This window comes from Marmota monax, unplaced genomic scaffold (genome assembly GCF_021218885.2).
Source record: "Marmota monax isolate L192 unplaced genomic scaffold, Marmota_monax_Labrador192_F-V1.1 WCK01_AAM20220418_F8-fsc00209, whole genome shotgun sequence".
In the NCBI taxonomy this organism is placed as follows: Eukaryota; Metazoa; Chordata; class Mammalia; order Rodentia; family Sciuridae; genus Marmota; species Marmota monax.
Genome location: NW_026694493.1, coordinates 41,043 through 155,907, shown reverse-complemented (window position 1 = coordinate 155,907; position 114,865 = coordinate 41,043). Strand labels below are relative to the sequence as shown.

General features: G+C 35.2%; 1 protein-coding gene across 1 annotated transcript; it reads right to left on the bottom strand.

The window, feature by feature from the left end:
- Positions 1 to 10,580: 10,580 nt before the first annotated feature.
- On the bottom strand, positions 10,581 to 91,387 carry Xpr1 (xenotropic and polytropic retrovirus receptor 1; the record flags this gene model as incomplete). The annotated part of the gene is made up of 13 exons (XM_046419516.2): positions 10,581 to 16,510; positions 18,749 to 18,970; positions 23,639 to 23,778; positions 26,949 to 27,115; positions 53,735 to 53,929; positions 55,072 to 55,243; positions 61,557 to 61,736; positions 61,948 to 62,138; positions 71,033 to 71,114; positions 75,991 to 76,074; positions 76,344 to 76,493; positions 79,214 to 79,437; positions 91,210 to 91,387. Coding segments are annotated over 13 exons (2,046 nt in total), but the record flags the coding sequence as incomplete, so codon positions are not given.
- Between the last annotated feature and the right edge of the window lie 23,478 nt (positions 91,388 to 114,865).

Below are 114,865 nucleotides of genomic sequence, written 5' to 3'. Positions count from 1 at the left end.
CTGCTTGGTTCAGCAGACATTTGTTGAACTCCTCCTGTGTCGGGGACTGGGGAACAACATGTAGCACCACAGATCCTGCCCTGGAATTCTGGTCAAATTGAGCAAGGCAGGGCAGGGGCAGAGAGTTCTGTGTAAGTGCTCCCACTTGGGTTAGCAAAGGGTGGCGCAGGTAACTCTCAGGAACAGCTAGATTGAGGTGGGAAGGGTATGCTGGGTGGGATGGAGGTCAGGGAGAACTGGGTCTCAATGAGCAGATAGAGGGGAAGAGAGGGGTGGGAGAAGGCATTTCAAGCAGAAATTAGCATGTGTACTAACATGGAGGTATGCAGGCCTGATAAAAATGAAACCAAAAAATGCCCAGAAAGGACAGGATGAGACTGCGGAGGAGGGCTGGTGTGGGCCTGGTTGAGGCCTCAGGGACTCTTCAGGTTGAGAAGCTTGGTCTCCAGAGTCCTGTGAAGTGGGAGCCCTGGAGGGTGGTCTAGTCCACCCCCTCGCCTTAAGCTTGATGCACTCTGGGCTGGGGCTACTTATTTCCTTGTAGATCGGAAATGTTTTGTTACTATCTTTTGGAGAGAAATCTAGGAGAAAAAACATATGGCAAATAGTGACCCTGTAGCCCTCTTCCTTCATCTGAATGAACAGGGAAGGCCACCATATCCCGAGAAGCCTCAGATAAAGCACAGCCTCCCCTCCTCCCCACCTCTCCCAACATGCCCTGAACACTCAGCCTGAGCTAGGAGGAGCAGTGTGGCATGTGAATTCAGGCTCCACATAGGATGAAGGGAGAGATGAGAGAGATGGCCTTCGAGCTCATGCAGTAAGGGCCCAGATGGAGTAGGAATGGGGTGGCAGGGACATCTCTGCCATGCCTCTACTGTACAGCATAAAGGAGTTTGTCCAACGGAAAACCTGAGTTCCACCTGAGTTCCACCGTCACTTGCCTTAGCCATGGGCACGTGTTGCCATGAGAACAAGAAGGCTGGGCAGCCATTATTCATAGCCCCAGGGCCTTCAGCAGCCCCCAATTCTTTCAACAGAGGGACAAGAGAAGTCAGGGCGGGTCAACCATGCACCTGCTTTGTCCCTGCTTGAAACCCTCCCTGGGCTCCCTCAGAATTCTAGGCTGGAGATTGCCCAGTTCCTGTGTAAACTCTCTGGGGTGCTACTTAAGGCTGATTCCAAGGTCTCACTCATGGAGATTCCAGTTCCGTAGGGTGGAGGAAAGCCCAGGAATCTGTTTTCCAATAAGCGTGCCAGGTGATTTGGAGGCCGTTAGTTTGGGGAGGAATAGGTCCTTGGGTCCTCAGCCTCATCTCTCACTATCACCAACAGTGCTCTTGTATTCCCGCCATATTGAGTTGCCTCTGGATCCTGACAGGCTCTGGTGGTGCTTGTATCCTTTCCTTTGTCCAGGTTTTTCTTCAGCCTGAAAGACCCTGCTTCATTCCCCACAATACACATGCTGCTATGACTGAATTATGCTCCCCTAATTCATAGATTGAGATCTAAGCTCAATCTTGGGTTCTTGGGAGTAAAGTGCATCATGAGGATGGGGCCCCCATAATGGAATTAGTGGCTTTATTAAGAAGAGACACCAGGGAGCTTGCTCCCCACCTCCACCACTATGTGAGGGCACAGCAAAAAGGTGGCCACTTGCCAGCCAGGAAGTGAACCCTCCTTAGAACCTGAGCAGGCTGGCACTTGATTTCTGAATTCCCACCTCCTGAGCTGTGAGAAATACATTTCTGTTGTTCAAATCCCCAAGTCTGTGGTAATTTCTTATTGCAGCCCAAGCTGCCTAGCATACATCCCCATCCCAACTTGTCTATCTCCTGACCTTCCACACCCAAAGCTCCAATGTCCCCTCCTCAGGGAAGCCTACCCCCAACACACCCTTCAGTCTTAATACAGCACTCATTATATGGAGTTGTCCACACCTGGTGCTGTGTCCTCCATGATCCAGAGAGCTTCTTGGGTGAAGTATTGTGTTTAATCCTTATTGTGTCCCTGGTCCCTAAAGTGTACTCACCACACAAGTATTGAATAAAGGACAGATGGCTTAATGAAGGAAAAAAATTCCCACTGGGTAAGGATACCTAGCTAAGAGAATCGAGGCTACTTCCAATGGATTTGGTTTTTCCATTCAGTGTGGCCAGTCCTATCCCAGGCCCTGTGACAAAAGTGACCACAGGCAGAGCCAGGACCAACCAGTACCTGGGCTCCTGAACAACCCCCAGGTACACACTGATCACAGAGAGTGATGGGAGCTTTGCACTTTGATTCTGAGTGAGCCTGAAAATTTGGGGGTAAAAGAGCTCTCCAATGAGATGAGGGATGGGAGAGGAGATGACAAAGAGAGAGAGAAACACAAACAACAGGCTGGGAGAGAAGACCAAGATGAGTGCAGTCAGATGACATGACAACCGGACAGCCCCAGCCAGCAGCGCTATGTTTTCTTGCTGTGCCTCCCCACGCACTCCAACACTCACACACACACACACACACACACACACACACACACCCCTCACCCAAACCATACCAGCCTGGATCCTCAGACCTAGAAGTATGGTTCTTACCTGGTCAGGGTCAGCCTGCTCCACTTCTTCAGGCTGGCAGGAAGGAGCCCACTGTGAGGGGACAGGGACCTTCCCCAGGAACTTTGACTCCAGACCTTATTGCCTTTGACGCCTGCTCACCCTGTAGGAAGCTGACTCTGCCAGGCATTGTTCCCTGGCCAGAACCCAGGCTGCAGCTTTTCATTTAATATCCTCATCCCAGGCAAAGGCCAGGATTGGGAAAGTATTGTAACACTCTCCCTCCTAGTTCACCATGCCTGTTCAGTGAAAGGTCATCATCAATATGAAGAGAGGACGTCTGAGTTGGACCCGTCAGTCACTGTATCTTGCCAAGTCAGTTTTCTCATCCATGACAGGGAGGAAGATCTTGTGGGATCACTGAGGTCTGATGGCATTTTTGTGACACCTTTTGCTCTTGAGAAAAGACAGAAAATGATTAATACTGTACTAGTGATTGGCTTGATACCCATGAGAGACTATTAAAAACTATATTAGTCAGATACTCACACCTACAGTTAAGTGAAAACAACAAATACTTCAAGGGAAGCTGGAAGAGTATTTGGCAAAATTCAATACTTGTATGGAGAAGTGGAAGCCTTTCTTAACATGGTAAAAATGTCCTTCTCAAATCCAAAATGTAACAGCCAACATGTTACAAGATGATACAACTCCAGGATAGGCCCATATTAGTGAGAATGTTTCCCATCACCATATCCATCTATAGTGGTCTTTGAAATGTATCATTATTTAAAAGGAGTGATCAAATCATACACTGTGGTTGATCTGATTGTTTACATGGAAGACTGAAGCAAACTGGACACAAGAAAAATGTTAAAATCTAGTTTCCCTAATACCAGCACTGATAAAGTAGAAGACAGAATTGAAAGAAAAAATACTCAGAAATATAATCCCCTATTTAGAAATAACCTTTATGCTAAGACATTTACAAAAATGTTAACAGTGACATTGCTCATAACATGAAAACCCTGAAGACAACTCAAATGACCATCAATGGTAGAAAGGATAGTTTTAGCATAAATGAAAAATGAAATACAATGCATCCATGGAAATGAAGAAACAGTAGCTATGCTGAAAACATGACTGATTCTCACTAACATCTTGCTGAACAAACAAAGCAAGTCAAAAAAGAAATATAGAACTAAGTGATATATTTTTAGGGACATACACATATGAAGGAAAATTAACAAAAAGCAAAAGAATTATTAATATAGATTAATGGTAGTATCCTTAGTGTGGGATGAAAAAGCAGATGGCAACTGGGGAGAAGGACTCAGAGAGGTTTAAGTGCAGAGGTGAGGGCAAGGGACAGAGCTCAGTGGTAGAGCACCCTGGGTTCCATCCCCAGCACCACAATCAACAACAAATGCAAATGAATGCTTTATTAAGTGGGTGGGGATACATTTTCTTCTTCTCATTCACATTGTCATACATATATTTATTATATATAATATTTCATATGTATATAGAATACATTTCACAATTTAAAATATATGGAAGTCATATTTTGAAAAAACTTTACCATGGATATGACTAAAAAATCGACAAATGGAAAAATATTTACTCAGTGCTGCTGGACATTTACTAGATATGAAGAACATGGTGCTTTTTTTTTCAAGTTAATTAAACTATGTGATGTAACTTCAGTCAAAATTCCATATATCAGTAAGAATATTTGAGAAAAAAAAACTGTGAAAAAAGAAATACAGGAGGGGCTGGGGATATGGCTCAGTTGGTAGAGTGCTTGCCTTGCATGCACAAGGCCCTGGGTTCAATCGTCAGCACCACCAAAAAAAAAAAAAAAAAACCAAAACAACAACAACAAAAAACCAACAACAAAAAAAGAAATTGCATTATAAGATTACAATAACTAAAATAGGAAATGATGTAAAAATAACCAGGTTGATATAACGTAATGGATAGCATAAAAACAGACTCTAAACTTTGAGATACCTCTCTGATAAAAGGTATCTTTTAAAAAACATGAAGTTAATCTGATACTTTGGTGAGATTTTGAACATTTCCCTAGTTCAGGTACAAGGAAAAGATGTTCTATTTCTATTTAATATTGTAACAGAGGTCTTCACCAGCGTAATAAAGCTAGAAAGTATAAATGATGAAAGAAATAAAAGTGTGATTATTTGTAGATGACATGATTTTGTATGAAATCCAAAAGAATCTCCAAACTCTTAAAATTAAGAAGTAAACTATCAATTTTTCTGAATGCAAAGTCACAAAAAATCAATTATAATTCTATACACACTTGGCAACAAATAAATAGAAAATGAAATTTATAAAGCAATGCAATTGTCAGAAAACATCAAATACCTAGGAGTAACCTAACTAAAGGCTTTTAGCAAGACCTTTACAAAACTACATAACATTACTGAGAGAAATTAAAGGAGATAAATAAATGGAAGGATATCTCACTTTCATGGATTAAAAGTACCATAAACTGCACGATTTAAACAACAGAAATTTATTGCCTCACAGTTCTGAAGGCTTGAAATCCAAAATCAAGATGTCAGCAGGACCACGTTCCCTCTAAAGATGCTGGGGAGGGTTCATTCCAGGCCTTTCTCCTGGCTTCTGGTAGGTGGTTATGGCAGCGTAATTCCAATCTTCATGTGTCATTTTCATGGTGTGCTGCTTGCCTGTATCCGAATTTCCCCTTTAGATAAGGACACAGTCATGTTGCATTAGGGTCCCACCCTACTCCCTTTATCTTAACCCACTACATCTACACAGATCCTGTTTCTAAACATCATCACAGTCTAAGATACTGAGGGCTAGGTTTGTGACATATGAATTCTGGGAGGAAACAGTTCAATCCATAAGAGTGTTAAATGTATTCCTGTGTTAGTCAGTTTTTTGTTGTGGTGACAAAAATACTTGACACAAACAACTTGGAGGAGGAAATGTTTATTTTGGTTCACAGTTTCAGAGCCTGAGGCGAAGCAGAACATCATGGCAGAGGGCATGGTGGTGGACAGCTGCTCAACCAGGAAGGGTGGGGGAGACATAGTCCCCAAGGGTGTGTTCCCAGTCACCTGCTTCCTCCAGTCATGCCCCACCTGCTTATAGTTTCCACCACATTCCAGGAGTCCATTCAAAGTATTAATCCATCAAATAAATCGATCAACTGATAAGGTCCGAGAGCTCTCCTGTTCCAAGCATTTTCTGAAAGCCCACCTCTAGACATTGCTGCACTGGGGACCACGCCTTCAACACATGAAGTGGGGTGTGGGCAGAGGCACAAGTCTTCTTGAAGAAGTGAAGTAGTTTTTACAGGCAAAGGGCAGAAGGGAGAATTCTCTGGAGAAATCGGCCTCATGCATGGAGGCAGGGAGAGATCTCTTTTTTCTTTGGTACTGGGGATTGAATCCAGAGACACTTTACCACTGAGCTGTACATCCCCAGTCCTATTTATTTATTTATTTATATTTTGAGACAGGGTCTAAGTTGCTTAGGGCCTAAGTTGCTGAGGCTGAGTTTGTGATCCTCCTGCCTCACCCCCTGAGTGGCTGGGATTACAGGTGTGCACCACCGCACCAGGCTGGAGACATATCTTTCTGCAGGCTCATTTTGAGGACAGACAAAGATGAGGCTGGACTGCATAAGGGCCAGATCCCATCCTACACAATATAGGATTCATTGTAGCTAACATTTTAAATTACATAAAAGAGCAAAATTGAGCCTTTAGGTCAAAAGTATGTATTTTTGGCTTCTCACATCTCCTGGTACAACTATCAGTTGTGGCCCAGAAACTGCCCACAGCTGTAGAGTCTGGTTCATCTTGCTAACCTCCCCCTCCTAAGCTTCCCTCAGGAAGAGGAACCCCCAGAATCCTGGAGGAACTGCTGTTGAATACAGTGGACAAGGGAGCCATGTGGCACAGAGTGAACTGAGGTGGACACAGCAGTGCACGGCCAGGTCAGAGGTCTGTCTTCAAGGAGGGCCTTGCTGGGGGGAGAGGAGTGCCATGAGCACACGGGCTCCACTGGCCACAGCTGCAGGGGCTGTCTCAGCAGACAGCCACTATGCCCCACACCATGCTACTTCTGGTGGCTATGCCCAAAAGGCACAAAGCCCAGCCATCTTGTCCCAGCACTTGACCCTTCCAAGGGGCAACACTCGCTGGCGATTTCCGCACTGGGTTGGCTGAGGTTTTGTCTGATCTCAGTGCAGTTCAGTTTCTCCCTCTGCCCCACCCTGCTTCCTCCCCACCACTTCACAGGTGTTGTCCTCTAATAAACACTGCACACTGCACACCCCAAGCTCCTCTCAGTGCCTTCTGGGGAATCCAACCTGTGGGGCTAGGCCTCTTGCTTCTAATCCATCCTCCCACTACAATCCTGAGTTTGTTTTTGAAAACAAAACCATGTCATCTCCAGGCTCAACATGACATTTTTTTCTACATCTATGTACCAGATATATTCCTCCTTTTTCTCATTGTGTAATAGTAGACCCACAGGCAGAGAGTGACTTCATTTTGGTAGGGTAATTGGCCCTGATCACTAGAAGCCCTGGTCACGGGCAACCTAAAGATCCCTACCTCTCAATGCAAGAGGCCCAGGAATTCCCACTCTGCAGCTCAAAGATAAAGGGACAGAAAGAGAAAGTGAATTAGTGGCCATGACAGTGAGTTGGGCTACTTGGTCCACTTCATGCTACTTAGATCCAGGTGTCCATCCTTGGGGGTATAGTAATGGAGTCCTTAATTCAATGCATACACTGACTCTTGCAGAATGTCACTCATGCTCATGGAGTCTTGTTCATGTCATCAGTATACCATTCCGGTGCCTTTCAGGTGGTGCATTATGTGCAACCATCACTAAATCCCATTTTCATGGGCTCATTGTCACCCCACCTATGGCTGTCAAGTTGGATCTCTGGTCTGAGGTGGTGTTATATGGAACCCCACAACAGTGGATCCAACATTCTCTAAGGCTTTGGAAGGTCATTCAGGGTGAAGCTCTGATTAGGAAGAGCAAATGTTTGCCTGTTCTTGTGAGAATTAAGAATAAACTGCTGGGCCTTCCAGGAGGGCAAGGTCTCATTTTGCTGATGAGACTTGGCTGGTTGGTTTTCTTCAGAAATTGTGTCATGTTGAGGACTTTGGTAGCAGCAGTAGACAAATTAGTGTCTTACTAAATGACACTGTCTGCTGTTGCCTGTGAATAGTTACCATCTCTGCCACCACAGCCACTTTGTTCATCTAACCATTGTATCAACATTGGAGTGGCCAATGACAGAGGCTGGCTGAATCAGTGGGTTGAGGCCACCACTTGGCTATTCAGTTTTTAGTCAGTGATAGCTGCATGACTTTTGGTAGGATATGAATCTTCCTGCTTCTGTAAGTCTGTCCACATACCTCTACCCCAGACTCCCTTCCCTGATCTACTTTTTCTGACCAGGAAGATGGGCCATTTGCCACTAATATGCAGACTTTACATCACTCCTTTTTCCCTGAGTGGAGGGGAGGTGCTCTATTCAAAACTCTGACCACTGGGAGGATTTTTTTTTTTTTTTAACTACCATCTGATTTCATCTTGCAGCTTGCATCACTCCCGTGTGGAGCTGACCCACCCATAAAACAAACTAAGGATTTTTTCCTTTTCTTTCAGCAGGTCTTATAGGATAATGCCATCGGTGTGTCCTAAGGGAGGAGCTTTGGTGCAATAAATTGGCAGGTGACAGGGAGGTTTAGATATCTGCTTATGCCCTCTGATCCTGCTCGTGCTCAATCCTGGAGGTATCACTTCCATCTTATGGCGGATTGTGGCTGGATCTGCTGATGGGAAACAGCATTTGTTGGGAAGTTCTAGCCACTAGGTCCTTGGTGACCTATGATCAGACATTCTTTACCAGGTTAGGAGTTGTCTTTCAAAGGTATACCATTCTTCACTGCATGGCACAGTCTTGCTCTGAAGCCTGAGGGCCTTGCAGTATGGGAGGCTTTCACTACGGCTTGCCGCAGACTCCCTACTTTCCCACCGTTTGTACTTCCACAGGGCCTGTAGATCATAAGCTGCAGGATCGCTTGCATGAAGGCCTAGGCCAACTGCAGAGACCTTTCTTGTTCTGGATTCAAAGATGGGTCCCAGAACAAGAAAGAGCAAGGATGGAGTGGAATATGGTAAGAATTTGAGGCTTATCTATGCTGTGCCATCTTCTTCATAGCAGGAGGTACAATTTAATAATTTGCTTTGGGCATGATGTCTGATTACTAGACCCATGAAAACATTGACAGGTTCCTAATGTTTCCAGGTTTAATTTCCAACCCTCTGGCTCATGCATATCTTACTTGTCTCCAGCATGCTAGCCACCTCTTGCTCAACCCACCCAATTAACAGTGTCATTGATGTAATCAATGTGATATTCTGAGGATGTTCATCTGGTCCAGATCTCTTTGGACTTACCATGGCTCTTTGGAGCAAAACTATTAATGTATATTGTTATTTTCATGGAAATGTGAACCATTTCTGATTGTTTTGATTAGAAAAGAACACCACATCTGGTGCTGCATCTAATCACTCCCCCTAATTCATTTAGCTTCTTCAGGGACCAGATTTGTACAAGATGTGTGATCATTTCTATTCCTCTACCTCTTCCCGCACAATATGGCCCACCTCCCTTCCTGCACTGTTCCCACCTCCCTGACTGGAATTTCAACTTTGCTCAGCCCAGGCCATCACATTTTCCGTGCCTCCAGGGGCCATGTTAGTAGCAAGTTTGCACCAAATCCTGGATCCTAGCTAGGGAGTTAAATTCTATGTCTCGGGAACACTTCCACATAAAAAACTGTCCTCTATCAAACCTGCTCTGCTCTAGTATTTGTTTCTTCATAAAGAAACTCAATGGTTCATTAATCCCCATGAAACTTCAATGCTATCTATTTGGAAAATGTAAGACTACAGGCATTCAGCGTTGAGTATGTTATCAAACTGTAGAAAGAGTGTTCAGTATCAAGTGATTCATATTCATAGCCTATCTTGACTTTGGCTTGGAATCTCCATATTAATTACATTATTGTTCAGCCTACGTAGAACTATAGGAAAAACAGAGCTTCTGGTATTAAAATAAAATAAAAAGTACCCCCCGCCCCTGCACTGGGGACTGAAACCAGGTGTGTTTTTTCATGAGCTACATCCCCAGCCCTCTAATTCTTTTGAGACAGGGTCTTGCAAACTTGCCCAGGCTGGCCTTGAACTTGTGATCCTTCTGCTTTGTGTGCCACTGCACCAGGCTCCTGAAAAGGCTTTAATGCTTTACTTAATAAATTACTTTACTCTTTTCAATTTTTGGAATATTCATCTTATGGCCAGGTAATTTTATAATTTTTTTCTAGACAGATCTTGGAAGTACTAGTTGAGGAATTCAGCAGAAAATGCTATGCTCCCACATAGGGCACAGAAACGTTGTGACAAGTGTCCAGCTTTCCAAGATGTAATTAAACATATCATTTCACCTAATACTTGAGATCCTTTGTTTTGTGAGTTACTAAAAAAAAAAAAAAAAAACCCCACCAAATTTGTTGGATTAATCTCATTGCTTTAGAGTCATATCTCATGTAAAAGGCCCTTTAAAATTATTTTTTAATTTAGTAAAATAATTAAAAAAAAATTTCACCATGGTAGTCTGTTTTCCCTAAACTTATATGCTAGTAAGTCCCAAGGGGAACCAAGTTCAAGAATTTAAGACTCTCAGGCCAGGCATCATGGCACATGCCTGTAATCCCAAAGGTTTGGGAGGCTGAGGCAGGAGGATCGTGAGTTCAAAGCAGCCTCAGCAAAAGTGAGGCACTAAGCAACTCAGTGAGACCCTGTCTCTAATAAAATACAAAATGGGGCTGGGGATGTGGCTCGGTGGTCAAGTGCTCCTGAGTTCAATCCCTGGTACCAAAAAAAAAAAAAAAGAGACTCCCAGAGAGAAAACCACAGTAAGACAAACCATTCACTAGTGACAAAGGAGTCAGCAAACTATTGGAAAACAGAGAGCTTGTAATAATGAAAAAAGGACAAAGTTTTGTAACCAATCACTTATTTTCTTTTAAAAACACATAACCACATTAACTTTTGCTTTATACAACCATCTAGAAACTATAAAACAGTACCACATTGTGCATTTAACCTACTTATCAAGAAGGGAAATCCACGTCTTAAGAATTCTACCCATATAAGAAGGAAAAAGGAGACAGCTAAGAGCACAGTCACAGATACATCATGGTCCAAGCAAGCATCAGTTCTTTGACGTCACCTTTTCCATTTACTAGAGTGGAGAGTAAGAAAGAAAGCAAGGGAGAAAAAAGAGAGAAAGAAAGAAGCACCCACAGAGGACTAATCACAATCCATAGTTACTTTGACAAGGGTCGTTCAGGGTTTCATAGTATCATTTACCAACACAGCGTGGAGGAGGTTGGGTATGTGAAGGAAACAGAGGGAGAGGGTCTGAAAAGAAAAATACATTTTCCCACCCCGTTCCTCTCCTAAATACTCTTCATTGATACAAGCTTCTGTGCTAATGCAGAAAATGGCTAGAAATTAATCTTTACAATCTGATAAAGCTTAGTTTGTAGTAAATGAACTGAGTGGCTCACAATTTTACCGCACAGTTTGGAGCAATAAATGTCATGAATAATTACTCTTCAGTGATTTCCCACAATTTCTCCTTGTTCCCACCATGCTGGTGTTGCTACAGACAATCAGGGAAATGCAGGCAGGGACCTGAGGTAACAATCAAGGGACAGTGAGGTGGAATCCTTGCTCTCTCTTAGAAGTCCACATCTATCTAGTAGTGCTGCAGTCTGTCCTCTGATTTGCCATGTTACAGAGAAAAGGGAATAGAAGGCAAGTAACATAACTGTTTTGAAGGTACACAAGGTGAAACTGTGTAGCTAGCAGACATACTGAATCCAAGGCAGACAACAGGTTATTTGATTGTCCTTCAGTTGATGGCACCGTACAAAAAAACTGAAGGTAGCATTGATTTAATAATAAATAGGCCAAAGTTTTGCTACAAGGAAACACTTCAGAGGAAAATTAGCATAACGATTTCCCCCCCTTCAGGGAAAACTCTTGTCCCTCATGCTTCCTCTTCCACCCTAAGTAAGAAATATTGTTCTGAAAGATTGTTTCTGAGGGGCAACTCAGTGCCAGAGTTTTGACAGTCGGTAAAAGAAAGGTTTCAGGAGCCATACCAATCAGCAGGTTCTTTCCCATTCCCAGGCAAGATCCTATGTTGCTTAACTTAAGCTTTTCCAAACCTAATGAGATGCTTTTACTTTTTCATATTTGTTGACTGGTGTGTGGTTAATGCTGGTTAGAAATTGTTGATCCGTAACACTGAACAGCAGACAATTCTTATGCTATAATACAATTAACTCTAACCCATATCACCATTGCCCTAACAAAAAGACTTGAAATACAATACAGAAAGTCAGGAGCTTTTAAGATTTAGTATCAAGACTGACATTTGAAATGCAGAAGTGTATGTATAAGTAATTGAGAAAACTTTAAAATGACGAGCGAAAAAAAAATTTATATCAATGAGGAAAAAAAAACCTAAGCTGATATAATTTATTTTTCTTTACCTTTTTCAAAAGTCCTACCAAAACTTCTATTTCACCTGGTCACTTTAGATATTATCTGTAATGTACTGGTTTCTTATTAGATTTGAGAAAAGTATGGTGATTTTTGTAGTTGAGAGAGCCACGGATTCAACATGATTTTGCTTTAACCTAAGAAGCTATTTTAATTTAAAAAATTCAATATGTTGTTTATAGTAAGAAGTACTTATTTCTTGAAAATTAGGCACCTTTTATGCAAACTGTTAAAATAACAATAACCTGAAACCTGTTTATCAAATATAGTGGTAATCATTTCCAAGAATCCCAAGTTTCTGAATAAAATAACACTATGGATAGGGTTATTTTCTGAATTCTTTTCTTTAGAATAAGAAAATGTTCTAGTTACCTGCTTAGAAAATTTCACGTGGGGATATAGAACAATTTCGTGAATAATGCAAAGTAATGGAAAATAATGATAGGAGAGTAAAGGCAGCTCTTTCTGGGCAGCATAACAACTATTGGTGAGGGATGGAGATTAACACCTGCATACTAAGCTCACGTACCTCCTACGCCACCCTGCTTCTGCTGCCAAGGGCCAATATCCTCTTGTATTTTGCTATTTCCAAAATTAATTTAACAACAGACCTTTAGTTGAAGAGGAGTAATCTGCTGTTTGACTCAGTACCAGGTGACTTTATTCTATTCTTATCTTGCCTTAGTTTATCACTTCAGAAATGGATGAATTGTTTTCTCTAGTTGTGAATGTACTTCAGTCAAACCATGGTGCAAAGATACAATGTATCAACAAATTGCCATAGTAAGAGCTCAGTTAAATAGTAGAAATCTCATGTCTAGTATATTTAGGAATTGTGGATCCCCATTCTCCTTCCTTAAGGGTTTATACTGGTCTCTACTGGCATTCTCCTCCTACACCCTTGCTTCTGAATCTGAACTTACGCAGTTCACTTAAGGAGTCTAACAACAAAGTATTGGAAAAGAAGATTGCAGTAGGGTTTCAACTTCTTTCCAAATTAAAAATGACCATCATGATTAATGATGACTTCATCTTTGACCATTTTATTCTCTATATGATATGAAATTGCCAATTATTTGTTATAATGGTATGGGCAGTCTTAAATATAGGCACTCATTTGTGCATAACAAATAAACCACTTTTCTGTTTTTCCATTTCTCTATGTACATCAATGCTCTCCATATTATCATAAAATAAAAAATGAATTTTAATTTTTTATTAAACACCTTCCTTTTCATTCTTCTGGGGTAGGATTTTAACTGATATTAAAAATTGAGTGGCTCTTAAAAATAAAACTAGAATTTTAAACCTAAAATCAGATCGAGTTTCTTTCACCTTTGGTTAGACTGTAAAATGACTCTGTGACAGTTATTTTTAAGAAAGCCATTGAGAGTTTCAGTGTACAGGAGTCTCCAGTAAAATTTTAGGTAGGACAGAGCATTCACACTGCTTAGGCATATACAACTGAGGAGAGAAAAATGAATATAGACTTTTTTGAAGGAAAAAATTTAAATATATACTTTGTCTTCCAAAGTCTCTTGATGAGGAAAATTCCTTTTTTCTATTTACAGCTTTAAAAGGAATGTGGAGCTGTGTGTTTAAATACATATTTGAGCATCTGTCATGATAAGCTGAAAGTTACATACACCTATTTTTGAGTAGACTACGCCAGTAGGACAAATGTAGCAGAGAATACATTCTATTATTGTATTTTATATTAAGAAGTAATGTGGATGAGAGCCTAGAATCATAAGAGTTGGAGAAAGACAGAAACGGCCATAGGATACACTGAAGTAGAAACACTGGGGGGTTGAAATACCAGAAGCTAAGTGTAAGATTGTGTGTGTGACATCATCTAAATTTACTAATAGAGAATGAAGCTGACAATTCAAATGGCTCTGGATACACATTAATATCACCAATTTTATTTGTATAAGAGATGACTGGTCACTGGACTTTCTCTATATCCTCAGGATAATTACTGCTATTGCTTGACAGACCAGTGATATCTCCCTCATAGTTTTAAAGTACAAAACCCAGAATAATCAGGGGAAAAAATCTTAAATAGAAAAATGCAGTCTTTAATCCAACAAGGATCATTAAATTGGTACCACTGATTATTATCAAGGATTCAATTAATTTAATTTTTTTTTTTTTTAAATAAGCACTTTCTCTTCAGTTTTGGGACAAGGGGCATACTTGGCAAAACAAACAAAAAAAAAGCAATAGAGGCCACAAAATTGTATGATTTTTTTTTTCCAGAAAAAAAAATCTTGATTCAGAAAGGGAACAAAGGGAAATAATTTTGGAGAGTTGTCAGAATAAAGATGGAAGAAACTTCTTTTAAAAGAAACTGTCAGTTAATTAGAATAATTTTGGTAATAACAGTGACTTTAATGTAATCTACTGGAATTATGACAAGGGTTGAGTAAAGATTTATGATGCACACAAGAAGAGCTGGTGACAAAAGGGGTGAACTAAAGGGCAGTAGCCATTTGTTTTTAAGACAAAGCAAGTGACAACAGCTGCCTTCCTACTTATTTGTTCCTTTGACTTAAATGAAGCTGAAAATGACAGAAGTAAGTTCAAGTTAACGAGTCTACAGATGGTGACTCTGGAATCTTCACCTGCGTCTTGGAGGGGTAATTAAAACACACTTTACTTTTTCCTGGTATTTATGTTAATTTTGTTAGATAATGAAATGCTATTTTTAACTATTTTTGCCAGGCTGCAGACTGAGCCCCAGGGTCCTGTACATGCTAGGCAGACATTCTACCACTGAGCTACACTCCTCACCAGGCCTGAGATGATAGATTTAATGCTAATTATATTCAAGAAAGTAAAATGTCTTATAGTTTCAGGGCTTATTTGGGAAGAAAGGGAATAAATGGGACAAAAAAGTGAAAATGGGCACTGCATACAGACTATCATAGACTGAAATTTCTAAGAAATATATGTTTTATGTCTGACTAGTTTTAGGCCCTCAAAAATTTAAAAGCAGGTTTCTATCATGGGAGGGCATGAAATTCCTGCATTAACACTTCTGGGAGAAATGGCTGCCAAGATCTTCTGTATAAATGTAATATGAAGGAGGAAGGATAATTTGTTTCACATGCTCAAAAATATCCCATTATTGGACTTTTAATTTGATCAGACTCTGGCTTAAATGGGTGAGACCAGAGGAAAAACTGTCTAAAAAGGGAGTAAAATAGCCCTGCTTTCCAGAGTTAGTAAGGATTACACTACAATCACCCTACATGCTGAAGCATAATAAAGTGTAACTTCAGTTGTTATGGTTGGAATATGAGTAAATATTCCTAAACGAAAAAGTATCAGATTCTCTTATGTAATAAATTTCAATCAGTGGGGTAAAAGTGTGTGAAATACATGCCTTGTTATGAGAGATACTCTACAGCAGCAGCAACTTAAAAATTTAGTAATAAAACTTTGGCTTAAATTGAAAAGAAAAAAAAAAGTCAAACTGGTGCAAGTTGTCTCCCTAAAGAGGTATGTGGGACTGACCCTCATAAATGTCATCCACATTAGTTTCCCCCATCTTCTTTCACTGTTATCACTTTCATTGCACAGGAGTTATAGCATTCTTTTATGGTTAATTTCATAAATAATGAGAAAACTATATGTAACAAATACATCATATTTCCCACCCACCCAGCAACCCTTCCCAAATAAGAAAAGTTACATCAAATTAAAAAGTAGCTTCATGAATGAAGGTACTGCTCCAAGTTGCACTTTCCCTGCAAGTGCAGCCAGTGCCTTTGCGCTGGGTATGAAGGAAAGGAAAAAGATTCTCCACATAAACTGACAAAAAATTTAAAAACCAATGTCCGGTTTCAACCAGTCAAAACCGGGCCAAGCAGAAGCCAAGCTATCTCAGTACCATCCCATCAGAAGGTCCTTGCAGTGCCTGTTCTTCCTGATAGGTATCTGTGTCCTTGTGATTGTAAACAATCCATAAGGTACAATGTTTTTGTTCCTTAAAACGTCCTCTGATTGGCAAAATGAAGTAAATATTTGTTTTAAAAATAGAAAATTAAAATTAAACCAGAAGAAAAGAAAAGAAACACAGTGAGCTTGTTTGGAGTCCATAGGATCCGATCTGGAAGAGCTCGGAAAATGTGTTACGTGTTTTCTCCTGTTTTCAGCTGGAAAAAGGTACTAGAGGTTGCGTTGGTCGAGGAAAGAATTGTAGAGTAGGAAAACCAAGGATGTTAATCTAGACTTCAGAGAATTCAAGTGTTAGCTTCATCATCTGTGTCTTCTATCAATACCTTAGTGTCACGAGCCTTGGATCTGGTGGTAAGAAAGGGAAAGAAAAGCATTTAGTTCATTACTACATTATAAACACACACACTCACAATGTTAGGTACATTTCTAATCTCACCACCATTAATATATATAATAATATAATATAACAGGTACCATCTACTGCACAAGATGGTCTATTCCTGAAGTTATATGCTCAATTTCTGGCATTATTAGAAAAACACTAAGAGGAATGTAATAAGAACAATAGCAGGACATGTTTAACAGAGAAGAAATTTGAATAGGACCATCTGAGTTTGAGCACTGACTTTTGATTTATGACATTAAACTCTTTTGAGTGCCCCTTTCCATATCTCTAAAGAAGGAATAAAAATAACTATTTCACTTAATATCCCTTTTACCCTATGTTCAGTATGCATATCAGGTGAGAAAATAGATGTAAAAATCAATAAAGCATAAACAAATAAATCAGGATGAAAGAAAGAATACCATTTGAAGTATGCCTGAAAAATTAGGAGCTGGCTAGCAGAAGACAAGACCTAAGGAAAGGCATGATAGTTGTTTGTCTTCAAATAGTTGGCAAAGCCTGATGCAGAAGAGGGAGGAGACTCATGTGAGAGAGCCCAATGAGAATCAAACTGATGAAGTCATAGTTTAATCATAAGGACATACATTTCAACCCAATATAATCTATCCACTGCTATAATTATCCAACAATAAAACCAGGTCCCTCAGATTATTATACAGTTCATTAACACTATTGATTTTCAATCAGCATAAAATGATCATCTATTCATTTTATAGAGAAGGGATTCCTAAACTGGCTGAAAAATGGGATTAGGTAACATTAAAGTATTCTGGAACTTCTTAAGAGTCCATGAAGTCAAGTAGCAACTGGGGAAATAACAGTTAATATTCCTACTTGACAGAAGGGGAAATTTAATTCAAAAGGTTAAGGATGTGCTAAAGGTTGCATGAGTCATAAAGTCAGAACTAAGATCTTATTTTAGATTTCCTTCTCTCTCTCCATCACACAAAACCTATTCCAATCTAAATGTCTTTCCTTGGTTGCAACCTAAATTCTCAACGTTTTCCCACTAAACACCTGAAATTGAATATTATTTATTGCCAAAGGGTCTGTGTGTTTTTCAAACAGAAATAGTGTATGTTCAGATTGCCCTCTGCTGGTAACTAATAAGGATTAGACTTTCAAAATCAGGAGCTCAACAAGACTCTAGACTATATACAGCATTTTCTTCCAGCCTGCTGTGCTACTTACCTTTCTTCTATGAAAAAAATGTGATTTTCCCCCATGTACAAGATCAAGCTTTTACTTTTTGATCTTTGATGATATTTCATCTAGTCAACTAAAATTTTCTCATTATAGTTCTGTCACATGGTTTTCCTTTCTGCCCCTTGTTTCTACCTTGATAGTCTTCACGGAGTCTCTAGCCTATTCAAACACTCCTTATCCATCTCCAAACTGCTGCTCATTCTTAAATCTCCTCCTTCATTTCAGTCTACTGTGCTATCCACTATCTCTAAACTTCAAATGCAGTCACCATATATCCTACATTTATTATTTTGGGAACATACAAAGTAAATGACTGATAAAAATATTGTAGGTATTTAATAAGATAAAATAGTCATTGCTTATATTTATTGGGGACTTTCTGTGAAGGAACTGGAGTAAGTTCCATGTGATAATGAACTTAATCCTCTTAATCACTGTATGAGCACAGGCTGTATTAATCCCAATTTATAGAAGAGAGATAATATTAAGGAATTTAATCAAGGCTATAAAGATGACACGATTCCTACAGTTTATAACTGTATAAGTTTTATACAAAACTACTGAAGAGTCAAGTAAATCCTTCCCCAACAATTTTGTCCCCAGTGTACCTTGTAATGTCCATTAGTGCACTAATAACATTTACTCTTTTTTAAGAAATATTTTTTAATTGTAGATGGACACAACACCTTTATTTTGTTTATTGTTATGTGGTGCGGGATTGAATCCAGTGCCTCATGCATACTCAGTAAGTGCTCTACCCCTGAACCACAACCCGGCCCTATATGCGCTAAGACATTCTGTAAGTTGGATCATATGAAACTGCTATTACTTTTTTTGTAGGTGAACAATGGTTAAATGCCTGTAATTTCATTCAGGCATTTAACCATTGTTAATTTGATAGCTTCTTAGTCTAATGTTACTTAATGCTAAAAAACAGAGGAATGCCTTACACTAGTAGCAGCTATACATACTGAGAAGCGAGGCGAGGCCGGCGCAAGGAGATGCTCTGGTTGTACTTCCATGACCGATTCTTCTGGCGGTTTCGTACCCCATCATCCTGATCCATCATCTGTTCTAGGAGTGTCTGATCATCTGCGTTCAGGGGGGCCACAGAGATGTCTCGCACAGCACGAAATTCACCACAGTTATTTAGATGTTCATTTTCCAAGCGGAAAAAGTTCCACACAAACCGCCTTAGCAAAATGGGGTAGAGCAAACACACTAATTATAAAAGTTGAATATACTACTACTATCTGTAAAGCTCCCAGAATATCAAGTTTTTACTGATGAAAACAAAACAAGGAATTAAGAGCTAGAATATTTAAATGAAATGGAGAAAGACAGCATAGAGGTGGGAAAATAAGAGTGGACTATGCAAAAGGAAAGCAGTTTTAGACTACTCATTCTTTCACTTCATCCAACAAATATTTACTGAATGCCAACTGAAGGGAGGAAAAGGCATTGAATGAGATAGATAAAACCTTTGTTCTTATTTTATGGTGAAGACAGATATAAAAATCAACTGATGAAAAGCTGGGGAAAGTAAAGCAGGAAAAGGGCATAAAGTGTGACATATGGCTGGTGAAGGAGAGTTGTATGCATCTAGCAAAAAATCTGAATATAAGTAAGCAAGTCATGGAGAAAAATATCCTCATTGTGGGCCTGCTCTTAAGAGTATACTGGGATCCCTGCTGCTTTCCTTCCCTTTTTTTACTAGCTATAATGATCTTGGATGAGTTTCTTAGCCTATGTTTCAGGGTCATCGGTAAAATGGGATAATGGAAGCTACTTCATAAAACTGTTGTGAGGATTCAATAACTTATTAATTATAAAGAGCTTAGAACAGTGCCAGAGACATAACTGGTACTACATATAGCGTTTGCTCTATCATCATCATCATTAGTACAGTTATTAATAAAAATGGTATAGTTTGAATATTGGGAACAAATATTTGAATAGCAGATGATAAAAATGGAGAGAGAGGGAGTGGAGACAGGAAGTGTAGACATTTCTTGAAGAATTTTGTCATAAAGAAGAACAGATAGACGGGCAAAGTTGGAGGGGGTAAGAAGATTCTAAAGTGTTTTGTTTTTGTTTTAAATGGGTGACAGAAAATTAAGCAAATGAGTTCTTTACATTTTTTTTAATTTTCTTTTTTATTGTTGCATTTGAATTATACAAAATTATGGGTTTCACTGTGGATATTCATACATGCAAATAACATACTTTGAACATATCCACCAAGCAAATGATTTCTTAAAAAAGACTACCAAGAATTTAAAAAAAACTTTAAAAAAAATATATATATATTTAATTTACAAAGTAGCATATGAAAAAAAGAAGTGGGTGGAAGAGATGGTGGCATGATGTAGGATTCAGGCCCTAGACCTAGATATTTGGGAGAGTCAAGAAGGGAAGGAAGGGGAAAAATGGTCTGGAGAGAACACTGACAGCTACAAGAACACCGATTCCAGAGTTATTCTTTAACTTACAGGCTTTTAGTTTTATGTTTCCAGCTTTGATTACATTTTTATCAGGTAGTGTATGCCCACCCTGACTCAGAAATGTTATACACCTATCTGAGAATATCTTAGTATCATTTCATTTGTGAAAAATTCTCACTGGGTGAAGAGTTCTCATTTTCTTTTCTGCACACTGAAGATTTCATTTTAATGATTTCTGACTTTCATTGTTGCTGTTGAGAAGTCAGCTGTTAGTCTACTGCCACTGCTTTAAAGGTAATCTTTCTGGCTGCTTTTTTTAAAATAAGCATTTTTATTTTATATAATATACATATATAAAAGTTTGCAAATCAGAAGTATGCAAGCTTAATTATCATCAAATGAAAATCTTACGTAATTAATATCTAGAAATATGAAATTTATTAATTACCATATAACTCACTGAAAGCTACCTTTAGAGCACCCTACTATGCTAACTTGATTTTGTATACAGTATACAGTAGAATTCAATATTCATTTTTTTCCATATGGATATCCAGTTGACTCATTTTTTTGAGAGGGTGGACTGGGGTTTGAACTCAGGGTGCTTTACCACTGAGCTACATCTCCAAGCCCTTTTAAAACTTTTTATATTTTAAGACAGGGTCTTGTTATGTTGCTTAGGGCCTTACTAAGTTGCCAAGATTAGCCTTAAACTTGTGGTCCTCCTGCCTCAGCCTCCTGACTCCCTAGGATTACAGGTGTTAGTTGACTCATTTTTTAAAAAAGGTCTTTCTCCTATGTTATGTAGCTATCTTTGACATAAATCAGGCAGTGTCAATATATACATGGGTATGCGTCTAAATTCCCTGTTCTGTTTCAGTGGACTTTCCTTTCATCAACATAGTACACTATTTTATTCACTATAGTTACATGATCAGTTTGTATCTGAGAGTATAAATTTTTAATCTTGTTCTTTTCAGGATAGTTTTGACTATTCTTGATCCTTTATGATTCCATATAAATTATCAATTTTTACACACATAAATTTTTCATTAGATTTATGTCTAGGTAATTGATATATTCTAATGTTATTCAAATGTATTCCTTGTATTGAGGGGTAGGGAAAAATGTAATAATTTATTTGTAAACTCGTTTGAACTTTATGTATATGTAATCATGTCAGTGAGTAGTTTTATTTTTTTCTTTCTAATCCTTATTTTAAATTTTTTCCTCACTATACCAGTCATACTTAGAGCAAAATGTTAAATAGAAATGGTGATGGTAAATTCCTACCTCATTCCTAAGCTCAAGGGATATTTCATAGTGTTTTATGTGGAAAATATTTTTTTCATGAACAGGTGTTGAATATTGATTAAAATTTCTTTCTTTCTTTCTTTTTTCTTTTTTGAGACAGAGCCTTATTGTATTGCCCAGGCTCACCTTGAACTCCTAAGTGCAAGTCCTACCTCAGCCTCCCAAGTATCTGGGACGACAGTCGCACAGTCCCGGCCAGGTACTGATTTTTAACAGAGAGGTTCTCTGCACCCCCCACCACTTTATTCAGTTAAAGTAGTAAACTATATTAATTTTTGAATGTTAAGTATTATATTTCTAGATGAACCTAATATGCTGGATTCATTACCTAATATTTTATTAGAACTTTTGAGACTATATTGCAAAGACAATACAGTGGTTGAGACAGATTAGTATATTTTCTTAGAATATTTTTATAGGTTTAAGTAATAAAGTCATGCTTTTTCACAAAAACAAACTGAAAAGTGTTACCTTTTTTTTGTCCTTTTTCTCTGAAGCATCTTCTTAGTAAAGGGTAATATTTCACCTTCAAATATTTGGAAGAATTCCCTGAGCCTGGAGTTTTTATTGTGGGAGGTACTTTAGTAAGAATTTTATTTCTTTAATATATTCAAGTTTACCAGCTTCTCTGTTTCCTTCTTCATTGGTTTTGGTGAATTATGCTTTTTGAGGAATTTGGCCATTTTTGTCTAAATTTTTAAATTTAAGACATAAAGATGCTTCTAATATCATCTTACTCTTTAAAAAAAAGAAGTCTTTAGGATTTTTAAAATAATTTGTGCCTTTTTTTCTTTATTCCATCAATTTCTATTCTTCATATTTTCTTCTGGGTTTGACCTGCTGTTTTAGTATTTTTTTTTTTAATTTCTTACACTATATATTTTTCCAATATACACACCCTCTAAGCCTGGCTTTAACTTCAGTTGATATTTTCCTTTTGTTATATTTTTAATTTCATTCTATTCAAGATATTCTGACATTTGCATTACAATTTCAACTTTGATCCTCAGGTTATAAATTTCTAAACATTTGGGAATTTTATCTTTCTGTGATTTGAATCATCTGAAATCTGTTGTGACTTCTTTTATTGCACAATATGTGCTTAATTTTGGTAAGTGTCCTATATGCATTTAGAAAAATGTTTGTGTAGTAGTTTATGGATGCAATGTTCTATATATGTAAATCACGTTAAATCACTCTGAATCCCAAAGCCATCAGATCTAGTAAATTTTTAGAAGTGCAAAAGTAGCTTTAGTGTTCTGTTTATCTTGGGGTTCCTATTTTCACTTAGATTTTGTGCTATTTTGGCAGATCACTGATACTTTCGGAAGACTTATTAAACCTTTTTTTTTTTTTTTTTAATTTTTTTTGGTTGTAGATGGACACAATACCTTTATTTTATTTATTTATTTTATGTGATGCTGAGGATCAAACCTAGTGCCTTACACATGCTAGGCAAGCGCTCTACCACCAAACCACAACCACAGCCCCCATATTGAATCTTTTATCCAGCATTTTTGCTGCTTTCAAGTGAGAAAGTTTGTCTGAATAACTGAGGCTACCAAATTGCAAAATATAGTCCCAAAATATTTAAATTTCTTTTTAACACCCAATTTTAATTTATCACTCTCAAATGAATAAAAAAAAAAAACTTTAAATCATCATCAATAATTATTTTAACTATAAGAATTAACCTCTGCTAGGTGTGGTGGTGCATGCCTGTAATCCCAGAGGCTCAGGAGGCTGAGGCAGGAGGATCGCGAGTTCAAAGCCAGCCTCAGCAAAAAGTGAGGTCCTAAGCAACTCTGTGAGATCCTGTCTCTAAATAAAATACAAAACAAGGCTGGGGATGTGACTCAGTGGTCAAGTGCCTTGAGTTCTATCCCCAGTACCAAAAAAGAAAAAAAAAAAAAAAAAAAAAAGAAAGAATTAACCTCTAAGTCTTTTAGATAGGATTTTCCAACTCTGGGGCTGATGAGAAGTTTGAGAAAAGTTGGAAATTTAAACTTTTCAAAAATAAGTTATATTAAATTCTAATTTGTAAGTACTGGGCATCTTTTTGGTAGAAAGAATCTTTGATAAACTTTTCAATGGTTTGCTTACCGGAAAACCTCGAGAGGAGCAAAGACAGTAGCAATGATGTCCCCAGCATGAGGCAACAAAGTTGTAGAGGTAATTGAGATTTGGATAGTCCAAGCAAAGCGTAGTATCACATCCTCTATGATGGCACAGTAGTAGTAGGCCTAAGGAATAATAAGCAAATTGAGTATGTTTTCCATTATCTTTCTCACAAAGAAGCATACCTACCAAAAGACTCATGCATGTTCTACCAATAGGCATAGGTTCAAGAGGAAAAAGTTATATTCTATTTAATTTTGCATAAGTATATATTATATTTTAGGAAAAACTCATCAATTAGTTTTCTTCTTAAATGATGTGATATTCAAAACAAAATATTACTGAGTTTCAGTAATCATTTAACAAATATATTTCATTCCCATATTATACACCAACTCTCTTCTAGGCTCCAGAAAGACAAGATACATGAGAAATTTGATCTATTGAGGTTACATTCTAGCAGCTACATGATAATGTCTTAACAGATAATATTAAGGATCATTAGCAGATTTACTAACTGTGCTTTTTGCATTTGTGTTTTCAAATTGCCTTACCTTGTATCTGAAGAAAGTTTTGCCTTGTTTTTTGCTGTTAGTAAATGAAATTAAACTAGGATAAATTTTTTATTTGTTCTAATTAGTTTGGATGAGTTTTTAAAATGATCTATTTTTTTACATGGAGAACATAGTACTCTACTAATACTTCCAGGTACTCAGCATGATTTAGGATTCTAGTTCTAGCTATACAAATGTCTTAAATACACAAAATACCAACATATATTTCAGGGATTTGCTCATTATTAATAAAAATTACCTCTTTAATACATTTATTTAAAGGCTGTGATATTTTGGGAACTAGAATTGCTATTTATTAAGATATAATATTAATTTAATTTTAACAAAGTAATACTAGTCATTGTTAGGCTATTAACCAAAAATAAACAAAACAATTAACCTTGCTACCTTCTTTTTCCATTTCCTAGAGATGTTTTCAAAATTTGTAGTTACTCTACTAATTACCCTGTATATTTCTAAGTAATGTGTATATATGGTTTCATCTTGATTAATCAATTTTATACAATATCCATTTAAAGCTGGTTATTTAGATTTTATGAGGATTTTAACACATTCTCATATCTCTGTATCCTTCCCCATCTTCTCTCTATAGTAATAATGCAATTTTTGGACAAATCCACATTCACTACATTCCTTCTAGACTTAAGAAATAACTACAATTTCATGAACCTTTAAGAGTCAACTGATATGCTATCTATAGCTGAGTGGTGGCACTGTGAACTTATGTTATCAAAGATGTGAAAGAGTTTTGGGAGAAAACACAAAACTTGGGATAAAGAGACACAAAACTTAAGTTTGAATATGGAGATAACAAAAATGGTTCCTGGACCTGGGTGCTCAGTATGCATTGCTAATTTCTAGGAACTAATTAATTTTTAATGAAGGTTCATTGAACTTCACAAATAGTTTCTTCACTTTTCAAGCTGGATGGATTTTTACCTCAATATTTTCCTTTTTAAAACTGAGAGGGATATGGTGATTTAACAGAACATTTTTCTTATAAATTTACAAACTAAGATACAGGAAAACATATTCTTTTATTTCCTAGCACCATGAAAATATATAATAACAAAGAAACTAAAAAGATTCTATTCACTTTTTAAAAAAATATTTATTTTTTAGTTTTAGGTGAACACAAAATCTTTATTTTATTTTTATGTGGTGCTGAGGATTGAACCCAGTGCCTCATGCCTGCTAGGCGAGCACTCTACCACTGAGCAACAACGCCAGCCCTATTGATTAATTTTATTACATAGAAACCAATGTCATAATTATTTGAAAAAAATTAACATTTATTTAAAGATATAAATAGTTCATTTAAGCAATCATTATAGTGAAAAACAAATATAGCTCTAACGCATGAATAATATAAGCAGTAATAAAATACAACATTTTGTGAGCATAAAGGGCCAGTTTTATCTGAACTCATGACTATTCTCTGATTACTGATTTTTTTTCAAATGAGACTTATAAAAATACGTCTGAGGTCTTGAGCATATGTAAATTTTCACACTGGGATTATTGCTATAGTTTTAAGTTAAAAAAAAAAAAAAAGATCAACATCAATGAATGCCCACGCCCATCCCCTTCATTTGCTTATCTGAAGTTAACTTATATATACATCATTTATCTTTACTTTCCTATAATTTATCTTTTAATCTTCAGGCTTGAAACAGCCTTCCCTACTTATCAATTGACACATTCACATACTTTTAAAAATATAATTTTGAGTTATTGAAGACATTTTGGTATAGTATAAAATATTTGTGGCCCAATCTATACTTTCTTACCATAGAGGAATTTCAGAACTGGAAATACCTAAAGAAATAATTTAATCTAACACTCTTACCTTTTAGAATCTTTTGTAGTCTGTATGCCCAATGAGACACAATTGGTTAGTCAGAGAGCTGGGACCAGAATTCATGTGTCAGGATTCCCAATTCATTGTTTAATCTCTTTCAAGGTTACTAGAACATCTGAGTAAAGATACTTTTGGTCTTTTGACTTTTAAATTCAGCCTCTCTTGTCCTTATTTGTATGTAGGTTTAAATAAATGAAAGGAGAGTTAGGCCCTCCCTTTCCTTTGAGTGTCCATAACACTGCTCCTTCAGGGATGTAAACATTCATTCATTGCATAAACATTAAGTGTACCACAGACCAGGAACTATGCTTGGCAGTGAGAAATAGAGATACCTAAATAGATAATTATAATACAATGTGATAATTGCTATAATAGAAATTTATATAGGTCAAAAAGGACTAGTATAAATGGCTAAATATGCTAGGAAAAATAAAGGCTTTTAAGAGACAGTAACACTTAAACTGACTTAAAAAGGAGGAACAGGAATTTATAAAGCAAATAAAGAGGAGAAAGGGTACTTCAGACAGAGGGAATTCTATCTTCAAAAACAAACTGTAGTAAATTATTTATTCTTCTAGTCTTTATCATACTGTACTGCAATCTATTTATTTATCTGCTTAGATATAGCTTATGGCCTCCTGGAGAACCAAAATTTTATTTTATTTTTATTTCTTATAGTGCCTATCATATAGTAAGCATTTGATACAATTTTGCTGACTGAAAAATTTAGGTAATTATTCTTCTACTGTATTAGTTTAGTATAATTAGGGACTGGGTCTATAATTTTGATAGGACTTAACTAATGATTATTTATTTATTATTTTTATTTTTTAAATGAATACAAACACTTTGTACATACTTTTTGAGGGTATACAATCTCTTCTCGGAGGAAAGTGTTTTCTCCCGCATTCCTGTCAAAGAGACCCCAGTCCATCTTTAGATCCCAGATGAGGGTATAACAGGAACTAATGATATAAAAGACAATCCACAGGTAAAAGAATACCATGGTATCTGAGTGACCTCGTTCTGAAGAAGGAAAGGGGAAAAGGAGAAAAAGAGAATTACTAAAGTTAAACAAAATTCTTAACTAAATACAACTATAATTAAACAGCTGATAATTTTTATAGTGCCCCATAAAGTAAAACTTTAAATGAATCTCCTTAGTAGTATCACTGTTTAACAAAGGTTAAATAATACCATTTTTTCCCCCTGTGGTCCAAAGTAATCATAAAATAATCAATGGGGCTGGGGATGTGGCTCAAGCGGTAGCTCGCTCGCCTAGCATGCGCGGGGCGCTGGGTTCAATCCTCAGCACCACATAAAAATAAAATAAAAGATGTTGTGTCCACCGAAAACTAAAAAATAAATATTAAAAAATTCTCTCTCTCTCTCTAAAAAAATAATAATCAATGAACATACAGAATTTGTACAATGTGAATTTGGAGTTTAGGAGGCTCTATACTGAATACATAAAAATCCAAATAACTGCAAGAGGTTTTAAAAATGTCATTTTAATTTTTACCATCAGGTGGCAGCTTAGGGTAAAAGATGAAAAAAAAAAATTAGAAACAAAGAATGTGCTCCATTTGCTTTAAGCAAGTGTTGGGTTGTTTTTGCTTTAGAACATTTCCTTTGTACACTTACATCTTGTCAACACTTAATGTGGAAACAATCAAATAATCCTAGAATAAATGTCAGAAAGCAAAATTTAAGGACATATGAAAGTCAAATCACAAAGCAAAGCATGATATTTTTCTTTTATGGGTATTATTGATACAAAGGCCTAATTTGGCTTTATCCTGGAAACATGATAAAATAACTTTGGCTTTATGCTCAGAACACTATCAAACACACTAAATCAGAATAAAAATATTTTTCAAATGTAGTTATACAATTTAATTTTTTTTTGGCTTTAAGTGTTTCACATATTCTCTAAAACATTTCTTTGGTAAGTTCTGGAGTCATCATGATGCTCTAAGTGTTATTTAGATGCAGGATACAGGTATAAAAATACTAATTTGGTTCTGAATTACCAGAAAAAAAAAAGATGTAAAACATCTAAATTTTAAAAAAAGTTTCAATTTTGATCAGTTTCTCAAAGGTAGAGAAAACAAAATCTATATCATGCATTATCCATAATATTTCCTATTTATCTAGATAAGCATTTATTAATCATTTTAAGGCTATTAATATTATGTATAGTATGATTTCAAAGGTAATTATTGTAAATTTGTAATCTAGTATGTGAAATAGACATTTGTTATTGATGATAAATTTGAGCTCAAAATGAAGTACACACAAAGTTCTGTGAGAACATCAAGAAGAACAGGAATGTACAAGTGTACCCTTTTCCCCACATCCTCGCCAGCACTTGTTGTTGTTTGACTTCATAATGGCTGCCAATCTTACTGGAGTGAGATGGTATCTTAGGGTGGTTTTGATTTGCATTTCTCTGACTGCTAGAGATGGTGAGCATTTTTTCATGTACTTGTTGATTGATTGTATGTCCTCCTCTGAGAAGTGTCTGTTCAGGTCCTTGGCCCATTTGTTGATTGGGTTGTTTGTTCTCTTATTGTCTAATTTTTTGAGTTCTTTGTATACTCTGGATATTAGGGCTCTATCTGAAGTGTGAGGAGTAATTGGTGCAGCCAATTTGGAAAGCAGTATGGAGATTTCTTGGAAAGCTGGGAATGGAGCCACCATTTGACCCAGCTATTCCCCTTCTTGGTCTATTCCCTAAAGACCTAAAAAGAGCATGCTACAGGGACACTGCTACATCGATGTTCATAGCAGCTCAATTCACAATAGCAAGACTGTGGAACCAACCCAGATGCCCTTCAATAGACGAATGGATTAAAAAAATGTGGCATTTATACACAATGGAGTATTACTCTGCATTAAAAAATGACAAAATCATAGAATTTGCAGGGAAATGGATGGCACTAGAGCAGATTATGCTAAGTGAAGCTAGCCAATCCCTAAAAAACAAATGCCAAATGTCTTCTTTGATATAAGGAGAGTAACTAAGAACAGAGTAGGGACGAAGAGCGTGAGAAGAAGATTAACATTAAACAGAGATGAGAGGTGGGAGGGAAAGGGAGAGAAAAGGGAAATCGCATGGAAATGGAAGGAGACCTCAGGGTTATACAAAAGAACATACAAGAGGAAATGAGGGGAAAGGGAAAAATAATACAAGGGGGAGAAATGAAGGTCAGTAGAGGGGGTAGAGAGAGAAGAGGGGTGGGGAGGGGAGGGGAGGGGGGATAGTAGAGGATAGGAAAGGTAGCAGAACATGACAGTCACTAGTATGGAAATATGTAAATCAATGGATGTGTAATTGATGTGATTCTGCAATCTGTATATGGGCTAAAAATGGGAGTTTATAACCCACTTGAAGCAAAGTGTGAAAGATGATATATCAAGAAATTTGTAATGTTTTGAACAACCAACAATAAAAAAAAATTAATAAAAAAAAAAAAAAGAAGAACAGGAATATTTCCAACAGTAGGAAATGAGAGGAAGTAGCCTTTGAGCTATTTCTAGTAGAACAATAAACAATATCATAAAAGTCAGATGAGGTAAGATCATTCAAGAATGAAGGAAGATAAAGAGAAGGCATGGGGCAGGAAAGCACAAGGTGTGTTTAAAAAGCTACAAGTAATCAACATCAAGTGAAGGTGACACACCAAGGATGTGAGAGAACTGGTATGATTTGAAATGAAAAGGAATTTTGGGTCTGACTGTGGAAGGCCTTCTTGGGTCTTAGGAAAGGGGAAAAGATCTGTATTTTGTAAAAATAACTGGTTGGTAGGTTACTTACATCTGTATTACTTAGTTGTTTTTAAAAAATAGATACCTCAGAGCTCTAATGTTATGTCAAAGTCAGTTTGTATCAGCTCATAAGAATGGATTTGCTGAATTTTTAGAAATTTTGGATGCTGGTTGTTAAATACAAAATTAAAAATCAAGTCACAGTAATTTATTATTAGCTATATTAAAAATAAAAGTAATAAATATAGTTCATCACTTCCTAATAGTACTAAATTTCACTATTATCTATTTTTTGAGGTTATATATATTTATTCTATTTGTATGATGGAAATACAGTGCTGTGTTCCTGTATACCTTTTCCTAACTCTATATATTCAAGTTATTATTTTAGTAACCTAAAACTGGCTACAGTGGAAATATTTATACCATGGAAATCAACAAACACTACAAATCAGTGCTCCCTATCACCACTCCCAACTAAGAGCTGGTTTGTTAAAGATATACTAGTATACATCACTGTTGAGCTTCTTCTCTTAGAAAGTTAGTGGTAGGGAAAAGCATCTGCTATTCAAAAAGTGGTTCACAAGTGATTCTTATGAACACCCCAGCTTGGATAAACATATTTTCAGGTTTAATTATTTCCATAGAAACTTTTCTTTATCAAAAGCATACTGGGAGTCGGGTGCAGTGATGCATGGCTGTAATACTAGCAATTCAGCAGGGTGGCGCAAGAGGGTCACAGGTTCAAGGCCAGTCTCAATGAGATCCTGTCTCAAAAAACAAAACCAGCATGTTGCTGCACACATGTAATCCTTGTAGCTCTGGAGGATGAGGTAGGAGGATTCCAAATTCAAAGCCAGTCTCAGCAACTTAGTGAGGCCCTAAGCAACTTAGCCAGACCCTGTCTCAAAGTTCAAAAAAAAAAAAAAAAAAAAAGAGGGTGGGGGGTGGGGGCCGAGTTCAATCCCTGGAACCAAAAAATAAAATAAAAATAAAAACAACCAAGATATAGTTCAATGGTAGGGTGCCCCTGTGTTCGGTTCCTACTACCATATGCACGCGCACGCTCGCGCACACACACAAATGTTGAATTGAATATCTATACGACATTGTATATATGAATTATTAATTTAAAATGTCAAATTATTTATAACTAAATAGAGTTGGATGTATTCTGACACGTTTATTTCATTCTATACAGAAATACAGTCTTGCTGAGTAGAATCATTCAATCACTCCTATCATGGTTCTTTTAAAAAAGAATGCTATAATTCATATACAAAGGTTTGCAAAGAATAAAGTAAATTTAGCAACTTAATAAAATTCATTCTCATGTTTCCACAAAATGAACACAAAGAGATGAAGACAAGCACAACTTAACTATAAATTATACCAGCAACTTTTAAGTTGAATTCCTAGCATATGCCACTTACTCTACAAACATTACTTTACTAAATTTTCCAACACAATGATACCGTTTTGTTTGCTAGTACAAGTGAGGACATGAGAATAGAGTAATAGATACATTAGGTAGAAAATTACAAAATGACTATTTTCAAATGAGCATAGGTACTATCAAGTCCTACTAGTGAAAACTGATTCTTTCCTTCTTTACTAATTACTGAAGAAATAACTGAGTTTAATTTATCAAATGAGATTGTAGAAAAAGTGAAATAAAAACAATAGATAATGAAACTAAAAGCAATGTACTAATTTTTCAGTATTCCTAGATTTTTAATCCTATCCTTACAGTATAATTCTTAAAATGGCACAATGGGTCAGGTATTTCTCTTATTCAAGCCCATATTATTTCTGTGAAACTTTAATGAAACACACATGAGGAATGACTTTTAAATAAACATACATTCTTACAGAATATTTCACAGGAAGCAATATTTATCTTATGGACTTCCTCAACAATTAGCATATACTTGGTCTACATTTTAGTCTCATTTTAATTATTGCCCTCATTTGATCTTCCCCATTTCCCAAATGAAGACTGCCTCTCCCTGAAATCATCTGCCTTCATTGGTATTCAGAGGATATACTGAAAAGATATTATCACTTTAGGCAAGCAATTACATCTTATTCTCTCTTGGCTAACCCCAGTAGTCCATTTTAGTGATGTTCAGAATCACAGAAAATCAAGTCATTGCTATTCTACCCTAAGCTTATATCTATTACACACCAGCCACATTAGAAGCATAATTCATACTGAACATATTTATGGTAATAACATCTGCTGAATCAAAAACAAACAAAAATAAATTTCTTAGAGCTGTGTACCCACAGTCATTGCAGGAATGATAAAAGTGAAATAATGAGTCAGGAAAAGTGGTAATAGAGAAACCAGAATAATTACAGAAATCATTCTAAATCATGTTTCAGGAAAGAAATTTTGAAAAATGAAAAAAAGCAATACCATGTAAAGAGAGAAAGTAAATAGTTTTCTTTTCACCTTGTATCTTTCTGCTGTGGTAAGCTTATTAGTATTTAATCTGAAATTAAACACAAAAATGAAAGAGTAGACATAACTTTCAAAACCACAGCCTATGATTGAGCTTTAATATATGGAAAATCCTCAATCTATTCTTATAACCTAAACAAACAAAAAACTTGCTGAATTATAATTAGTGATGTTTTCTGAAAAATGAATTAATACACAATAGTTCCCAACTTATGATGGTTTGACTTCCAGTTTCTGACATTATAAGAGCGTGAAAGTCATATGCATTCAGAAGAAATCATTCTTTGGATTTTGATCTTTTCTTAGGCTACTGATGACAGGCAGCAGCAATGAACACAGATATGGTAAACCATGAGACTGTGATTGTAAACAATTAACACTATATTATATTGTGTTTCTAAGCAAAGATGTTTAGAAGATTAGGTGTATTAAATGCATTTTTCACTTTGCAATAGTTTCAGTCTACAATGCACTTATTGGGCTCCAAACATACAAAAAGTTGTAAGCTGAGAACTCAGTAAATATTCTCCTGATCTTTACTGTGTTTTATTTAAAAGGGGAGATCACATGTAATTACTCCCTTGGTGATTACCATTTTTAGCCTGAGGGCATTATTATTCCCATTTTACAGTTTAAGAGTGTCAGTAAGTGGGAAGATAACTGAATTTGAAATCAGAGAAGATCTGGGTTTGAATCCAGACCCCAACTTTGTGATTATAGAAAATTTATACTCTTAAAATGATTGACACAAAAATGGAACTGATTAGGACTAAGTATAAAAGGGAGAACCAGAAATAGGAATCCTCATGCAAGAAGTGTTTTGTACTAGACGGTGTTGTTTCTCCAAGTTCATCTTGACTTGAATATGAAAAAACAGTTTCACAAGACTATGAACATTAAAAACATTTCTAAGAGTACTGGGGGAATGGCTCAGAGGTCAAGTGCTTGTTTAGCATGCAAAAGGCTAGGTTTGATCTCTAGCATTGAAAAAAAATTTAAGATAGTGTAGAAAAATTGAATTTAAAAGCCAAGCACATGGGCTGAGGGTATATAATTCAATGATAGGGCACATACTTAGCATGAGTGAAGCCCTGAATTCCATCCTTAGCACCAACCCACTTCATCCTGCCCCCTCCAAGAAACCCGCAAAATCAAAACCCATACACAAACCCCCCAAACTATATACATATTATTATTTCACATTGTATGGAAAATTATGTCTATAGGAAAAGATAAAAGTGGTCATCCTAGATGAAGGATAAGATTAAAGGGTCTGTATTTCTAAATTATTTGAAGTTTATAGTCATATACGCCTATCCATGTTTTAATTATATAATTAAAACTAAAAGAAACAGCTAAAGTTCAAGAAATAAAACCAAGAATTAATAAGTAGGATAGCATAAAATTAAAGTTTCTTCACAGCAAAGGAAACAAGAGCATGAATAGAGAGCCTAGAGTGAGAGAAAACCTTTGCCAGTACTCTTCCAACAGGGATTAATATCCAGAATAAAGACTTCAAAAAACTTCACACACACACACACACACACACACACACACACACACTCCCCCAAATAACCCAATCAAAAGACCTGTTTAGATATTTCTCAAAAGAAGAAATACAGATCACCAAAAAAATATAAAAAAATGCTTGACATCCTTAGCAATCCATGAGATCCAAATCAAAACTACACTGAGATTTTATCTCACTCCAATCAGAATGGTAACCATCAAGAATTTAAATAATTACCATTTCTGATGAGGATGTGAAGGAAAAAGATAAACTTCTACACTGTTGGTGGGACTGCAAGTTGGTATAACCACTGTATTCCTGAAAACACTAGGAAATGGAACCACCATATGACCCAGCTATCCTACTCCTTGGTATTTATACTAAAGAACTAAAATCAGCATACCATAGTGATCAATGTTTATAGCAGTATAATTCACAATGGCCAAGATATGCCTAAACAGCTTTTTTCTTTTTCTTTCCCTCTCACTTCCTCACCCATTCCTCTTCCTTTCTTCCTTCATGCCAGGCAACTGTTCTAACACTGACCCTATAATAACTCCTATAATAGCCACATTATGGAAACAACCTCGGAGTCAATCAACAGATGAATGGATAAAGAAAATGTGGTATATATACATACAATGTACACAAGCTAGGCAAGTACTCTACTGCTGTGCCACAACCCCAGCCCTGATATATTGTTTTTTATAGTAAAAAATGGCATGTAGGTACTCCTTTATTAATCCAACAAAGGTTTACTGAGTGTCTACTATAAGCTGCTTTGTTTATCTATTTATTTTTGGTACTGGGGATTGAATCCAGGAGCTCTTTACCATTGAGCTATTATCACCAATTGTAAGGAAGAATTAAATTATGTCATTTGCTGGTAAATGGATGGAACTAGACAACAATCACTGTAAGTGAAATAAGCCAGACTCAGAAAGTTAAAGGTCAAGTCTAATGAACTTCTTCTATTTTCCCCTCCCCTCCCTTCCTTAATGGATGTTAGCATCCGCATATCAGAGAGAATATTCAGCCTTTGGATTTTTTGGGGATTGGCTTATTTCACTTAGCATGACAGTCTCTAGTTCCACCCATTTACCAGCAAATGCCATAATTTCATTCTTCTTTATGGCTGAGTAATATTTCATTGTGTACATATACCTCATTTTCTTTATTGACAAAGGGGAATGAAGGGAAGGGGGGAGGGAAGGGAATAGTAAAGACAGGAGAATGAATTGGACATAACTTTCCTATGTCCATAAATGAATACATGATCAGGTAACTCCACATCATGTTCAACCACAGGAATGGGATCCTAATTAGAATAAATTATACTCCATGTATGTACAATATGTCAAACACATTCTACTGTCATACAGAATGACAGTATATTTTAGATATACTGTCATGTATATCTAAAAAGAACAAATAAAAAATTTTAAAAAAAGAATTTTAAAGGTGGAATATTTTCTCTCATATGTAGAAGGGAGGGAGAGGAAGGAAGGAGGAGAAAGAGAGAGAGAGACAGAGAGAGGGAGGAAAGAAGGACACTGGGAACTACTGGGGTACAAAATCTACCAAATTATGCTATGTCTATGTATGAACATACTACAATGAGTCTTGCATACATATATGAACATACACATATTTATAATCCATTAATGAATATATAACATGTATAGTACACTAATTAAAATAATAATAATAAAAGGGAGATTAGTGGATGAGGGAGAGGGAGGAGGGGAGAGAAAGTGAAGGTACTGTGGAATAAGGCTGATCAAATTATGCTATATATATGAATATGGCATAATGAATCCCAGTACTATGTATAATTATAATACACCAATAAAAAGAAAAAAGAAAAAGGAAGACAGTGGACTAAAAGGAAACAGTTGTTATTAGGGTAGTTACATTAGTGATTTAAACAAGTCTTTAATATTGCTATATTGGTTTTTTCCCCTTCACCTTTACACCCATTGTATTATGACACTGTTAACAATAGCCAAAATGTGAAATCAGCCAAGGTGTTCAACCACATATGAACAGACTAAAGACTGTGTTATTGTGGTGAATAAATTGATATTACTTGTTGCTATACTGTTTTTTTTAAAAATATTTATTTTTTTAGTTGTAGCTGAACACAACACCTTTATTTATTTATTTTTATGTGGTGCTGAGGATCAAACCCAGGGCCTCACACGTGCTAGGCAAGTACTCTACTGCCGAGCCACAACCTCAGCCTTGATATATTGTTTTTTATGGTTAAAAAATGGCATGTAGGTACTCCTTTATTAATCCAACAAAGGTTTACTGAGTGTCTACTATAAGCTGCTTTGTTTATTTTTTTTTAAAGAGAGAGAGAGAGAATTTTTAATATTTATTTTTTAGTTTTCGGCGGACACAACATCTTTGTTTGTATGTGGTGCTGAGGATCGAACCTGGGCCACACGCATGCCAGGCGAGCACGCTACCACTTGAGCCACATCCCCAGCCCTTCTTTGTCTATTTATTTTTGGTACTGGGCATTGAATCCAGGACCCCTTTACCATTGAGCTATTATCCCCAATTGTTTTTTATTTTTTATTTTGAGACAGGGTCTTGCTTAATTGCTGAGACTGGCCTTAAATTTGTGATTCTCTTGCCTCAGCCTCTAGGTTGCTGGGATTACAGGTGGTGTATGACTCCTGTTTTGTGTGATTTATTACCTAGATATAACACTTAAGATTAAATTTAAAGGAAAAATCTGCAACCTGGTATGTTCTGCAATCATTGGCTGAATGTCTATGGGGAAAGCAAGTATATTCTGGTGAATTAGAATGTACAGAAGAACCATTAAAGGTTAAGCCTAAAAGAGGAAGAGACAAAAACACAATGTTTAAATACAATTTTAGAACTATGCTTAGAGGATTTAGTTAGCCAGGCTTTTAGGAGGGAATATAGCTAGGAAAGGCTTCCTAAAAGATTTGTTACTTGAGCTGACTTGAGTTAAACAGGTTTATGGAGCAGAGACCCATTTCCAGCAGAGTAGAAACCATTAATTCATTCAACAAATGGACACCTGCTATATGTCAGGCACACAGTAGTGAATATTTTTCACAAAAGGGCAGACATATTCCCTGACTCACTAAGGATCACTATTTATCATGGGTAGATAATCATCATATACACACACAAAAATCTAATACTTCAGAGAGCAGAAAGTACCATGATGAAAACAGAAGAAAGTGATATGATTGAGATGGGCAGAAGTGTTAAGGCACAGGCAGTGTTCAGGTAGAGAAGATCTTTTTTTTTTTTTTTGATACCAGGGATTAAACTCAAGGGTACTCAACCACTGAGCTACATTCCTAGCCCCATTTTGTATTTTATTTAGGGACAGTGTCTCACTGGTTTGCTTAGCACCTTGCTTACAGGAGTGCACCACCATGCCCAGCAGAGACGATTTTAAGTAGCGTCTTGAGGAAGAAAAAGGAGCCAGTTATATGAAAAACTGAAGCAAGAGTCATATATATAATAATATATTTTTTTAGTGGCCATATTTGAAAAGGTAAAAAGAAACAGGTAAACTTAATTTTAATAATATATTTTATTTAATTCAACATATTTAAAATGTTATCATTTTAGTAAACATTTGATATACATTCAATGCAAAATTATTGAGATCTTTTACATTATCTTTTTTATACTAAGCCCTTGAAGTTGAGTTTGTACTTTATACTTACAGCATGTTTCAATTTAGACCAGGTACATTTTAGGGTAGGGGAGCTAGAACTCAGTGGTAGAGCATTTGCCTAGCATATATGGGGTCCTGTGTTTGACCCCATGCACTAGAAAAAAAGAAAAGAAAACTGATAGACTAAGCACATTTCAAGTGTCAATAGTTGCATGTACTAGTAGTTATATCACCGAGCAGTACAGTTTAAGATATTGTAGGGGAGGGGCTGGGGTTGTGGCTTAGCAGTAGAGTGCTCGCCTTGCACACATGAAGCACTGGGTTCCATCCTCAACATCACATAAAACTAAATAAATAAAATAAAGGTATTGTGTCCATCTACAACTAAAAAATATTTAAAAAAAAGATATTGTAGGGGAGATGAATTGGGGGGTAAAGACTGAAAGGGCCCTGCTAGGCAAATGCTCTATCACTGAACTACATCCTAAGTACCCAAGTATGTTTTAATTATTATACTAATAAAGTTGTCAGTTCAGTGAGAGAAATGATGAGGACTAGAATTGAGCATGAGTATATGGCACAAATATGGAAGGCAAAATCTGAAAAACATTTAGGAACTAAAACTGGCAGGACTTGGTACATTTTGAAGGTGAGATAAAGGATGCTTCCTACTTTTTAACCTGGGTAACTGAGTGGGATGGTACCATGAACTGAGAGACAGAACATGTCACCTAAAGCAAGCTTAGGGGAAAAAAAATGAATTTTGTTATGAATATTTTGACTTTGAGGTATCTAAGGGACAACAAGGTGCAAGATGTCCAAAGATCAAAGAGAAATAAAAATAAGAAGCTTAAAATACAATTTTGGGAGTCATATAGACAGAGATTGTAACCATTTTGGAATCATCATAATAATTGATACTCCTTCAAGTTACCATTTCTGAGATAAATAAAAATTCAATAGTTAGCAAAGGACAAAATGTAAATTTAGAAAGAATCTCTTATTCCTATGATATTCATTTTTGCACAGTACCTTACATTTCAACAAATATTTGGAGAAGGCAACAAAGATACTGAGCAGTCTACACATAATGTGTTCCTGAAAACGTATATAAAATTAATGTGAAAAACACAATGAACAGACTTATATGTTACACAGAGATTGTTTCTCCAGAATTAAAAGGAAGTAACATAAGCTGAGCATGGTGGCACATGCCTGTAATTCTGGTGACTTGGGAGGCTAGCAATGTTGATGTTAAATTGTCAGTTTCAGAAATTTAACAAGACCCTGTCTCAAATTTTAAAAAAAGGAGAGGGTGCTGGGGATGTATCTCAGTGGTACAGTGCTTGCCTAGCATGAGCAAAATCCTGGGTTTAATCCCCAGTACTGTAAACCAACCGACAAACAAAAGTAACAACAAATTTTAATAATACTGGATAATACTAGGCTGGGGTTGTGGCTCAGGGGTAGAGCGCTTGCCTAGCACACATGAGGCACTGGGTTCAATTCTTAGTACAACATACAAATAAATAAAAAATAACAACTAAAAAAAATTAATACCACCATCCCTTGCCCTCTAGTACCATCTTTAATGAGATATTTCTAAAACTTTATATGCATTATTTGTTTTTCCCTTTACAACAAACTACTGTTGAACTTGAAATCCAATAAGTACCATACTGATAAAAAAAATTTCTGATTTTTTAAACATCTTATAATTTACATCTTTGTTTTACATAAATTCATTAGTATTTGTGAAGAAGTGATGTTGCCAAAACTCATTAGTTGGCAGTTAGTCCTATGAAGCAAAAAAAAAAAAAAAAGAAAAAAAATCTTAATCATAAGAGGTGTGTGTGTGTGTGTGTGTGTGTGTGTCTTTCTTTCACCCTCTCTTTCCAATCTCATAATACCCAAATGTCCAGGTTTCAACTGAAAATCATTAGTCACACCATTAACCAAGAAAGATCTCAAACTGGATGAAAAAAAAAAAATTAAAAGCTGTCAAAACTGAGATGCCAGTGATGTTGGGATTATTGGATAACGATTTTAAAGTAGTCATGATAAAGAAGAGCCAAATGGAAATACTAGAACTGAAAATGCAATAAACAATCAAATAAATAAAAAACCCAGAAGCTCAGCAAAACAGAGGGGCTTAAGGAATAAATCAGCAAGTGGAAAGACAGAACAACAGTAATTATATAACTTGAATAACAGAGAGAAAACAAACTCCAAAACAAACAATGTGCCCCTGCAACTTGGGGATCAGTGAGAGCATCAAAAATGATCTAACATTTGTTTTATTAAGATCCTAGAAAGAGAGGAAAGAAAGGATGTGAAAAAGTATTTGAAGAAATAGTGACTGTAAATTCCACAAAATTGGGAAGAGATATAAACCTATATTTCAAGATGAGCAAACCCCAAATAGAATAAATCCAAAAAAATCCATGCCCGAACACATAACTGAACAATTGAACTTCTGAAAAGTAAAGACAAAACAATAACAACAACAAACAAAAAAAAAACCTCAAAGTAGCTTAGCACCCCCACCCCCATTGAGGAATAACCATTTGAATTACAGAAACCTTCTAGAGGCCAGAAGGAGGCAGCACAATATTTATCAAGTACTCAAACAAAAGTCCTGTCAACCGAGAATTTTATACCCAGTAAAAATATCCTTTAAAAACGAAGGAAGCCAGGCGCGGTGGCGCACACCTATAATCCCCAAGTCTCAGGAGGCTGAGACAGGAGGATTGAGGGTTCAAAGCTAACCTCAGCAACAGTGAGGTGCTGAGCAACTCAGTGAGACCCTGTCTCTGAATAAATACAAAATAGGGCTGGGGATGTGGCTTAGTGGTGGAGTATACCTGAGTTCAATCCCCAGGACCAGCCCCCCACCCCCTGGCAAAAAGGAGAATTCCAGACATCTTCAAGATAAAGGAAAGCTAAGAGAATATCACAGCAGCAGACATACTTAAAAAACAAAACAAACAAACAAAAAAAAAAACGGTGGAAATTCTCCAAACAGAAAGGAAATACCAAGAGAAAGAACCTTAGGACATTAAGAAGGAAGAAGACATTAAGCAAAAATACGGATAAACACAATGGGCTTTTCTTCTCCTAAATTCTACATTACACTTAACCATTGCAGCAAAAAATATAAACACTGTTTGATAGGGTTTTAATATGTGTAGAGAAGGCATTTAAAACCATTATAAATGGGCAGGGCCAAAGAGATCAAAGGGAGGTAAGATTTCTACCACCATTCAAACTGGTAAAATGATGGTTAACAGAACATTCAGTCATGTATATTTAATGGAATACTTAGAACAACCTCTAGAAAAGCAACATGAAGAGGTATGCTAAAAAGTACTATACGTAAATCAAAATAGAATTATAAAACAGTATAAATAAAATCATAAATTAAAAATAAGAAAAAAAGAATATACTTCAACATCTAACATTCGATAATTACATTAAACGGCAATGATCTAAATACACCAATGTAAAGAGAGATAGGCTGAATGGATTAAAAAACATGATCCAACTATATTTTGTCTATAAAAGGTTGGATGTAAAAGAATGAAAAATACATATTATACAAACATTAATAAAAGGAAAGCAGAAATGGCTGAATATATAAAACTATCAGATAATATAGACTTCAGAGCAAAGAAAATTACTAGAGACAAAAAGGGACATTATGATACAAGAGTCAATCAACCAAGATGCAACAATCTCAGTTGTGTTTGTACCAAACAATAGAGCAACAAACTATATGAAGGAAAATCTGATAAAGAAAATTCAAAAAAGAAGCTGACAAATCCACAATTGTAAGTTTTGAAATTTCAACATTCCTCCTCAATAATCAATAGAACAAATATAGAAATAAACAAGGAAAACTCAACACCACCTACCAACAAGATCTAATCAATATTTGATAGTAACTCACCCAATAAACAGAACATATTTTTCAAGTGCCCACAAAATATATACCAACATAGACCAAATCCAAAGCCATAAAACAAACCTTGACAAATCAAAATAGTTCAAATCATACAGAGTCTCTTCTGTGATTATACAAGTTAATCTGAACTAGAAATCAATGAGAGAAAGAGAAGAGGATTTGAACCAGAAATTAGCAACACACAGATGGTAGGAAAATCTCCAAACAGTTGAAAAGTAATCAGTATACTTTGAATTAATTCACATGCCAAGGAGGAAGTCCTAAGGGATATTTTAAAAATAAAGAATTGAATAAAAAGGGAAGTATGTAATCAGAATTTGTGGGGAACAGCTATAGCAATGCTGAGAAGAATTATTGCATTAAATAGATATATTAGAAGAGAGGGAAGTCTCAAGTCAATAATCTAAGCTAAGCCCCTATCTGAAGAATCTAGGAGAATCTGCTTCCTCGTTGCCATGTCCTGAACTGCTTTCTTCCTCCATGTCCTTCTGCCATGATGCTCTGCCTCACTTTGGGCACAGAGCTACAGAGTTGCCCTATGGTCAGAGACTTCTGAAACCACCTGATTTCACCCAGTACAAAACAAAATAAAACATGAGAAGTCTGAAGAGTGGGATTTTTCCAGGAAGGCAAAACAGTATATGGATAAGAGTCCCATTTGCTCGCCCCCCAACTTACCTCTGGATCTTGTGCCCTATCCCGAAGCCAGGTCATCTCATAATTGTAAGACCATGGATTCCCATGGACCAAAATCACTGGGCAATGACGATAATCACTGTTGAAGATACACCCCAGAATAAGGAATGGAGTTCTGAACCATGCTGCCATGGATGAACCTCAGAGACACTTGGAACTGAAGCTTGTCACATATTGATTAATTCCATTTATAGAAGATATCCAAAATAGTTAAATTCATAGAGACAGAAAATGCATTGGTGGTTTTGAGGAGGGGGAAGGGGAAACAACTCCTTATTAATTATCCCCTCTGGGGATAATTAAAAATTTTGGACTAGATAGGTGGATGCACAACAGTATGAATATACTAAATGCCACTGAATTGTACTGACATTGCCTTTAAAAAAAGCAATTTACAGATTAACTTTGTATGTGACTTCAGGATGTGGTTTGCTCTATAAACCAGTTCCAATGCTTTTAAAGATGGAGAAGTGAAAAGAAAAATAATGGTGGTGCTTGAATTTCCCTCAATTGAAATGGTACTTGGTGCAGAACATTCCTGATGTGAAAGCCACCAAGGATTTCCTCTGTTTATTCAATGCCTATTACTTGGGTTTGGGGACTTCTTTTTTCCTTTGGTGCTACAATAAAGTTCCATTCCATTAAAAAAAAAGGAAAAAAAAAGGTATCTAGGAAAAAAGAACAAACAATCCAAAAATAAACAAACATCCTACAATAAGCAGAAGAAAGGAAACAATAAAGAGCATAAATTAGTAAAATTGAAAATAGAAAAACAATTGAGGGGACAAAATCAATGAAATAAAGATCTGGTTCCTTGGAATGATAAAAATGACAACTTCTAGCAAGTCTGACAAGGAAAAAAAAGACACAAATGATCAATATCATAAATGAAACTGGAAATATCATTAAAGTCTCTGCAGAAGTCAAAAGGATAGTAAGAAAATACTTAGAGCAACTCCATATGCATAAATTTGGTGACTCAGATGGAATGGGATAATTCTTCCAAAAAACACATATAACAAATTAACAAATACTAAGTAGATTACCTGAAATAGCCTATTAAGAAAATCAAATATGCAATTTAAAAGACTCCCAACAACCAGTCTCCAGGCATGGATGATTTACCTTGAGTTTAACACTGTATCACTGGGAAAGGATCAGAAAATTCTATAAACTTAGAAAGCAGTATTGGGAGAACAAAAATAATCACAAGGTCTAGGTGTAAATTCCAGCTTTGGCACCTACTTGCTATTTGATTTTGAAGCTATATTGTCTGCATCTAGATTGATATCCCAGGTTCTTCTACTTCTTAGCTGTATGAGTTAAGCAAATAACTTACCCACTCTGTTTTCAATTTCCTTGTCTGTAAAATGATAATCAAGTGCTGACCTATACTCTCTTTTACCTAAGTCTTACAAAGACTCTTTTTTACCTAACTCTAGTCAGACTTCTCTACCCTCTACATCTCTACTCTGGCATCTTAGTGTCTGCATCAGCCAGTTGCATAAGAATCTTGCTAAGCCAGTTGAGAATCCTACCACACTGTTTTTCCACCCTAGGTATCTGATCACCATATACTGCCATCAGCAAGAATCCTGTCAAGTCAGTTTAGCCAGAAATCCCCCCTAACCCTAATGTTTTCTTTTAGTGTTTCCCACCCAATGACCCTCACTCTGCTTCTTGGCTAGAAATCTCCACTTTTTAATGATACAGTTCTATGTGGAGACAATTTTTCTTCAAATGCAATAGTTCCTGAATAAAATGCTATTTTACAGTTCTGTCCAATTCTGGTTTTAAGACCTCAGCTTTCTGTGAGCATTAAATGAATTAATACATGTTAACTGCCTTAAAATAAAATATTCCATAAACATTAGATTTCAATAACATCACTATTCTTTATCTACCATTTGTACATGCTTTGCATTACTTTTTAACAGGCTACCAAATAATATTTCTGTTACTATAAATAAACTATTCTATTGCCGGACACCTATTAGATGATTTCAGTTTTTCACTATATAATGCCATAGAGATACACTCATTTTTGCCAACTTTTTTACTTGCTTCTGGAGAAGTTATGGAATGGGAGTTACTAGGTCAGAAGGAATGAATGATTTTAAGACTCTTACCAGAATCTCCAAATTGCTTACCACTTTTTACTCTATCAATAGATTAAGGGTTCATCTCTCCATACCCTTGTCAACAATGAGCATCATAACTTCTTTGATTCAGTATTATTTTAACTTTCATTTCTTTGACTATTAGTGAAGTTTAATATTTTTCATGTTTTAAAAAAATTTTTTAGTTATACATGGACACAAGATCTTTATTTTGTTTATTTATTTTTATGTGGTGATGAAGATCAAACCTGGTGCCTCACATGTGCAAGGCAAGCGCTCTGCCACTGAGCCACAACCCTAGCCCTATTTTTTATATTTATTAGATATATATATTCTGCAAAATGTTTATGTCCTTTGCCCACTGAAATCAGTTAAATTGTTTTCCATATAAAAGTGGATTAGATTATTGCTAAAAAATAGCATCTGGACCACAGAAATATTCCACAAATGGGGGAAGATAGCAGATATAAAGCAAGTACAGGTTTTAAATGTATTTGTGAAGTAGGACTTGTTTTTGTCAGTGACACTTGAGAAGCTTCCCTGGAAAAATGCTGTTGCTTTAGTTGGGGTTCCAGTATGAACACAGAACAGACCTGAACCTAACCTGCAGTGAGGCGCCAAGTTCAGCTGAAAAAGAAGCTGGAAGCAGTGCTATCAAAATAAGCCCAGTCTTGTTCAGTCAATTCCTAGCAGTCCTGAAGATGCCCAAACAGGAATAAATTATAGCTGTTTTAAGCTACTGAGTTTTGGGGTTGGTTTAATAGGTAAAAGTAGATGAGCATACTTACCATATTAAACTATAAAACTCTGATGGAAAGAGATTCATATATACTCGATTACTAAGTTCCCTAGAGTAACACATAATAGTTCTTAGCAGAAATTTAAGGCCTTATAGTACATTCACCTATTCCTTTGTTTCCTTTCTCTTTCTCTCTCTCTTTTATTTATTTCTTTTGCTGAGAACACCTAGACACAATAACATCATTTGATGTTTATTCTGATCACCAATAGCATTCTCATGTAAAACTATGTATGATATAAAACAGTACATAATAAAAATTAAAATTCTGTTTTCAAGCAATGGTCTTCAAACGTCTTTCCAACTTTTAAACAACAAAATAGTATAATTTTTTGTGTATGAGTGTTTTAAAAGAACATAATTATACATGGAAATTCTAACTCTATCAGTTATAAGAGCATTTAAGACTAGAGAAAATACAACAAAATGGTATCAGGGTGTAATCACGTGTCATTTTTTTTAAGTCCTTTTTTAAAATGACAGAGCAGACACAAAGGGAATTTAATTTACTCAAAGCTATAATTTTTATTATACACACATATTTAAGCAGATTTTAAACATTTTTTTAAATTTATTTTTTCAATCATTTTATAGAGAAACAATTTTAACTGATTTTAATCGGCAAAGGACATATATTTTATATACTTATTAATTTTTTTGTATGATTAAATCCAGGGGCACTTTAGCTTGAGCTACATTTCCAGCCCTTTTTTATTTTAATTTTGAGACAGGTTCTCACTAAGTTGCTTAGGCTGACCTTGAATTTGTGATCCTCCTGACTCAGTCTCCCAAGTCCTGGGATTACAGGCTTGTAATTAATATTTTAAAAGTTATTACTAGATATAATTATAACCATTTTAAAATTAGTACGATGCCAGGTACATTTTTGAATTAAAATCAAAATAATCAGAAAAAAAAAACAATATCTTTTTTGGCTTTATGATGTCAGTAGGTCTCAAGCAATACTGTCAAGATGAATACTAAAACAATCCATTTCTTTTCTGCATTATTAGTCAGACTAGGACAATTACAGCAGAATATATCAAGTTCAAAAGCATTAAAAGTTTTGAGCTCCTTTCAATAATAAGGGAGAAATGGGAACATTTGTCCAAATGAGTTTAAAAAGTTTTCAAAAGCTAATGGAACAAAAATTTCCCTAGAGAATTAAAAAAAAAAAATTACCATTTCTATTAAGATTAAAATTTGAAAATCTGGTATAGTAGCCTATTCCCAAGGGTAAAAACAGGGTAACAAACTGACCATACCCCAGAGAAGAAGTACTTCTGGACTACGTGGATCCAATCAAACCAGTGAAATGGCTATTGCACTGAAGGCACTTGACTCCTGTAGAGGAATCCTTATTCGGTAGCACAAGACCCCTAGAGAATGTTAAACAAGAAGGGATCTAGAAGGGATTTGGACGCTAGAAAACAATCAACCTCTCAGATATAAATGAACCCAGAATGTGCACAGAACCTCTCTTTATTTTTAAGTATTTAAAAAAGTTTAATAGCAATGCTAACAACAAAAACAAACAAACAAGAAGTCTATAGGAAAATATGTAGTATTTTTTAAAAGAAGGCCCCTTCACATAGTTAAAAGAATAGCAAAGAATTTAAAAATTAAGAATTTATAACTATTTGAGAATGTTAGGAACTAAATAAAAAACAGAAAATCCAAGAAGTGCTCTCCTTTAATAACTGGTTAGAAGTAACAACATAATGGCCTTTTCTGTTATTGTATCAGGGTGTACCTCCCACAGGTTTTTTCCTTGCCAAAGCCAAGAAACCTCAAGACACTTAAAAAAAAATATTTAAAACAATTTCCTGTTTCCTCTAATCCCAATTCCAACACTTGTGAGTTGGCTTCAAATTTAGCCATATACTGAAATGTGAATTCTTAAATACAGAGACTGGCTGCTACCTAAATTCCTTTGCTTTTGAAACTCAGTGAAATATTTCAAATGTGCTTTCTTCTTAATATAACAAATGAGGACTGACTACAATATTATTATATTCAGTCCCCCTAAAATGGGTTGCCTAAACCTTTTCCTTCACTTTCTAAAAAATGATTCTAAGTGCAGAGCTAACTCTTATAACTCCATTAAAAAAAAAAAAAAGTCATGCAGTATAACGTAAAATACAACCTTTGAAGCAATCTTGAAAATTCCCCTAATATAAAGCTGTTACTATGGTAACTCTTGCAGGCTAGTTCTTTGACTAGATTGTTGAGTGTGAACAAGGTTACCTCACTATCTTTTATTCTATTCTTATGAAATGTTATCCTTTTTAAAGAATTTTTTTTTTTTAATTTTTAGTGTTTATTTTTTTTTTTTAGTTTTCGGCAGACACAACATCTTTGTTTGTATGTGGTGCTGAGGATCGAACCCGGGCCGCACGCATGCCAGGCGAGCGCGCTACCGCTTGAGCCACATCCCCAGCCCATGTTATCCTTTTTAATAGCACACACATTTAAAAGAAAAGTTATCTACCCAGTTAGCCATACTGAACCTATTCTTTTGATTCAATGCTTTTTTCTAAAGTCTAAGTTTTCTGATGACTTTTCTCCTTGAATACTATTTCAAGAAAACAACAGAAATCAAATCTTAGTTGTGATCATCAATCAACGCCATATTTTCTGTTAATCATCCCTCTGAGTTTTCTTTGTGACATTTTCCCATTCTAGGCTTTTTGGGTAGAAAATTTCAGTTATAAATATTAAATATGTGGCAATTCAAATTATTTTTTAAAATTTTGTTGTTGATTGACCTTTATTTTATTCATTTATTTATATGCAGTGCTGAGAATTGAACCCAGTGCCTCACACATGCCAAGGCAAGCATATTCTGTCAGTGAGCTACAAACAACCCAAGCCCTGAAAATATTTTTAAAAACATTAGGGATAGGATTAAGGTACATAACCAATGATTCCTTTTTTAAAAAAGCTTTAAAAAAATTGATGGTTATGTGAATTGTGTTCAATGAGTAAACAGCTATATTACTTAGGCAAAATGCCAAAGACATTCCTAACTGATACTTCCCCTGTGCAGCCTCCCAACCCACGACAATCATGAGTTTCTCTTAAAAAGACTACAAAGGAAGACACACATAAACCAGCTCTAGTCAGCAAAAGGAGCTATATTTCATTTTAGCCTAAATTCCACTGATGTAGTACATTATAGTCTATAAGGTAATTTCATGAGTACTCCCTTACTGAATCCCATGACCAATGTGTAAAGTATACAGGATAGGTACTATTACCTCCATTTTAAAGATGTGGCTTTGTGTGAAGCACCTCCCCTCCTCCTCCACTAAAAAAGCCCTAGCTGATGAACAGAAGTAGTAAACTATCGCTTCTACAATGCACAAATCACATGGCTAGGTAGCTCCATGGCCGAGGATTGTCTAGCATACAGGAAGCTCTGAATTCAATTCCAAGTACTACTTACACACACAGAAAAGACAAAATAAAAATCATGGCTTTGGGCAAAGCACATGATGAGATAATTAGAGTCCTCTTAATATAAACAATAGGATGTAGTTCTCACAGATGTTACCTTACATACATAGGTCTTCTCTAAACTTCCTGATTCTATGGCATACAGGGCTGGGTCAGAGACTTGTGTTATTGGTTCTTCTGGTATCTTGCTTCTCTCACTGCATTCTATGTAAAGTTTTTTTTTTTTTTAATATTTATTTTTTAGAAGTAGTTGGACACAATACCTTTATTTATTTATTTATTTTTATGTGATTAAAAAAAACAAAATTTACCATTTTAACAATTTCCATGTGTACAATTTGGTAGTGGTTAAGTATAGTCACATTGTACAACCAATTAATGCCTTTTCGGTTGTCTATTTTCCATTTTCCCCTGGTAAATTATAATTCTTTTTTTTTTTTTGTAATGCTGGGGATTGAACTCAGGCCTTGTGTATGCAAGGCAAGCACTCTGCCAACTGAGCTATATCTCCAGCCCTAAATTATAATTCTTTTTTTTTCAAACAAAGAATAATAATTTTAATGAGATGAAAATTACCCTGATCTGATAATTCTTAAGGGAAGAACTATGTTATGTTTTTAGTGCCTAGTACACCCTATTACACAGAATAGTCTTATATACTTCTGTGTGTGTGTGGGGGGGTGGTACTCAGGATTGAACCCAGGTGTGCTCTATTCCTGAGCTTGACATTCCAAATCATTTTTATTTAGTTAGTTTTTATTTTGAGACAGAGTCTCACTAAATTGCCCAGGCTGGCCTCAAATTTGCAATCCTCCTGCCTCAGCCTCCTGCGTGGCTGGGATTACAGGCATGTGCCACTGTGCCCAGCTTAATAAATACTTTCTGAATACAAGTTTCTGCTGCATGTTTGTCTGTCTGTCTATCTATCCATTCACCTAATTCAGAAACAGAACTAAGGAATGAGGTATTTCCACAAAAATGATGCAAATTTGTTAACCAGAAGGAAAGACTTTTTTCGACTAGTTCCCCAATTAGGGTATGAAGAGAATTAGATTATGTCCCCCCAAATATGCCACCTTGTCTAAAGACTAAACTAGAGCAACTGAAAAAACAGCAGATGCAAGAGAATCTCTTTGCCCTCTTCTTTTCTGTCTAAAAGCAAGGCAATAGAAGTTTTCATTCAAACAGAAGCAAGGCAACAGAAGTTTTCATTCAAAGTTGTCTCTCTCTCTTAATTATTACAGATGACTGACTCTTAATGAGGAGACACCATTTGAGTCTGCACAACAAACATTACTAAAAAAATCTCTTTCTTCTGTTAGTTTTCCCATAAATTTAACCTCCTACCATTTATATTCCCTAGAAACCCAATCACCTCACCCATGTCTACTTACTTTTCCACAATTTATTGCTCTCTGTAAAAATGATATATAAGCCCCTTGGTCTAACCACTTCTTTGGATCTTCATTTCTTTCCTATGAAGACTTCTTTATATATAATAAACCTTTTCTCCTGTTAATGTATCTTCTGTCAATTTAATTTGCAGGACATCTGTCATTAATCTAAGTTTGGATCTGGAGTGTCCTCCAAAGTTTCATGTGTTAAAGGTTTGGTCACCAGTCTGTGGCACTAGTGGAAGGTGGTGGAAAGTTTAGGTGGGGCCTAGTTGGAGAAAGTAGATCATTGAGGCCATGTCCCTGAAAAGAAAAACTTTTCTCTCCCTTCAGGTAAATTGCAGATATTTTCATAAATTTGGATGAGTATAATCTGTAGTTTCAAGATTTTTCTCAAATATACATTTAAATAATGTGATAAAATCAAAGTAGTTTAGCAAACAGGTATTGATATTAACATGTTGCCAGGTATGGTGGCACACACCAGTTATCCCAGAGACTTGGGAAGCTGAGGCAGGAGGATTGCAAATTTGATGCCAGCTTCAGCAACTCAGCAAGACACTGTTTTAAAATAAAAAAGGCTGGTAATATAGTGCAGTAGTAGAGTGTCTCTGTCTTCAATGCCCAGTACCCCCACCCCTCCCGGCCAAATTAATATTTTAACTTTCCTATTATTTAAATATGTGGGGCTAAATAAGGATGGACTATTGTTGAGAAACTAAAAATGTTAATAACTAATGACTGGTTAACAGATCAATTTTTATTCAGTTTATGATTAATTCTTTGCTTTAGTTTATTTCTAATTCTGTTTTCAAAAAGGAAAACTTGCTTAGTATAAATAATTCATAGACTACTATGTAATTTTGTTGGCATATAACTGAATTTGTTCAAACACCTGAGTGACATCTGCAACATTCTCCTCTTCACAGCAATGTTAATAAGATTTTTCAGACTTTATCTAACTGAAAAAGGGAAAAGTAACATAAATTTATTTCATCAACAAATATTTATGTGCACCAGACACAGAGGCACATGCCTGTAATCCCAGCAATTAAAGAGGCTGAGGCAGGAGGATCACAAATGCAGGTCAGCCTCAGCAACTTAGCAAGACCCAGTTTCAAAATAAAAAATAAAAGGGCCGTGGATATCCCTCAGTGGTAAAGCACCCCTTGTCAATCCCCAGTATAAAAGAAAAACAACAACAACAAAAAAAAAAAAAAAAAAAAAAAAAGAAGGAAGAGGAAAGAAAAGAAGGAAGTTTGGTTGACTTATGTGCAATTTTTATTTTATTAAAACTTGTAATATATTTGTAAAGGTGCTTTGATCAACCATAGATAATAATCAGGATAATAATAATTACAACCCAGAAAAGAAAAAAAATTAATCTTTAATCAGCACCTTGTAAAGAAGTAAAGAATTTAATTTCAATTTATATACATACATAGATGACAAAAGTCATTAAAATATAAAAATGTATTACATTTGTTACATATAGTTTGGAACTGGAGTGTCCTCCAAAGTTTCATGTGTTAAAGGTTTGGTCACCAGCCTGTGGCACTAGTGGAAGTGGTGGAAAGTTTAGGAGGTGGGGTCTAGTTGGAGAAAGTAGATAATTGAGGCCATGCCCCTGAAGGATATATTGGGATCTCTCTCTCTCTCTCCCCCTCCCCTCTCCCCTTCTCTCCCCACTTCCGTACCCCCATTTCTGGTTACCATGAGCTGACCAGCTTTGCTCTACTGAACATTCCCTGCAACGATGTTTTGTCTGGTCACAGGTCCAATATTGATGGGAACAAGCAACCATGGACAGAAACCTCTGGAATTCTAAACCTAAATAAATCCTCCTTTAAGTTGATTTTTTTCCCCCAGGTATTTTGTCATGGTGATGGAAAGATGACTAACACAACATTAAAATAAAAATATATTACATTAAAATAAATGGGAAAGAGATAAACTTTCTATCGTAGACTGCTTAATTTTTTAATAAATTATGCTAAATATCAGACTCTTTTATTTAGGCAACCTGGATATATTTAGTAGAAATATTTAGCAGTTTTATTTTAAAATATGTTTTAAATGTACTAGTAATGACATATTTTATATTTTTTAAAACTTCAGATGAAAAATTTCAGCTGTAAATTTAAAAATGTTCACGAGATAATATAGCATATAAAATTAATTGTAGGGACTCATGAATGGCCAAAAATGTCTAAAGACCAGAAAACTATTAAAATTATCATTTTTCTAGCTTTGACTTTTTTAGATTCGGAGTGCCCCCCAATCTTACCTCCATACTAGGGATTTAACCTAGGGGCTCTCTACCACCGGGCCACAACTCCAGCCCCTTTTTAAATTTTGAGATAGGGTCTCACTAAATTGCCCAGGCTGTCCTCAAACTTGGAATCCTCAGCCTGAGCATCTTAAGTAGCTGGGATTATAGAAGAATGCCACCGTGCCTGGCAGGATTTAGGAGTGCTTACAGACTTAAGGAATTCAGGTTTTTGGCTTCTTAATGAATGGTATTAGTATAGTCATAGCTACATTATGTTCTAAAATATTCAACCAAAAATACAATGTTTATTTTCACCTAGGAATGGGAGAATGGTTCTTAATAATTTAGTAAAAGGAATCATAAAATACCATGTATCAAATCAGCTGGCTAATTTATAAATTTATTATAACAACCTTCAAAATGATAATGTATTCCAACACTGAAAGATGGCATTTCTCAGCAAGAGTTAAAATTATGGGAGCTATGGGGATGTGTTTCCTTCACTGAGGTCCCTAAATTATATCAGTTAACACGAGTACCTATTAGTAGTAAAATTATTGGCCACATTTATCACTACTACTCTAACCACAGAATCTATTGCAAAAAAATACAAGTATGTTATAATGTGTTCTGCTGGACCAAATCTCAAAGCTTACTAAAATAATGCCCTAATCTTTCATGACTATCAGACACTTTTGGTAAGTATTTTGTAGCATTAGCTAAGGCTCTTAAAATACAGTCTCTCAATTAAAAAACAAAAATCACTGAAAAAATTTTACACAAGTATTTAAAAATAACTACAATAATTTTAATTAGTTACATTTCCTTTACCAACTACAGATGAGAAGCACAGTATCTAAGGTGTGGGCTAATATTGATTTAAATAGATAAAGAAGGAATGCACTTTAGTAAAAGGAAGTGAGATCATTGATTGACATTTCTTGGAAAAAGGTTAAAAATTCAAAAGGAGTGACTGCATGTAGCTCAGAACTTAAAAGCTTTTTTCTTTTCCAAACAGAAGAGCACGAGCAAGTAATAACGGGTTGCCATGGAGACAAAAAACTAGAGGGATCTAAGAACTCAATTTGCAGTTAAATGGGCTGGAAATAATCCTTACTACTTGGTGAAGGAAAGCGATTAAAAGTATACTTGATTGCCAGAGGGACTCTTTTTTACCTAGCCATTTCCCCACCTCATTAATGAGCAAGGAAGTCTAAAAAACCAAATGAAAACCCAAGGTATCCTTAGACTGAACCCATTAAACATAATTCAGGATTTCAAACATTATCACAATCCTTCCTATTCTAAGCGACGATATTACTTTTCAATGGTATTCATCAGTAAATATTAGAATGAGACTAAAATTACGTTTAAGAACAAACTGATATAAATGAAGGAACCATAATTGCAGTGAGGAAAAAGAACATGACCAATGGAAAAGTAACCAGAGTGAGAAATAGATTCAAGAAGTGAAAATTCAGACCCTGAAAAGTCTCTTTAAGTCAATTATAGTATACCTTTGTGAGTGCTGTAAAGGGCTGCAAATGTCACCATGAAGAAAGTTGTGGAGTATTTGCCAGCATTAACTAAATGAGGAAAGGCCCTTCTTGTGTCACGGTATCGACGCAGGCACTGGATGAAGCGAAGCCAAGCAGGAATGCACTGAACAATGGCTCGCACACCATATGAATATTTATGGCAGATTTCTGGTTCTGTGAAGATTCCAAAAAAGAAAAAAATTACAACTAAAAAATAAGCATGTTTACAACACATAGTCATACAGGGTAACCATTAGCAAGTTCACAAAGGCAAAAGGCTTAGGGTTCAGAATTACTTCCTTCCTTGCAACTATTATATTCTCAAGCCTTTTAGTGGTAGTTAAACCAAGGAAAAGAGGTAAAAATCTATAGAGGGGACTAGAAGGAAAATCTGCTCTCAGATTTATGGATATGTGTTCTAGAATCACTTTCTTTGGAGTTTGCCAGACCTTTAAGAAAATTAGAAAATAAGTACACTATAAAGAGGGGAAAACTAATTTGCTCTATAATTTGAAACATCTGGAAAATTAAAAAATGTCACAGGTGACTTCAGATAATTCGATGAACTGCAAACCATCACAGCATAATACATCCAACAGTACATGCTCTTGTGCTAAAAACAAAACAAAACAAAATAAAAACCCCAACCAAGAATAAACATTCTATTTTTAAATGAAAAGAAAAAGTTAATAAATTGTTTCTTGAATTCTGGTTATATATTGTTGTGTGTTCAACATACAATAGGGTTGTGATCCACTGGAAATCACTGAAAATGTGTCTGGCACAGACTTTATCAAACTTTTATTAGTCAGATGTTACATAATCTATCTAGATGCTTGTCATGAACATAAAATTGAATTCCTGGCACAAAATAGGAGTGGGACAAAGAGTCAGAGAAAATCAAGGTTCCAAATAAGAATTAAAAGTCATTATCATGAATTACTTGAAGCACTTATTCTGATTCCATATAATCAGAATTTTTGATCGCTGGTATAACATTCTAAAGCATACTGTGATGACACTTCGTTGGCATCACAGTATTTGTGATATATTAGAGCTTTAAAAAAATGGTTTTAGAATTCTTTAAGTATAACTTGTAAATCTCTTGGCAAACAGATGACTAAAATCATAGCACAATTTAAAAGCCAAATTATTTCAGATAAGGAATTGTTAACAGAGTGCCAAGTACATTTAGTTAAGTTTGTAATATTATTGGATGAGTTTTCACCATGACCTTAACTTTCTCAGTTATCATTCCCGATATTTCTTGGTTTACACTGGCAATTTTGTAGTGGGAATGCAAGTTCATATCCTACCTTCTGAATCATTTGGCAACAGGCCCTTACTTTTATTCCATTCAAGCTCAAAACTGTAGAAGCAGATCATATATTCCAGGTCCATTAGGATCACTGACAGGCTGTTCAGCTGATCAGCCAGCCAGAAATCAGCAAAGCCTACCTTATGAAAGGGGGCAGTAAATACTCGAAACTGAGAGAAAAAAGAAAAAAAAAAAATCAGAAAACACAGAAAGAAGAAAAGTCATATTAGATTTCTCTAATTCATGTCTGAATACTCAGCATTATTACTTTAGTTGATAAAATGAAAATCAGTGGACCAATCACAGACAAACACAAGGACCAGGAAACTGGCTTGGTAGGGAAGGGAATGAATTCAATGGACAACTAAGAAGGAAATGGGCATGGAGGCAGGATTGCTACAGTTAAAAAACAAAGAGAAGAGGTAGGAAGAGTTGAAGCTGAAAGTGAAGAGTGGCAGATGGTATAAGTACTGAGAGGAAGTTTAATGTTAGGCTCTAATGGAAAATTTGCTGGACAGGTGAATACTATGATCATTTCCAGAATGTACTATCTTAGATAAATGAATACAAAGCTCTGTGCCTGCAAAGGACAGGTAGGAAGGAACACTATTTGAAGCACACTTTATTCTCTAACCAAAGTGAATTTCATTTCACTAATGTTATGGTAATAGTGTGTTCATTTTGAAATCAGCCCTCTTCACACTGTTCTAAAAACAGTGATAAATGTATTAAACAAATTAAACATTAAGATAATAAGTTACAGGGCTTATGTGTGCTTTAACCCTCATAACAATTCTATAAGTTAGATACTATTCACGTTCTCATTTTCCAGAAGACCTACACAAACTTAGCCTGCCCTGTTCTGTGGACGCCTGTTTACCATGGCAAAGGGGGTGATTAATGCAGTCATCAGAAACAGGTTCAATCTGCACAGACTGCCTTGATAAGCCTGTGTGAAGTAAAGATGAGATGAAGGGAGCTTTATTCACTCTTGGACCTCTGCTATCTTACTACAACAGGAGAAAATGGACTCCTGAAACAAGGAATTCTGACAAGCAGCAGTTTTGAAAAAATGAGTAATTCTCTTGCTCCCTAGAAATCTAGCTATATATATATTCTTTTAGTAAACAAAATCAACCTGGGAGTGTATGGCATTTCCCTTTCAGACTTGTTTTTTCCCCCCTAAATACTTCTCTTTATTATTTTAGGAGGATAAATGGCTATATATAAATGGCTATATTATGAATCAATCCTGGGTGTCAACTTTCTATGACAGATATTGCCTTGGATCCTTGGAGAATTGGAAGCTAGACCAGGTATTTGTGGGATACAAAGCAGGTTTTGAGATGTTATTTTTCTGGAGCTGATATATCTTGGTTCCATGACTCAGTCTCTTGATTACTCTGACACTTTTTCAGTGAATCTAATAAACCAGAGAGAAAAGTTATACTATTTGTGACCATAAGCTCCAGATACAGAAAATTCTTTTGGATGGGTGTTGTAGGGTAGTGTAGGATGGTAGTTATCTATGCAAGTAGAGATTCTGGTGCCAGTTTTTGTAATATTTTAAGAAACTCTAGGGTACAGGATAGACTTAAAGACCAAAGAGACAAAGACAGGATGATAATTAAGAATATTAATGCCAAAAAAAAAAAATCAGGAAGTTTACTCAATCTCTTTTTTAAAAATAAAAATATATTTTTAGTTGCTAACAGACCTACATTTTATTTATTTATATGTGGTGCTGAGAATCGAACCCAGTGTCTCACACATGCTAGGCAAGCGCTCTACCATTGAGCTACAACTCCAGCCCAAGTTTACTCAATCTCTAGTTATAGACTTTAGTGAAATTCATAGCCTAGGAAAAATTCTTCTGACATAAAGACATTCTCTCACAATCTGTCAACCCCATCCTCAAAACATGGCTGATATAGAAAGTCTCCATAGAAGCAGCAGCAAAAGATAATGCATTAAACAAGAAGCCAAGGGATGGAGAGATAGCCATAAAAAAAAAAAAAAAGACTGGTATGAAAATAAAAATGAGAGGAAGGGAAATTTTACAGAAGATGAAAAGAGGAAGAAATGAGGGAGTAGTAAATGTTGGTTTAAGACAACTAATGAAGGAAAGAATGCAGTTATAGTCATTAATGCATTTAACAAAGACTTATTAAGTATTTATGTCAGGCCTTGTGGAGGTAGAGATAAATAAAACATAGTCTCTATCTTCAAAAACACACAGTCTAGGTGAGCAAATAAATACCCAGACATAAAATTATAACACCATATAGTAAGTGCTGTAATAGAGATAGACATATACTACCCTGGACATACAGAGAAGGGAACAAGTACATCTGTTAGAGGTAAGGTGACATGGAGAAAACAAATAGATAATACTTACTCTGACATTTACACATAGTCAAATTCATTTCAGATTTATCTGAACTCTCCTTCTGAGTGAGAATCTAGTAACTTGCCTTTCTTTTTTCTTGTTCTGGCTAAGGCCTTTCAAGTTCTCCACTTCTACTTTGTGATTATGATAAAAAGGATAAAGATTTCTAGAGTAGTAGTAGTATGAAATTGAGAGTCAGGTCTGAATATCTGATGTTTTACTATATACATATAAAATACCAATAATAAATTAGTCTAGGATGAGTATTCCTTATGTGAAATGCTTGAGGGCCAGAAGTATTTCAGATTTTGGAATAGTTGTATAGATGTAATAAGATATCTTGGGGATGGGACCCAGGTCTAAAGATAAGACTGAGATTCATTTATGTTTCATATATACCTTATACACATAGCCTGAAGGTAATTTTATATGACAGTTTTAGTGTGGCTGCATTCTGACTATGAAATGTAGAATTTTTTTTTCTAGTAGCTTAATGTTGGTGCTTGAAAAGTTTTGAATTCTGAAGCATTTCAGCTTTTCAGATTTGAAATGTTCAGCCTATGCAAAGAATATGTTAACATGATCTTCTAAGTTAATATGAATAAACAGATAAGAAGACAAAGTTTTAATTTCTACTTTTTAGAGGTTTGTCAATAAATACAATACCTTTCTAAATTTGATTTTTATATTCCACTACTTTTATCCACTAGATCAAATAAAGTATTTTAGATAAAGTGACTAACAGGTCTAACTGCTAAATGTTAGTGTTCAATAGAACAGTTTATGGAGCCAGATGGCCGGGTTTCATATCCCATCTCCATTACTTACTATGTGATTTTAGGCAAGATGTTCAATTTTTCTGATATATAAAAAATGGGGATTAACAGCAGCTCCAATCTTAGGGCTTACTAAAAAATTTAAATAAATTATTACATATAAAATGCTTTATTAACTAACAATACATCCCTATACACTTTTTTCAGTGCTGGGAAGGAACCCAGGACATTGGGTATGCCAGGCTAGTGCCCCACCATTGAAGTACATCCTGAGCCTTCTATTATAATAGACATGTAAAAATTTTACTATAGAACTAAAGAAAATACTGTTAAAAACTGATTTCTAAATTATATAACAGAGAACTCTTAAGTTAAAAATGAATTAGCCTATTTTAAGTTCATGTTTTTGTTAGAAAATATGAGTCATTTTTTATGTTTTCTAATTGGATTTCTGATTGGGGCAAATACAGATTTAGAGAAAAGAATATATGATTTAATGGATGTAAATAATCTGCAAAAAAACCAACCTGCACTAAATTTGACATACAATATCAATATCAAAATAAGTCAGTATCTGAAAAAAATTTTCATCTTTTTTTCAGAGGTGGGGAAAGAATAGCATATATCAATTTCATAGACTCCATTATAAATATGAATATAACCCAGCTGCAGTGGTACACGCCTGTGATCCCAGTGACTGCGTGGCTAGGGCAAAAGGGATCACAAGTTTAAGAACAGCCTCAAAAACTTAGTGAGACCCTGTTTCAAAATAAAATAAAATAAAAATAGGTTGGTGATGAAGCTCAGTGGTAGAGTGCTCCAGGTTCAATCACCAGTACTGGGGGAAAAATATACACACACACCACCCAGTGCCTACCATTATGGTCAAGTGACAAATGGAATTTTCCCCACTAAAAATTAAAAAAAGGGGTAAAAAAGAGGAACTAATGAAATATAGTTTATTTTAGGATGAGGATTTACAACATAACTAAAGTGAAAACATTCTTGTTAATTTAATAAAAATAAACCTGGATTTCTCAGTGAGATTTGAATTAAAATAAGTCAACAGGTCAATTGATATTAAATGACCTATACGTAATAACATTAATAACAATAATAATAACAAACCACAATGTTGCTTTCTGTATCTCACTGTTTTTTGAAGGAGCATTTTATTCATCATTGCCAACCTGTTTCATAAACAAGTCCTCATTTATCAACAAACATACAGCAGATACATAAACAAATGTCCACTCAATGGGAAACCCTTCTCTAATAAGAGTAACTGGTCATGCATAAATCACAGCTTGCTATTTAAACAAAGAAGAACGCAGGGGGGAATGTTCACTTCACACACAATGAACACAACTATAGTATTATCCTGTTGTTACAATGATGTAATTATAGAAACACCTGAGTTTTCTGAGTCTACTGAAATCTCATTTTAAAATAATTTTACAGAGATTTCACATTGAGGCAAGAAACAATAGTGTTTATAATCTAAAAGATATTTCTCTGGAACTAGAATAATACTACGTCTTTTGTGGAAATAACAGCTGAAAAATTCCAACTCTAATAACAAAATGACAGATCATCTGAAAGAAGAAAGGTAATCTAATATTAAACTGACAATGACTTATTTTTTTGTACTATAAACCTCAAGAGATAAATAAAGGTTCAAATTTGTCTTCTATCTGCAAAAACAAACACAACCCCTGACAAAATGTATTAAAGAGAATGATTTTCTCATGACTGATCAAAATGCTTTTGTACATTTAATTTCCACAAGCAGAAGTCAAAGGTGGGTCTAGTGGTACTATTACACTTAAGGTTTATGTCCCACTCTCCAATGAAATGGGAGAAAATCCCAATTTGTAATAAAAATCTTGATGAAAGGTGAATAAATTCCTATAAGAAACACAAATAGAATTCAATCAGCTTTGGAAAATAAAAGCCAAGGATCTGAGGTCCATTGCTTTGCTATAAACACTTACTTGTCTGTAACAGGGATTGAGCCCAGGGGTGCTTAACTGCCAGGCCACATCCCCATCCTTTTTTTGTTTTTTATTTTGAGACAGGATCTCACTTGCTAAATTGCTGAGTCTGGCTTTGAACTTTCGATCCTCCTGCCTCAGCCTCCTTAATCAGTGGGATTACACGTGTGTACTTAACATGTTGGCTTTTTTTTTTTTTTTTAAATCATAGACTGTTAAAGAGAAAACAAACAGCAACAACAACAACAACAATAAAAAAAACACCAACAACAACTCCTCTGCTAACCCACAAGGGCATAAAAAAGGCAAACAAAACAAAACCCAAAAAAACCCTACATTTTTCAGGGAGTTATACTTATGTGGTTAAAGAGAGAAGACAATTATGGCAATTCTAAAATTTATATGGGGACTTGTCATTTTAATCACTAATTCTCACTCTTGCTGGTTACAGTTTACAATCTAAGAAGTAATTATATGGGCTGGGGTTGTGGCTCAGTGGCAGAGTGCTTGTCTAGCATGCGTGAGGCACTGGGTTCAATCCTCAGCAACACATAAAAAGAGATAAATAAAATAAAGGTATTGTGTTCATTTTAAAAAAAATTTAAAAAGAAGTAATTATATGACAGCATTCTTAATTGATTTTTAAACAGAGCTGGCCTAACTTAGAAGTAAGCAGAACAACTCTCCCAGAGCTACCTTTGTGCTACCACAAAACATACAGCTATCATTTTTATGGAAAACTTTATACTCTATTATTGAGAATAAATTATTTTGGAGACCATTAAGAAACAGGTAAAGTGGAAGAAATGATATTTATTACAAACAACAATCAAAGTTTGTTTCTCAAACTGAATGTGGTGATCTGATAAGAAATCTACCAGTTTTAGAAAACCAATCTTTCCTAATATAAAGTACTGATTACTTACATCAATAACAAGAAAGTCACAATAGTTTTAACAATTTTTTTTAAAAGAAAGAAACTGACAAAGCCCTACATGTTATCACAGCTGGTTAAATAATCTATGTAATGAATTCATAAATCACTATAATTTGCAAAATCATTTCAATATCTGACCACTTTCCACTTCATTATAGGAGGAGAGGAAAAATTCATGAGCCCTTTTTCCAAGGGCCACCTTACTACACACCTTTCAGGAATCTCTGCTACATACATTCTTTGCTTCTCAAGCTGAGGTGCCACTCACACAGACACAATGTGAGTAGTGCCTCTGGAGTTGTACAACCACACAGCCTTAGTTTTATCTTAGAAGAAGCCAATAACCAATATACTATTCTAAAAATACTACCAAGTTTCTGGACTTACCAGCAGTTTAAGCAGCCAAAATCGGGACTTATAATAGAAAGTTTTAGTGGGGTTGATAAGAAAGAAAACCATAAATCCATAAAGGGCAAGTGGATACACATATGTGGGGATGACACTAATTGGAGAAAAGAAGCATGCCAGAAGGCTCAGGCACCACAATATCCCCAGGAATCCAGCAATCTGGTAAAGGACAAGGAAGACAAAAAGAGAGAAAATTATTTCTATTTTTACCATTACTTAGAAATATCTCTAATAAACAAAAGTAAGAAAAATAATTAGTAATTAAGCAAATAATTCCTTTTAAGTAGAAGATGGATTTCAGTACTCTAATAAACTAGCTATACATATAAAGCAAACTACATTCACGGGTCTAATGTCTTGCTTTGATTACCTCAAAGAGATGCTGATGAGACAAATTGTTTCTTGGATTAAGTTCAAAGATGAGCACATGATTTACTCCAGCCTGTCTCCAACCATACGTGTTGATGCCCAGTAGAAAAAGGAATTCGATCAGAAGAAAGCCACCCCGATAGATTCTTACCAAGGGCCATATACTTTGATTTGTTTCAAGTTTAAAAATAGCTGAAAGAATATTAATATATTAGTTAGTTATAAAACCCAAAAAGTCTCCTTTAATTATTTTCTTCATTTTCAAAGACTCCGCTAGGAATTTTTCATAAATAAAACCCATACCTATGTTATTTCAAGAGCCTGATAAAGTTGCCTCCAGATTCTTTCCCTTCCTTATTTTACTCTGCAGAATATTATTACAATAATTTTTTTATTCCACTGGTTTCTTATATTAGAGTGAGGTATGGTGAAATAACTGAGAATCATAAGATCAGCTTTATCAGTTGGGTATTTTGGGTATGCTACAAACTCATTGGTTTTATTGTCTTAATGGTGAACTACAGTTGCACATAATGATGGGACTTCTTGATACCCATTCATACATGTACACATACAATATAATTGGGCCAATATCACTCCCCGGCATTTCTCCCTTCTTTCCCCACCTCTTACTCCCTGCTCCCTTTCCTCTACTGGTCTCCCTTTGATTTTCATGAGATCCCTCCCTGCTTTTCTTTTCATTTTTCCTCTTTGGATTTGTTTTCTCCACCATCAAACTAGATAGAATAATATCTACATCACAGAGTTGCTGTATAAAATAAATCTTTGCCCCCTGCACCTCAGATAGAGCATAAATCTCCAGGATATATAAACAAACTTAAAAAAAAGTTAACACCAAAAAAACCACAAATAACCTAATCAATAAATGGTCAAAGGAACTGAACAGGCATTTCACAGAAGAAGTAATATATGAGAAAAAATTCAACATCTCTAGCAATTAGAGAAGTGAAAATTAAAACTACATTGAGATTTCATCATACCCAAGTTAGAATGGCAATTATCAAGAATACAAGGAACAATAAATGTTGGTGAGTATATGGGAAAGATACACTCATACATTGCTGATGGGACTGTAAATTGGGGCAACCAGTATGGAAAGCAGTATGGAGATTCCTTAGAAAACCTGGAATGGAACCAGCCAATGACCCAGTTACCCCACTCTTCGGCATATACCCAAAGGACTTAAAATCAGCATACTATAGTGATGCGGCAACATCAATGTTTATAGCAGCTCAATTCACAATAGCCAAGCTATGGAACCAGCTTAGGTGCCCTTCAACAGATGAATGAATAAAGAAAATGTGGTATATATGCACAATAGGATATTACTCAGCCATAAAGAAAAATGAAATTATGGCATTTGCTGGTAAATGGATGAAACTGAAGACTATCATGCTAAATGAAATAAACCAATCCCCACCAAAACAAAGGCTGAATATTCTCTCTGATATGTAGATGCTAACAAACAATAAGAGGGCAGGAAAGGGAAGAATTGAAATTCATTGGTTTAGACAAAGGGGAATGAAGGGAAGGGATAAAGATGGGAACAGGAAAAACAGTAGAATTAATCCGACATAACTATCCTATGTTCATATATGAATACACAACCAGTATAATTCCACATCACGTACAACCTCAAGAATGGGAAGTTATAGTCCATGTATGTATAATATGTCAAAATACACTCTACTGTCACATATATCTAAAAAAGATACAACAACAACAACAACAAAAAGATATGGAAAATACAAGTTTTGGTGAGAATACACAGAAATAGAAACTTTATAAACTGCTAGTGGAAATGGAAATGGTGTTGCTTCTACAGTTAAGAGTTTGGTGGGTCCTCAGAATGTTAAAAATGTACTCAAATCTAGTTAGATCCATGTTTGCAGCAGCATCATTCACAAAAACCAAAAGGTAGAACCAACCCAAATATCTGTATATAAACAAATTCTGGTATGGAACCTTATTCAGCCACAAAAGGAATGAAGTATTGACACATGCTAATGGACCCTGAAAACATATTTAGTGAAATAAGCCATACAAAAATACCACATATTATATGATTCTAGTTATATAAAATATCCAGAATAGTTAAATTTATAGAGACAGAAAGAAGATTGGTAGTTGTTAGCAGCTGTGAGGAGAGAAATTCAGGATTGAGGTTTCTTTTTAGGGTGATGAAAATGTTTAGTTAGATTGCAAAAGAATGTCAATGTACTCAATGCCACTAAACTGTTCATTTTAAAATGATTAATTGCATATTACATGAGTTTCATCCCAATAAATAAAAATAATTGCAGAGGGGAAAGTAATAGATACAGTAATAATACAGTTAGCATTACTAACTCCAATGCTAGGCACATGCTCTGAACTAGTAGTAGTGATAATTATGATTCAAAATTTTCTAACTGTATCTAGTTCGCATCTGTGGTCATGGATAAAAGAAGGCTAAATAGCTTACTCAAATATTTATAGCCCTAATAGCTGGGGTGTTTGCTCCACATATGAAGGAAATTTCCATGAACAGGAAAATATAATACATATTTATAAAACCTAAATGCAGTCTGGCACAGGGTGCACACCTATAATCCCAGCAGCTCGGGACACTGAGGCAGGAGGATTGAGAGTTCAAAGTAAGCCTCAGCAAAAGCAAGGCACTAAGTAACTCAGTGAGACCCTGTCTCTTAACGAAATGCAAAATAGGGATGGGGATGTGGCTTAGTGGTCGTGCACTCCTGGGTTCAATCCTCGGTAACCTCCCCACCCTAACAAAACCCTATTAAGTTCTACTTAATAGTGTAAAAACTGGAAAAATCTCTAAAGCTTTTATAACTATGATCTTGAATAAAATAATATCCTTGAATTCCACAATTGGTAAGAAAAGTTAGTAAAACAAAACAAACAGCAACAAAATACCAAGGATTATTTGTAAAATAATAAATTTAAAAGATAAAGCCTTCTGAATGAAAATATAAAACTACATCTTGTAAATGAACTGATTTAGTTTCAAAAAACACATCACAATCTTAATGATTCATAGTCAAGTTATTAATCAAAGACCAGAAACTTCAAATTGCTCAAAATATAAAATCTAAGAATATAGATTAACTTCTTTCTGAAGCAACATTTTGTAGAGGTACTGGAGATTAAACCACAAAAATTCTTGCTAGGATAATAATAGATAATCTGGGAAATTCCAATATATTAAAAAACAGAATGAGTTAGCATCATTCTTTTAAGAATAAGGATATCATCTCTGTGATCCATTGTTCCACAAAATAAAACATATATATTGTTCCATTTCAAACTCTCCATGGCTTTATGAATTTTTAACTAGAAAACCCTAACATTCATAAAGCATTTATTCTGGGCTAAGCAATGTGCTCAGTGTCGTACATGAATAATTTCATTAATTCTCACAGCAACACTCTAAATTGGTTTTCCTTAGCAGATACATGAAGAAACTGAGGCTTAGTTAAATTAGGTTCCTTGCCTAGGGCCACAAGGATTTAATATTGGCAAAGTGGCTCCAAAGCCTGCACTTTTAATAATAGGGTTATACTGTATAGAAAGTAATATGTGCTTACAGAAAAACAAAATAAAACAGAGGCTTATCCTAAAACTTTTTAAAAAACTAGTCTTCTCTTTACTGTACCAAGTTGCCAAATCAGTTTTCTTTAAAAGAACATTAAAAAATTTTTGAACAATTTTAAAATTAATTTATTTTTTTGTATTTGAGAAAAAGCTCTTCAAATCATTAGAAAGGCGATAAGAAGCCTCTTCTTGCTCTAGGTCCTATTCCCCTTTCCTAGAAGTTAAAAATTTTGTTTATTATCTTCCAAGAAATTCTTTTTTTTAATATTTATTTTTTAGTTATAGTTGGACGCAATACCTTTATTTCACTTATTTATTTTTACGTGGTGCTGAGGATCAAACCCAGGGCCTTGTGCATGTGAGGCAAGTGCTCTACCGCTGAGCCACAACCCCAGCCCCCAAGAAATTCTTAATGTACAGAGAAATACTCACTGAATAACTTTTAAAACAAAACAACTCTGGGCTGGGGATGTGGCTCAAACGGTTGCGCGCTCGCTTGGCATGCGTGTGGCCCGGGTTCAATCCTCAGCACCACATACAAACAAAGATGTTGTGTCCGCCGAAAACTAAAAAATAAATATTAAAAATTCTCTCTCTCTCTCACTCTCTCTTTAAAAAAAAAAAAAAACAACTCATCAGATACAATAGGAAGCATGCTACACATGTTTTAAAACTTGCTTTATTCACTTATATTCTGGAATGACCGTATCAGTACATAAATTCCTTTCTAATGTAAAGTTCAAGTGTTACATGCATGTAGAAAAATGGATAAATCATAAGTACACAGTATAATGAAAAATGGGAAAGTATATTAGAAACCAGAAGAAAAAACAGTACAGTACACTGTAGCATTCCAAGGCCCACTGTATATCCTCTTTCATGGTGCTGTCCTTTCTAACATTGAACTAGAAATTGCACCCAGGGGCCTTACACATCCTAGGCAAGTACTCTACCACTGAACTATATGCCCAATCCTTCTTTTTTTTTTTTTTTTGGTGGTGCTGGGGATTGAACCCAGAGCCCTTCTTAGTTTATTTTTCAGACAGTATCTTGCTAAGCTGCCCAAGTTGGTCTCAAACTTGTGCTCCTCCTGCCTCAGCCTCCCAAGTCGAGATGGAATTACTGGTGTATACCACCATGCCCAGATGTGTCTGGCTTCTTTTGCTCAATATCTGAGATTCATCCATGTTCTTGTATGTAGTTAAATTTAATTATTCTCACCACTATATACTATTCCACTGGGCACAGATGTACTATTTTTTATCCATTCTATGGCTGATGAAATTAGGCCTGTTTCCAGTTTGGGGATAATTATAAACAGTAGTGTTATTAATGTTCTCATACGTATCCTTTGGTGAAAATACGTAGGCATTTCTATTATTAGAGCTGGATCATAGGTTATTATATGTTCGGTTTTGGTAAACAGTGCCAAAGGGTTCTCCAAAGTGCTATGTCCATTTTCACTTCTACCACTATCTCCTTTATTTTAACATCTCCACTGTATTTCATTGTACAGGGACAATATAATTCATTTAAATAGTTCATGACTGAAAGATATGTAAGTGATTTCTAGGATTTTGCTATTATAAATAAAATGGCAGTGAATACCCTCCTTGGATATATTTTTTTGCAACCACGTACAAGTATTTCTGTAGGTTAAATTTCTAGAAATAAAATTACTTAACTGTATTTAAACTTTTTACATAGACTACCAAATTACCCTCTAAATAGATCACAACAATTAACATTATTACCACTAGTATACAAGTGCCTACTTCACACCCTTGTATCTACCATAAATGGTCATACTAATAAGTGAAATATGGTATATTGTTATTACATGAAATTAAGGTTACTAGGAATCTGTAAGAGAGACAAGTTTTTAAAAATTTATATAGGATTCAGATAGAGCCCTAATATCCAGAGTATACAAAGAACTCAAAAAATTAGACAATAAGATAACAAATAACCCAATCAACAAATGGGCCAAGGACCTGAACAGACACTTCTCAGAGGAGGACATACAATCAATCAACAAGTACATGAAAAAATGCTCACCATCTCTAGCAGTCAGAGAAATGCAAATCAAAACCACCCTAAGATACCATCTCACTCCAGTAAGATTGGCAGCCATTATGAAGTCAAACAACAACAAGTGCTGGCGAGGATGTGGGGAAAAGGGTACACTTGTACATTGCTGGTGGGACTGCAAATTAGTGCGGCCAATTTGGAAAGCAGTATGGAGATTCCTGGGAAAGCTGGGAATGGAACCACCATTTGACCCAGCTATTCCCCTTCTCGGTCTATTCCCTAAAGACCTAAAAAGAGCATGCTACAGGGACACTGCTACATCGATGTTCATAGCAGCACAATTCACAATAGCAAGACTGTGGAACCAACCTAGATGCCCTTCAATAGACGAATGGATAAAAAAAATGTGGCATTTATACACAATGGAGTATTACTCTGCATTAAAAAATGACAAAATCATAGAATTTGCAGGGAAATGGATGGCATTAGAGCAGATTATGCTAAGTGAAGCTAGCCAATCCCTAAAAAACAAATGCCAAATGTCTTCTTTGATATAAGGAGAGTAACTAAGAACAGAGTAGGGACGAAGAGCATGAGAAGAAGATTAACATTAAACAGGGATGAGAGGTGGGAGGGAAAGGGAGAGAGAAGGGAAATTGCATGGAAATGGAAGGAGACCCTCAAGGTTATACAAAATTACATACAAGAGGAAGTGAGGGGAAAGGGAAAAATAATACAAGGGGGAGAAATGAATGACAGTAGAGCGGGTAGAGAGAGAAGAGGGGAGGGGAGGGGAGGGGGGATAGTAGAGGATAGGAAAGGCAGCAGAACACAACAGACACTAGTATGGCAATATGTAAATCAATGGATGTGTAACTGATGTGATTCTGCAATCTGTATACGGGGTAAAAATGGGAGTTCATAACCCACTTGAATCAAAGTATGAAATATGATATATCAAGAACTATGTAATGTTTTGAACAACCAACAATAAAAATTAAAAAAAATTTACATAGGAAACTTATAATTTCCAAGAAACTAAATTCTGGAATATGTGATTTTTCAGAAAAATTATCAAACACCAGGTCATCTCCCCTTGAGAAACCATAGCAATTATGCACATAATTTTTTTGATGTGAGTGCTGAAAAAAAAAAAGACTCATGCTTGTACATGCATTATTACTGCTGTGTTTCTTTGAGACTCTCAACACTTATCTTCTGAACACCAGCTGTGAGACAAATAAGGATTGACAGCTGGTTTTCAAAATATTTATCCCGCCCCCCCAGCAAGACACACAAAGATCAAACAAAGATAGGTTCTGAGGTAAGAAAATACAATGCACAACACTAAATGCATAAATCACATACATTTAAAAAACACACAAAATTGTATCACAAAAATATTCTATACTTACTATACAAAACTAAACCTCAGATTGTCCTGAATTAAAAAGATAAACCTTTCTTTTTAAAAATGAAAATAAAGAAGTTTGTTTTTTCTTATGTCATACTTAACTATGATGATGATAATACCACCATAGCATCTTGGAAATAAAAAACAATTCTACTCACAAATGATTAAAGGTGTTTTCCAACAGAAATAACAACCTCCGCCACAAATACCACATATACCTTTTATTGATGTACTGCTCTGCAATTAAAAGCATATTTTACTAACACTTCTTATCTGATCCCTATGAACTATTATCAAAGCTAGATTTTCACCCTTTTCAACTAACATTCCCTGCTGTAGGTGCATTTACCATTTTTCTCTTTGATAACCATTTGCTTCTCCTGTGTACCTCCCTTACCCAGGATCAACTAACTATGCTCATTTCTTTTCTCCTCTTGGAATGCCTTTAATCCATTAATGTCTAGCATAAATTCCCTTTCTTCCATAAAAACTTCCGTAATGTTCTCATTTCAAAGTAATCAGGGCTAGCTTGGTGGCACATGCCTGTAATCCCAGCTGCTGGGGAGGCTGAGGCAGGAGGACTGTGAGTTCAAAGCCAGCCTTAGCAAAAGTGAGGTGCAACTCAGTGAGACCCTGTCTCTAAACAAAATACAAAATAGAACTGGGGATGTGGCTCAGTGGTCAAGTGCCCCTGAGTTGAATCCCTGGTACCCACTCCCCTCCAAAATTAAAAAAATAAAAATAATCAGTTGTTGGGCTGGGCTTGTGGCTCAGTGGTAGAACACTTGTCTAGCATGTGTGAGGCACTGGTTTTGATCCTCAACACCACATAACACACACAAAAAAGTTAATAAAAAAAAAGTAATCAGTTGTTCTTTTGAACTGCTAAAATATTTAACATCTTCAATCTCACAGTGTATTATTATTGTTTTAATACATACCTTAATCTCTTTAGCACAACAAAGTTCATAAGGAAAGTGATTTTCTTTTCTATTTCACAGGTATCAAGTATAATCATGAGACACATAAAATTTACTTGTTGAATAAATGAATAAAGTCTAAAACAACCCTGTAAATTTAATATATTAAGTTCATTTAACAGATGAGAAAACTGTTTTTAAAAAGTTAAGGAATGTCCTTAAAGCCAAAACAACTAACAAACAGTGAAGCTGGGACCAAAAAGGCAGACCTTTCGTTGTTTCCACAACAGCTAGCTAGACAATCTAGACTTAGATTTTTATACAATTTCCATGTATTGTAAATATGTAGATTGTGTTCACCCTAAAGAAACAGAACAAGCTTAAAATGTTATTATAAATTACATCAATATATTAAATCATAAGCTTAGGTGTATAATACTTATTAAAGTTAATTTTTAGTAACTGGTCAGAAGAACTCAAATACAGGTAAAAACACACTATTAATAGGTTAAGTTCATATATTCTCCAAAAGCATTAGAACTTCTGGGTTATAATTTCATAATGTAAAACAGACAGTCTTAAGAAGAATGTTTATGAGGAATAATGCACTCTGCAAATTATTTCTCAAATATCTGATATATGCTTGGAACTTTAAATACAAAAATTATTTATATATATATATATATATATATATATATATATATATATATATATATATATATCTCCTGCAAATCAAGAATAGGAAAAAAAAAAAAGAATAGGAATAGTGTGATAGTATATTAACCGTCTTTGTTCAGGTATTATTATGATTACTAAAAATCCAAAATGGAGTATCATGGATATTTATATAGTAATGTCTATTTTTAAATCATATTTCTTTGCAAACTTTACTGAGCAGAATTTACTTTAATTAATAATCAAGTTATCATAAACCTAATTCTATGACTCCTGAGGTACATCATGATTACTTGCTCTTAAATTTATAAGAAAAAAAATACTTATCCCTGACAAGTTTCTTTCAGTAACATTGGTAGATGTACACTTGATTCTTTACAGAGGAACAGAATTTGACACAGAATTAATTCAAAATTTAAACTACTTGCCTGCAAACACAAGGGTAATATTCAGCACAATGAATATTCCACAAAATAGGCCAACTCTAAAAGTAGTCCATGCTGGTGCAGGCTGTGAGCAGAAAAACAGAAGTGTAAATTAAAAAAAAAAAAATCAAATACATTACTTATATGCTGTAAGTCAATAGTAATAAGCCTCAAAATTTTATCACGAAATAGTACATTATGATCTGAATTTTTATAATCTGAACCAGAGAATCATTCACCCCTCATTATCCTATAAATAACTACAGAGTTGCCAGTTGAATTCTTTTACAGAAACCTGAGTCATGAAATAAACAAGATTATAATCTTAGGCATCAAATTACACATACACTGCAGTTTTCTAATGAGATTTAAAATGTCATTTCATTTTTCCAATGTACATACCTCTAAAATTTCCCAAGTCATTATTACTCAGAGCTTACATATCTGGTACTATGAATAATTAGAGACCTTGGTAAAATTAAACATTTATTTCATGAATTTTCTGCTAGTATTTAATTATTATATTAGGATAATTTTAAGTAAAATTTTCAAGACATACTAGAGATTTTTGACAAACTGGTATATCAGAATACTTTTAGAGTATGCAGGTTCAAGTAATATTTTTCTTTATTATAATTTTATATTTATAATTGCCTTGAAAACTACTATTTTCTAAAAATAAAGAACAGAAAGTATCTGAGATTTTAAACATAAAAGGATGAGAAACACAGATAATCTTATGGACTTTTCAGAGGTGATATTATATTTCCTATATTTTAAATATTTTCTAAAAACTTTAACCCCTCTCCCCCCCAAAAAAAACATTGAAACTTTGATCTTTTTCAGTAACAGATATCTGAATTAATGAAAGCATCCAAAAGGAAGATGGTCATAAATCTTAAAAAAAAAAGCTATCTTTAATTTCAAAAATGATTCAACATATACATACAAAGGAATGTATTTAATGTATTTGGATTATAAGAAATGATAAATAAAATAAACCTATATAATGCCTATCACTCATCTTTTTTTAAATTTTTTTTTAGTTGTAGATGGACACATTTATTTTATTTGTTTATTTTTATGTGGTGCCAGGAATTGAACCCAGTGCCTCCCGCATGCTAGGCAAGCACTCTACCAATGAGCCACAACCCTGGCCCCCTATCACTCATCTTTAGAAGGAAAATATTTCCATCAACTTTGAAGTCCCTTATCCCTTATTAAAAAAACCTTCCCTACTCATGGGAGAGAACTACGTCCATGTTTTCTTCAGCTTCACCTCCTCTAAATACATTCCTATTTTCTTCTTCTTCTTTTTTAAAATAGTTTTAATTGTATATGAACACAATATCTTTATTTTATTTATTTATTTTTATGTGAAGTGGAGAATCAAACCAGTGCTACACACGTGCTAGACAAGCACTCTACCACTGAACTACAACTCAAGCCCAATATGTTCATTTTTAAAAAATTAATTTTCTCATTTTTAACAGCTTTATATTTATCCAAATATAAATAACACGCAACAAACTGCATATATTTAAAGCATACCATTTGTGTTTTTTCCTCTCTAGATGCTTTTAAGATTTTTCTCTTTATCTTTAGCCATTTGTGATATAGCTATTTTTTATAGTTCATTGAATTAATTGATATACAATAAACTGCGTAGACTGTATTTAAAATATGCAATTTGATAAGCTTTTATATATATATATATATATATATATATATATATATATATATATATATACATACATACATACACACCTATGAAACCATTACCACAATAAAGACAATGAACATAATAATGACTCCACAGTTTCTTCAGGCCCTTTTGTAATCCTTTCCTCTCACCCCAACTCATCTGCATTTAACCACTAATCTACTTTCTATTATCATTGATTTGTCTGTTCCAGTCTCAGTAAATGAAATCATGCAATCATCACTTTTTAAAAATTATTTATTTATTCTAATTTGTTATATATGATGGCAGAATTCAATCCATTTCATAGTAAGTACTTTTTTTTTTAAGTCTTCCTTCTTTCTTTCAGCATAATTATTTTGAAACTCACCTTGTTATATGTATCAATAGGTTATTCCTTTCTATTGCTGAGAAGTATTCTGTTGCATGGATATATCACAAATTGTTTATCCATTCACCTACTGATAGATGTTATGGTTGTTCAGTTTCCGGCTATGAACATTCATGTAAAAGTCTTTAATGTACATATGCTTAGATTTATCTTGAGTAAACACCTAAGAGTATAATGGCTAGATCATATGGTAGGTATCTATTTAACTTTTTAAAAAAAATTTTTAATATTTATTTTTTAGTTTTCGGTGGACACAACATCTTTATTTTATTTTTATGTGGTGCTGAGGATGGAACCCAGAGCCCTGCGCATGCCAGGTGAGCACGCTACCGCTTGAACTACATCCCCAGCCCATCTATTTAACTTTTTAAGAAAATGCTGAACAGTTTTCCAATGTGGTAGTAACATTTTACATTCTACCAGGGATATGAGATGAGAGAGTTCCTGTTCCTCTAACATTTAATATGATTGTTTAATTTTAGTCATTCTAATAGGTATTTTCTCACTGTCGTTTTAATTTGTGCTTTTCTATTGTCTAATGATATTAAGCATCTTGTGACATACTAATTTTCCACCTGTATATTTTTTATGAAGTATCTGTTCAGGTCTTGCCCAGTGGAAGTTGTTTTCATTACTGAGTACTGGAGTTCTTTATATATATTTTGTATACAAGACCTTTATCAGATATGTTTTGTAAATATTTTATCCTAGTCCACCGATTTCCTTTTCATCCTCTTAACAGTGAATTCTCTTATATATTTATTTATTTATATGTGGTGCTGAGGATTGAACCCAGGGCCTCACGAGTACGGGGCAAGCGATCTACTATTAAGCTAAAACCCCAGCCCTTAACAGTGTCTTTTAAAAAGTGTAAGTTTGAGCAACCAAAAATCACTAGGATTTTCTCTTACATGTCCTTCTAGAATTTATAGTTTCTTTTAGGGCTATGGTACATACAGAAACACATAATGTAAAATATGGATAAAAGTTCGATTTTTTTTTTTTGCATATAAAATCCAATTGTTCTAGCACTGTTTGTTCAAAACACTGTTCTTTCTCTAATGACCTGCTTCTTTGTATTGAAAATTAGTTGCTCATATATGACTATGTTACCCTATTTTTGGACTCTATTTTGTTCCATTGAAGTATTTGCCTACCTTGATACTAATATCACACTCTTTTTTTTTTTTTTTTTGGTATCAGAGATTGAACCCAGGCAGGGGTACTTCACTACTGAGCCATATCCCCAGCCCATTTTTATTTTTTATTTTGAGACAGGATCTCACTAAGTTACTTAGTAGGGTCTCGCTAAGTTGCTGAGGCTGGCTTTGAACTTGCCAAACTCCTGCCTCAGCCTCCCAAGCTACTGGGATTACAAGTGTGTGCCACTATGATTGGCTCACACTCTTGATTAATGCAATTTTAATAATAAGCTCTGATACAAGGTAGGTAGTGTGATCTTCTAACTTATTTGTTTCAAAGTTGTGTTGGCTGTTCTAGGTTCCCTGAATATCCATATGTACTTTAAAACTAGCTTGCCAATTTTTATATGCATACACAAAAAATGCTGCCTGCTAAACTTTTTAAGCTGAATTGTTGGTATCTATAAATCAATTTAGGAAATAACATCTTAAAAAAACTGGGTATACCCATTAAATCTACATAAACATGATGTTTCTAATTTAGGTTGACAATGTTTTATAGTTTTCAATATAAAGATCTTTTACATCTTTTGTTAGAATTCCTCCAAAATATTTTCTATTTTGATGATATTATAAATAGAATTATTTAAAAAGTTTTGGTTTTGTAATTTTTTTTTTTTGGTATTGGGGATTGAACTCAGGGGCAATTGACCACTGAGCCATATCCCCAGCCCTATTTTGTATTTTATTTATAGACAGGGTCTCACTGAGCTGCTTAGTGCCTCACCATTGCTGAGGCTGGCTTTGAATTAGTGATCCTCTTGCCTCAGCCTCCCAAGCCACTGGGATTACAGGTGTGCTCCACCACACCCAGTGATTTGTAACTATTCTTCCTAATTCACAGATGTACAACTGATTTTTTTTTTTTTGTAAATTGATACTGTATTCTGTAATCCTGATGAACTCTCTTATTGATTCTAATAGCTATTTTATAGATTCACTGGATTTTTTACATGGGGAAAATTTACACTGGATTTTTTACTGGCAAAACAAACAAACAACAAAAACCCAATTCACCGGTTTCACTTCTTCCTATCTATATAGAAACACATAATGTAAAATATGTGTTTCTATATAAAAATCTGAATGCCTTTTATTTCTTTTTCTTGCCATATCACACTGGCTAAGTCAGTACAATGTTGGATTAAAAGTAGTAAGAGTAAATATGTATTTTTATTTCTAGTCTTGGGGAGTAAGTTCTTGGTGTTATACCACTAAGTTTGATAGTAACTCTAGGTTTTTTCATAGATATCTTTTATTAGATTTTGGAAGTTTTTTCTGTTATTAGTTCAATTCCACTCTGGTCACAGAAGATACCTTGTATCAGTTAAATTCTTTTAAATTTATTAAGACTTGTTTCTGATACAGACATGTTTCATTATCTAAACCTTCCATACCATCAAAAAAAATCTCATCTTAATGGTTTAATGAGACCAAGAAGTTCACATGTTAATAAGAGTAAACAAGAGAAGGAGTACAGAATAACAGAAAAGCCGGAAGGAATTTAAATTTGTCATGAAGCAAAAGCTGACATCTAGTTGTTTAAAAACTTGAACAACAATAGTAACAACTATTTATAAGTTTTGGCTCAAAAAAATGTAAGGTAATAATGCCTGTTAACAACCAGATTGTGCTGATTATTAAACAAGCAGAAGCAAATACTAACCTGAGCAGCTCCCAAAGGGGGGACACGTAAACGCTTCATAGCCTTTTGTCTGTCACCATCTTCAAGTTCATTGGTCACTACAGCCTAAAGAAACAAATTATTAAATTTCAACACAAGTTATTCTATACTTTAGTAATGCATAGATAATTCTGTACCGTTCTTATAAACTATATTTTGATAACCTCTTGATTAATGTACACTGACATATAGCAAAAGAAGACAAATCACAAGTAAGGCTATACATATCCAAAGCTAACAACTATTTACAAAAGAATAGAAACGCAGACCTCTTTCTTTCAAAGTAAGACATGAATGTTATTGAAAACGAGTTTAAAAAGGTAGGATTATTATACCTCAGTTTCAGAGATGAGCTGGTTGATTTTTTTGCATGTATAAAATGGAGCCACTTCTACATGAGCCACTCGCCAATCTGCTCCACGAGAAGTTTCCAGGATCTTGTCATGCTTTTTAAGGATTTTTCTAAACCCTGTAAAATTCAAATTCTACAGAAAAAAAAAAATCAGAAATACAACTGTAATTCTTCACCATCAAAAAAGATGAAAAATAAAAATCACTAAGCACTGACAGAGGTGACTGGATAAAGATTGAGTACCCAGGGAGATAGCAATGTTTTCATAAAAGTACTCACTACTAAAAGGATAAGATTCTTCTGTCTTATTTCACTCACTCGTTTCAAAGTAGTATGTTATTAGTCACACAAAGAGATACTGAACTACCAACAATTTCCCTTCCAAGTAAATTAAAGACCTAAACTGAAAACATTTTTAAAAATAGTTTTCTTTAGTTGTAGATGGACACAATGACTTTATTTTTAGTTATTTATTTTTATGTGGTGCTGAAGATTGAACCCAGAGCCTCACACATGCTAGGTGAGTGCTCCACCACTGAGCCACAACCCCAGCCCAACATTTTTACTTTCATATTTTTTATATACAACTATTGTCAAATTAGCTTAATTATGTTACTTTACTGCTTCGGTCAAAAATATTTTCAGAAAATGCTTTTTATTTATTGTGCTCAGAACACATTTATTTAGTACTTTGCTTTTTGAAGGACTGGTATAGAAGTACATTTTCTCTTCTATCAGGTAACCCATGTAAGCACGTGCAAGGAAAATGGATGCTCATTTATTTTGCTCAACTTTCCTTTTCCTTTCATTTATCTCAGATTGGGGATAGGAATGCAAAAGTCAGTAGGAAGGAAGAAATGAACCCAGTTGATAGTGCAGAAATTGAGGAAAAGTGGGTTCGTACCCTATAAAAATAGTATAAACACTAAACTTTTCCACATTTTCAAATTCTGTTGTTGTTTGCCCATTGTTTGAAAAAGCTAGAAATCATGGATTTCTAAGGCTAGATCTATAAACTAAACATCTCTCAAATCTGATGATTACACACTTCATTAATAAAAAAGAATGAGCACATACTCCAAAATAAGCTCTGCTTTCGTATTTTTAAGATTTTTTTTCCCTCTCAGGCTGGGAGTGTAACTCAGTGGTAAAGTGCTTACCTAGTACCTGTGAGGCCTTGGGTTCAATTCCTACCACTGGAAAAAAATTTTTTTTCTTACCATATTTTACTGTTTGATATTAAACTCTCCTTGGGGTACACATATTATAACTTGGACACCGCTTTTAATTTCCCCTTTTCCCTGATTCTCAAAATAAATGTACTCTTATAGTATAGAAACCCCCAAAGAATAGAGACGAGAGCAGAACTTTCATGATTAACAATTACTTTTGTTTTCCCAAGAAGCTTTTTTATAATTTCCCAAACAAAAGTTGCTGGAAAAAATTGATACAACAAAATTTAACAGGGTATTTTCCTGAAACATAAAAGCATGTTAAGGAACTATGAAATACTGTTTTTATAACATATGGGAAAGTACTTTGTTTCTTTTAAAGGTTAAGTTATGAACTATAAATTTAAAAATTAAAATTAAGTTATAAAGCTATGGATAAAGTTTCAAAACAAAGGAGTTTATCATTATACATATTTTATTTCTTTTCTACTGTTATTTTCCAATTGAGTTCTTCTTTAAATGATAAAATATTAAATCATCAAAGAAGGTAGAATGATGAGGGGGCAAGTTAGAAATAAGTATATGCATTAATGACAGATTACTATAAATATGGGACTTTAATTATTTTTTATTTTAAAATTCGAATTCTTATCTCAGGCAATACTTTTGTTGAACTATCTTTACTTTTTACGTGTTATACCATCCTATGATGGTCTTAACCACTCAATACAATAATCACAAGACTAAAATGAAAAACAAATAGTACACCAGATCTAATTAGATGCATTTGCTTATTTAGAAGTTTATAATTGAAAACAGATTTTTAAAATAATATATTTTATTTTTTAGTTGTAGATGGACACAATGTCTTTATTTTATTTTTATGTGGTGCTGAGAATTGAACCCAGGGCCTTGCATGTGCTAGGTGAGCACTCTACCGCTGAGCCACAACCCTAGCCCTGAAAACAGATTTTTTGTTCAATAATCTTTTATAATTTAACTATGTGAACAAACTTATAAAAAATTATAAATGAATAAATGCTCTGTATTTCCATAATTTAGCATACTTGGAAGTTCAATTTTTTTCAGACAGGTTTTTAAAATATTAAGTGATATAACAGCCGAGATGTTCAGTCTCAACACATCTGCTGTGACTTAATTCCTCTCTTTAGATTTTTTTCTTTTAATTTGGTTATACTGAAGTCTGTGAACAATAAAATTGAAAGGATTCTGTTAGTGGCAATCTGAAAAAGTCAGGATCTTTTGTTTTATTAGTGCTAATTGCAGGAATGTTAACTGTTCAAATTTTTTTGTGGAAATTTTGCTATTGGTTAGTAGGAACATAAATGCTCTTACATAGCCCAAAATGGTTAGATAGATACTACCAGAACTGCTTTAAAGAATAGAGCGTAAACTGTTAGTCCCTGAGTCAAGGGATAACTCCTCATGTAGAATGCTTCTTAGAAAATTAATGTTCAAAAATACAAGTCTTTCCTACCATTTTTTTGCTCCATGGTTTTTAGTCAATAAGGACATCTAAAATCCCAATAAGAACATCAAGAATAAATGTATGCTAATGACTTTCCTTTTTGGATTGACTCATTCGTATAGTTCAAGATAGTTCTATTAGAATTTCTCATTTACTTAAAAATACAATTCTCCAAGATGAGAATCTAAGTACCTGATAGTTCTGCAGCAGGATAAGACTGAGGTAGAACTCGCTGAAGGCCAGTTTAAGGTCTTTAATATTCCTATGTTGGACACGCTCTTCATGGGACAGGTGGAAGACCGGCTTTCTGCGTTGTCGCAGTGTAGTAACACCAGTACTTTCTTTCTGGGCATCCAGTGATGACTGAAGCTCATTCTGAAGTGTAGCAAATCTACGCTGAGCCTCTGCGAGTTTCTCTATTAGATATAAAACAGAATTGTCAAATCAGTTAAGGTAAATATTTGATAATAAGAGTTCTCACTGGCTTATGAAGTTTTATTAATTATTATAATTTGCTTTCCTAGAATTTCTAGAGGAAAAATGTTACATGTAATATTTAGAACTGGATAGAAAAAACATTTTAATGTAATATATTTTTCATTCTACCCCATAATTCCCTTCAAACAAAAATGCTAGTACCCTTTCTTTATACAGATGAAGAATAAAATGTAAAGAGTTACTAAGAGTCAGAATTCAGAATGGTACCTCCATTCTGAAATTTGAAAAACAGTTTGACTGATCTCAAAAAGTAAAACAGAATTACGATATGATTTAGCAATTCCACTTCTAGGTATATTACCTAAGAAAACGGAAAACATACACTGAAACAAACAAATACACAAACTTGCATTCACAATAGCCCAAAGTGGAAACAATCCAAATGTCCATTAATTGATGAAAGGATAAACAAAATGAAGTGTGTGCACGCGCACACAAACACACACACACAGTCTCTCACAGGAATATCAGCCAAAATGAGTACTAATTCATGTTATGTTGGGTAAACCTTGAAGATATGCTGTGAAAGAAGCCAGACACAAAATATCACATATTGTATTATTCCATTTATATGAAATGTCCAGAACACAGAAATTCATAGACAGAATATAGATTAGTGATTGCCAGTGGCTTGGGGACAAGGATATTGGGAAATGACTGCTACCAGGTATGTAGCATCTTTTGGGGATGATGAAAATATTTTGGAATTAGATCATGGGGATGGTTGTATATCCTTGTGAATAAAAATAAAACCACTGATTTATACATTTTAAAAGAATATCTTAATTTTAAAAAACTAATATGAAATGTTTCTGGTTGTACAGTTTAGTGGAGAAACAGGATTAGAATTTGGGACTTTAGGTTTTTAATCTTGTATTTCCTACCATGTATTATTACTTCTCTAAAGCAGGTATTCTAGGAAAAGACCAAAACTAAAAAATTATGTGTTTAAAAAAATTAGGTATATCTGGATGTATGTGCTTATACAGTTGTCCCTCAGTATCCCTCAGTATTTACTTCCAAGGACATACTGGAAATGACTGTGGGGAAATGATTGTGGTACCCCAAATCTGTAGATGCTCAAGTATCATTTAAAATGGTATAGTATTTGCATATAACATACAATTTATTTCCCACGTACTTTCTTTCTTTGCAGTGCTGAGCATTGAACCAAGGGCCTCATACATGCGAGGCAAGCTCTTTACCACTGAGCTATATCCTCAGTCCTCTCCCATAATATAAAGTGTCTCTAGATTACTTGTAAAAGCTAATACAATGTAAATTATTCATTATACTGTATTTTATTTAGGAAATAAGAAAAATGTCTGTACATATTCAGTACAGATGCCATTTTCTCCAAATATTTACCTATTTATAGCTACATATCTAAAATATTTAATTTAAAAAATATATATTTCTTTTTGCAGTGCTGGACATTGAACCCAGAGCTGCACTTATGCTAGACAAGCATTCTACCACTAAGCTACACCCCCAGCCCTCCTAAATATTTTGGACTTATAATTGGTTGGTTAAATTCATAGATGCAAACCCACTGACGTGGAAGGTCAACTGTATTTAAAAATAATACTCTGGGGGGGAAAAAACAGAAAAACAAACAATTACAGCAATTAAGAATAAAACTCTGTAACTTTACTTCCAAGGACATACCGGAAATAGGTAAATGTGGTTTCAAATCTTTGACTCATTAACTAGTCAATTTTAGTCTAGAGATTTTTTTTTTTCAATTTTTCTACTCCTTTCATAGGTGAAAGAGAGAATGCTAACTCCCTCATAAAATGGTTGCAAAAATGAAAAACGACAAGGAACTTAGCACTCAGTAAATAATGACGTTAATGATTATGTAATAAAAAGCATTATTTATGACTCCTTTCTCAAGTTCTTCCCTTCCTTTTTTTTTTTTTTTTTTTTTTTTACTGTTATATGATCTTGTCTTACCCTAATCTTTAGTACTGTTGTCTTGTCTGGCATTGCTTCTTTATTATTCATTGCTCTCTTTCTTTCAGTATCTTTCCTTTTTTTGGGGCAGTACTGGGGATTGACCAGGCCTCACACGTGCTAATAATAATAAGCAAGCCTTATCCACTATCATGGTATTCCACGTAGTCTTGCTTTTAAAGAAACTATTTACATAGCAAAGGCAACAAAGCCATGAGTTCATACCCATGGAATAAACTAGTCACAGAAGAACTTATTTCTCATGTTAATGTCTGTATGTGACAACCCAAAGCCAATGTCATACTGAACAGAGAAAAACTGAAAACGTTTCCTCTATAATCAGGAATAAGATAAGGATGTTAACTCTCAACTCTCCTAATCAATACAGTTTTGAAACACAAACCAGACCAATCGGACAACACAGAAGCAAATTAAAGGGATGTGAACAGGAAAAGAAGTCAAATTCTCTGTTTGTTGGTGACATGATTTTATACCTCAAGAACCCAAAAAAGTCCATCAGAAGACTTCTAGATTTGACAAATTCAGCAAAGTAGGAAGATACCAAATCGACATACAAAAATCAATAGCTTTCTTGTACTCCAACCATGAATCTGTCAAAAACTAAATCAAAACTACTCCATTCATAGTAGCCTCAAAAAAAAAAAAAAACCTTAGGAATAAATCTAAGAAAGTGAAAGATCTCTATGAAAAGTATTATAAAACAGCAAAGAAATAAATTCAAGATGACCTTAGAAGATGGAAAGACCTACCATGTTCATGGATAGGTAGAATTACTACTGTCACAAAGGCCATATTATCAAAAGCAATCTATAGATTCAATGCAATCCCTATCAAAATACCAATGACATTATTCACAAAACCAGAGGGGAAAATCCTCCTAAAACTTATAGAGAAGAACAAAATATCTAGAATAGCCAAAGTAATCCTGAGTAGCAAGAGTGAGACTGATCTCCAATTATACTACAGAGATAATAAATATAGCATGCTACTGGCATAAAAACAGATGCAAAGATGAATGGAAGAGACTAGAAGACAGAAAAATCCAGAGTCATCTGATCCTCGACAGAGATGCCAAAAGCATACACTGGAGAAAAAATAGACCTGTGCTGGGAAGACTGTATGTAGAAGAATGAAACTAGATCCCTACCTCTCATACTGTACAAAAATTGACTCAAAGTGGAGTAAAGACCTAGGAATTGCAACAGAAACAGTGTAACTTCTAGACGAAAACATAACTCCAATATACTGGCACAGGTACTGACCTCCTTAATAACTCCTGAAGTTCAAAAAATAAGTCGACAATCAATAAGTGGGATGGCATTAAAATAAAAAGCTTCTGCACAACAAAAAAAATTTAAAAAAATACTGTGAAAATCAAATAATAATAAAAAAGGAATCAACAGCATGAAGAAAGAATATATAGAACAGAACAAATTCTTTGCCACCTACTCTTCCTACAGGTGATTAGTAACAAGAATATATAAAAAACTCAAAAAGCTTAACCCCCCCCCAAAAAAAAAAACTAATAACCAACTCAGTAAATGGGCAAAAGATCTAAAAAGACATTTCTCAAAAGAAGACATACAAAACTGGGGAGATGCAAATTAAAAAACCTTGAGATTTCATCAATGGCAATCATCAAGAATCTAAATAATGAAAATTGTTGGCAAAAATGTGGGAAAAAGTATGGTAGTTTATACATTGCTGGTGGAATTGCAAATTAGTACAATTAGTTTGGAAAGCAATATGGAAATTTCTCAAAAGAACAGTAATGAGACCACCATATGACCTAGCTATACCACTCCTCAGTATTTATCCAAAAGAATTAAAATCAGCATACTATAGTGATACATGCACAACAATGTATAGCAGCACAATCCTCAATAGTCAAGTTATAGGTACCCATCAGTAGACAATTAGATAAGGAAAATGTGTTATATATACACAATGGAGTTTTACTCAGTCATAAAGAATGATATTAGGGGCTGGGTTGTGGCTCAGTGGTAGAGTGCTTGTCTGTCATGTGTGAGGTACTGGGTTTGATCCTCAGCACCACACAAAAAGCTATTGTGTACACCTACAACTAAAAAAAAAAAAAAATTTTTTTTCTTTTTGCCAGGTCCCCAGCCCTTAAAAAAAATAATAATAAATAAGAGATTAATGCTTTAATGGAGGTGGCTGTGGTAAAGATTTTCTCCCAATCTGTAGGCTTTCTCCTCACTTTATTGTTTCCTTTGCTAAAGGAAAAAAAAAAAAAAAAAGGCTTTTTAACTTGAATCCATCCCATTTACTAATTCTTGATTTTACTTCTTGAGCTTTAAGAGTCTTGTTAAGGAAGTCAGATCCTAGGCCAACATGGTGAAGATTTGGGCCTATTTTTTCTTCTATTAGGTGCAGGGTCTCTTGTTCTAGTGCCTAAGTCTTTGATCCACTTTGAGTTGACTTTTGTGTAGGGTGAGAGATAGAGGTTTAATTTCATTTTGTGACATACGGATTTCCAATTTTGCCAGCACAATTTATTGAATAGACTATCTTTCCTCCAGTGAATGTTTTTGGCACCTTTGTCTAGTATGGCACCTTTTTTCCTAGTATGACATAACCATATTTATGTGGGTTTGTCTCTGTGTCCTCTATTTTGTACCTCTGTACCACAAGTCTATTTTGGTGCCAATACCATGCTGTTTTTATTACTATACCTCTGTAGTATAGTTATGATGCCTCCTGCTTCACTTTTCTTGCTAAAGATTGCTTTAGGTATTCTGGGTCTCTTATTTTTTCCAAATAAATTTCATGATTGCTTTTTCTAATTCTATGAAGAGTGTCACTGGGATTTTAATAGGAATTGCATTAAATCTGTATAATGCTTTTGGTAGTATGGCCATTTTGACAATATTAATTCTGCCAATCCAGGAACATGGGAGATCTTTCCATCTTCTGAGGTTTTCTTCAATTTCTTTTTTTAGTGTTCTATAGTTTTCATGGTAGAGGTTTCACCTCTTTTGTTAGATTGATTCCCAGGTTTTTTTTTTTAAGGCTATTGTGAATGGAGTAGTTTTCCTAATTTCTCTTCCAGGGGATTCTTTGCTGATGTATATGAATGTGTTTGATTTATGATTATTGATTTTTATCCTGCTATATTGCTGAATTCATTTATTAGTTCTAGAAGTTTTCTGGTGGAATTTTTTGGATCTTCCAGACATAGAATCATGTCATCAGCAAACAGTGATAGTTTGAGTTCTTCTTTACCTATTTGTATCCCTTTAATTTCTTTCTTCTGTCTAATTGCTCTGGCTAGAGTTTCAAGGATGATGTTGAATAGAAGTGGTGACAGAGGACATACTTGTCTTGTTCCAGTTTTTAGCGGGAATGCTTTCAATTTTTCTCTATTTAGAATGATGCTGGCCTTGGGTTTAGCAATATATAGCTTTTACAATGTTGAGGTATGTTCCTACTATCCCTAGTTTTTCTAGTGTTTTGAACATGAAGATGTGGTGTATTTTGTCAAATGCTTTTTCTGCATCTATTGAGATGATCATATGGTTCTTGTTTTTAAGTCCATTTATTGATTTCCATATATTGAACCAACCCTGCATCCCTGAGATGAATCCCACTTGATCATGGTACACTATTTTTTTAATGTGTTTTTGTATGCGATTTACCAGAATTTTATTGAGAATTTTTGCATCTGTGTTCATCAGGGATTTTGGTCCAAAGTTTTCTTTCCTTGATGGTCTTTGTCTGGTTTTGGTATCAGGGTGATATTAGCCTCATAGACTGAGTTTGGAAGGGTTCCCTCCTTTTCTATTTCATGGAATACTTTAAGGAGTCTTGGTGTTAATTCTTCTTTGAAAGCCAATCCCACAAAACCAAAGGCGGAATGGTTTCTCTAATATGTAAATACTAATTCACAATAAGGTTGGGAGCACTAGGGAAGAATAGCATACCTTAGATTAGGTAGAGGGAAGTGATGGGAGGGGAAGAAAGGGGATGTGGGGATAGGAAAGATAGTAGAATAAAACAGACATTATTACTGTATGTATATATGTGACTGCATGACCCGTATGATTCTGCAACATGTACACTCAGAAAAATTAGAAATTATATCCCATCTATGTATATCAAAGTGTATAAATGCATTCTACTGTTATGTATAACTAATTAAAACAAAAAAATTAAAAAGAATGAATTCATGTCATTTGCTGGTAAATGGATATAATTTGAGAATATCATGCTTAAGTGAAATAAGCTAGACTCAGAAAGTCAAAGGTTGGGTATTTTCTCTCATATATGGAACCTAGAGAGAAAGAATAAAAAGGGGGCTCTCATGAAAACAGAAGGGAGATCAGCAAAGGCAGAGACCAAGGGGGAAAGGGAGGAAGGAAAAGAAAGAGTAAGAAGTAGGAAATGAAGTTGGCCAAATAGTTCTATGTGCATGTAAGAATATATCACAATTCATCCCAATTTTATATAACTCTAATGTACCAATTAAACAAATAAATAAACAGAAGGAAGACTGATAGAGTAGAGGAAGATGATTAGGAGAAGGGATGAGGGAAAGGAAAAAGAATGTACTGCAGAGTGAAATGGAGTAAACCATGTTACATGTGTTTATGAATATATCAAAATGAACCCAACTATTATGTTTAACCATAATGCACTAAAAAAAGTTAACTAACCTTACCTGTTCTTTGCTTTTAGAAAACAGTTATTTCAGAATTACAAGCTATTTTCTGAAGAGCAAAGCTATTATATTTTTAAGCAAGTAAAAAATAATTCTTTATAAAATAAAGTTAGTGTCTAAGAATACTTTTATTACTTGTCTACTAGTCTTGCAATGTTATTATCTTGCTGATTCAATTTACGGACTTCAGTGTTGAAGCCTATAAGAATGTTCACCTATCACAGATGATTCAAGATAGTTAATCTTGTTAAATTACAAGCAATGTTTATACTGCTTTCATCTGAAATTCTTACCACTTGATACTCTACAACTCAAATACCAAATATACCAAGAAGACTTCTTAGTCACAGATTAGTAATGTTTCTACCACAAAGGCTCCCCTCCTTTTAAAATTCCCTGCTCCTCTGGTGGTATTCAAATACTAAAATACTTTATCTATTAAGATAAATAAATGCCCAATCCTTATTAACCAACAACATAATAAAAAAAAACAATAACTTATATCAGGTTTCCTGAATATTGACTGAATATAGCCTTTGACTCTTAACAAGCGGAATCCCAGAGGGTTAGGATCATTTTGCTCATTTTATAAGCAAGCACATGGAGGCCTAGGGAGTTTAAATAGTAAACTTCTTCTAAAGAAAAAAAAACAACATAAGATTCAAAAATTCAAATTGTAATAGGTAGATAATGACAGGTACTTTCATTCAGTTTTGTTTGGCTTTTTTGAGTGTGATTAGAAATAGAAACAATAAAATGTAATTTAGAGGAACATATGTCACTTAAAAACTGATCATTTTTAGATATAAATAATTTGGTAGATGTAAGTGGATGGAGGTAAGTTAATATTATCCCTATATTATTTATTATCCTTATATTATTTATAGTTTTTCATGTGCCCTAGAGTCTGAAGATTACAGTCTACAAGACAATCTCCCTTAGAGAAAGCAGCTAAATAAGAAGCAAAATGATACTGTTTACATCAAGTGCCAAACTCTATTTCTGTCAATCATGTCTTCATATTACCCATTACTTCCTGACCTGGCAAAAAGTCAGTCTGTAGACTATCCATTTATACCTACTCTGATGACATCAAGAGATATGCCCCAATAGCCCTGCCAATACACACAAAAATGTAATACATCACAGCATCCAAATTTTTAATAGCTAGCCTAAAATTATTTTTAAGAAGTGGCCTAGTCTAAGACACCATTTTTCAAATTGAGTGTTACAACCCGTTATAGGGTCATAAAACCAAATTAGTGAATCATAACCACATTTAAAAAAATAAAACAGAAAAGTATGAAAAACAATATATTGCAATATATTGCAAGTAGTAAGGGTAAGTATCTTTTCACGAAAAATATTTAAATTATTTAAATTTATTGCATACTCACAAATATAAATGCACATAAACATACATAAAACACATTTGAATATATGTACTGAATCATAACATGGATGTATTTTATTTTACCTCAAAATATAAAAATTATATAGTGCTAAAAATAAACATTCTTTGTAAACCAAGAGGCATTATCTATAATTTGCGATATAAATCATCCATTTAGAAGTAGGATCAGAGATCCTTCCCAAAAAACAGCACAGTAAAAGAAAAATGCTAATCCAGGAGTGTTCAACCAGTGAGCCACATCCCCTTCCCTTTTTGTATTTGGAGACAGGGTCTCACTGAGTTGTTTGGGGCCCAGCTAAGTTATGGAGGCTGGCTTTGAACTTGTGATCTTCCTGCCTTAGCCTCCCCAGCCTCTGGGATTACAGGCCCTTGTGTCACCAAGCCTCCAATAGCCTTTTCTTAATTTAAACACTCTTTCCAATGCAAATACCTATTGTTTTAGTCATTTCTTCTTCTGCCTATCATTCCTGCCCTCATTCTCTAAGGCTGGTTCCTCCTTATCCTTTTACCTCCTAATTGTGGAAATTATTTGTCCTTGGAACATTGCAATTCCTTCTGCATATTTTTCCTTGTAGAAAACCTATCTATTTGCAAATAATATTTCTATTTTGTCTTCTATTTTGCTTCCCTAGGTATTTGGAATGTAGCAAAACAGACATGCATACATTCCACAGCTTTTCATGGCTCTCTTTGCACTAGTTGTTCCCTTTGACTAGGAAGAAGCCTAGCCGTAAATGAAAAATAATTATGAGGATACAGAGTGAAAAAATTTGCTTGTTTACTTTTGTTTAAAGGGAGTGACTTGCTAAGAAGACCAAATCAGTAAAAAGAGGAGTTTAAATAGATTTATATTGAATCATTCTCAGAGGAAATCATTACTAGAGCAAAGTCTTAGAGTTGTAATTCAGTCAGTAGATATAAAGATCAGCTATAAAATAAAGAGGGACAGCTATTCTACAAAGATTAGAGAAAATTACATAAGGATGAGAATGTTTATAGGTACTTGGGGGAAAGGTGGTATACATATTCATGATATTATCCATCAATAGAAGTTGATGTCCTTCATTTATATTTGCAATGTGGGGGGTATAATGAGCATGATGAAGAAGATAGTGGAGTTAAAGAATTAAGAAGACCATTTATGTACAATGTGTCAAAATGCATTCTATAGTCATGTATAACTAATTAGAACAAATTTTTTAAAAAATTAAAAAACAACAACAACAACTAAGGAGAGAACCTGAGGTATAGCTCAGGTAGAGTGCTTGCCTGCCATGTTCAAGGCCCTGGAATCACTCTTAGCACCACCAAAAATAATGACGATAATAATAACAATGATGACAATTCAGGAGAATGGGTTAAGGTTTATAAAAACACATGGAAAAGAATACTAAGTAGGATTCACAGGCAGTTTTGAGGACACAGTTAAGGGTGCAACAATGAATTTATAGTGGTTCCAATTTGTTCTCCTGTTTTCCTAAGCAGTTCTAGAAGTAGGCATGAAAAAGGCAAAGGTTATAATGGTCTAGTTTTGCTAGGCATATGCAATATAAAGCAATGAGGGTAAAAGGATTAAAAACACAAGGGACAAAATGGCTAAAATGATTGACGAGAAGGAATTAATTCTGGGAGAGGCATAATTGACTAGAAAAAAATGAAGGAGTTAAAGAAGTTGAGTTCTATGAGACTGAAAAACAGATGTTAAAGGAACAGGAGGATTTAATATTTTAAAGCAGAGCAATTCTGGGCAATGGGTGTGGCTATGGGAGTATATAGCCAAAGTAGAGTGGAACTAAATATGGATTGGAAGTCAAGAGTCTGAAGTTTTCAATGAGCAACCAAAAAAATCAACAGATGTAAATGTAGGAACAGCTCAGAGTAGAAAGCTCTATAAAATAATGAATGCTTAGAAGATCCATTTTTGTACAAATATGCAGAAATACTGATTTAGAACAACAATGGTAGCTAAAAGAATGCTGGACTTAGCTTTTTGTGTTTTGGCAGGTTCTTGTTACTGCCATTTCATAATCTCTCTCCATGTCCCCTCTCCCACTATGTCATAAAAGAATAATCAGCCTGCTTTGAAAGGGCTGCCAAGAAAGGACACCTGAGTAAGATGCTTCCAGAAGTTGTAGACAAGCTAGGGAAAAAAAAAAAAAAATCATCCTCTGAAAAAGAAACTAGTAAAGGCATGAAACTATTCATCCTTTGACTAATCCATACTAGTATTTGGTTTATGATTATACGTGTTAAGATTATGGTATTTCCAAAGTTTTTGCCAAGAGATGAGGGTATATTCTCAATAATCATGGCTGATATAAAATTTAAATCTCTTCTAATTTAATAATATATTAAATAGCATTGATATAATTTGCATATTAAATACCAAAAAAGCAACTTTATAGCTTGATATCATAAAATATAGAGCAAAATTTATTTATCCATTGCTATGATTTGAATATAGCAAAGCAGGCTGAAGATTAATGTCCCCTCCAAAACTCATGTTGAAGATTAATCCCTACTGTGTGGGGGGAGAACTTAATCCAACTATGGTATTTAGAGGTGGGTCCTTCATTAAGTGGTTAGGAATAGACGAAGTCTTCAGTAGAGCCCTTGTGATTGAATACTAGTGACTTTAAAAGAAGGAGAAAGACTAGAAGACACATACACGTGCATGTTCCCCATTTCTTGCCATGGATTATTCTGCATTGCTGTGAAACAATGCCAGCAAAGCCATCAACAGTCATGGCTCCTTAACCTTGGATCTCTAGAATCATTAGCTAAAATAAACTCTTTTCTTGAAAAATTAGTCATGGTATCACCGTTCTTAGCAATAGAAAACAGACTAAGAATTCATTACTGCTTAAAGCATGGAGATATTATACCCAATAGGTATTCTAGTTATTAGGGTATAAACTCAGCAATATAGGGATTACATGTAAATTTTTTCCCAGAGTCTGGATGAAATGGCCCTATGAATCTAACTCACTTTTTTTTCTGATTCTGAACTAATGAAACCATCTGATCATCACCTAGGTTTCACAGGAATTATGATGTTTAAGGCAATACTCTCTAGAGTTTTAAAAATTTTTCATCATAAAGATATTGTTTTACTAATCCATATTATGTACCTTGCAATATACATACAAGTGAAATTTTAAAGGGTCAGACATAAGTACGTAGAAGTTCTAACATTTTCTTCCAACATTCCAATGGCATCTTGTAGACAGCACTCTGGAGACCAGTGCTCTAGAGAGATAGGGATGAGTGTTCTAGGCAATGGAAAAGGCAAAAAACTGACATAAGTGATAATCTAGAACTGTGCTAACTCAGCTCTGTGTAATATGATAAAATCATTCAGCACTGTGTAAAACGATAAGATGATTTTCAAAGGTCCTGAAATCTATACAACTACAAGAGAATCTAGGCAATGGACAAATAAAACTTTAACACTGAGGAACCAGATGAGTCCTGTTCCAGCTAAACAAAATATTCCTTTATTGCAATACAACAAAGAAAGCAAGTCTCAACCAAACAATATAGATATGGAAGTCTAAAAAGTGCTTATAGAATCTCTCCCCTCCCTAGCAACAGAAATTATCTTTTGTAACTACTCACCTGAATAAAATGTGTTGATTTTGGCAAGTTCTTTTTCACAGGTTTGGAAAAATTTTTCTTCAAACTTGGCAAAATACCTCTTTACTGTGTCCTCATCTGTAACTGAAAGGCAAGAAAAACTACTGAATATAATGTCAGAAGGCCAACTTGGAAAACTAGAAAAATAAAAATTTACATCCTAACTTTCTTAGTCTTTAAAATGGCGACTATATATGTATTATCAGAGAAAATGAATTGTAAATTATATTAAGAAGAGAATAATCAAATGTCTTTTCACAGGAATACAACCCTTAAGTTGAATGAGACTAAATCTCTACTACAATAAAATTTTTAATGTTGAAGAAAAGTATTCTAAGATGTCAGAAGAGGAAGAAACGTCTATAGAAAGAGATAATCTGAGTCTGAGTAGGATTCATTCAGCAAGAAAGTAAATTAATTATTTCAGGGAAGAAAAAATATAACAGCAAAGCATGAAGACATAAATGCATGGTATGTTTCTGGAAAAAATTGATTTTGTTCTATGTTAAATTGCTACCTAGTCTTTGTACCTCAGCTTCATGAAACACAGAAAAAAAGTGTAGACTACTCAGTGTAAATTAGATGCTCCAAAGTATCAGGAGCTTGATAAGTAACATAAAGGAGTTGAGCAAGTAGATATGGCAAGTGTAGTGATAAATGGTAACTGACACCTTCAGGATAAGGAGTGGTATGGAGTCTGGCAAACTAGAAAGTACACGTCTGTCTAATTGCTGCCATGTGGTGATATGGGGCCCACTTTGTCAGATCTTCCAATTTTTTAGGAGACACTATTAGTTCAGATATTTTTAAAACACTGTGTGGGTCAATCAATATGTTTCTGCAGCACTGATCCAATTTGTGTTGTCTTACTGAATACTGTTATGGTCTAGATCTTGAATGCCATCCCCTCACCCCCTGCCAAATAATTCATGTGTTGAAGGCTTGGTCCCTAGCTGATGGCGTTATTGGGAAGTGATGGAAGCTTTAGGAGGTGGTGCCTACTTGGAGGAAGTAGACTATTGAGAGGGTGGTCCTTAAAGGGTATATTGGGTCCCCAGCCACTTTTTTTTCTCTCTCTGCTTCCTGGCCACTATGAGGTATACAACTTTGCTCCACCATGCACTCCCCACTATGATGTTTTGCCTTGCCACTGACCCACAAACAATGGAGCTAAGTGACCATGGACTGAAACCTCAAAAACTGTAAGCCCAAATAAATCTTTCTTCCTTTAAATTGATTTTCTTGGGTATTATGGCATATTAATGGAAACCTGACTAAAACAAATATCAATCTACTAAATCCCAAGTACAAAATACATGTAGCTTCAGGATTCCTAAGAACAAAAGGGTATATTTCTTCCCCCAGTGAGATTCAAATAGACTCTCCAGATGGTAATCATAATATAGAACTACCTTATTTCTGGATCTCTTGGAGTACTCTAAGCTTGAAATATGTAGAAAACAGGTTCCTTTCTCTTCCCCTCGTCCCCCAAATCTTAATGTAATCCCAGAACTCTTAAATAATGACCTGAGAACAAGGGAAATGGTATTTCCCTAAATAACATGCGATATACACATACATACAAATTCATAGTACTACAGATATTTTAAAGAAAAACAAAAGCTTTAAATAAATTCTAAAAACATATCAAATATATTTGTTAAAAAATTAACATTGTGTAAAATTTTTATGTATACATGTCAACTTCTCTAGACATGGAGAGCTTTAGATCTGAGCACATAAAGCAGGATATTCTATTGATTTTACAGGGAAAAGGGGGGGATGGCCACTTTTATGTTTTTCATGAAACTTAATAATTTGGATATAATAATGAAATCAATTAGCTGCTGAAGGCCACTGAGAATTACTTTCTTAAAGCATAAAACAGGCCCCAGCTTTCTAAAACAGCTGACCTTGAGTTAAGGAAGCTCCATGGTAACAGATGTGGCACATATTATAACAGCATCTAGCTATAGCTGATTTAAAACAAGAAGAGTTACGATTATTTTACTTAATTACCTCCTTTTTCATTTTAATTTTGTTTCCTATTGTTAAGACAATTCAAAATCAAAAACATGGGCTTGTTCAAAATAATATATTTTGCTTTCCTATTAACAGGCAACTTTCATTAATATAAAGTGACTAAATTAAGTTGTTCAGCAAAATGATTTAAATATAGTTTCTGTTCTTGAAATAATTTTAATATAAGTCATTTATATAGAGGCTGCATATTCAGCAACATATACTATATAAAATGCTACTAAGAACTTAGAAATAAAACATGTAAAACAAAACATGTATTAAAGTGGGACCATTCTACCCATGAATCAGTTTCCTACAATTTCATTTCCTCACTTTAGAGATTTTTTTTATCTAAAATGCCAACAGTCTGTTATATAGTTTCCTAGTTCATATACAACTTAATAGCCACAAATTAGACGATGGTATTGTAATGTTAAAATAACCCAAAGAAATAAAAGCTGTGAGAAAAGAGGAAGAAAATCACAAATAAAAACAGCAAGGATTGTATAACTAATTACTACAAATTTAAAAGACGAAAACCAGTAAGGATAGCTGTGCAAAATAAATTAAATGAATAATAGTGTTCTTTATCCTCTCAGATTTCAAAAGACCTAGTCAACTACTAAAACCGAAAGTATACTATTGGTAAAGGAATTAGCAAAATACAACAGAAAAAAATAAAGTCCAGAAATAGATCTGCATACATATGGAAATTTAGATTAAGATAAAGGGGCTTCAAGTCAGTGAGAAAGGAATGGATTTTAAACGGAGAGGTTATTTTTAACACTACACAAAATACAAAAACCATGAAAGGAATGACTCATACTTTCACAAAATAAAAAGTCTTCATTCCACAACATACTATAAGCAAAATTAAAAGAGACAGGGAAAACATAATCTGCAACTTTTAAAATAAAGGATTCATATACAAAATATATTTTAAAAATTCTTACAAATCAGTATTAAAAAAGACATTCAAGTTCATAAGAAAAATGGGCAAATTACAGCAATTCATAGAAAAAGAAATAAAAGGCCAACAATGAAAGGAGGCTCAACATTCAAATGTCATACAGATGCAACTTTTAAAAAATGAAATACAATTTTTCAACCTCAGACTAGAAACACTTCAAAACAGTGTTATCATTTTGGCAAAGATGAGGGTAAATGAACATTCTCACTCCCTGTCAACAGATATATGAATTTGTAAAGTCCTTTATGAAGGCAATTTGGCAATAGCTATCAAAATTTTCAGTATGTTCAATCCCAGATGTAGGAAACATATTCTAAAGGAATTTTTGCACAAACAAATACAAGGATGTTCATAGGCCATTATTTTTTTTCAAGTGATAAAACAAACTGTTGAGAGCCACAGCCTGAGGGGCCCCAGCAAACTTCCAGCTGCCAGCAAACTTCCAGCTGCCGGCTGATGATTGGCTCACAGGAGCCCCAGCAACATCTAGCTGATTGGCTCCTCGGCCCCAGCAACATCTAGCTGATTGGCTCCTCTGCAGTGATGCTCATTGGACTGTTTCCCTGCCCTTTCAGACCACGGAGCTGCTCATTGGGGGACTTTTTTGGCTCCGCCCACGTGACCCAGCCAATCGGCCTCAAGAGCAGGAGGATTGTGGGAGGTGGGGAGAAGCTTGTGTGGGAGAGAGAGGCTTGTGGAAAGCCGGTGGTGGCAGTTGAGGCTCTGAGGGTTTTTCCTGAGAGACTATTTTGTTTGTCGTGAGTGGTTCTAAAAATAAAGTTAGTTTCTTTTGACAAGTGGCTCCTGATTGTGCCCAGCCAGACTGCGGCATTTGGTGGCTCGCACGGGGAGCGACTGAGGGTAAGTGAAACTGCTCGCCCCTGAGGGCAGGGCGAGAGGATGGGTAGCCATTTTAAGATTCTTCTTTTGTTATTTTGTTTCACTTTTGTTTTAAGTTGCCTGTCCCTGGAGATGAGTGAGACGGAAGAAAAACCGCTCACATCTGAGGAAAAACTATTTACGTCTGAGGAACAGATAGGGAGAAAGGACGGATGCCCATGTCAGGAGGATAGAAAGGCTATAATGACTTTTTGTTGTTCCCTTTTTATTTCATTCTGTCTCGGTTTTGTTTGGCGTCATCTTGTTGGGTTGTATTATAGTAGAAATACGGGATCAGAAATTAGTAAAAAACAAACTGAAAGAGTGTTAAGTAAATTGTTAGAGGAAGGAGGCATCCCAGTAAAATCAAGAGCAGTCAGGGTATACGTTGATACAATACAAAAATGTAGCCCATGGCTTTTTAAGGAGGAGTTGTTAAATATATCACAATGGAACCATCATGGTGAAGATTTAAAAAGAATAGAAAAGAAAAGCCCAGGGACTCTGCCAGTTGGCACATTGCCATTGTGGACGTTCATATCTTGTTTGCTTAGTCCAAAGCCTTCAGTTCAGACAATGGTAGAGGAAGGAGAAGACATAATGATTCAAGTAAAAGAGAAGGTCTCTCAAGTTAGTCAGACAGAGAAAGAAAGTGTAAAACAGAAAAAGCCATCAGGGGGAAAGGTACAACAGGAGACTGCTACTAACACCTTTCTATCACCAGAGGGTGTAAGTGTCCAACCAACAGCACCACCTCTACAGGAGACTGCTACTAACACCTTTCTATCACCAGAGGGCGAAAGTGTCCAACCAACAGCGCCACCTCCATATGCTGGGAGGCCCCCAACCCCCACAGTTGATAGTTGGGATCCTGAGACAAGATCTCAAATATTAACATGCCCTGTATTTGAGGCAGGAGGGCAGCGATTTTACCAAGTTTTAAATTTCAAAACAGTGAAGCAGCTAAAAGAGGCTGTAACAACCTATGGTCCTCAAGCACCCTTCACTGTAAGCTTGGTCGAATCCATTAACAACTTGAACATGACGCCAGCAGATTGGGCTAATATGTGTAAAGCTGTGCTAAATGGAGGACAATACCTGTTATGGAAGGTTGCCAATGAGGAATTTTGCAAGGAGACGGCTAGGCGAAATGCAGCAGCTGGTTATCCTCAGAGAAATCTAGATATGTTGTTAGGAAAGGGACCTTATGAGGATCAGCAGCAACAAATTGCATATGATCCTGGCGTATACGCACAAATTGCTGCAGATGCAATTAAGGCATGGAAGACTTTACAAGGACATGGAGGTTTACAAGGTCAATTATCTAAGGTAATACAAGGAGCTAATGAACCTTATGCTGAATTTGTAGATAGGCTTATTCAAACAGACGGTATATATTCCCCAAAGATAAACTTAAAATAACGCTTTTTACTCTAAACTTTTTAAATTTGGATTCATCAGGACTTAGTGCTGCGGAAAGGCATATGTGTCCAAAAAATGTACATAAGCCCAAGGTACTTTGGAAGGATATTCTAACAGGACAATGGAAAGGTCCTGACCCAGTAATTGTCTGGAGTCGGGGGTCTGTTTGTGTGTTTCCACAGGGAGAACAGCAGCCGATTTGGATTCCAGAGAGATTAACCAAGGTCCTGACCCAGTGATTGTCTGGAGTCGGGGGTCTGTTTGTGTGTTTCCACAGGGAGAACAGCAGCCGATTTGGATTCCAGAAAGATTAACTAAAGCGATTTCTACAGACCAAAAAGAAGATGATTTGGCTCAAATCCATAACAACTGATATCCAAAACTCCAGTTTGGCTATTCTTACATCTGCAACAGAACCAGGATGCTTTTTTCAATATCTATTTTATTATTGCCTTTTGCCATATCATGAAGTTCTATTTTGTTTTTTGAGCTCATACAGACCTAGGTTAATGTTTTGCTGATCAGTTCTATTTTTTGACTATAGAGTTTTTAAGCATTGCAATGGAGATTTCACCTGTAAAAAGTTATAAGGCCTTTACTATAATGTTATGTGTTGTATGTATTATATTATGTGTGCACACTTGTGTTTTGTGTTATATGTTTGAATGTACGTATGTCCATATATCATATATGATGAGCGCTCATGATAAAATGGATCCAAATATTTTTTTTTTTTTTTTTTTTTTTTTTCAAACCAAGCTTGGTAGGCACCCAGGACTGTAGGTTTATCTTGTTGATGGGACTGCACCAGGCTGCTGCTAAACCTTCTAGCCTGAGGAACACAATGCTACCCCTTCCCTCCCTTTTAGGTTCTTGAGCCTTTTCCTACCCAACACCAGTGCCTGGGGCCTATCCGTTACCTATCCTTACATGACAACAAATACATCAGATACTTTCCTGGACATAGCAAAAGGGTGGTGGCCTTGTCCATGTCACCTGTGGATGACACTTTCATTTCTGGGTCTCTTGATAAGACTATTCGACTCTGGGATCTCCGGTCTCCTAACTGCCAGGGCCTCATGCATCTTCAGGGCAAGCCAGTTTGGCTATTCTTACATCTGCAACCCCATCAGGGTAGTGCCCAGGACACATTGTCCATCAGATCCCTCATCAGACAAACCAGAGGGAGCGCAGGGTTGGACATCTGCGCCTCCGCCAGAGCAGTACTAACTCCAGAGATGGGAGTTCAAATCATTCCCACAGGGGTGAAAGGACCTCTTCCCAAAGGAACAGTAGGCTTATTATTGGGACGCAGCTCTTCTACTCTAAAAGGACTTATGATAAGTCCTGGGGTAATTGATCCCGATTATGAAGGTGAAATAAAAATTATAGCCAGTTCTCCAAAGGGTATATCAGTAATTTCACCAGGAGATAGAATAGCACAGTTACTAATAATACCCAGCCTACATGATAAATTTTCCAGTCGTACTGTAGAAAGAGGTTCCAAGGGATTAGGCTCCACAGGTGTAGATTGGGCTATGCTTTCTTTAAATTTAGATTCTCGCCCCATGCTAAAACTAAATATTCAAGGACATGAATTTAATGGGCTACTGGATACAGGTGCAGACCTTAGCATCATCTCTCGTCAAGAATGGCCAAAACATTGGCCATTACAACAAGCCACTCAAACGCTTCGAGGCCTAGGAGTGGCGACTAATCCCCATAGAAGTGCAATGGTATTAGATTGGAAGGATCCTGAAGGATGTGAAGGAACTATACAGCCATATGTATTGGATCATCTTCCCGTAAATTTATGGGGACGAGATGTCCTAGATCAATTAGGTTTGACATTAACAAATAACATCAACCAAAATGCACCCACTATTATGACTAGACAAGGTTTTAGGAAAGGAAAAAGATTAGAAAAACAAGAACAAGGTATAGCAGCACCAATACAAATAGATCAAGGAACAGACAGACATGGGTTGGATTTTCAGAAAGGGCCACTGAGACAATAAAAATTACTTGGAAATCAGAAAGACCAGTATGGGTTCCTCAGTGGCCCCTGACTAAAGAAAAGATACAAGCAGCCCATGACCTGGTCAAACAACAATTAGCAGAAGGACATATACAACCTTCTGTATCTCCCCATAATACTCCCATTTTTGTCATCAAAAAGAAATCTGGTAAATGGAGATTATTGCAAGATTTAAGAGCCATTAATAATGAGATGGTTATTATGGGACCTGCTCAATCAGGGATTCCTCAGTTGTCTGCTTTGCCAAAAACCTGGTATGTTTTAGTTATAGATATTAAAGATTGTTTTTTTTCAATTCCAATTCATCCTGAGGATAGTCCACGTTTTGCATTTACTATCCCTGCACTGAATCATGAAGGTCCTGATCAGAGATATGAATGGAAAGTACTCCCTCAAGGGATGGCTAACAGCCCAACTATGTGTCAAATTTATGTTAACAAAGTAATCCAGCCACTTAGAAATCAAAATCCTGAACTACAAATATTTCACTATATGGATGATGTATTATTAGCACACAAAGATAAAAACACATTGCTAGAATGTTATGCCACACTTACAAACTTATTAAAAAATTATAATCTAGAGATAGCAATAGATAAAGTACAATTAAATTTTCCAATTAATTATTTAGGAGTTCTATTATCCTCAACCATGGTCCGTCCACCAAAAATTCAAATACGAGTAGATCAACTCAAATCACTTAATGACTTTCAAAAGTTATTAGGAGACATAAATTGGATAAGGCCTTATTTAGGTATACCAACAGGAGAGTTGGGACCTTTATTTGATATCCTAAAAGGTCCATCAGATCCAAATTCACCCCGAATGTTAACGCCTGAAGCAAGAAAGGCATTAAAAATCATTGAAACATATATGGAAAATATGCATTTGGATAGAATTGATATAAGTTTGCCTTTATTATTTATTGTACTACCAACAAAAAATATTCCTACAGGAGTATTTTGGCAAGAAGGTCCATTATTATGGATACATTTATCTTATTCTCCTAACACTATTCTTACTAGGTATCCTGAGGCTGTAGGACAATTAATACTCAAAGGAATAAAAGCAGCAAAGGGAGTGTTTGGAATTTCTCCCAATAAAATTATTACTCCATATACTATGAATCAAATTGATGAGTTAGCTAATGAGTTAAATACTTGGGCAATAATCATGTGCAAATCTAATGTTTCATTTGATAACCACTTACCATCTAATCCTTTATTGTCTTTTTGGTCATTGCATCCTGTAATTTTTCCAAAAATGACAAGAAAAACACCTATCATGAATGCTCCAAATATATTCACTGATGGGTCAAATAATGGTACAGCAGCAGTAGTTACCCCTGATCAAACTTTTACATTTTTAGTACCCAAACAATCAGCTCAAAAGGTAGAGCTTAATGCAGTTTTACAAGCTTTTGTGATGTTTAAAGATTCTGTATTTAATTTATTTTCTGATAGTCAGTATGTAGTTAATGCTATAGTATCTCTTGAAGATGCTGGTAGGATTTCCCCTTCTTCTACTGTTTTCTCTTTGCTTTCCACTATACAAAGTCTAATCTGGGACAGAAAAGATCCATTCTTTATAGGACATATCAGGGCACATACAGGATTGCCTGGAGCCCTTAGTTTGGGCAATGATTTAGCAGATAAAACTACACATGACATACATATTTTCTCTACACTAGAAGAAGCTATAAATTTTCATAAAAAGTTCCATGTCAATGCTAATACTTTACAAAAGCACTTTAAAATAACTAAGGAACAAGCTAGACAAATAATAAAACAATGTCAAAATTGTGTGACCTTTTTACCACAAGTTAATCTTGGAGTCAATCCTAAAGGATTGATACCTAACCATATTTGGCAGATGGACGTCACACACTTGCCAGAATTTGGAAAATTAAAATATTTGCATGTTACAGTTGATACTTCTTCTGGATTTTTGATGGGCTCCCTTCATGCCGGAGAAAAAACTAAAGATGTTATAGCTCATTGCTTACAAAATTTTGCCACTGTGGGTGTTCCAAAACAGTTAAAAACAGATAATGCCCCTGGTTATACTTCTACCTCTTTTAAACAATTTTGCTCAACATTTGGCATTACTCATATAACAGGAATCCCATACAATCCACAGGGACAAGGCATAGTTGAAAGAGCTCATCAAACTATTAAAATGTACTTATTAAAGCAAAAAGAAGGAATTGGGAAGGGGTATATATTCCCCAAAGATAAACTTAAAATAACCCTTTTTACTCTAAACTTTTAAAATTTGGATTCATCAGGACTTAGTGCTGCGGAAAGGCATATGTGTCCAAAAAATGTGCATAAGCCCAAGGTACTTTGGAAGGATATTCTAACAGGACAATGGAAAGGTCCTGACCCAGTAATTGTCTGGAGTCGGGGGTCTGTTTGTGTGTTTCCACAGGGAGAACAGCAGCCGATTTGGATTCCAGAGAGATTAACCAAGGTCCTGACCCAGTGATTGTCTGGAGTCGGGGGTCTGTTTATGTGTTTCCACAGGGAGAACAGCAGCCGATTTGGATTCCAGAAAGATTAACTAAAGCGATTTCTACAGACCAAAAAGAAGATGATTTGGCTCAAATCCATAACAACTGATATCCAAAACTCCAGTTTGGCTATTCTTACATCTGCAACAGAACCAGGATGCTTTTTTCAATATCTATTGTATTATTGCCTTTGCCATATCATGAAGTTCTATTTTGTTTTTTGAGCTCATACAGACCTAGGTTAATGTTTTGCTGATCAGTTCTATTTTTTTGACTATAGAGTTTTTAAGCATTGCAATGGAGATTTCACCTGTAAAAAGTTATAAGGCCTTTACTATAATGTTATGTGTTGTATGTATTATATTATGTGTGCACACTTGTGTTTTTTGTTATATGTTTGAATGTACGTATGTCCATATATCATTTATGATGAGCGCTCATGATAAAATGGATCCAAATATTTTTTTTCACGTGATTTAAATGGTTTAATTTAAATTGTGTAAACAACTGTTGAGGATTGTTTTAATATGTAAACAAAAAAGAAGGTTAACAGATCTGTTTGTTTACTTTCACCTTTCCTTTTCATTATATTTAATAATTCTCTTAAAGACAATGTAAATTGTTAAGAAAATTGTTTTCTTTTAGTGCCTTCTGTAATGTTACATAATTTTTTCTTTAGCCATTATTGCCAGAATTCCTATCTTCATCCCAGTGCCAGTGAAGACAATGTAAATTGTTAAGAAAATTGTTTTCTTTTAGTGCCTTCTGTAATGTTGCATAATTTTTTCTTTAGCCATTATTGCCAGAATTCCTATCTTCATCCCAGTGCTGGTGAAGACAATGTAAATTGTTAAGAAAATTGTTTTCTTTTAGTGCCTTCTGGAATGTTACATAATTTTTTCTTTAGCCATTATTGCCAGAATTCCTATTTTCATCCCAGTGCTGGTGAAGTCAAAGATAAAACCAATCTACAGCTTCTACAATAGCCATCACTGAACTGCTTGCAGAACTTGCCTGGACACATTGTGAGCTCACCTGTATGCATTGTGAACTATCTGTTGGTGCAGCGACTTATGGTAGTGTTGGGGTATTTTTGCTGATGATGTCACCGGTGGTACAATTTTTCAAAGGAGCCCTCAATTGGCTTAATGTCATGGCATTTTGCATCCTCCTCTACTAGTGATGGTCTAAAATTTGGGGGCCAACAGAGGTGAGGCAAAGAACCTCACCCCCCCACAGGTGCAAAGGCCTATCCACAAGTATGGCTGTATGCTGGACCGGTAGTCAGTGACGGGTATGATCCAATTGCAGTGGTACCAACCTAAGACAGGAGGCTGACGCCTAGAGGTCAGTTCATCCGATGACGGGTAAGGACCATATGTTGAATTGGACTGCCTAACAGGCACGGTCCCTAAGCCACATGCTTGTTGTTTAAACAGAGAGGGGGAGATGTTGAGAGCCACAGCCTGAGGGGCCCCAGCAAACTTCCAGCTGCCAGCAAACTTCCAGCTGCCGGCTGATGATTGGCTCACAGCAGCCCCAGCAACATCTAGCTGATTGGCTCCTCGGCCCCAGCAACATCTAGCTGATTGGCTCCTCTGCGGTGATGCTCATTGGACTGTTTCCCTGCCCTTTCAGACCACGGAGCTGCTCATTGGGGGACTTTTTTGGCTCCGCCCACGTGACCCAGCCAATCGGCCTCAAGAGCAGGAGGATTGTGGGAGGTGGGGAGAAGCTTGTGTGGGAGAGAGAGGCTTGTGGAAAGCCGGTGGTGGCAGTTGAGGCTCTGAGGGTTTTTCCTGAGAGACTATTTTGTTTGTCGTGAGTGGTTCTAAAAATAAAGTTAGTTTCTTTTGACAAGTGGCTCCTGATTGTGCCCAGCCAGACTGCGGCAACAAACTGATGTCCAGTAAAAGGGGGGTTGGTTAAACAAATCATGATAATATTACATAACACAATAGTCATTACACCATAGTAATCATTTAAATAAGTGACATACATACATCCTGGCATGTATGAAAGAATCTCCACAACACACTGTGGTGGAAAAAAATTTAAGTAACAGAATATATATATCATGATTCCATTTATAAAAAAATATGGTTATAAATATTCATCTATACATTCATAGAAAGAAGATTGGAAAGAGGCATAACAAAATGCTAATTGAGGTTACTTCCCTTGACAAAGAAGTATAAAAGGGATTCTCAAGTTTTGCTATCTACAATTATTGTATTGCTTATAATTAAGAGGTATTCATGAATACAGATAAATCACTGGTATAAATAAATGGTATTATATGTTAGAAGAAGAAAAAAAAATACATGTCACATCCAACCTCTACATTATACATAGTAAAAGCTAACCAGCATAGCTAGTTAAAATGACTGTATCAGAATCTAGAGGTATTTAGAATGATTATACCTTCCATTCCAGTTATGGGAAGTTGGTAGAAGGCTGACTTATAGAATATAAACTTCTGTTATAGAATGCTTTCAAAAACACACCTACTGAACAATGTAGGAAAACATTAACTCTGAATTGGAGAATCAAAGAATTTCAGAGTTCAAAATCTAGTATAATTTCCTTATTTTGTAGGTGAAAAAAACTGAGGTGTAGATAGCCTACTATGAGAGAGGATTCCTCCCTCCAACAATAACAATATACATTTCATAGAAAATCCCTCTATTTTCTTATAATAAAATAAAAAAAACTATCTACATATCAACTAAATGAAAGTGACCACTGAGTGTTATATGGGTTTTATGGCTTGAATATATGCCTCCTCCAAATTCATATGTTGAAATCCTGATGCTCACTGTGACTGTATTTAAAGACAGGGCCTTAAAAAAAACATGGTATGGATATCTTGCTATTAAGCAAAGAAACAAAATTTTAAATAATTTACTGCTTAAAAAAAAAAAAAAAGACAGGGCCTTTAAAGAAGTAATTAAGATTAAATAAGACCTTAAGGTTGGGCTGGGGATGTGGCTCAAGCAGTAGCACGCTCGCCTGGCATGCGTGCGGCCCGTGTTAGATCCTCAGCACCACATACAAACAAAGATGTTGTGTCCGCCGAAAACTAAAAAATAAATATTAAAAAATTCTCTCTCTCTCTCTCATTCTCTCACTCAAAAAAAAAAAAAAAAAGAGTACCTGACTTGTAGCATGTACTCAATTAAAATTAAAAAAAAAAAAAAAAAAATTTTTTTTAAAAAGACCTTAAGGTTAATGGGGCCCTAATCCAATAAGTCTGGTGTCCTTATAGGAAAAGGAAGAGACACTTGAGTCCTCCCTCCCTCATTACATACAGAAGAAAGGCTACGTAAGGACACAAGTCTGCAAAAGTCAGGAAGAGAGGCCTTACCAGAAGCCAACCCCACCAAGCATGGACTTCAAATCTCCAAACATTGAAAAAGTAAAATTTCTCTTGTTTAAAACATCCCACCTGGGGCTGAGGTTGCAGCTCAGAGGTAGAGTGCTCACCTAGCTCCCGTGAGGCACTGGGTTCAATCCTCAGCACCACATATAAATAAAATAAAGGTATTGTATCCACTTACAACTAAAAAAAAATTGAAAAAAAAAATCCAGCCTGTGGTATATTTTTATGGCAGCCTGAGCAGACTAATACAATAAGCTAAATATGTCAACCATTAGTCACTAAAGTCACAAAAGACTAATTCTAGTTCAAAGAGAATTAGTGTTTAAGTACAAATGTTAGCAAGATACAGTAACAACAAGAACAGCATCAACAGAAAAAGGGAAGACAAAAGGGTGAAAAAAAAATCCAGAATTGGTGAAGAATTATTCAGAGAACACTGTTAGAGAGATCCCTTTCCTGAGTTAAGTAGACATGAATTCAATCAATTATACTAAAGGGGGAGGGGAGAGCAGGAGGGAATACCAGAATGAGAAACAGACATTGATTTTTTTGTCATTTGTATTGTGGTCTTATCTTCACCTCACATTTATGGATGACAATTTTTTTCTCATCCATCCCCCTAAATGACTATGTTAATAGAAATTACTTAAGAGCACCAATCAGGGCAAAATACTGCTACTGCATAGTAATCACCACCAAGTGCTTTTTACAGCAACTTTCAGGAATATTTTAACTTTTAATAACATAAATGTCACCTAACCTTGTCATGTAATCTCTAAGTTAGATAAAAATGAAGTCTATTAAGATTTAAACCCAATTAAGATTTAATGCAATTGCTCTTTCTGCAGCATAGCTTGTTGATGATGGAAATACCAAATACTGTATTATTTGCAACAAAAGTTAAACTTCCGCTGCTATACACTAACTCAGAAATTTTGATTTTTCATTAACTTGACTGATTAAAAATTTATGTAAATTAAAATAAAATAAAATAAAATCTCCATTAAGGCTGATTCATAGTGGGATAGGGAGCGGGAGCATGAAAGGAACAGACGAACTCTAGATAGGGCAGAGAGGTTGGAAGGGAAGGGAGGGGGCATGGGGCTATTAAAAATGGTGGAATGTGATGATCATTAATATCCAAAGTACAGGTATGAAAACACGAATTGGTGTGAATATACTATGGATACAACCAGAGATATGAAAAATTGTGCTCTATATGTGTAATAAGAATTGTAATGCATTCCGCTGTCATATATTAAAAAAAACTCCATTAACTCCATTACGTATGTGATGTTACATTCAAATTTATTGACTAGTCTCAATTTCCTTAATTTCCAGATCTATGAGATATTGAGGGTAGAATTATGTCTATTTTATTTTTATAGATCCTATACTCAACATAATGTCTTGCACACAGTATGTGCTCCAAGATGGACATGGTGTTGCATATAATCCCAGCGACTCAGGAAGCTGAGGCAAAAGAATCCCAAATTTGAAGTCTGCCTAGGCAACAGAGCAAGACCCTGTCTCAAAATAAAATTAAAAAGGGCCCAGAGGCAGAAAGCTCCTGGGTTCAATCTCCAGTATTACCAAAAAGCAATCATCAAACACAGTATGTGCTCTATACACTTGTTTTTTAAACTGCAAATTTGATATAATATTTGTGAAAAGTATGATTTATTAAAGTGAAAAAATCCAGCAATTCAATAGTCATATACAAAAAAACTGAAGATGGATCTCTATCATACCATATATAGAAATTTAGTCAAAATGTATCAAAGACGTAATGAAACAGCAAAAATTATGAAACTCTTAGAAGAAAACACAAGCATAAATCTTCCTGACCTTTGACAAGGCAACGGTTTCTTAGATATGACACCAAAAGCACAATCAATAAAAGAAAAAATAATCAATAAACTGGACTTCTCAAAATAAAAAAAGCTTGCCTGTTTAAAAAGGCAATATCAAGGGGTTCGGGATGTGACTCAAGTGGTAGCATGCTCGCCTGGCATGCGTGAGGCACTGGATTCGATCCTCAGCACCACATAAAAATAAAATAAAGATACTGTGTCCACCTAAAACTAAAAAATAAACATTTTTTTTAAAAAGGCAATATCAAAAGAAAAAAGAGTGTCAGAATGGAAGAAAATATTGTCAAACCACATAGCTGTTAAGGCTCTAGTAGTTAGATTATATAAAGAATTCTCAACAATAAAAAGAAAACCGTTTTCAAAACAGGTGAAGGATCTGAGTAGTCATTTCTCCTAAGAAGATACACAAAAGCCAATAAACACATGAAAATATTTCAACATCATTAGTCACTAGTGATATGCCAATCAATGCTGCAATGAGATGCTTACTTCATATCCAGTAGCATAGCTATGATAAAGGCAGGAAAACAATAAAAAATGTTGGTAAGGAAATGAAGACATTGGAACCCTAAAATATTGCTAATGAGAATGTAAAATGCTACAGCAACTTTGCAAAACAGTTTGGCAGTTCCCCGCAACAGTTAAATATAGAGTTACCACAGAATTCAGTAATTACACTTCCAGGTATATATACCAAAAGAAGTAAAACCATAAGTTTACAGAAAAACTCATATCAATGTTCATGGCAGCATTATTTAAATAGCCCCAAAATGGAAACAACCCAAATATCTATCAAAATGTGGCATATTTATACAATGAAATATTATTCAGCCATATAAGCAAGGACATACGTAAAATGCTACACTGCAGATAAGCCTTGTAGAGAAAAAATGGGAAAGCCCTACATTACAAAGGCTGCATATTATATAGCTTCACTAATATCAAATGTCCAGAACAAGAAAACCCAGAGACATAGAAAGAGACAGAAAGGAGATTAGTGGTTGGCAAGGGCTAGGGAAGAGGAAGATGAAAAGTGATGGAAACTATTAGTGGTGATGGTTGTACAACTTTGTGAATTTGTTAGAAACTACTGAACTGCATAGGGTGAATTTTATGGTATGTGAATTATTTATCAATCTCTCTCTCTTTCTCTCTCTCCCTCTCTACGTGTACACACACACACACACACACACACATTTTTTGAATAAAATTCAAACATCTTAACATGGCCTTTGTACATGAAAGTCCCTTGTCAACCACCCTAACTTTACTCTATCATCACCTGTGGTCAGACAGTAACATCATTAGCTTTATTCAATTGTCCGTCATGTACCCTAGTTTCTTTCCTAACATGCTGTTTCCTCTGCTGGAAACCATTTTGTCTTTGTTTTTTCTTACCATTTAGGTTAAGGTCCCAGATTAAACATCATCTACTAAAGAAAGGTCTTTTCTGATTATCTCTTACCCTGTCAGAAAGACAGTATCCATGTGGAATAGATAAAAGAGAAGAATTCTGTCCTTAAATAAATTTGGGAAATGTGTGATAAACAGTTACACTGATTTCTTTAAATTAGTAGTTCCCAATGATAGGCAAGTCTGCCTCCCAGGGGACATCTAACAACATCTGGAGACATTTTTGGTTGTCAAAACTGGACATCTGGGAGGATGTCATTAGTCTAATGGAATAGAAGCCAGGGACAATGCCAAACATCCTGTAATGCCAGGGACAGCAATTCCTTCTTTGCCTCCTGCCCCTCCAAAGAATTAACCTGTCCAAAATGTTAACAGTACCAATGCTGAGAAAATCTGCTGTCAGGCAAAAGAAGCTTTAGTATGCTGGTATACACTGTTACTCTATGAACTGGGACATAGCATACTGTATTTCCAAAAGTTATGTATAAGAAAACCATCCTCCTTAGATATGAAGAGAGTAATGGCAGGAGAAAGATATGGAAGGGGATAGAGAGCATCAATCAAATCTCCAGGAACAGTAATCTGTGGAATACTTGAGAGACATTAACTTCAATATCACCATGACTACCTCTTTGCATTTCAATTACATTCCATATACAATAGTTTCTATGACTTTAAAGTTTCTCCTATTTATGAGAGAGATTATAAATAAAAATTAAATATGTAACTATGCTCCATCAAATATAGAAAGTACTTAGTATTACTGGTTTCATGTTTTAAGAAAAGGGGGTGTTTTTTTAAATTTTTTTTTAAGTGTGAATTATAACTGGGAATAGCTAACTTGAAGTTTTATTTTTTTCCAGATACCATTACATCAACAGATGGGGGAATAAATTACATAAAGCATATGGCAAAGATGATTTCAAAGATAAAAATGTTACTCTGAAATCACTGATGTAGTAAAACTAGGGATAATTTGGGAATCATTCACTTAACAAATATTGAGTCCTTCCTATGCACCAAAGCAATCAATGTAGCAGGAATAGAGATAAAATAATAAGAAAAATGAACACAAATTCTGCCTTCAGAGATTACAGTCTACCTAGGGAAAAAGACTTTAATTAAAGGATAAATTACACAAAGCATATGGCAAAGAGATTTCAAAAATTAAAAATGTACCTCTGAAATCACTGATGTAGTAAAAACAGAGATAAATTGGAAATCATTCATTTAACAAATACTGAGTCCTGCCTACACACCAAGCAATGTGGCAGGCCAAATACCCAAAAACTCTGCCCTCAGAGATCACAGCTTACCTTGGGGAAAAGACTAATTAAAAAAAAAAAAAAAGACACAAAAATACAAAATGAATTTTGAAGAAAAAATGAACATTAGGAAAAAAAAACAGTACTGGAACCTTATAAAGAACAGAGCGAGGAGAGGTGTTGGAGTGTCAGAAGAAGTGTCACTTGAGATGAAATCTGAAGGATAAACAGGCATTTGCTAGAGCAAAAATGGTCCAAATAGCAGGAACGACATGTAACAATATGCTATAGAAAGAAAGAAACATGGTACGTTTGAAGAACTGAAGAGAAGTCCTATGGAACCAGTCCCAGGAGCAAAGGGGGACAGTAATGGCTGTTAAGGCTAGAGAGGCAAGGGGCCTGATTAGTTAAGGGCCAGGAAAACAAAGGGTTAGCCTTCATCCTGAGATACATGAAACATCTTTCAAGGACATTAAACAGAGGGATAATTATGATCAGATATGCTTTCCAGAAGAGGGGATGTCAGGAGACCAACCAGACTTAGCACAGCAGATATCAAGTGAGAGATCATGACAGCCTGAACTAGGGTAAAGGCACTGGAGACATCAGTGAAAAAATTCAAGAGATATTCTGAAGGTAAAATCCACCTATTTTAATGATCAACTGGATATAGTTTTGTTGCCAATTACCTACGTGAGCTTGAGTAAGTGATATTTTGGCACTGTGTTTTCTCTTTTAAAAAGGAGAGCATGTAAATAAGCAATCCTAAGTCCTCTTCTAATGCCAAATAATTAAAACTGCTAATTTCTACCAAATGATTCTGAATCCAGCCAGGATTAAGTGATCTCTAACAATATTTTCTGATTTCAGTCTATTTTGGAGTTTAATGATATGAGGTTTATTTCACATATACCCTCATAAATATTCTTGAAGGAACACACACACAATCTTCTAATCCATATTAGTGACACGTAATTGAGATGAAATGAATCTCACTGACACTAGCTCTTATTAATTACCCCAATGAATACTTACCTAATGTCTTGCTAGCCAAAGAATACCAACACTAGAAATACTGATAAATAATTCAAAGAAGGGCAATAAATCAATAGTAAAGACAGTGGTACATATGAGTGATTTTTCAACTTTTTTTTGCTCTTGTAACCTCTAAAAGAATTATGAATCTTGCATATACAATGTGATTTCTGTTACACTGTAACTTAAAAAAAATGTCATTATTTAAAGCATATAATGGAATTTAAATGCCCCAGCAATTTGGTAACTACCATCATTATCAAATACATTTAAAATATTATATATCTCCACACACATATGTGTATGTGTGTGTGGATATATATATACAAATGTATATGACTATTTGATACTAGGGAAAGAACACAGGGGTGCTCTACCAATGAGCCACATCACCAGTTATTTTTAGTTTTTGAGACAGGAACCCGCTAAGTTGCTAAGGTTGGCCTTGAACTTGTGATCCTCTTGCCTGAGCTTCCCAAGTAGTTGGTGTTGGTATTCTTTAAACCTCCTCTTTAACAACTGGAAAATAAATATTCCATTTTCTTCTTTAATTTTTATTCCCAGTCAACATAGATTACAGAATTTACCCTGATATGTTTTTATGTTTGAAAGCTGTTTATGAAATATAGCATCATACATTAAATATGTATATAAATTAAAATTTAAACATAAAACTTTCCTAGCCATAAAGTTAAATATTAAAAATTCTTCTGCACTGGAATATTATTACAATTTATTAGAATATACTGCATCAAAACAACATAAATATTTACAAATATTAAACATAAAAAATTAGATATTATTGGAAACTTTAAATCTCATATTTAAATAGAGCATTTTCTCCCAATTGGCTCACATTTCAATCGACAAATGTTACATTATTAGAATGATAAATGTTACATCATTTGCTAGAATATTAAATACTATAGACAATTATTCATTTCTATCCCTATTTTTCAACTTATCCATGTAAGTGCAGAGAAACTTCATATACATAAATAAGTAGATCAAAATGGAAGTTTATTGTAGCAATGAAATGTCACCTTTCCACATATTTTTAAAAAAATCACACAATAATTTTAATCCTTAAAATTAGTTTTAAGGATTTTTAAGCTTCATGATTAAGTCTTCCTTCAATTTCACTGAATACAAAAACCTGGACTTGGAAAAGTCCAATACCTGCAATGAATACTGGAGTACAGTCAATCATCATGATGAGGCAGAGCAGGAAGGGTACTGAATCCTCTACCAAGGTTTCTCCCTAATGCAAACTGCTTCCAAAAATATGTTTCCACCACCGACCAGGTTCAGAAGCTGCTGACTACCCTCCCAAGCTTTCACATAATCCCCGCATACACAATATGCCTGAACTAGACTGATAAATGACCTTCCTTGGATGGCAACAGCTAGCACCTTTACTATCTTTTACAAGCCCCAAAGAAAAACCTAACATGCATGCACAGACTGTCAGTCAAGTGCAGCCTCTGATGCTGAGAGCAAAGAACTGACAAGATATGCAGAAATCCTGAGATCATGTATAATAGCTACCTGCGTGGCTGTGCGAACTCACCCTTTGTCTATATGAACTTTGCTCAAGTTGGGTCCAGGAGCCCTACCCGACACAGTGTCTTCCTTGTGCTCATGTATAAGCCCTAATGAAGTCTCACTTAGATGTATTGCTAGCATCTTCATGATTTCTGCCTTGAAATAAGGAAAAGAACCCTGAGATGAGCTGGTAATACTAAAAGCTAAGAGCTGGTAACATCAAAAAGAGCTGCCTTTTACCTTTTTGTGACTTCTATCCTGAACTGAGCCAAAGAATTCCACATTTACTGGTAACAACAATGGGATTCATTCTGAGACTGAATCATTAGTCAGTTCCTTCACTGTGCAAATATCATAGAGTGTACCTCTACAAACCTAGAGAGTAGAGCCTACCATATACTTTGGTGATATGGTAAATACTGTCATATATGGAATCTATCATTGACTTAAATACTGTTAAACAGTGCATGACTAGATTGAAAAGTATTCTTTTGCTTGGAGGCCAGAGTGGCAAAGTATATATCAAAACTCAAAGTGAGTAAAAGATGAGTTTTTCTTTCATAGAGTCAGGGAAAAACAATAGGAAAGGGAACATCTTGACTGCAGGCAATTCATTATTCAGGCCGAACAATTCCAGGAATTAGTATATATGGAAGATCTGGAAATAGATTCTATTAAAAGACAATAATAAGAACTTCTTCCAGCACTGTTCTATATTTAACCAACATGACAAAACTTGTATATAGATGATATTTTTAAGAGAATTATCTATTCTTTATTAAAAGATTTCCATCCACTAATTCTGTTAGCTAATTAATAGATCCACCTTTTTAGAGGATCCAAGATGGCGGGCTACAGGGTGGCTGCATGCTGTGTCGCTTCAGGGCTTGGGAGTAAGTAGTGGGAATATGTTTCTCTGTGAGTGATTAGAGGACCCCTGACAGCTGCTCCAGTGCAGGAAACATGGCCTGCCAAGCCATGCAGGTCTCCAGGTCTTAGTGCTAGCACAGGACTCCTGGCCACTCGTCCTTGCAGGTCTTCCGGGTGCCCGAGTAGGACCACCAGCATTAGCATCCACGCAGGACTCCTGATCGCCCACCTGTGCAGGAATCACGGCTGTGCTCCCAAGCAGGATACCCAGCTGCTGCCTACATGCAGGAAGTCTGGCCACTCCTGTGTGGACCCCCATCTACCAATGTGGGGCTCCTATGGTCCCCTTCATATTGGGGCACTGCAACTATCTGCCTCGAATTAAGGAAAAGAACCCTGGGATGAGCTGGTAATACTAAAAGCTAAGAGCTGGTAACATCAGCCGCCTTCATCTTGGGACACCTTTGTGGCCATCTTTAGTTGGGGCAAGTCCCAGCTTAGAACACTGGCTGGGGATTAGAAGCAATATCAAGGTACCAAAAGTCCCCAACTCCCCACTCTCCTGGCAGCCGCTAACCCGGCACAGTGCCTGTGGCTACAAGGTTGGTCCACAGCTCACAAAACCTTGTCCTGAGCTGCTCAATATAAAACAGCTTTCTGTGACAGCTCCCAGAGTGCAGCCCACAAGGCCTCTGCAGAGAAAGGTTCCTGATTGGGAAGTAGAAAGGAATGGGGATGAGTGAGATACAGTTTAGAGACTAAAATAGAGAGCAGGAATTGTGAGGTCTGTAGGCGATATAAGGAGATAAGACCAGATGTCCACATCACATGAGTGGGCTCCAAAAGAGAACCTTGAACCAACCCTCCTACCCTAATAACCTCCACCACCCTGAGGGTGGAGATATCAGCAAACAAAAGACAATCCCACCTATTGGATGAGAAGGAAGCTAGAAAGATACTGATCTCCAACAAAAACAATCCTTGTATCTTCCTTTGAGATTTTCTCTCTCTTCCTTCTCCCACCATCATCACATCCCCAATATTTGTGAAACCAAGTACTTTTCATGAATTAGGCTACTGAGGACTGAAATGCCTGAATAGTATATTACAATGGTGTTGTATATTCTTTTATCTCCTATTTATACATTTTTATTTTTCTTAATTTTTATGTTTGTTTTCTCTCTCTACTGTCTTCCCACTTACTTGTCTCCCCAAAATCACTCTCTCTCTTCTCTTCCTACTAACCAACTTCTTTAGATTCCTCTTTCACATTTTCTAAAATCTAATATCTCTATATCTTCATCTCCTACCCCCTCAACATCTCATCCTACAATTCACTCCCAGTTCTTTGTCCACCATCAGAAACTGCAGACCCTTTTGAAAATCTTTTGTAGATAATTATTGGACTTACCTTTTCTGTTTATTGTGATAAACTCATAAACGTCTTTATAGCAGCTGTTTGGTTTAAGGTTGTATATTGTTTGTATTGGGATCTATTCACATTGTTCTCCCCATTAAAAGAAAGGTATTAGAAACCTTCAGGGATACTATAAGCCTATAGGGTAAAAACTGTAACACCTCGGATCTGCAGGGCTAGAAGGGAAGACACACGAACAACATGAAAAAACAAGGGAAGAAAGTGCCCCCAACAAACCAAGATATTATATTATTAGAATCTATGGCCAGCACAACAGATGAAATGACAGAGAAGGAGTTCAGGATGTACATAATTAAAATGTTCTGTGAATTAAAGGATGATATAAGAGTACAAATACAGGCTGTAAAAGATCATTTTAATAAAGAGCTACATAAGCAAATATAGGAAGCAAGAGATTACTTCAATAAGGAGATAGAGGTTCTGAAAAACTATCAAACAGAAATCCTTAAAATGAAAGAAACAATAAACCAAATTAAAAGCTCAATAGAAAGCATCATTAACAGATTAATCACTTGGAAGATAGACAATGAAAACAAAATATATAATCTTGAAAAGAATGTTGACCACACACTGAAGATGGTCAGAAACCATGAGCAGAACATTCAAGAATTATGGGGTAACACAAAAGTCCAAATTTAAGAATTATTGGGATAGAGGAAGGCATAGAATTCCAAACCAAAGGAATGAATCTTTTCAATGAAATGATTATCAGAAAATTTTCCAAAAACAAAAAATGAATTAGAAAACCAAATACAAGAGAGGCTTACAGGACACCAAATATACAAAATCAAAACAGATCAACACCGAGGCACATTATAATGAAAATGCCTAGCATACAGAATAAGGAGAGAATTGTAAAAGCCACAAGAGAAAGGAATCAGAAGAGGGAAACAACCAATTATAATATCTGCAGGTTTTTCAGCCCAGACCTGAAAGCTAGAAGATACTGGAACAACATATAATAAGCTCTGAA